The sequence below is a fragment of the Lepisosteus oculatus genome, chromosome 3 (genome assembly GCF_040954835.1).
Source record: "Lepisosteus oculatus isolate fLepOcu1 chromosome 3, fLepOcu1.hap2, whole genome shotgun sequence".
Taxonomy (NCBI): domain Eukaryota; kingdom Metazoa; phylum Chordata; class Actinopteri; order Semionotiformes; family Lepisosteidae; genus Lepisosteus; species Lepisosteus oculatus.
Window position 1 is genome coordinate 5293162 of NC_090698.1, and position 126328 is coordinate 5419489.

Genomic DNA, 126328 nt, shown 5'->3' on the forward strand with positions numbered 1-126328 from the left:
AGAAGGCTTTATAAACTGTAGAGTGGGTGTCACGGGGGATGAAATTCTTAACGACTCGAATAGAAGCTTATGAAATCTGTAACTTGAAAATATGTGAAAAACATTTTATTAAAAATGAATTGAAGTAGTATTGAATTGTATGAGCTGTACAGAACACAACAAAGTATTTGTAAGGGCTTTGCCTGACCATATGTTAGTGTCTGCTCCATTTTATGCTTGGCGTTGCGGATCTCTCACCTCTGGGTCAAGGATGCTCATTGTTCAGTGAGGCAGGATGGGATGTTAACGATGCACTTCCGCAGAATTTCTTGTTTCTTAATTACCTGGTAATTAAGCATTGTACCTGTGCTAAATGGGGTGTTTTTTCTTCATCACTCCACGGAAGTGATTTTCCACAAAGAAGTAATAATAATAATAAGAGGAATGATATAATCACCCCCACTAATAACACAATTTGAATTCAGAGTGCAGGAGTCTGCATCTGACTGGGAAGTGTGGGCTGTCTTCACAATGGTCAGGGGCTTTGGTTGTGACCCAGGGTCTCTCCGATCCTCTGTAAATCCCTCAAGCACTTCTTTGTTGATCCACACGCATGGAACTGCTCTGGAATGTCCCCCACGAAAGACAAGCAATGCGAGGAATTCTTGCGGTTGCTTTCAGACAATGGACCATGCCAACAGAACTGCAAAAGCCAAGAGTCAAGAGCATGGAATCCTGTGCGGACTATACAGAGGCACTTCAGAATGGCTTTCAGTTACAGTGATCATCTGAAATGTGCAAGTTCCCATCTATTGTGGGCCTGGTCAAATCGGTACACTTTGCCAGGGGGCTGGGCCTTGTGAGTCAATTCTCAATCATAGAGTGCAACTACAGGACAGTAGTTGATCTTTTTTTTAAAAAAAAAGAAACACATCCATTATAAACAACATTCCTTTTTTGTGCCTGACAAACGGAGCCCGATTTAGCCAGTGAAGAGACAATCTTATCCGTAAGGGAAACGGAAGGTCAGGGAAGGGAAGGGATACGCTGAAAAAAGAAGGAACTTGTAAATATGTCACCCAGTGACTGCCCTCCCTCCAGGAGAATAAAACGTAGCCCTCATTTCTCACTTGTGCAGCACATCTGACCAAAACACGCACTGTGAAGTAAAGTCAAAACAGCCCTTGAACTTTCAGAGTGAAGCTGTAGTGAACCTGCAGTTTTTGTTGTAATGAATGCCGCGAAAGGAAACCCAAAGGTGAAGCTCCACAATGTCAGTCCTGCCTGGGTGCTGGATGATATTATAGCAGAACAGAGCAGGGACCGTACCGGAGGCGCTGAGAAGCTCTTTCTTCCCTCCGCTAAAGTTTCAGCTTTCAAAATGAGAGAGTTCACCTTTTTTTCACCATTAGAAACGGAGAAATTACGAGTTAAAGGCTCGTGAAAAAGGCCCGCTTAATTAAAGCCTTTAATTAATTCCCTTACACACCTAAAAGAAGGCTCATGCAGCAGTTTTTGCGTCCATGGGCCCTGTGTGATATGTCTGCTGCTATATATTTATTAAAAGAAGAAGAAAAGATTGAAAATGTAGGAAGGCCAGGAGGCTTCACACCTCGTTTGCTCCAAGTGTTCCCAAGTGGGGGGAGGAGGGAGGGGCAGCCGGGTTCACGCCAGTCACTCCAATCCACACACCAGAGGCCCCACGGCTCCAGGCCTTAATGGGCTCCTGCTGCCCTGCGGAGACTTTCTGCTTGCTTATTCTACGCAAGAATAAGCACTTACCCTATTCAGGATGTGACTTATCGCTCCGTCATCAGAACCACTCTAAAGACGTGTGAATTGGAAGTAATTTAGGCTGAACACTGATGTACTGTGACTAGAAGTAAAACACCTAGCACCATGCAGAGCAGACACAAGCTCAGCAACATCTGTATAATTTGCCCTTTTTATTGCATTCTACAGTGCCCCACAGGAACGCTCTTGTAGAAGCATAAGATTGCACGCTGTCAGTTCTTTCCAGATTGTGCCAAACCATGCAGCTCTTTCGTGCCTGTAGAAATATCAGCCACTTTCAGCTGCTTCATACCCTATGTACGCCTTGGGTGTAGAGCACAAGGCAGAACCACCCCATACTGCTGTGTTTCTGTCTGTTCTGTTCCCAGGGTTGTGTGCGTATTCACGTTATCCCCAGATCAAGATGGCTCATTTTATTCTTTAATGCACTGTGAATGGAATGAAGTGGAGGAAAGCACATCAAAGAGAAAGAATTCCATTACAGTGTGTGTTTGGGGTAGAGGACAACTGCATACTTCCCCTCCCCCCCCTCCCCCATCAAGACTTATTTATTATTTTGCTTTTAAAGCCGGTCTGTGAGTTTTAAATTCCCAAAGCACAGATTAAATAGCAGCACCGAGGAAAAAGGGGCAACAAACTTCTGAATGGGAATAAGAATCTTCCCAGGAAAACATGCTGGGCTGTGGAATGCTTTTGGACGAGGCAGGAAATAGGGGGTTACATAAACAAACATGAAGGAGCAGCTCCCCCGAGGAAGAGCGCACACATGGCCGGAGTCTGTCCCTAACAGTTGCAACTCCTGGTCTGTGAAAGAGGAGGGGCCCAGGATTGCGCACTGTGCTCACGGAAAGATCCCAGCCCTGCCACTGGAGCAGGCGCCCACACCCCTGTGGTGACCACACACCCCGGTCTGCACTCGTATAGCCACCCCTGCACTTACCCTGTAGCTGCCTTGTCGTCACGTCCTGACTCATCGGGGAAGACCAGAAAATACATGTACCATGAAACAGCTGTCCCGACACTATTAGGACATTCAGATGCCACTGCAGGGCTGAAGGAAAATGAACAGCATATGACCTCTCTCACCTTCTACCTTCCTGCTTGGGAGATGTCTGAGCAGGTCAGTGTCGGACATCAGGAGTCAGACACAACTTGTTTTTTTTAATGGTTGTTATTTGTGAGGCATGTTGAACACCCCTACTCTTTTCAAGAAACATACTGAGATTTTTAACAACCAGAGAGACAGGACCTCAGCTTAACATCTCAGCTGAAGGACAGCATCTTTTTACAGTATACAGTTATACTGGGGCATTAGGACCTACTTAGACTGCAGGATGAGCGCCCCCTGCTGGCTCCACTGACACCTCTTCCAGCAACAACCTTAGCTTTTCCTAGGAGGTCTCTCATCCAGGTACTGGCCAGACACACACCTGCAGAGCTTCAGTGGGCTGCCAGCTGTGACCTGTGAGCTGCACGGTGATATGGCTGCCGGCAATGGAGGAGCTGTTAACTCTGCATTAAAATCAGAGTTCATTCAGTGTCTGATGCCTGACACTTTCGATTCATTGCTGTTCATTTTATCAGTGTCAAAACAAGAGCCTCCCATACAGGATCATCAAATCAGGTTTAAACATAAGTCCAAGACGCTCATAGGGTCACACAGCCCACATGCTAAAAATCTGGGGAAATCTTTTTTTTTTTTATTCCTGACCTTTGAGCTAGTGTCAGCTCTCTAACGTCATTTCTCTCCTCCCTTGTGTTACTGAAACCGCTGAAGAAAGGGAGAGCTGCCTTCATGTTGCAGAGGTAGTGAAAGAATGTTTTCATGACCGATCAAAAGCATTGGAACACATACCTGGACTATGAAGTGTGAACTTTGACCCTTTAGACCAGGTAGTGGTGAGACCTCTAAAAGAGAGTGTGAAAGAGACCACAGCCACTCCAATCTTGATTTGTTTCTGGGTCAAATTCAGGATATCAGTAAAAGCAAGACAGCCAGAATGGAAACCCTGGTATAATAGCGTAATCCCTGACACTCATTTTCTTTCCCGAATTGTTATTCCAGACTGGGAACATGTCTAGCAACTTCCCTGTGGGAAGCTGAAGTCTGTCTGTCTTTCCTGCTTCTCTTTCCAGACCCGGCGTCCCCACCCGGTCAGGAAGGCCGAGATCGGCCGGCAGTAAGTCTCGGATCACTTTCTGTGCTGTGCGTCTGGTTCTTTGAACCTGCCTGTTTCGTCCTGTCAGCTCTTCCAGGAGAGTGGGAAACACTCACGAGTGTTTATAACGATAGCTCAGGAGGGAAGACAACAGCCATGCTCACTTAACCTCGGCTGTCGGTAATTTGTAAGCAATCCTGATGTCATTTCCTTACCTCAAACTTCATAGATACTGTATGTGATCCCCTCCTCTCCCTTCTCCACCCCATGTGCACCCCTCATTCTGGTGGGGGGGTCCCAGACTCCTCGTCCTGTGGCCAGGAGGTCAGCTCTCGGCCAAGCAGGCCAATTCAAATGTCCCGTGACTAAAACAATCAATAAACCTGTCCATACTCTCATTTCTTGGGGGGTGTAATTCCTAGTGAATTGGAAAAAAAGAGGCTAAATCACACAAAAAATAAAGTGTTCAAACACATAAAATGGGAATACTCTCCAGCGGGCGTGTGCTGTCAGTAGAGTCTGCAAGGTGAGGATGGAGAGGCAGGGGCGGAGGTCAGAAATGAAAGCTCTTGGAAAGCACAAAAAAAAACATGAAGGAGGGATCAGAGATAGAGCAAGACAGGAAGTGCAGCAGAGGGCTGGTTGTCCCTCAGCGGCTAAGATGTCCTGACCCATTTTAACTTTTAAGTAGATTAGGGAAGCTATAAATATACGGTATATAGATATACTCCGCACAGAAGCGCCAAGTTGCTCCGCTTCAAATTGAGTAATAGAGTGCTAAGAGGATTTAGGAGGCAGTAATTTCCTGTGCTGTAAAAGCTATGAGCTAATGTAAGAAGTGTTTGCTCATAAGCGTGTTACAGTAAGAAAGTGAAACTAGGGAATTTCATAAAATCCTTGAATATTCCAGTAAAGCTCCCTTCCTCACAGGCTGCATGGACCTGCCCTGGGGAATCAACCTGCATAAATTAAGCAACTTTGCAAATTCTGTGCTGACAGTAGTCTTAATTAAAAGAAGAACAAGTCCTGTACATGTGCATAAGAGCATAAGAAAGGCTACAAATGAGAGGTGGTTATGTGGCCTATCTAGTCTTTTTGGTAGTTAGTAATTGATTCATCTCATCCAGCCGGTTCTTGAAAGATGTCATAGTTCCAGCTTCAGCAGCATGGGCAGCTAGCCTGTTCCATGCTCCCACAACCCTTTGTGTAAAGAAATGCCTCTTGTTCTCCTGTTCAATGCATTTCCAAATCGTTTTTCCATTTGCGTCCTCGAGATTCTGTTTCATTGTTAATTCTTTGTGTCAAACCAGTGAGATCGGCTGGTAAAAGGGATGGATGTATAAAGGGGACAGGAGAAAGCTAGCTGGCTTGGGAGCTTTACGACTGTCCTCATGGGCTTCATTTCCTGACTTCGGAAGCCTGCTTTCGGATGATTTCCAAATACGCGGGAGCGCAGGGAAACAGCGGGCAGTGCGAGCCTGGTCACGTTGCCGACTCGGGTCTCCAGTCCCCTCGCTCCGGGCAGCTGTGGGGGGAAGGAGAATCCTCTGCTCACAAATGCCCACCTCACACAGGAGTCAGAGGTCAACGCAGACCGGGAATCCACTGGTGTAACTGATGTGGCAAATGATGCTTCAAGGTTTGTTGAAAACAAAAATGTGTAGCAAGCCTTTAGGATAATGCCACTGACTGCTTCTATTACTGTGCAAAAGCTATTTTATCTACACAGATGCAGCCTCCCCCATCCCTCATTCACATCACAGCAGCCCTGCCTTCTCTCCTGTGCAAACACTAGAGGGCACTGCACCCACAGTCAAAAATCCCCCCCCCCACCCCAAAATGTACTATAAATAATAATAGCTTACACATATATAGCGCTTTTCTGGACAGTCCACTCAAAGGGCTTTACAGGTAATGGGGTACCCCCCACCACCACCAGTGTGCAGCCCCACCTGGATGATGCGACAGCAGCCATAGTGCGCCAGAACACTCACCACACATCAGCTCTGAGTGGGAGGAGTCAGAGTGATGAAGCCAGTTCAGAAATGGGGATTATTAGGAGGCCATGATTGGCACTAAACGGCGAAAATTAAAGAAAACGCCCAACACAGCAGTGGTACTAATCAGCCTTTTTGTTCTGTATTATTTTGGGTTAGAAATCCCATTTCTGTATAATGGGGCATTTAGCAGGGACTCCATCCTTCAAAGCACTGACATACGATCAGCCTCCCAAAACAATAACCGGAAATAATCTCCTAACACAAATGTTATGCCCTTCGATGGATGGGATGTAAGTCCCATCCAGTGTGTATCTCAGCTTGTGCCAGGTGCTTGATATTGAATAAGCAGATTAGAAAATGGATGGATGAACACATTACATTATAATGCTGATATTAATAATCAAGTCCTGGTATCTGTGGACATGCAGATATACAATTAAATTATTGAAGGCAAATCCTGAAAAGATTACCAAGAATGATTATTTTAAACAATTAAGAGAAACATTCCCAGATTTTCCTCAGATATATCCCTTGTTCCTACAATAAGAGAATTTAATGCTGTGCTCTCACGCAATTCTGATCGGATTACTTCATCAATCAAAATAAACAGCCAGTTTAATCCATCCCTGAATTACAATCTAGCAAATAATTAGAGGACCTGAGTGAGATGAGCGCATTGTGTGAGAATAAATCCACAATTTAAAAACATCACAGGCCTCCGGGAAGAAAGGAGTCAGACACCTGTGGTTTAAATTCAGCAGAGACTTGTGCCAATAAAAACATTACACAGTGTCACCAACCTGCCATTCACACCCCCTTTGGTGCAGACTCCAGCTGAACAGCAGCGTGATCCATTTCAGGTTTAACTGGCAGCAGGGTTTTACGCAAGACAACAGCAGTGACCAACAGCAGGTAAACACTTTAAAAAAATAGTTTACATATTTTTAATGCTTTCACTGGGTGTCTGGTCTTCGAAACCAGTGAATGCAAGTGGAAACTCCATCTTTAATCTGTTCAAATGACTGAAAAAGCTGGTCACAGATCGACACGGGATGTTAAAAGTCCCGCTGAGTGAATATTTTTGTTGCTGTCATTTCTGCACGAGGCCGCAGTCTGCAATGGTGACAATGGATAAGCTGCTGGCCACTGGGAGATCTGCTTGCACGCACACGCAGACACTGACGCATGAACACTGAACTCGCTCTGGCGTCCAGCTTGTACCAACTTTATTTCACATCCCGCCTCCAGGACCAGGACCCAGACCCAGGAGGAACAGGTGGCAGGGACCTGGTCTATACAAAGCTGGTGTTCCTGCCCCGTTGACACCAAACAGGCAAAGAGGAGCCAGTGGACAAGGTGGACAGTGATTTTTTTTTCTTCCCATTTTCAGTTATAAAAACAGTTGGAAAAAGTCCCGTTCTTCCATTACAGCTGATGTATTTCAGATTTCGAGTGTTTTTTTTTAAGTGTGCAGGAGGGTGAAAATGAAACAAGACTCAACTGCCAACTGACACTGAAAAAGCAGATTCTTTTAAGTATAAAAATAATAAATAAAAAAAAAATAACACACATTACAAAGACAGTTATTCAAATAGGTATACAGGTTTCTTTTCCTTTCCCACCAATCACTCCCTCCCTGCCCCGAGGAGAATAAAGCAAACGAGCTGCGATGAAGGAGAGCTAAAACATTTAAAACGGTTACATCACTGACCGACTCGGGGGGGAAGTCCAGCAGCACAGGCGACAGGCCCTTCCCAAATCCACAGCCAATGGGAAAAAAACAACAACAAACCAACGGCCGTCCTTCCCCCCCGGCACACTGCACTGTCTTCATCAGCTCCCTGTGAGCCAGGCGCCATGTGCTGGACATGCTGCCAGAGTGCGGAGGAGCAGTGCCCAGCTCTGGCCGCCAGGGCAGCAGGAACTATCATACAAAAAAAGGGGGGGGCTTGAGTAAGCTTGAGCTGACACCCCATGATTACTGCACGGATTAACTTAAGAGAAGAAAACAACATCCTTCTGGGAGTAAACAAGTTTATATACAAGCATATATTTGTATTTTTTTTTGTTAATTTTTTATTGTTTTGGTAAAGTAGAAGAACAGGGATTATTTTATATAGGAAGTATAGTTTTTTTATCATTAGGTTTTTCTTTATTTTATTAAAAATAGAAGCTGTTTTGCTTTTCTTATCCCTCCTCCCCCACCCCGAACAACGCCCCCCCCCGGATAAGAAGAGAATCTGATTTGCCAACACTGTACGGTGTCAGAGACAAGGAGCGACGCACACACCATCATCCTTTCCAATTCTGTTCTCTCGCTCAATGGTGGTTCGCTTTCCTTGGCCCATAGACTGGATTTAAAAAGGAAACTTAGAAACGCGATACAAAAAGGACAGGCGGGCTCCTTCACTGGCAGAAAGGGGAGGCCGTGGGGTCGAAGCCCTTGAAGACGTCTTTGAGGGACGCGGCGTCCTGCTCCGTGCTCTCGGGCTGCGCCGGGCTGTTGCCGCCGAAGGGGCTGCCGGCGCCGCCGGGCTTGCTGGCCTGCTTCACCATGCCGAACAGCGTGGACACGGGGAGGTTGTGGACGCCCGGCTGCGGCCCGGTCTCCGGGTTGCCGGCGGCGGCGGCGGCGGCGGCAGGGGCGGCGCCGGCCCCTGGGCCGGCCCCAGCGGCGGGCGGGGGCGTGGGCTTGGGCCGGGGCCGGTTGTAGCTGTTGTACCTGTCCGTCGCCGGCTCGCCGGCGCTCTTCTCCGCCTCCGGCTGGTCCAGGGCGGACTTGCGCACGAACAGGGGCTCCTTGGGCTTGCTCTTGCTCGGCTCCGGGGCGGAGGCCGCCGAGGGGGCGGGGGCGGAGGAGGAGGCGGCCGCAGAGGGGGCGGGGGCCCCGGCGCCCTCCGGTTTGCCCGAGCTCTGAGTCCGCGGGTCGTACAGGCTGATCCCGCTGAGCACGCTGCTCTGGCTGCCGCCCCCACCCCCCACCCCTCGGGCGGCCCCGCCGGCTGACAGCAGCCGCGGGTCGTATGGGGCGATGGTGGTGGACGACGGGGGGGAGGCGGCTGGGGCAGGGGGCTGGGGGGCGGCCGCGGGGGCCGGGGCCTCGGCGGGCTGCTTCAGGGCTGGTTTCTGAGGCAGCAGCCGGGGGTCAGCTGGGGTTTTGCGCATGATCCTGGGGTCCACCGGCTTCTCTGCGGGAGCCGCCGCCGCCGCCGTTGAGGCCGCTGCAGAGGGCTGGGGCGACGGGGACTGCTGGGAGTTGGGGGAGCCCCCGGAAGAGGCGTTGACCGTCTTCAGGATGCGGGAAATCAGCTCGAAATCCGGGAGGGAGGAGGGCACAGGGTCCGAGGCAGCCGGGGGGGTGGGCGTGGAGGAGGTGTGGAGCAGCTGCTGGGCCCTGTTGAGCCGCGGGTCCATGCTGGTCACGGGCGGGATGCCGGGGGGCAGCGGGAGCAGGTCCTGTTTCGGGATGGGCAGGGGGATCAGGTCCTCGGGGTTCCACAGGACCGTCTTGGAGAAGTGGGGCTTGTGCAGGACGATGTCCTTCTTGATGTGGCTGAACTGCTGCAGCTGAGACCGCGGATCCCGCAGCGCCTGGCCCAGCAGGGGCTCCAGGGGGATGGGCACCGGCTTGTCCCTCAGCACCCTCTCCCCGTCCTCTTCATCCGCCGCCGAGGAGGAGGAGGCGGCAGCGGCGGCGGCGGTGGTGGTGGAGGCCGGGACCGAAGACGGGGGAGGCTTGTGGTGGGCCGAGGCGTGAGGGGCTTCCAGCTTGGGAGGCAGGCTGGCTGCGTGGCGGGCCAGCCGGGGGTCCACAGGGGCTGAGGAAGAGGAGGAGGAAGGCGCAGCAGAGGGGCTGCCCTCTGCACTGTGGCTGGGTTCTGCAGTCCGAGAGAGGCGGGGGTCCCGGGACAGCCTTGGGTCCGCAGGGCGGCTGGAGGCATGTGTGGCCTGGGACTTTTGCAGTCGGGGGTCGGTCAGGACGCTGGGGCTCGACTCGGACGAGTGCGCCTGCTTGGCAGCAGCCTGGGTCTGCTGCCTGAGGGTCTTCAGGATAGAGGTCACGCTGCCTCCACCATCCTCGTCCTCACTAGAGTACCAGTTGGCTGAATCGCCTGTTAAAATAGAAAACACAAAATCGGGCATGAAGAGATGTTCCTGAACTCATAAAAATGTATATGCCACTTATTACCTTGAGCTGATTTAAAACATTTAAGTAAATCAGTTTAAGTAAATCACATTAAGTAAATCAGTTTGACCTTCTCTTGATCAAGTAAGGCAGGTAATGTAAACTACGGAGGCTCGTTCTAAGCTGTAACTAAACACTGATGTAATTTATTTATTGATGACAGGTTACAGCCCTTTATAGAAACGCCATATTTAAACAACAGAAGAGCAACAAAAGACAAATTTAGCCAACAATCTGAACAGAAGCTGGAATCTTTACAGATATCTTGACTGGTAATTCTCAGCATGCTGAAGCCACTGTTTGCGCACGATTCAAAAACCAGGACCACCACATCGAGAAATGACGCTGCCCCGGAACGCCAGAATGACATTGGACACACGTCGGACTGACACATGGAAAACGTGGGGTACCTTCCGTGTCCCTCTCGGCGCCCCCCTCGGCCAGCCGCCGGGCCTCCTCCTCCTGCTGCTTCTGCTGGATCCTCATGAAAAGAGCGCGCTGGGCCGCCGGCAGGAAGTCCGGCACGTTTATCCCCTGCTGCTGATTGGGCGCTCCGGCAGGGGCAGGGGGGGCCTGCTCATGGAACGAGCCCATGCCGCCTTCCTCTTCCTCCATCCCTCCGTATTCTTCATACTCTTCTCCTGCAGGCACACAGGAGAGATCCCCCATCACTTCACACTCTGGACCCACAGGACAGCACTGGCCAGTGCTCCTCCCCACCTCACCCAAGAGCAGTGGAGCTGTCTAACACGACATGAGCATCTGCGTCAGGCCCTACAGTCGACCTGCGCTTTAGCTCTACCTTCCACGGCTGTGTTTGTGCTCGGAGCTGTGCTGCATGCATCCCTGCCTCCAGGTTGCTCTGTGCGATTTCTGGCATGTGAGAAAGCTACCACATTGGAAGAATAACCAAAGAATGGCCAAGCACCTCACATTCATACACAATGTCAACATCTTTTTCCTTCGCTCAAGAGGATATGCTCTCTGTATTTGTGGGACGTCAGAGTTAAAAAATTGTCTAAGGCACAAAATGAGCTCAAGAGAACACACGTATGCTAAAGAAATAAAACAGGACTTTTTTCACTGCCACAGATTTGGACTCATCAGGTTGGAGACAAATTCTACGCTGATGCACAGATCACTGAAAGCTGCCCTGCTGGTGCTTCCCCCCTCTATGCCCAAGATGTGCGCCCAAGCTGTGTCAGCGTGCCAGTCTGTTGCGGGGCACAGGGTCTACTCACCTTCTTCTCCTCCACCCTCCATCTCCTGCTGGTGATAGAAGTTATCGTAAAAGTTCGGTCCGGGGGGAGGGGGTCCAGGAGGCATCATTCCAGGGTGGGGCGGCCCCTCTCCTGGCCCGAAACCCGGCATCATTGGCGGCCCGGGACCCATCGGTGGCGGCCCTTGGTTCATGCCAGGAGGTCCCATCGGGGGCATGTCATGCGGGCCCGGGGGCCTCATGCCTGGAGGCCCAGGCGGTGGGCCGGGACCCATATGCCCTGGGGGTCCGGGAGGGCCAGGGAACCGAGGTGGGGGTGGGCCTGGAGGACCAGGTGGACCAGGAGGGACAGGGGGACCTGGGGGACCTGGGGGGCCTGGTGGGCCGGGAGCTCTGCAAGAAAAGATTGTCCATTTCTTAAAGCTCAAATAAAAAGCAAAACTTTTTTTCAACAAAGTCTAACATGAATCACTTTGATGCAGGAAACATAACTAATACGGTCTCCATGCAATCCATTGCATGCTAGTCAATAAGAAACAAGTTTAATAAAAGAGTGAACTAGGGGCTCCTCCTGCTGGCTTGGCTCACCTGACGCCCAGTTTCTGTGCCAGCTGTCCGGTTGGCTGCACCACAATCTCAAACAGCGACGGGATCTTCTTCTGAGAGTTCCCGGGACAGGGTGGTGGGGGGGCCATTGGCGGGGGTGGGGGACCAGGAGGGGGTGGCTGTCCAGGACAGGGCCCGGGTCCGGGGGGTCCCGTGGGCATGGGGCCGGGGGCTGGGCCAGGCGGGCAAGAGGGGGGCATGGAGCCCCCTGGTGAGCTCGGATCGGCAGGGCCAGGCCGGGGTGGCGTGGGCAGCAAACCTACGCCCGGGGGTGGCTTGGGCAGGGGGTTGATGCCTTGCTTCTTCAGCTCCTCCACCTCCTTCTCATCCTCTGCACCAGCCTCGGCGTCCTCCGCTAGCATCTGTACAGGAAAGGGGCCGTTACCGAGTGGACTGGGACACTGAAGACCACAGAGCAGGCGCAGGAATCTGTCCGCCTGCGGTCTACGTCCAGGGATCAAGAGCTAAGAGGGCGAGGGACGGCCGCACCTTGTCCAGCAGGTCCTTGGTGTCATCCGTCAGGGGCTCGTGGGAGAACATGCAGTCGTCTCCATTGACGCAGCTTCCTGTGGTGTGGAACAGCTTGCAGGGGAAGTCGCGTGAGGCCGAGTTAAGGATGGAAAGACAGTCAAACAGAACTCCCCAGTGATGGGATGCCCGTCCCACTCGCACCAAAATCGGGTTCAGGCAGCTTTCAGCGCCCTCCTTTAGAGACTAGTGATAAATGAAAGCCTGACACATTGCAGTGCCGTGTCCTCTCACACTGGCATTTCTGGTCCAGGGTATACAGCGCCACCTGCTGCTTTACTAACACACATAGGCACAAGACGATTTCTCTTAGTAAGAAGCAACAGGACCATGTGCTTGAAAAAACACTCTAGAAATAACACGCTCCCAAACAGTGCCTTCTTTTAACAACCTTTCCCTGGATATTTAAACATTTTTTTTCTGTTGAGATAATACATTTCAGATGTATGGAATTGAAGGGTAAAATGTGTTTACATATACTCCAAAATACAGAGGCCATGCAGATATAAATAATACAGTTCAAAATGGAGGAGAGACCAACACATCCAGATCTGAAGACTTGGATACCTATGTATCACACGGGGGCCTAATGCAGACATCTTACAAGACCCAAAGAACAGGCCAGCTAGATTATTTCACCACTTCACACAACACCAGTTTTTACTGAACCAGGTGCTGCCTCCATTGCAAAGCCAATAAGCAGCAGAACGCACGGCAGTGAAGGATATCATGCATGTAGGGGCAGTTCTCGGCCCGCGCGCAGAAGCCCGTGATGTAGAACTTGCACAGCTCCTTCTTCTTGGGCAGCTCAATGTCGTGGCTGAAGTTGCAGTGCTCTCCCTGTAAATGAATTACACGAATGAGAATTTTTAAAAACAATGTCATTTCCAAAAACGCTCAAATCTGATCTGCTTCTTACATCGCAAGCAGAAAAAAAGGGGTTCGGCTATTCCCCACGCTCCGTCACTCGCAGCTAGGGGACCCTCAACCCTGTTCTTCTTCCCTCATCTTCACTCCTTGTTCTATTCCGTTAAGTCCAGGGTAAACACTGACAGCTTTGATCGCCTGCATACAGGAGTCTACAACACAGCCTAACTTGCTCAAATATGTATGTTTTTTTCTGTGACTTCCTGCAAGGAAATTATTATTTTTTTCTTTATTCTTTTGTTTCTCAGTGAAAATTGAACCGGAAATGTGGCTCGATATCTGCCCCCCCCCCGTGCAGCAGCGCACGTCCCAGAGCAACGTACCCAGGTGCAGCGTCCCTCTATGTAGTACTTGCAGATGACCTTCCCCTTCTTGTCAGAGACCTGCTGGTGCGATTTGTCCTGATCATTCCTGCGCTGCCCTCCCCCGCCATCCTGCAGGGACACCGTTGAGACACACTGAGTCACCCTAGCAGCTCAGGGTGAGGGAGACAGATGCGGCAGAGGGCTACAGCCAACTTATTCTTAGGCAAATATAGAAGTGCAAACTCTCAGATACACACAGAAAGAGGTCAAAATTCAGTTGGACAAGCAGGTTGGTTTTAAAAGGTTGCATCCGAAAACAAACTACTTTGAGCAACAGCTCAGAGGGAGAAAACAGCCGAAAGTTCAAACAAAGGCTGAATACACGTTTTTCTAAGTTGGAGCTGTACTGAGAGTTAGCTTACGTTTATTTAGTGTTTGGAAAAGAGAAGAGAGTTTGCAGCGGATAAGAGGCACAGACTACAGGAATCAAGAAGCAGGAAACTGCTGTGACAGCTGCACAGAGCTCAATCCACCTGTGGTTACAAGTGTTCTGCTGCCGAAGAGTGAAGACATGCCTGGCAGACCGCGGCTCACTCACCCCCATGTCCATGTCGCCGTTGTTGTCCTCGTCGTTACCCCCGCAGTCCCCGCCTCGCCCCCTGCCTCGGTGGTTCCTCCCCCGGCCCCGGTTCATGCCCCGGCCCCCCTTGCCTCTGCCGCGGCCGCGCCCACCTTTGCCACCTGCCGGAACGGGGAAGGAAGTGACACGGGTCACGGACAGGCGGGGAGACAGCACCGGGTCTCTTGTAGCTGCGCGCCAGTGAGGCCGCAGGAGGGCTTGGCTGAAATATTCAATCCAAGGGAAAGGACTATGCGCTGCCCTGATCTCGAATCACCACATGGGTTAATCACTGAGCCCGAGAAAACAACAAAACTCTGCTGTGTCTCACAACGGGCAGCAGGGGGCGCCACACCTCTATGTCTTCACCATACACCCCCATTGCCATACACTCTATAAAGAAAAGACCCTTGGATACAAGATATTAACAAAGGTAATTTTGGGACTAAAAAGGAGCTACTTAACAATCAGGGCTGTGTGCCTCTAGAATATAGAGCTCTACCAGCCTCCAGTACAGCTGAAGCAGACTCAGGAATTGGCTGAATCAGGTTCTTGGATCAATAAAGTCCAAACTACTAAACAAGCAAAACAGGTGTTAATGGGCGACTCTCTTCTGAAACTTTTTTTTCCTCTTCTGACCCCCAAAAAATGCCGGTGAGGCAGACTGGCTATGGCACAGATGTTTACCCAGGCTGTACCAGAGAAACACAGCCATGGCCAGTGCTGGTTCTGCAGGGCACCGGACCTCACCTCTGCCTCGGTTGGGCCCCTCCTTTGCCTTCCGGTACTGGTTCAGCTCTTTGGAGTAATCATCATAATCTTCCTCACACATGTTGTCATAGTCGTCCTCTCCATACTGTAGAAAAACCATACAAACCAAATCACAAAACGCAAAGTTACTGTCAGATGTAACAGCCAAACTGACCGAGAAGCATTCTGAATAATCTCAACAAAAATAATAAATAATCTATGAGGTATTTTGGTCTTGATGATAATGTAGCCACCCCACCAACCTAACATTTTTTCCAAACACCATCTAAGCAGCTAGCCATTAACTAGTGCTAAAGCGGTCTTCTTCTGTTAGTGTCCCCCTGGTGAGTTTTCTATAAATCTAAACTGTTCACCATTTTAAGAATACTCATCTAAGGAACTATAATCCTTTTGTTACGTTTTATACCTGTAATCACTACTTATTTTAACACGTAAAACTTAAAACAAGCCTACAGGTGAGGGGATCTCTGCTGGGTAGCTGCTTTTCATACTGAATGGACCAGGAAATTGTATATATCTGGTGGAAGGGTGGCAGTCCCCCTTGTAGAAACTGGGCTGCAGAAAATCCAGTGATCTGAACCGCGCCCATTTTCCAGCTCATTTCTTAAAAAACGTCAATGTTACATTTCAGAGAACACGGGATTAGGAGCTGGGCTGAGGTGGGGGAGTGGGATCCGGAACAGCAATTCCGATGGGCCTGCGCTGCCCTGATCCCTGAATTCCACATGGCCAGCGACGACACCTGAGAAAATAAACCACAGGCCACGGGGCGGCGCCTCACCTCCATGTCTTCGCCGTACATCCCATCGCCGTCGTCGTTCTCGCCACCCATCTTGCCCCGCCCCCGGCCCCTGCCGCCCCCGCCCCTGCCGACACGCCCTCTCATTCCTCCTCGGCCACGCCCTCGCTGGTTCTTCATCCGCCCTTTGCCTCCTGGGAAGAGAGGAACGCGATGCTAGACCTGACCGTGTGTCGACTTACAGAACATAGCAGGATGTATTTCAGTGCTGCTGCACGGGTAGTGTGCCAAAACAAACATGCTGTAGGAGAGGCCCGCAGTCTACCACATCCTGTAAGTCAGAGTTAGTAGGGAAGCTTCACCTGGGAAATCAAAGCCCCAACAACTGCAAAATACACACTGTTTTATTACCTTTATCAGCAGCAAGGTAAACCCACAGCTCGTGTTCTAGCTGCTGATGTGAAAAATAACTTCTTGCATTTGTATGCAGGTGTTCATCCCATAGAATCCCAATTTTTTTCATAGTACGGCACCCAGTTGACCCCCAGGGTGACACTGGGCCACTGTGCCTCATCAGGAGCCTCCTCTACAGCAGATCAGCTGGAGGAGTGAGGAATTTCTTTACCAGCTGATTTAAGGGCTAAATCAATTCATGCAGCACTGTTGCAGCATGCTAGCCTTCTCCTGACGGAGAGGAAAGTCCTATCTTTTCAAAATCAGAAGGACATAAACTGAACAAGGAGTCACAAAGTACGCATAATTAAACCTTATGAAATCTGTTGCTTTTGTGTTCCGATTACTCTCGTTTGCTCACCTCTTCCTCCACGGTTGCCGCCTCCTCCTCCTCCTCCTCCTCCTCCTCCTCCACCACCACCACCACCTCCTCCTCCTCCCTCCTTGGCTTTGCGGTACTGGTTCAGCTCCTTGGTAAAGTCGTCGTATTCGTCCTCACCCATCTCCTCATCCTCCTCGCCCTCGTAGTTGTCTTCCTCATAGTCATCGTAGACCCCATAGCTCTGCTTCTCCATCTTCATGTAGCCCCCCTTCTTGGGCATGGGGCCACCGTGTGAGGGAGGGGGGTACCCAGAATGGGGCTGGCAGAGAAAAGGCATGTCCACAGTAAGCACTGATGCGTGCAATATGAGCACAACTACACTCATGGACAATCACCAGCATCAGGCTCTGTGTGATGTAGGGGGCCGTGCTCCCTGATAAGAATGTATTTTGTCTGCTCTCTTCAGGGCTCGGTGCTGTAATGTCTAGGCATAAAGGCTACTCGCCTTGTGGCAGAGCTCTGTGCATCGCGAATCAGGAGAGGTGCTCTATTTTGTCAAGCATCTGCAACCAACATTTCCAAGCCATCTCCCATCATCTCAAACTCAACCTCTCAAAAGTTTGCAATTTTCACGCCTGCTTCCTGGTTGCAGGATTTCTCTGAAATAACTAACGGATAGAGAAGAATGCAGAAGGGTCCTCTGGCAAGAGGCTTCACCTCAACACCAGAGCTAGGAGGGGACTGACCGGCGGTGGTGGGTACTGGGGGCTGTACTCCCGGTACTTCCTGTGGCTCTTCTCAGTGGGGCTGTAATCTGATTCGTCGCTGAAGTCCGAATGGTCATCGCTGGAGGACGCATGCCGCTGGGGAAACACCGAGGAAGAGGAAGATCTTAAGGACGCCAAACAGCGACAAAAACACAGCGTAGGTCCGGTTTCGGCACGGCTTTGCACAATCACTGCTGCTATCAAAACATTTTGTCCTTGCAAGAGGAACTTTCAATGGGCTTTAAATACATAGATGTATCTGGTGTGAGAACAGTGTTTTAAGCAGCATTACACCAGACAGGCTATAAGCTCTCTTTAAACAGAACTATCACCTCTAACTAGAACAACATTTCTATGCATGTAATATATTCTCATTACTTAAAGATCAATAATATGAAGTCCGAGCTGTGCAGGTCCCCCTGAGTTACTGAACCTCCTGTGCTCAGATGCTGCTCTGCTGTCAGCGAATCTGCAAACCGTGCTCCCTCTCAGACCGAGCATGCGCTCCTCGTCTCGGCAAGCTGCCCTGGTGAAAGCACGGCTCGGCCGAGCGGCTATTTTAAACTCACTTTGTGCTTGGATTTGCGCCTCTTCTTGGCCCTCCTCTTCTCCTTCTCTCTCTCTTTCCTCCTCTTCCTCTTGCGGCGGTGGGCCTTGTCCTCGTCGGAGCCACTGCCGTGCCGCTCCCTGCCGTGGCGCGTCTTCTCCTGCGGCTCCCCGGCGCCGCTGGGGGCCTCCGCCTCGCCCCCGTCGTCCTCCAGCTCCCCCTCCTCCAGCTCGCCATCCTCGCGGCTGCAGGGACAGGGACAGGGCGAGAGACGTCACCGCGCGGCCCCTCGCCTCTCAGACCAGGCAGGTATTGGCAGCTCTGGGGCCGAAGTGCGCTCATACTCCTTGACCAATTTCAGCTGACACTGTGGACAGCACGGCCGTAAAACAGATGCAGCCATACTGGAAAGAAGCAGTATAGCCGCCATAAGATTTTTCACTCTTCTGGCTTGTGTATTAGTCTGCACCAGAAACAGACAGAATCACTTTGAGCTGGGGTATCCCATCCAGGTAGGTCACAGTGCATCTGCAGGTTTTCAACCCAAGGTGAAACTTAAGGAACTAAAACAGCTCATTAATTGGGCCAATTAGGCTACAGTGCACCCAGCTCTCTTTAAAGGGACCGAAATATCCTACAGATACATCAGCCCCTCAGGGACCAGAAACAGATCTTCCAGGTCTGGAGTCGGAACCAAAACAGTAGACAACCACTTAGCTGTTTGTCAGCTGTACATCACAAGTCATAAACAAAATATTCTGCAGAAATGTTTTACAAAGACTACAGCATTGGGGAAGACAAAACAAGACGATTGGAAATGCTCAGTTAGAAGACTGGTGCTTTCTCAGAGATATACGTGAAAGATGCGGTTTTGAGCCATACCACTGCTGCAGAATGGAGGCGAAAAGCATGAGATACAATCATAAACCACTCCATGTCAATAATTAGCTGTCAGTAGTAAATCTGAATCTGAATCTATTTCAGACCTTCGACACTGGCCTGCTTCACAGGTTTTATAAACTGGAATTTCTCTTAACTCCAGAAGTCAAAAGGCTATAATGTGTCCAATAAAAGACAAGAACGATTTCAGTGGGAAAAAAAAGAAACCCGTTTAGGGGTCACTGCCTCAAACATATATGTCCAAAAAAAGGGAAAGGCCAGTTAAATAAGGGACAGCTGAAAGGCAATGACCACAAGACCTGCTCTTGCAACAGATTCCATGGAAGATCTGGGAAGACGATGGGTGGCTTCAGAGTCTCAAAGCCCACAGTCTTGGTGAAGCAAATATTAAACCACCAAAGCAAACACTGTTCCAATAATCAACGGAGCACAAGCAGTCCCGCAGTCTTACTATGAGTTGCTTGATTAGCTGGAGACAGCAGAACGCAGACAGCATTGTCCTGGCAGTGGTCACCAGAGGACCTGACAACCCACTTTCAACAAAACATGATTAACTTCAGAAGCTGATTCAGAGCTCATTTGCCCACTGCACAGAATTTAAGTCTGTCCAGGATTTATCATAAGCAAATCCTGGAGAATCTGTACTTGCCACACTTGAAACACAGTGACAAAACAAGTAATTTGACAAATATGAAATTAAATAACATTAAACTTTTTTTTTCTTCTTAATCAGAGGAACAAACACAAAGAGCGTTCAGGTGTAAGAAGCCTGAAGTGGATCAAATTGCCCGTGCAAAGGGAATCTAACCTTTAGTGCCTTTGTAGTGAGGCGATAGAAAAAGGCTCGTCTCTCCTGGATTAGGGAAATAAAAGATTTTCCAGCTGTACCCTTGACGGTAACACCTCATCTCAGCGCTAACAAGATTTCAGGGTGACTAAGTGCACAGCCTTTTAACATCCTAAATTTCAATTACTGTTGTCCCAGGGAGCAGGGATCTCTCACAACCTCTTTAACAACGCTGGCAAGGTTAGCCCCAGCTGTCCTAATTACACACAGAACCCCTTAAAGAGCAGGTCCCCAATGAAGAGAAATGCTGCTGAACAGCAGCACTGGGAGAGGTTACAACACGCTCTGATTAGCCCTGTTATTGAAGAAGGAAGTCTGCCTCTCAGCAGAAAGTTGTGTCCCCTTTTGCACCACTGTTTGCTATTTTGTTGAGACTTATTCTGCTCAGAACACTACCTTGTTTTTACTTCACACCCTTCTCCGGTCAGAACACATGAAGAAGGCTCCTTTGTCCAATGAGCATTCATGGCTCATCACGTTATGCCAGCACTGAAGAATTACAGTCTTCAACATTAAAAAATACAACCGGGACACAGTACCCAGAACATAACAGAGCCAACAGATTCTTATCCAAGGGCTCGGCCTCGTGCATCACGCTCTCCTGTATACAGAAGGCAGATTTATATCCCTGCCGTGCACTTCCATGCGATAGCAAGATGGGACAAACAGTCTCACTGTGTTGGGTGGGATGCTGAATGTCACATGTCAGGACACACGCGCTTTTCAACAGAAACCACAGACCACTTCAGATCACATGGCAGTGTTTCAATTAATTAAAAAATAACACTTTGGAGTTGACAAGCAGAAAAATTGGTTTGGTTTTTCCCTGGAATGTCGACACAAGCCCTGCAGGGGAAAGAAGGACTGAAAACTTGGAGAGGAGACGGTTAAGAAGGGAGTGTAGGATCTTTTCAATCAAGGGTACAAATTACAAAAGAAAAAAAAGGCCTGGACTCAGAAACAAGGGAGTTTACTTTACAAGACTTTATAATAAGGGCTTTATTTGAAATAATGGCTAAGTGTTGAACTGGAGAGTGCAGTAGCCTTAATAAGTTCATCCTCTTGAGAGACGAGAGAGGTCTAAGCACTATTCAGCTAACTACATACTGCTTCAGAGTCGCTACGACAAGTCATAAGGTTTTCCTCGTCGTCTGTTTATTACAAGTAGTTCTCAGTAGTCACAGGTGCAGACGTTTTGGTTATTTTAAAGACTGAAATCAGCCAGCACCAGAGTCTTTGACTATTCTGTCTCTCCTCTGAAGGAATGCCACCACAGTTTGAATTGAATAATGCTGAAACTTTAGAATCTTTACCATCAAACTATAGCACGACTTACAGTATGATCAACTTACACTTTATCTTATACTTTGCCCCTCCCCTTGGGTTCAGACCCAGGGTCCTGCAATTTTACACTTCCAAGGAGTGCTACTGAGCAGCGAAAACTGGTCACATGCCCTGATCATGTGCTCTCACTGTCAAATTTGACTGAAACACCTCTCTGGTTCACACAGCAACAGGAAAAGCCTCTAAAACGGCAGGAATCTAAATGTACTCACAATTTGGTAAAAGTATAAAATACCAAGCTCCTGGAGACTGGCTTAAATACAAAAGCTGGCAGGTTATAAATCCAAAAACTGTTCAGGCTGCTAAATCAGAAGAATCTTTCTTCCACCTCTGCTCATGTCAAGTAAGAATAAGAAATACTAGACCTACACTGGAAAACTCACAATTAATAAGGTAAGAAAATAGACACGTCTGTGCAAATAGCTGCCAGAAACACTTCAATAGCAAAGCACCCCTACAAGACCCTTCTTGTGCACCAAAACACAGGAAAGAGCTGAAGAGGACCATTTCCAAAACCTGGAGACCCGGGGTGACAAGTGGATTATGTGCAATCTTCAGCCCACATGAAAGAAGTGAATTTACTACCCATAATTTAAAATATTCCTCTGCTACTGGAGGTCAATATTACTGCTTTTGGTAATAATTCTCCTTATCTACAGAATTTACCAAATAAAGCACACTGCTAAATGCTTTTACTGCGAGTGACAATGAGTGTCCATGGCTAGCTCACAGCGCAGCACTATTAAACCAGCGTACAACAGTCAATAAGTGGCTAGTAAAAAAAAAAATCATTACAGTGTTGTTTTCACCCAGCAGGATTTGATGCAGTGCAATTAACTTGACTTTTTAAAGTATTTTTCAGGATTGTAACTGGCCATGTATTGTAAGATCATACTGACAGCTGTCCTGGACTCACAACAGCCCAGTATCCACCAGTCACAGGTCCTAAACCACAAAAGGCCAGATTCAAGGAGCAGTAGTCAGAACTCTGGACCCGCAACTGGAAGCTTATTAAAACACCAGGTGGTGACAACACTGTTGTCGGACCCTTGAACAAGGTAATTTTCTGTTTCAGTAGAATACCTGGCTATATAATTTCAGGTCACTTTGGACAAAAAATGTCAGGCAAAAAAAAGACTGACTATCGGTCTATATGGTGTGGAATTAGTGTAACAGCACACATCACTGTTTGGTTACTTGATAGTTACAGCTGGAGTGAATTCACCCAGAAGAACTATTTATATTCAGTGCACACTACCTACACGACAATCACCCTGCATCCAGGCTGTGCTTTACAGAAAAAAATATCCAAAACTTATTGGGATCACCAACTCACATTCTTCATAAGAGGGTTTCATTCTGTGTGATCAGGCTTTCTTCATTCAAACCTGAACCAAATGACCTCTAACCTCCTCTGGAGGAAGAGCAAAGGGTTTGTTGTTTTAGTTGTGTTTGCTCTGAAAGGGCCTCAGATTAAGCTAGCAGTGCTAGGCACATAGGAAAAATCCACTCAGTGCATGAACAGTACTGTTCTCTGGTCCTGCAGGGCCTGGCCACATTAAAATAAGCAGACATACACCTTCACACTGCAGAATCGCCTGACGTTCTGCTGAATGCTTCTATGCCCTTGTCATATAAGTCAATTACCTCATCCATGTTGTTCGTCTCTGCTGTAGTTTCTGTCCAGAGATTAGGACACTTTGTTTTTTTGTTGTTGTCATTTTCCAGCTGCCATCTCAATTGCAATGGCAATTATAATATTGAAATATAACAATATATCAATATTAGTATATTTCAATACTACAAATTAATACATAAACAGAACTGAAATGATAATTAACTGTGTCTTCATAAAACTCCAGTGTGAAATTTCTGGATTTAGGATGAATGATTAACTCTCCAGATTTTAACTGTTGCAGTTATGATTATTCTGTTGAAAGGGATAATTATCTGGATGCCTTGTTTAACTGCTGGTGAAAGTGAAAACCATAATAAAGCGTCTCTAGGCTACATTGTGAAACTGCTGGACAGAAATGCAGGTTAAACAGGCTCTGGGCTGAGTGATCTGCCTCGCCTGTAAGCTCTGCTTGAGGGTTTGAAGAGGGGAAAACTCTGTGGCTGCAATGTTAAGTGAGAAGCAGTCTGCCTTGTTTTGTAATTAGCAGTTTGGGGGCATTTCTAACTATGAGATGTTTTTAACGATGAGCCTTGGGAGAGGTTTAAAGGAACACCCATCCCCTGGTTAAAAATAAACACTGAAAATGAGTGCTACCAATGCGTTTTTCAAGAAAAAGGATCTTCTTAGACACGCTCATTTTTGTGTGTGTGTGTCAAGATCCAAAATGAAATCTTGTGGGGAAAAAAAGGCCATAGAACGTCACAAGCTATTAGCAATTCCTCCATGCCACGGTGTCTTCACTAGCACACTGGTTCTTCCCTCTTCTGTAGTCAACATGACAACAACACTTGCTCTACCAGCGCTCTTCAATTTGCCCAGAGGAAGAACAGCAGTGGAACCTGACCTCAGAACTGCCACCTAAAGCATGGCAGTCACTCCATGGGCTAAATGAGGTCAGTTCTAGCTCCCAAAGCCTGCACTCTCCTAATACTAGTTCAAGCCAAGCTCTGGTAAATGGGAGTGCTTGAACTGCCACTTGGGACAAAAAGACGTCAAGCACAGAAAGCGTCCAGCACACTGAGGATGACCGAGATCACCCATCCATGCAGCGCACAATGAAATGATGGCATGGGAGCTCATTCGAGTTATCCGAGCTGCAGCAATGAGTTGTCGTCTCAAACACTTTTAGTTCAGTGCTCTGCTCTCCAGCGAAGAGCAACAAGATACATCTCTGGGCTTAGGGGACTGTCCTACGCTGACGGGGCAAGAGAACCAAACCTTTTTAGTCTGGAAGAGATGGGGAGACCCGACGACCTGATTCTAGGACTTGAAATCCTTCAGGTCAAAGACAAAATCGAACTCACAAAGCAGCGAGACATGAACCATGGGCCAGAAATAAAGAAAGAAGTGAATATGAAAACGAGAACGGATGTCACTTCTTTATGCAAAGGGTTGTCGGAGTACAGAGCAGGTTATCTACCTGTGTTACTAAAGCCAAAACCCTGACATCTTTCAAGAAGAATTAACTCAGACTAATTAAGTGCTACCTAACAAATGGGCAATGTGCTCAATGACCTCCTCTCATTTGTTACCATTCTTCTGTTGTGAAACAATCATATTGGCGGTAAATATTATTAGTTATCTATTGGATCTAGAACATAATTAGATTTATGTACTACAAATCATAACACGCCCCAGGTCCTTCACTGGCTGTGCCAGGGAACACTAAGCTTAGCAACCAGATTTAAACCAGTGGATCCTTCTAACAAAGCAATCAGCAAATAACAGGGAGAGAATACCGACAGCTCCACAATTAGTTTCTAGAGCTCTGGCACAAGCTTTGGCTGTGCTGAGACGCAGGAACCTTTATCAATGAACACAGGGAATCTATTTTTCTTGCACCACTGGCGGTTCACAAGACATCTCATCACGCATGCTGACAGATGAAACAAAGAGACCACTGACTGCCCCAAGTCCTGGCCCCCTTTCCCCTCTGCGCAGCGTTCACTCTGTGCACACAGGCAAGCTCAGGAAAGTGCCAATGAATTCTGCTTCTGCCATGCCAAAGACTCTCTTTAAAAGCACTGTAAGCCCTGCTAAACAAAACCGAGGCATGATCTTCGCAGTTCAATGCTGACGAGTTGTACTTCTCTTGCTTTATGACCAGCACATATGCAAAACAAGGACTGTCTTTCTATACCAACTCTGACTTGTGCACAGCAGTGAATGTTACATGCTGTATATAGCCAAGCCAGATTGTAAATGTGTATGTGCACATTTACATTTACAGGAGGCATTAGTCCTAATACTATGAAACTACCTAATCACTCATTGATAACTAATTCTATATGAAAAGAATGTTTGACAATAACACCTCTTGTCAGCACAGCTCAGAGTTATTCAGGCTAGCAAGCAGTAATCAGGTCGGTCTACGGAGTTAACTAAGTTAAAGGACAAAAGCAGCATTCTTCATTTTTCAAGCTTAATGAAAAACAACACAGTTGTGGGTAAAAGCATTGAAACATTGTATCAGAAACCTAGCAATTAACTACCAGTTACCAGTGGCTAAAATAATCTAAAATTCAGTACACCTAGGTTAAACAAATGGTTGCATTTTTTGCTGAATAACGTGATAACACTAATCCAGATACTAAGAATTATGCCTGAAAATGTATACAGATACGCCCTTATCTATAACCATGTTTCAGGGACTACAACATTTCTTGTGCTGTTTGTAATCTTTTGTTTTGATTCAGAATGTGAATGAAAATTTCCGTATTTGTAGTTTAGGCTATAACTAGGCTACGAGGTATAGAACTTGTGTGTATTTTTAAATAAAGATTTTATACCAGACGTTCTCAGCACATTTACTCAGGCAGACATGGAAAAGCAAGTGCTTTGGACACTTAACAGGTGCTGGCTGAAGTAAACTACACAGTCCAGGGTGTTCAGAGCCTAAAAAGGCCTTGAAGCCTTTCATCTGCAATGTCACCTGCAAGAAATTATTCTTCTGAAGTAAGAGGCCTCCTCCTGAAGTCGAAAGCTAACGTCCCAATTTTGTTGTTTGATTTAGAACTAAAGAATTGTGGTATAAAGCACTTTCCAACTCCAGTACTCGGGACCCATAATCCAGCAGGATTTCCGTCTCCTTAAATTAGAAAGTTCTTCACCTGGGAGAAATGTTAAGAGTAATCCAATCATGGTTTAACTGAACCGATGTTCATCTCTTCTACACTACGCTCACATTTGGCGATTTCAAGAGCCACAGAAAACGTGCTGCATTCTGGACCCCAGAATCTACAAGGGCTGGGAGTTGGGGAACCCCAAGTGGAGGGAAAACCATCAAGATTTAAACAGCACTCTCTACAAAATACGCAAAGGCAGAAGTACAGGTAACCAAAAAACTCCAGTTGTTGGAAAAATGTCTTTCAAAGGGACAGCAAATAGATGCTGTCAACTGGTAAAGACAGGAATGTGAATGCAAGTAGGATTCGGATCAAAGACGATCAGAATCCAAGAACACATTTGAACTGTGGTGTCCACCCTGCTGAAAGTCTGGTCTCTTCTGGTACAAAACCTTTGTGTAAAAATTTGACTAAAAAGCGATTGACCACCTGGTGTTTTCCTACAGACCGCAGAGAATCTACAAGATTCAAACACGTCACTTTACAAATTAAATGCTGCATAAATATTACAAACACTACAAAATATTCCGATTAATGCACCGCCGTATGAATGTCGTAAACACTATCCTAAAAAGCAAAGAGAAAATGCTTTGGCTCTGACAAGAACTGTAAAATAAGGTTTCAAGAACTCACTACATCACATCAGTCCACATGCAATCCCTCCCAAAAGACACCCAACAGGAAAAATACACTCCGAACGTTACGGATTTACGTACAGCGTTGTCGTCTTTTAAAATAGTAGGCCTCTCTTTCTTTGTAGACAGGGAAATACTTACTGTTACCATGGCTATCTTCACAATTCCAAATCACTGGTACTGCTTTCTATATCCTTTGTGTTGGTGCATTAGTAATCCATTTTTATTATTGTCTATGGGAGTCATGGACAAGGGAGTAAAAAAACTCAATATTGAAATCTAGGGGAAAGCAGCTGTACCCAGAATTACTATGGCAAGGAAGGGGTTAAAATGGGGAACTTGTGTTTTTTTTTTCTTTAGACTTTCTTTTGGTTATGCTTTTGAAACTTTGACCACTGTATTTGGTCTGTAATAAGGGATGCTGTAAAATAAATGAGTTGAAAACATTTTTTTGATTTGAAACGTCGTTTTTCAGAAGGTAAAAACAGCTAAAAATAAAAAAAAATCACATCATAAGCATTTTCAAAATGTACTGGTATCACACTAACAGGGAATAAAGTTAATCTATCGAATGTGTATAACCTGGGGGAAGGGAGAAGGTCGTAACAGTAAAGTGTTAACTTTTTTGGAGAAAAGGGATTTTACATAACGTCTTGCTTAAACGTGTGGTCAATAAACCTAAAAAAAAACACTATATCATGCTTTAGAAACAACACATACATAACATGCATTCAAGTACGGGGTATCTTAAAATAAATATAAACAATTATCTTATGTAATTAATTTAACGACTACATTACCTAACGAAATGGGATACTCTGTAACCGTACAAGCCTAAAACGTTAAGGGTGATTAAAATCTATTTCCGCTTAATTCAAATAGAGCAACATAATATTTTAAAGGATAAAAACAACATTTTTTCGGAATCAAAGCTTCGGTTAAACAGGACAAATATTTTGAAAAATAAATTTGGTTTGAAAAACATTTAAACGTAAATAGAAAAGCTGAAAAGCGTCGAAAGACTGTATTTGTTAAATGCGTAGCTGGGTACTTTGGCGTGCGTCACCAGCTGAAACTAATTGGTATCAATTTAAAATTCCTTTTACGGAAAAGACCAATTAAAACAATTTAACACGACACTGATACGTTCATAAAATATAGAAAAATGTATATATAATTTAAAACAGAATTCAACATTTTACATTCATTAACAATTAACTAGTTTTCCGATTGCGCTTCGGCAACCCTGGGAAAAATAAGTGCTAATCCATTCCCACATAGAATAAAGGAGTATAAAAAGTTATTACTGAATTTAAGATTTTACAAAATATTTGTCCTTGTTTCATCATATTATTTGGTTCGCTTTTTTCTTTGACGGCTTTTTTAAAGTTAATGTAATTACTTAAAATGTCCAGCAGGACGATTTGTCCTCTGCTATTTGATTTCAAAAACTAGATTTCGAAATAAAAGTAATTTTCAGAAAGAGCTTTAAAATACTGTAGCTTCGTATCCCACATCTTTTAATGTTTGACCTTCCTTTCGTTTGCTTTCTGCAATGTTTCAAGATGGCGTTACCTCTGTTACTTGTTCCCCAGAAAAAAAGGCGACTTTAATTCCTTTGAAAAGAAAAAAACAAAGAAAAAGATACCCGAGCTTTTTTATGCCCTAAAAAAGCCCAGGATGAATAAACTGTTGTATAGAAATATGATTGTAGAATTACTCGACCTTTCGTCAGTGAGAAGGCTGTTGATGTGTTCGTGGTTGGAGGTTGTTGGGGAGTTTGGATGGACAGTCATGCTTTCCACAGCCATTTCCTCTTAACATTTAAAGTGCAAAAAAAAATTACAAATCGACAACTATAATCTACTGGATTATGCGTCACTGACTTGGAGCTATTTGGTTACTGATTTTTTGGAAAAGTTTCAGTTCAGCATAGTCAATTCCCCATTTACAGTTATAAAGAGAGAGGTTGACTTTTTTCCTGAGGTTGTCCTTCCTCCTATAGTTGCGCTCTGTAAAATGAAACTCATCCACTTAAAATGGCGGCGACTCAGTTAGTCAGGGAAGGGGGCGGTGATGAAGAGGGAGGAGCCCGGCCGAGTTTTGCCGATGATGACGACACAATGCTCTCGAAGCTTCCCGGAGACGCGCGAAGATACTTCGTGAGGGTGAAGTGGGCGTGTTTATGGGAGGTTGAGGATTTTCGGAAAGTTACGGAAATGGCCGCAAATCACAAAATGTTTTATTCATCCCCAAATTTACAGTCTGGAATTGGACTGTATTGTCTTTATAATAATATGTAACAGAAAAAAAAATCCATGGAAAATCCCATATAAGTATGAATGTCTTTTCCATTATAATAACTGTTTTCTATGGTATCCTTCTTTGAAATAAATGTGTATTCGGCAGGGAAAGCCCCGAATATGAATCTAAAATACGTAAAAAAAAATGAGCTTGCAACATTTTCGGAAAATTCTTTCGAATTTTCTTTGTTTCTGTATTCGTGGCGGACCCACAAAGATGTGACGTCTTGTTGTCGCGACAGTGTCGCGTCTCTGATGACGCAATCCGTAAGCGCCTCTCCAAACCGTGCGTAGCGGGACATTGGTGACCGCGGTTTATTGAAATTTGTTGTTGGTGGATAATAGTAAATATAAAATACTCGCTAGAAGTAATTTTCTATAAAGTATCGATTACTCTGGTTTGAAGTGTCACGAATTCAAAAATGGTTGAAAAGGAGGAAACACTAATAAGCGAGGAGGAGGCGGCTCAGTATGACCGTCAGATTCGGTTGTGGGGTCTGGATGCTCAGAAAAGGTAATATAGCTGGTTCCGTAGCCCCCTATGTTTTGAGGATCGAACCGGATTTTTCGATAACAAGTTTTTCTTTCTTATCTTTTCTCACGTCTTGCTGTTTACAAGTATGGTGGCCAGCGACCATGTCTTTCATTGTGCACTATAATGTACATTATTAATATACCCTGTGCAGTGTTGTTCCGAAAAGATGAAGATTCGGTTGTTGTAAAGTGAGGGGTTGGTTGTTCATGGGGTAGAGCCAGCAGACAAACTGAAGGTGTTCGGGCTGTTGGGGATAGTGTGCTGTGTACAGCGACGCGACGTGAAAACCGAGGCAGCGGTGAAATCTCATCGCCAGGGGAATGTACAGTATATTCTCGCCTCTCTTGGCGATAATAAGCAGGTGCAGGTCACTCATCACAAACCGGGTAAACTTTCGTGTATTTGTCTAGATTAGCGTGTTGAGTGCACTTGGTAAAATAGACGCTAACATTCTAAATAAAACATATTTTGCAGATTGTCAGATTGATAAACCGGGGCTACTAGTCCGTAGTCTTTTCAATGAAGTGGACTGGTTCTCCTTAAGTGCGCATTTTCCCATGAACCAATGTGATCTGCGCCTGTGTGTTCAAGTAGAGTTGTGCGTTTTGCACTGGTTGCTGTTATCTCGCAACTCTATCATCATCTCCTGCGTCTACGGTTTCTTTTTTTTTTTGATCAGCCATGTTTGTATATTCCTTTTCCCTGAAAGACCCTGGCGTTTAATACTTTTCAAAAGGGTTCTGGGATCGAATCTGTCCTGCTGCATCTGTGTATGTGGAGTTTGCATGATCTTCCTGCATTCCCCTTTGAGGAATTTCATAGTTTCCCCCCCTCTTCTGGTAAATATGCTGTCTAGGATGGTCTAAATTGTCTCTTTCACCCTGTAATGTGAAATGGTATCCCTTCCGGATCCCATCCCATCCCATCCCATCCAACTGGTATCCCATCCAGAGAGAAGCTCAACCCTGTGCTCCATGCCTACCCTGTGAGCCGTGCTTTCAGATAGCTCCCAGCCTGCTGTGCCCCACAGTGGGACAAGTGTTTTTTTGGTACGGGGTGGGTAAAATCGATGACCGCTTCAAACAGTGAGGCAACTGCTAGTTTAGGGGGGTTATCCAATTATTAATTCTCCCCTTTAAACAGAAAAGAGCAGACAGGGACTTTGAAATCGCCTTGGTTGCGTAGCTGCCTTCCCTACCTCTTACTTCAGTCCTTTCCTTTCAGTATGAACAGTGGACGAGGAGGAAAGCTCTGTAAAGGGGATGGAACATTTGCCATGTGTAACAAATGAGTTCTAATAATTCATCTGTGGTCTTATTTGCCTTGTGTTGTTTTAGTCGTCATGCAGGACTCTAGATTAAATTTCAAAGAGTCGCTTCCCACACCCAAAAAATATTGCGCAGTCATCACTCGCGTTCAGAGAAACAAGAGTATCAGCCTCCCGGGTGTGTGAGAGAAGTCTGTTAGTAGGCGCTTGTTCCCCATCTGTGACTGCAGCTGAAAACAGTGTACAGGTTGAAAAGTAATATCAATGCAGGAAACCTCATCTTGTGAAGATTATGTCTTCAGCAGGGGTCTCTAAAGTAAAGTGATGTCTTGCACATTGCCATGTGTTCGAACGGAGGAATATTTGAAATTTCCTTTAGACTAGTATGTGCATCCGCTCTGACGCCACCGGTGGATGAAATTCATTAAAAAGGAAATTGTGTTTTGAAGAAGGAACTGAGCATTTAACTGGATTGAAGTGAGAGTGGGGAAGTCCAGGTCCGCTGCGCTCAGGAGCTGAATGTTTCGCTCTGTCTTGTGCCCTGTCCTCTCCCAGGCTGCGTGCCTCCCGCGTGCTGCTGGTGGGGATGAGGGGGCTGGGGGCAGAGGTGGCCAAGAATCTGATCCTGGCAGGAGTGAAGGGGCTGACGATGCTGGACCACGAGCAGGTAAGCCATTAGTGCCGGGGGTGAGACTTGATTCTCGGCTGTAGTAGTGTCTTTTTTTGCAGTGCCAACCAGTACGTGTGCAGTTTTCTTCGCCAAAGGAGAGCAATGGACATTTGACCTCATAGGATTTTCAGAGCGAGGAAGAACACTAAAGCAAAGTCCACACACAAGGAGCTCCAGTCTGGCTTCAAACCCGGGTCTCTATGCACTTAGATAACTACATGATTCTCATAAAAAGAATGAAAGGACATGTTTTGGATTTGGTGGTGGGACAGAGGGTTTGTGTTGCTCTGAGCTTTTGGGTCCTGGGTTTGATTCTACACTGGGGTGCTTTGTAGACCCTGAAAAGCCAAATACCTCACCTAGAGCTTGTGGGTTTTTTCTCCAGGTGCTCAGGTACTCTCCCAGCCACAGCCCAAAGACCTGCTGTTCTCGTAGAGAGACAGCTATCTTTAAATTGCCCCCCCCCCCGCCCCCCAAGCATATGGGAATGAATGAATGTGTGGCCAGCAATGAGCCGGTGTCCTTTTCGTGCTCCGGCTCCACCTTGTGCAGTTCTTGTTGGTTCTCTGGTTGGCTTTTGATTTGTTTCTCATATCTCCTTCCCTGCTGTGCGGTGAACGTGTCCGGTTGCTCTTCTTTTGAAGTGCATCCAAAGCTGCGTTATCTTTCACGTCACGTCATGAACAAAAGTGTCCCAGAGCCTGCATGAAGGCTTACTCTAGAGCATTGTTAATCATGTTAGCATAGACACTTGTCTTGAGGATAAGTTGCTTCTTCAAGCTCATTGTTTCGCATGTTATATTTCTAGGCTGCTACCTGCATATACAGTTGTATCCAAACGTTTGGGCACCCCTGATCAAATTGCATATTTCAGGGAATATCTAAGTGAAAATAAGTTTACACAACCTCTGCAGGGTACAAACTTAAACGTGATGTATTTCTGCACATTGTAATGCACAATTATTACTTATTTGCTGAATTTAACAAACTTTGCATACAACTGAAGTAATTCAAGTAGGGAGCTGCGTCAGCATGTGTGGGCTGCAAAGGAACAAGTTAAAGGTTTATTCCAGGCTGAAAAGAGAAGAAAGGAAACACAATGTTTCGGCTGTGGAGCCTTCTTCAGGTGTGGAGAACTCAGCCTGTGTCCACACCTGAAGAAGGCTCCACAGCCGAAACGTTTTTTCCTTTCTTCTCTTTTCAGCCTGGAAATTAGCCTCTACATGTTCTTTTGCATACAACTGTAACACTCCACACTTATCTACATTAAATGTCATCTTCCAGGTGTTTGCCCAGTCCTGTATTTTGAGTAAATCTTTAAAAACCTCCTGTGCTGTTTTTACAGTGTTTAACCCAACTTTGGCAGCTTTTGTGATTGGGGAGGGGGGGGTGGACTTATGGTATATGACTATGTGAGTAAACGGAGAAAAACACATAGGTCCTGCAATAGAAAAACTAGACTAAGCAAGAAGATGTAACGAAAATAATTACAAAATTTTGAGAACCGCTTTTCTGTTTGTTAATGGCGTATTGATTGGAGGATCTCAGCCAGTCCTTTCCCGAAAGCTCCCAAACAGTGTATTTCTGCAGCAAGACTTGTTCCAGGCACTCGCCTCTCTTTGTGTAAAGAAATTAGGCTTAAAAAACAAAGACTTTTCATTTGTCCAGGAAGAGGGTTTAAGAGGTCCTGCATTGCCTACTTTTCTTACCCCTGCCCCTCTCTTGTTTCTGTCTCAGGTGACCGAGGAGTCCAGCCGAGCGCAGTTTCTCATCCCAGTGGGTTCTGAGGGTCAGAACCGGGCCCAGACCTCACTGGAGCGTGCTCAGTACCTGAACCCCATGGTGGAAGTAAAGGCAGACCCCGAGAGAGCCGAGTCCAAGCCTGAGGATTTCTTCCTGCAGTTTGATGCGGTGAGTGCTTTGGAGAGCGGAGACAGGGCGGGTTTCCTGTTGCTGTGCTCTACTGCTCATCCTTCACCATCCAGTGCGCAAAGTTCCTTCTGCTTTCTTGTTTCTAGTAGGGGTGTGTGTTCAGAAAGTGGAAAGAAACAGCATTGTCTAACGTCGTCTTTAGTTTAGCTTTAGTGCCCAGGGTAAGGGCTGTGGGGCAATCAGGAGGAATAGGGGGAAGCAGAGATTTTGCTACATCTACATAATAATAATAATTCCTCACACTTATATAGCGCTTTTCTGGACACTCCACTCAAAGCGCTTTACAGGTAATGGGGATCCCCTCCACCCCCACCAGTGTGCAACCCCACCTGGATTATGCGACGGCAGCCATAGTGCGCCAGAACGCTCCCCACACACCAGCTATTAGTGGGAGGAGAGCAGAGTAATGAAGCCAATTCATAGAGGGGGATTATTAGGAGGCCATGATTGGTAAGGGCCAATGGGAAATTTGGCCAGGACACCAGGGTTACACCCCTACTCTTTTCGAGAAACGCCCTGGGATTTTTAATGACCACAGAGAGTCAGGACCTCTGTTTTACGTCTCATCCGAAGGACGGCGCCTGTTTACAGTACAGTGTCCCTGTCACTATACTGGGGCATCAGGGCCCACATGGACCGCAGGGTGAGCGCCCCCTGCTGGCCCCACTAACACCTCTTCCAGCAGCAACCTTAGTTTTTCCCAGGAGCTCTCCCATCCAGGTACTGACCAGATTCACACCTGCTGAGCTTCAGTGGGCTGCTAGTTGTGAAATGGCTGCTGAAAGTATTATTCACCGCAGAGCAGTGGCTCTGTGGCTAAGGAACCCCACCTGTGTCTGGAAGGTTGCCAGTTCAAATCCTACTCCGCTGGGTCCCTGAGCAAGGCCCTTAACGCTAACTGCTCCAGGGGCGCTTACAATGGCTGACCCTTTGCTCTGACCCCCAGCTTCCCTCACTGTCTGTGTGTCTCGTGGAGAGCAAGCTGGGATCTGTGAAAAGACAAATTCCTAATGCAAGAAATTGTATATGACTTTTAAAATGATTTAAAAATAATAATAAGGCAGATGTTATGGAGCAGAATACCTGTTGATGGTTACAGACTGTTGACAGACACGTATAGTGGAGAAAACGGCACAGATTGGCCAAATAAACTTTGTACTACTTCATGCTTTTCACTGCGCAATGAGAGATGGTTTGAAGAAGAGAGGCAGAAAGCAGCAGCTTCACTGGTGAAAGAAGTGAAGTTGTTTCCGGGAGCCCTTTGTTTCTGCTTTGGAAGTTGTTTATATATACCCGTATATAATAACAGTGTTATTTGCTTTATGTGCAAAATGTAAAATATTTCACTGTTAAATCAATAAATTACGAAACAGAAAATCTTTTAGTTTAAGTGCAACCATTCTGAATGTTTCCCTTTTCTTGAAAGCCAAATAGCAATTTCTTGCAGTTCCCAAAAAACCCACTAGGTGATGCTTTTGCCCCTTCTTTCCACACAGCAGCCAGTTCCCTGAAGGTTAATCAGTCAGGAGAACTAAGCTCTTTGAATTTAAAAAAGAGCTGCTTTTAAGTACCAGGACATTTTAACCCCTGAGCAATAATAATAAATTACCCCACTCAAAGCGCTTTGCGGGTAATGGGGACTCCCCTCCACACCCACCACCATTTCTTTCAACTGCTGTGAACTCTACACACCACACATCGGCTCGGTTACAGTTACACTGGTTTGCAAAGCATAAATGGGGGGCTGTTCGTTCCTGTGCACTGTAAGTGTATTGTGAATATAGTAGCATGTAACGGTATGCTAAGACTAATATAACTGTTCAGGCGGGGGGCTGCGTCAGCAGGCGTAGGCTGCAAAGGAACAAGTAATGGGTTTATTCCATGCTGAACAGAGAAGAAAGAAAACACAACGTTTCGGCCGCGGATCCTTCTTCAGGTGTGAGGAAGGCTCACGCCTCACACCTGAAGAACTCCACGGCCGACACATTGTTTTCTTTCTTCTCTGTTCAGCATGGAATTAACCCATTACTTGTACCTAATATAATTGTTACTCATCTGGATTGACTCTTTCGGCCTTACATGTGTGCAGCATTGCTTTTTTATTGAAGCAGTCTGTGTAAAGCACCTTGCTCACAATAGCAGTGTCACCGCATGGAATTAACCCCTCCAGTGCCCTAACTGGTAATCCGCACGGCCATATACATTTTCACTGCACCTTTCAAGCAAGCGCGTGTTTTCATGCAGAGGTGCAGCCCAACGCAGGGCGAAGGTGAGAGGCAGGGTGATACACCCACTGTGGGCCTCTGCTTCTGCGGAGACCTGTCCCATTGTCTGCGCCGTGTGAATGGAAGGTCAGGCAGCGGCCACCTCCTTCCATTGTGAAGGGCGGAGATCTTGTCAGCTCGCACAATGCCGCGGTGAAAACTAATCCCAGAGCTGCTTTGTGCTTTCTTTCTGCTCCCTTGTTTGAATTGGAAAGGTACAGGAAAACTCTGCAGTGTGAAAACAATATGTTGCTGGCGGTCTGGGATCCCTTTGCCTCTGCACATAAAGCAGTGGCTGAACAATGGCTCCTGCAGGGAAACCCTCTGGCAGTGTTTTCTGAAGGGCTGTGTGAAAAGGCTCGTCAGTACAGCTCCCAACTCGAGTCACATGCCATCATGCACCAGGAAGGCCTGTCCTCATCAGATGAGAGGCCTGGGCAAAACTCCCGGCACTAAAGGGAGCAGGCCCAAACACTGGTTCGTCTTGCACATCCTGTGGTTTCTAATGCATACGCTGTGAAACTGGACAGATTTATTTAGCGGGGTGCTCTTGTTTTCAGACTCAGGCGAGCTCCATAATGTTTTATTTAGACCCTTTTTGTTTTCCTCACTGCAAAACATGATGTTTGTTTAACTCCACAGTTTTTATTTCATGCAAAAATGAAGTCTGACGTTTTCGGAACTGAAAACAATTTGAAGATCTGCATTAGCCAAGTTTGGTTCAGCTTGGGGTTCAATCGAATAAGAGCTGGAACAAAACCTAGATGAGATTGGGCTCATGATAACCTGGATTTGGGAAGGTAGGAAAAGATCTAAAATGGTATAAAGAATGATGGGAAGGTGCAGCATTGCTTATACATCAAAATGCCTGCAGCACACAAGTAATGGCTTTTGTTTTAATAGTACGTGACACGGCCCTTCCTTCAATTATAGACGGGAAGTGATTAAGCCTTTGAATGGGATTTTATAATTTTTCCAATGACTCATTGTGAGGAGTTTCTCAATGAAATGTAAGAGATTAATAAATCGCAGGGCACACATCACAGCACAGGTGCTCTCGTACTGCTGCTTCAGACTAGATCAAATCCAGGGAGGTATCTCCCACTGGGACTGGGATGCACAGTTCAGGGAAGAGACGCTTTCCTGTCTTTGAGATTCTTGCTTGTCCCAGAAACCTGGAGAAAACAAACTATCCGAAGTATCATCATAGCAAAAAATGTGTGTTTGGGGGGGGGGGCTCAGAAAATAGTAGTAGAGAATCAGTGAAGCCTTAAACACCCGCAGTGAACAGCAAAGAGCAGGTGAAACCTGTTGACATTTATGCAGAACGACTAATTCTGCCAAAATACAGATATGTGGAAACGTGAACCTTCGGGAACATAGACACGGATTCCTTTCTGCAGATAGAAATAAATGGCGCATTTGTAATAAATACGTTGTAGGTCTGTAGCACAGATGTACTTACTGGACTGGGGGTTGTATGTAGGGAATTTCTAAGGGGGAGGTGAAGGACTGGAGTGGACAAAGCTGGATCTGTGAAAGTTGGATGGGGTGGGTGCTGTGTGAGAACCGTGGGCGGTGCAGCTCGTGTCTGCCCGTGTGTGTGTGTCTGCCCGTGTGTCTGCCCGTGTGTCTGCCCGTGTGTGTGTGTGTGTCTCTTTGGTGGAAGACTTCACTGTCTCGCTCCCCTCCCCCGAGCCCCATTGTCCGACCGAGCTGTGGAAACCCCCCTGTCCTGCCCGGGGAACAATCCCTCCAGTGTCTGTGCCCCCGGGGTGCTGACTCGCAGCCCTGGCTGAATGAGCCCAGCGCAGCCACGTCTGTTCAGCCGTGCCCAGGCGGTGAAAAGGGGAGGAAGGACTGCGGTTTTCCCACTCGAAGATCTCCTGGTTCAGGTTTCCAGACACTTCCAGTTAGTCATCCAGGCCCCCCCGGATGAATGGGGATCCTCCCTATTATACTTCCGTGTGTCAGCTTGAGCTGTCCTGGCGTAGGTCGGGTCTGTCTGCCTGGTCTTGTGACACACCTACACACTAGAGGTGTGAATGCTCTCTCTGCCCCCCTGACTGTCCACATAAGAGCATCTCCAGTGACAAACGGATCCTTTTTGTTTAGAAATGAACCGCGTGTTTCCTTCCTCTCCTGCAGTCTCTGCCATGTGGTTCCTGTAAGCCTGTCTCCTGCAGCCAAGAGGAAACTTGGGACCTATTCTCTGATCTGTTGTGCCGTTTTCTGTTGAATGTTGTGTGTTCAGAAACGATGGCAGTATGTCAGTCATTCTGGTTAACCCTGAATGGCCCAAACACTAAAAGAAATAAGGCAGCCGTTCGGAATGGGAATTGTCTCTTCTTAATAACATTAAACGTCTGTATAGCTAATTGTATACGATCTGCATGTATATGGGGGGGCTAGGAGAAACGGGAGCAATCCCATGCAGATATGGAAAGAACATCAACAGCAGCCATATGTGCAGCACCCACCTGGACGGTGCCTTTTTACAGTATAGTGTCCCCATCACTATACTGGGGCATTAGGACCCACACAGACTGCAGGGTGAGCGCCCCCTACTGGCCCCACAAACACCTCTTCCAGCAGCAACCTCAGCTTTCCCAGGCGTCTCCCATCCAGATGCTGGCCAGGCTCACACCTGCTGAGCTGCAGCAGGATGCCAGTTGTGAGTTGCAGGGTGATATGCAGGCTTCATGCAGACAAGCAGCACACAGAATGACAGGGCTTTGCATGTGTATGGGTGCTAGTATGGGTTGTGGTTCGCATATAACAAGCAGGAACTGAGCCCAAGACCCTGTAGCGGTGAGATGCCCGTCTTAACCACCATGCGCCTGTGCCACGCACAGTGCCAGCATGCCTCGTGCGCGGTATTTCAGCGATGTCTTTGTACCGTGACAAACTGGCTAATTGTATGTTGCGCTTATTGTGCCCGATCTGTGACAAAGCAGTTCTTTATTGTCCTGTAGTGGAAGAACAGCACTGTCATGGACAGTGCCGTTAATAATGAACCTGTATTTTTAGCCACACAGTGTTCCATCCTCACTCTCTCTGGCTCTCTTCTTCATCCTGTTATCCTTGGGGCTTGTCTTTTCTCTTTTGTGTTCATGCGTCTGAGCTGTGAAAAAAAAAAATTCCCTGTCGCCGTGGGTGGTAGGGACGTGTCCCGACATGTGCTTCCATTCAAAGGGAACATTTCCATGTATCCGACTGTACCAGTCTGGCTGCTGGCTCAGACCAAGGAAGGGTGACCGGTCTGTGCAAAATCCACTCAGTGCCCTTCTCTTTCCTGAGCTGCAGGGAAAAAAAGCTCAAGTCAAACCTACGCTGGAAGAAAAACCAAACATTCGTTCTTCTTCCCTGTGGACAGTTTTGCAACGTGCTGTTGAGCCTCACTTGTTTCCACAAGTATTCACCTGTCGTCACAAGTATCTCTTTAATTGGAAAGGCTCTGTAATTCAGAGCTCCAGTTTAGGAACAAAAGCATCTCTGAGTATTTTACCAACGGAAGCAGGGATCTGAGAAAACAAGTCACATCCATGAATGAGGGAATAAGGAACACATTTCCTCTGCACGTTTCAGAAACAACAGCAGCATTTCTGTGTCTTAAAGTGCACAGAACAGCAAATTAAAAACTAAAGCAAGCACCCTCTCTGCCTACTTGCATATGTCCCTGGAGATTGGGTGGCACCCTGGGCTAATTTCTCTCTGTACACTCTGTACTGACGCCCAAACGCACCTCACGCCAGAGGGATAAGAAATGGGGTGTGATGTGCACCCCCCACCCCCCCGCAAGGCCCACGCTTTATCTGTGCGCGCACCGAGGGAGTTGAGACCTCACCCCCACCCGGACCCCCGCTGGGGTTGGGGAGTGCTGTGGGTGATAGTGTGCACTCTCTCCCTTGGTCAGCGCCTTGATAAACGTTATCTAGGAGAAAAGGGCAAATCTAAAAACAAACAAAAGCGTTTCATTGCAAAGAAAAATATGTTTTTTTCCCCTCCATTTCATCAGGTTGTTGACAGAGCAGTGAAATGACATCATGTTTCTTGCGAACAGTAACTGGCACTCACACACATGTAGAGCCCTGCTGTACTGTGCGACGCCTTATTGGCATACAGCACTGAGCATAAGAAGGAGGAGACTCAAGCACTGTAGGTCTTCCACATCGTTCAGGGGAAGACGGAGGCAGTTGAGGAGTGTTTGAAGCACTGGTAATGGCTGGAGAATTGCAGACAGTGATAGGGATATTTCATAATGACTGGGTCCTGTAGTTTATTCACCTTAAAAGCAATAAGTGCAGCTGGTCTGTGATGTTGACCTTCATGTTTCGTGACGAAAACAGAACTTAATATTTACCAGCCACGTATATTCACAGTAAATTACACAAATCAAGAGGGTAAGAAACATGACAAACGAGAGGAGGCTATTTGGGTCGTCTAGCCCATTTGGTAGTTAATAGCAGCTCACATCACAGCAGCCCACTGAAGCTCAGTAGGCATGAGCCTGTCCGGGACCTGGAGGGGAGACTCCTGGGAGACTCCTGGGAAAGCTAAGGTTGCTGCTGGAAGAGGTGTTAGTGGGACCAGCAAGGGGCGCTCACCCTGCGGTCTGTGTGGGTCCTAATGCCCTAATATAGTGATGGGGACACTGTACTGTCGAAAAGGCATTGTCCTTCAGTTAAGATGTCAAATGGAGGTCCTGACTCCTCATCAAAAATCCCAGAGCATTTCTTGAGGTGTAGGGGTGTCCTGCCCAAATTTCCCCCCTTGGGTTTTACCAATCATGGCCTCCTTTTAATCCCCATCTCTGAACTGTCTTCATCACTCTGTTCTCCTCCCACTGAGAGCTGGTGTGTGGGGAGAGTACTGGCGCACTATGGCTGCTGTCACATCATCCAGGTGGGAGCACACACTGGTGGTGATGGAGGGGATCCCCATTACCTGTAGAGCGCTCTGAGTGGAGTGTCCAGAGAAGCGCTACATAACTGTGAAGGTTTATATTATCACTTGCTCAGAGTGCCGTGCCGGTGGCAGAGCTGGGGGTTTGAACCTGAAAACGGTGTGGCAGTTAGTGCTCTCTCCTGTGCTCCGACCGCTGGACAGGGACCTCCGCCGTGTCCGGTTGCACCGGAGCTGTGTCTGAACCCCCTGTCCTCTCCTCCTCCCAGGTGTGCCTGACCTGCTGCCCCCGTGACCTCCTGGTGAGAGTGGACCAGATCTGCACCAAGAACAACGTCAAGTTCTTCAGCGGGGACGTGTTCGGGTACCACGGCTACATGTTCTCCAACCTGGGGCCCGAGCACCACTATGTGGAGTGAGTGTCGCCATCCCGTTGTTTTTATTTTCAAGTGCCCCATGGAGCGGAGCTGTAGCGCAGGTGGTGATCTCCTTTGCTTTGCCTTTTTCAGAGAGAAGCCAAAGGTGGTCAAACCTGCAGAAGAGGTTGACGATGGGCCCGAGGCCAAAAAGCCAAAGATTGACCCCAGCAAGACAGCCATGGTTAAGAAGGTAAGCTGTCACCATCGTTCTTTTCTACTGTCTTTTCCTAGGTGGTATTATAGTATCTTCTGTAGCATTAAAAACATCAGAATGGTTACAAACATGTCGCCATTTCGCCCAGTTAATTGATCCAACGGCCTCATTCAGCCATGACGTGACGGTAGCCAGGGTGTGGACTTCAACAACATGGCTGGGTAGCTTGCTCCATACTCCTACAACCCTTTGAGTAAAGAGGTGCCTCATTTTCTCATGTACCTCCTTTACTCCCTTCAATTGAGTGCAGTGCAGTTTCCCTTTGTGCCCTCTTTTTTCTATACTATAGGTTCATTCAGTTGGGATGAAAATAAGATTGCACATCAAATATTGAGGTCTGGTGAAAACTGTAACGCATGAATGTCGTGTGGTTTTTATCATACAGCTTTTCCACGGTAAATGTCGGCAATGTTGAATGATAGCACACAGTAAGTTTAGAAGCCAGATGAGATTTTTTGGCCTCCTGTGTTCTGTTTGCTTTTTTGTGCCGTTCCGATGTGTTTTTCCAAAGTGTTCTTGGGCCACTTTTTTAAGAGAATGATACGGGTTTTAAACATGAAAGAATTTCAATGATTTTCTGAAGAAATAAAAAGTAAAACGTACATAAAGTCTCACTCTTGAGGCAACAGTGCATTTCTTCCTTTTTACAGGATCCTGTTTTTGTTTGGATAGTTCGAATGATTTGAAAGAATAAGATGCACGCACATCTATTGTACCCTTACAAAACTCTTTAAACTAAAGGATAATCCAAAATGCAACTCCATCACGAAGGAATTATAATATCCCGGTTAAAAATAAAAATCTTTTTGCTAAAGTGTGAAAGCAGAGCTGTCTCATGGCATGCGTGGGCAGTGGCCATTTAACCATCCCCCTTCTCTGCCTCTCGGACAGACGGCCAGCTTCTGCTCCCTGAAGGAAGCCCTGGAAGTTGACTGGACGAGTGAGAAGGCCAAAGCTGCCCTGAAACGCACCCCAGCGGACTACTTCCTCCTGCAAGGTACCGCCCCCCCCCCCCCTTTGCCCCAGAGCCTCTCCTTCTCAAGGCTGCCTGTCTCTGTGTCATAATAAAGGCTCCGCCCCCCGCCCTGTAAAGCCCTGTTTGGGCTCTGTGGCTGAGGATCTGCGCCTGTGGCTGGAAGGTTGCCGGTTCGTATCCCACAACCAGCAGAGGAATCCTACTCTGTTGGGCCCCTGAGCGAGGCCCTTAACCCCAGCTGCTCCAGGGGCATCGTATAAATGGCCGACCCTGCGCTCTGACCCCCAGCTTCTCTCCCTGTCTGTGTGTCTCATGGAGAGCAAGCTTGAGGATGCGAAAAGACACATTCCTAATGCAAGTAATTGTGTATGGCCAATAAAGTGATCTTATATTTAATGGCACAAACCTGCCTTTTCCTGCAGTGGACTGGTGTCCCGTTCAGGGTGAAATTTTGTCTCGTGGTCTGTGGTTCCAGGATGTGTTCAGGAAATAAAAGTCTTTCTCATAATGGATGGAAACAGACTTTCTCACCAATCATTTCATCTTGTCACTTTTTTAAGTTGACTTTGTGAATTTGGACAGATAACAGCACATTTCCCACTACAGCAGGACAGTTAAGGTGTCTTAGTTATGGTTGGCTGTGCTCTGTGTGTTAAAACATTGCTGCCCTCAATTCATTTGAATGGGTCAGCACTGATCCCCAATCTGTTAGTTCTGTGGCCAGTGCTGAGCATTTGTGAAGCTGTTCCTCCATTGCACAGCTCAGTAGAGGTGCAAACTCGTGGATATGTTTTTACTCTCTGATAGTGATTCCAAAATGACTCGAGCCTATCCTGGTCTTTCCAAAGTAGGTTTATCCATTTAGGACCAGTTCTCAAAAGGGGGCCCCCTACTGGTAAAGTAAAGGCACCAGATATGGCCCAGGGTGCCTAACTGGGAGAGCACCAATGAGGAAAGGGAAATGCTAGCTGGCATATCTTCTAGGATTGCGTATTACAGCGCTTCCTGTGACTTGGCGGGTGCAGAGCACGTTGATGAGCAAGAGACGCGTTGCTCATTTAGTCCCAGGTCATTGTTCTTTTAACGAGGTGAAAGATGAACCACTCTGACGGGTGTTGCGAGCCACGTGTGTGCGTCTGCAGGTGCTCGTTCTCAGTGTGCAATGCAGGGGGTCTTCAGAGAGTTAACGACTGCAGGTTGGGCAGGGTGTATAACAGAATTGGCCATTCCGATTCTTTAAAAAAAACGAAAACGTGGCATGTCTGTCGGGGGCTTGGCTTTGCGGCTCTTGCAGGGCCTGACACAGACAGGTCAGAGGGCATGAAAAGGTCGTGGGATAACTGGACTGTTCCATCATATTTTAAGGGGTGCATGATTTTTTATTTTGCTTTTTGCTTTGCAGGCTGGCAGGTGAAAACAGGTGTAGAGAAGCCCCCCCCTGCACACTTTGTCCTGCTCACACGTGTTGTTTTTGTTGTTGTTGTGTTCTTGTGTTTCCCAGGTCCTTTTTTTTGATGACGGTGTTATTAATAGCCACCCCCAAGGCTGTTCACTAAATCAGCTCTTTTTTCCATCACAGGTTTGCCATGGCTAACCATGTGTGAGGATTTCATTAAAAAAAAAAACAAGAATCGTAGAATCACCACTTAGGTTGTTCCAACAGAGCTGGTTATTCAAAGCACGCCTCGTAATTTTTTTTCTTAAAGAAGAAAAACATTTCCTTTTACTTGTTTTGGTTCTTTTAAAGGTTAATTTGCTTTGGAGCTATAAATACAGTGCCGCTGCACAATAGCACTGTTTTGAGGAAGGATCATTTCCTCTCCTGCTCAGACTCGGTGGCTGTTTCTGTGACGGGGGGTGTTGTGAGCAGTGACGATGGCCAACAGGGTAGAGATTTGTGAGCACCAAGGCTGTTTTCACTTCGCCAACCGTGCAGTTTTTAGGAAAGCCGTTCTTTGTTGAAAATCTTGTGCCATTGTGATTTCTACCTGTTTCTCACAAATCACGGGCTTTCACCAGTACACTAGAGTGGGATTTCAATTTTATCCAAGGAATAAGTTACTGGCAGTTGCTGGTTTTTATGTTCTCACAGTAATAATAGTTTTGCTACTACTAGCACAGGAAACTAATAACAGTAGCACAGAAGGACTCTTCCTTCCATGTCTGTTTCTAGCCACTCTCAGACTTTGTGCTCTTGTGCTCCAGCCATTATATCAATAGCAATAGTAATTCATTACACTTATATAGCGCTTTTCTGGACACTCCACTCAAAGCGCTTTACAGATAATAGGGACTCCCTTCCACCATCACCAGTGTGTACCCCCACCTGGATGATGCAACGGCACCCAGAGTACTCCAGTACTCTCCTCACACACCAGCTCTCAGTGGGGAGGAGAGCAAAGTAATGGAGCCAGTTCAGAGATGGGGATTATTAGGAGGACATAATTGGTTAAGGCCAATGGGGTAACACCCATACTCTTTTTGAAAAACGTCCTGGGATTTTTAATGACCACAGCGAGTCAGGACCCCAGATTTACATCTCATCTGAGGGACGGTGCTTTTTTTCCCACAGTGTACTTTTCCCGTCACTACTGTATACTGCAGCATTAGGACTCACACACTGCAGGGTGAGCGCCCCCTACTGGCCCACTAACACCTCTTCCAGCAGCAACCTTAGCTTTCCCAGGAGGTGGTGGTCAGTAGGGAGGTGTGTATGAGTCAGGTGCATACAGGCAGTGATGGTCAGTAGGGAGGTGGGTGTGTCAGGTGGGTACAGGACAGTGATGGTCAGTAGGGAGGTGTGGGTGTGTCAGGTGGGTACAGCGCAGTGATGGTCAGTAGGGAGGTGTGGGTGTGTCAGGTGGGTACAGGGCTGTGATGGTCAGTAGGGAGGTGGGTGTGTCAGGTGGGTACAGGGCTGTGATGGTCAGTAGGGAGGTGGGTGTGTCAGGTGGGTACAGGGCAGTGATGGTCAGTAGGGAGGTGGGTGTGTCAGGTGGGTACAGGGCAGTGATGGTCAGTAGGGAGGTGGGTGTGTCAGGTGGGTACAGGGCAGTGATGGTCAGTAGGGAGGTGGGTGTGTCAGGTGGGTACAGGGCAGTGATGGTCAGTAGGGAGGTGGGTACAGGGCAGTGATGGTCAGTATGGAGGTGGGTGTATCACGCTGGAATAGTGCAGTGATAGTCAGCAGGAAGTGTGTCTCAGTCGTGTTCCAGGCTGGTATAGTGAGTGATGGCAAGCAGGGCGTCTGCTCCCTGTCTGGTGGAAACAGGAGTAGGCGGGCTCAGCCATGCGGAGTTGTGCAGTTTACGGACAGCCGGTGGCAGGAAGTGACTGGAAGGGGGGGGTTAGTAATTAAGGCTTGTTGTGTGGGTGGAGCGCGGGGGATTCAGAGATTGGCACACCAGGCGCTTGGCACAGACTCGGGGGTAGGGTTACATTCCAGGATGCGGCTCTCCATTTAACTGTCTAAACTATTTCGTGTAGCTCTTCAGAAAGATAACGAAGGGGAAAGATAACTGTTGGAGCTCTGAGCCACATCCGTTTGGTAGTGGTTGCTTCAGCTTCCTGCTTCACATGGATTCTCTCCTGTCCTGTCTTCCTGCCCTGCACAGTATCTTAAGTGTTCTTTCCATGGCAGAGCCAAAGCCCTGTTTGTTCCCACAAGGTTATACACCACGGCGAAGGGCGTACTGCACAGACCAGCCTTAGGAAGAAATGCAATTATTAGAAGTTGCAGAGTTCAATAACAAATACAACAGTTTACATAACAGGATGCGGTGGACACAATGCAAACAATGCAAATATACTACGCAATTTAGATTCATTTGTTTAAGATCAAGATAAGGTTAATGCTTACTATTTAGGTTTTCTTTTTTTTTCTGCGCTTGACTACTTTGGACTCGACAGCTGCTAATCGTCTGGCTTCGCTTCTAATATCTCTGCGCCAAGGTGGGTGCAAGGACTGGACTCAGACATCTTAGCCGCTGGGCATCAGACGTGCAGTGAGCTCCACGAGAGAGTCAGCGCAGGTTAGAGGAGTGATGCATCTCTCGCCGACTGCAAACGACTTGCAAACTGCAAGCCAAGCTGAGGGTACCCTGACTCGAGCTCACCCATCCTGATTGTACGTCAGCAGGTGTCTGCAAGACCTTGGGATTCTCCGCTGCTCCATCACTAAGTATCAGATGGATGTGCGCATGCAGACAAGATCTTTCTCTCAATTAAGGGGCACATTAAAGTTAGTTCTCCAGTTTTTCCCATGGTGACGGCAGCTCAGGAGGCAGCCAACAGGGGTTATAGCGCCCTGTTGTAAGTTTTATGTAAATACAGTGTATTTGCAAACTTTCTGACTTACTATCTCAGAAAAAAGCATCTTCCCTCTCTTCACCAAGCAGTCCTCTCGTAGGCTGGGGCTAAAGTATTTCTTTAGGTTGTGCACAGTTACGACTGGGAAAGATCAACACTCGCCCGTGATGAGTTCAGAGTGAAACTCACAGTCAAAAGAGGATGTTTTGGGGGGTTTTTTATTGCTTGTGGTAGCAAAGTTGGATTTTTTGCACAGGAAGTGTTGCACAAGTCGTTCCCGCCGTGTTCTCCCAGGCCTGCCTCGAGTCGTGGTGCGTCGTGTTTCCATGGGTGTGTTGCATAAGGGCCTGCTTTAACCTTTAACCTTTCCTCTGCTGACCCGGCACGGCACTTCAGCTCTATTTATATTTTCGGTCTAAAGGCGCTTTGTACTGCGTTGTTGATGTCTAAGGCTAGGTAGATAGACTCTTACGACATCAGGATGTTGATATTTGCAAGACAGGCTGGTCAGAGGTGGAGAATGAGCTTGGGCAGAGCTGGTTGTCAGAGAGATGGTCAGGAAGGCAGAGGAAGGTGTCGAGACACAGGCTCCAGGAGGGGGGTGACCAAGGAGCCTGTTGTTGTTTTTGTTGTTGTTGTTGTTGTCTGCACGCCAAGCATTGCGCAGCAGCACCCAGAGTGCTTTATCACGAATCAAGATCATCCTGTTCCAGCGCAGAGAGGGGATTGAGGAACTGGCAGAGCCCGAATCTCAACCTCGACTCGTTGACTTTTGTTTTTTCATTCCTGCGCGCTGTTCTCGTCGTCTGCAGCCCGTTTCACACATCAGAAACGCGGCGGCGCGTGCCTCACTTTCATGCCGTTCCAAGCTCACTGTGAGGATAACGTCAGCCTGCTGAGCCTGGGAAAGCACAGGCCTGCTGTATTCAAATGAGCATGTGCAATATCGGTGTCACAGAACTGTGTGATGGTTTAAAGCAGGTAGAAATGCAACTGAGTCAAACATCAAATCAAACAGCATTCAAAACTGCCAGTATTCATTGCGTAGATTTTAAATAAATCACTGAAATATTTTGGTGACTTTTTACTATTAAACCAGTTTTCATGCACAATCAGTAACACCCAACAGTTTCTGCTGACAATGCTGTTGTATAAAACTTCTGAAATCATAGTTTGATCACTTTCAAAAGGAGAGCTCTAGTGATGCATATTCGTTGTTGTAATGCTGGAGATACAGGGATGAGTTAGTCAGAGTAGACTGAGCATTCCCATGAGTCGTCTGTCTCCATCTGGTGCACAGTACTCCTGAAGTTCCGCACGGACAAGGGTCGTGACCCCCACCCCGAGAGCTTCGCCGACGACTCCCAGCTCCTGCTCCAGATCCGTGACGATGTCCTGGATTCCCTGGGGCTGGGTACCGAGCTGGTCCCGGACGAGTTTGTCAGGTAGGACGGCGTGCTGGGTACAGTGCTATTCACTGCCGACAGAAATGGAAAAAGTGTTGGCACCTCCAGTCCAGCTCAGTCTGGAAAACAAAAAAAATGTAAGCGAACGCTTCCAAATTGGAACAAGCTCTGGCAGACGCATAGAAACATAAAAACATTTAGAACCAAAGGCAGACCATCCTACCCATCTAGCACTTTTGGTCACAAGTAATTTATTGATCCAAGAATCTCTTTCAGCTGTTTCTTTAAAGAAACCAGTGTATTGACTTTAACAGTGTGGCTAGGTAGCTTGTTCTATACTCCCACAACCCTTTGGGTAAAGCACTCCCTCCCATTCTTAAAACAGTAGAATGGTTCTATTTTATAACAGCGGTTCTGTGTTCTTAAAGGGGCGATATACACAACAGCCCTCAGGATGGGCTCCTGCATCCTGCTCTGCAGGGCACAGTAGCCAGACTTTATGGGATACAGACAGGATTCGTGCCTGGAAACCTACAGAAGGAACGGGCGCAATCCTTTGACCTAGCATTGTGTTACTATAGCTTGTCTCTGTCTCATCTGACAGTGTTGACCATTTACCCCTACTTCCCCACCTAATGGTCAAAGAGTAAATCTTGGGGTGAATTGGAACAGCATTGTCATCGTTGTTTGTTTGTTTTTCCCCAGCTACTGCTTCTCGGAGATGTCTCCTGTGTGTGCGGTGCTGGGAGGCGTGCTGGGACAGGAGATTGTCAAGGTGAGGTCTCTATCATTGCTCTGTGTCCTCTTTGCTGCCGTGTCCAAGTTTCATTTTACTCATTTTAATGTAAACCCTTTTTTGAGTCGCTGAAACAGGGAGGCGGGTTGTTTCACACATGTGGCTTGAGACCCCAAGGTGACAACCAAACAGGCAGTACATTGAATAGCGATACATAAAGCATAAAGCGTCACAGAAAACACAAGAAACGCTGGTCAGTGCCTTCGAAACTTAACCTGGCTCAGCCCTCCCCCCGGCATTTCGAGGTTCTAATCCGTCCGAAGTTCTTCTGTGTTCATTACCCACGTTTCTGTGCATGGAGTATAATACACCCGCACAGCCTGATGTATTGGAAAGCGTAGGGCACACGCATGCACCCAGGAGATTATGCCAGTAATCCTGCTATCAGAAAAAGAAAACCTTCATTTGCATTCAAGTGTGCACCATCCAGGTGTGTCACAGCAGGAGTGGATCCATCATGGACACTGACTCTGTCGGCTACAGTGAAACCAAGAGCCTGCAAATGTGGTGCCAGTAAAAGCTGATGAAAGCACTGCACTGTGCAGCCTGCTGGAGTCCCTGCTAGACATTTGACAAGTTGCTTATATAGACGGAAACGTACCTTTCAAAAATGTGTTTGTGCCAAAATGAATTTGCTTAAGGAGACTTGGTGAAGGTTTTCCTTCAAAACCGAGAGCGGGATTTTAACTGACGAAGTTCTGCTGAAGAGACTCACTGGCCAGCCTGCAGCCAACAGGTCTCGAGAGGCCACGGTGCACAGCTCTCTCTGATGTAACTGTGTGCAAAAACGGATCCATACGGCTCCCACAGAGAGCAGCATTGAGGGCAACAGTTCAGTTATGCAAACTTGGAATTTGCTTACATCTGATGTTTTATGTGATGGGGTGGGGAAAATTAAGGCTGTTGAGGGACAATCTGAGCTCATGAGTGCGGTTTATGTTTTAAGTGGAAAATGCACGATGGTGTGGTCAGACTGTGAACAAAAGGCTGTACTCCCGAGATTAGTGGCAAAATAATCGTGAGAGTTTGTTTGCAGCACCTGTATCACAGAAGAACAAAACAAACAAGCTGAATATTTACCGCCAACAAAACGAGACCCAGCAGGGAGGTCTGGAAAGGTGCTGCCAAAGTTACATCTTTCTTTTATTCCGAATATTGTGCAATGGCACAGCTCTCTTCAAAAGCAAACTCCAGCTGTTCTGACACAGCTCTTGTACTGTGTCTCGTACGGACCCAAATCCAGCGCCAGACAAGACAACTACACAGACTCTGAATGGCACAGGCTCGGTAACATTAACACACAGGTGATCGCAAAAAGCAACATGGAGAAAAAGAGAGAGCACAGAACACCAACATGCAGACCACACCTTGCACTGACCAGTAACAGTCAAACACCAGAGGATTGCACATGTGGTGGTAATGCACTATTTGGAAACATTGTTCTGCGTACAGCTGCTTTGTGTCTGTGTGTGTCCGTCAATGGAGTGCATGCTGATGGTGTCCTGTTTTTCTCCTGGTTTGCCCGTGATGCCGGTTCTTCGCGACCCTGACACTGGATTTGGGAATCAGGTGAGTAGAACTGTCTGTTTGTGTTGTGCGTGTTCGCCCATTGTGACACTGTGACGCATTGTTACAGGATAAAAAAGAAAGCACGGGTAAGAGATTGGTACGTGTGCAATCATTGAAACAAATACATTGAGAGGACTGGAGGCCTTTCGGCTGATTAATCCGGATGGATTTTTGTGCAGCCGTTGCTCGGGGCTGAGCCCTGACACCGCACACGTCATTCCGAATAACTCGCATCCCTCTTGCTCCCCCATGGCCTTCCCATCATTCCCATCATTCCCATCACCGCTTACCTGCTCACCACCCGATCTCTGTCATGGCAACTGCAGGGCGGAGTGGACTGTTGGGTTGTTCCCTGTGTAATTGCCGTTTTTCAGTGATCAAGAGCTTTGCCCTCGAGCAAGGCCCCCCTAGCTGTGTTTACAAGTCTACCACCAGGACAGAAAGAAGAACAAGACTGTGATGAGGGCTGGTCTTGATGACTGTTCTATTATTATGTTATGAACTTATTTTACATCAGTAGGGTGCACGGCATCTACAGTTTTGGTTACATAAACAGCTGTGAATTTACAGCCGTCAAGTGACATGTGAACCACAGTTTACTCAAGCCCTCTGTTTTCTTTTTCTGTGCTTAAGGCTGGGTATTTATATATTCTGTTTATTTGCTGGGGGGGGTTTCAAGAAAAGAATCCCTGTGGCAGGCAAAGGTTCCTTGTACTAAGAAATCTGAGGCCTCCTTTTAAAGGAATCACGCCCATTGGTTTCTGTCTTCTCTGTTTTGAGCCTTTAATGATTCATTTTGTCGCAATAGGATTTACATACTCTTAACTCCATGCAGCTGCTCTCTTTATAATCTTGCTCTCTCTGTTGTCTGCAGTATCTTAGGTGCTGATAGTGGCTCTGCTGACCCTCACAGTTTATATTTACAAGGCAACTTTCAGTGGACGAGCAAAGTTAATAGTCACTGAGTCAACTGTCATCATATTCTTGGAGTGCCACTGCAGAAACATTTTAGTGTTCATCGCTGGTGGGGCAATGCTTTCTCGCCGTGCTTGCAAATGAACTGGCGCTTAACGTTCTCTTATAATTAGCGCTGGTGATGAGAAGGATTGCGTTTCTGGGGCGGCGTGTGTGTGTGGTAGTGGGTGCAGCCGATGCTGATCCCAGACTGACACTGTCTCCTGCCGCTGGCGCATGATGAAATCGGCTGCAATGAGCGGGCGGGGAGAGCTGTGAGAGGGGGCTGTGTGGATCTGCCACTCGGCACTCCAGCAGCAGCAACAGAGAAGCAGGAAACTCTGCCTTGTAGCTGTGGAAAACCGGGTGTTCGTTCGTGCTCGCTCTGCCCGGGAAAGCCTGAAAGTCAAGGTGGTACTCATTCCAGAGCGCACAGCCTTGCAGCACAGTGCGAAATTGCTGTGGCGCGACTTATTTCTTCTTGGGCATTACGCAAGAAACTTAGAATCTCTGTTTTAATGTCGAGATTTTCTTCCACAGCCACTCCCCCACCTTGCCAAACCCCCCCCAACAAAGTTTTTTTTTTCCATACCAGCCTTCTAGCCCGTTTCGTGTGACAGCTCTCTTAAAAAGGTCGTTGAAGACATCAGTGGCAGCCCATAACTGTGCTGTTTTTTATTTCCTCACGACAGAGGGGCAAACATTTGTAGACCAGTTGAAATCTCGAGCCCTGCTGCACCGATCCGAGAGCTCTGCTGGGACGTTGCTGGCACGCCTCGCAGGCAGTGTCTGATTTTCCCACTGCTTCTCTCTTGCCCTTGTACAAAACACGCTGGCCTTCACTGTGAGCATCTGCGTCAGGCTCTGCATGGTGCAGAAGGCCAGGCGTCCGCAACCTGCTTGTGCAATATGTCTGTGCTTGCTCCATTTTGTGCTTAGTGTTGTGTCCTTCTCGCTATGTCAAAGCTGCTGCTCCTCTTTCAGGAAGCATATGGTCCGCCTGTCATTATAGTCTCTCACTTCACAGTTTATTAGCTTTGTTCTTCTATACCTTAGAGCCAGTATTGATACCTTGAGGACTTACTCACTGGTATTGATGTGTACTCATTTGTTTGTTTTTCCAAAACACGTTGATTAATCACGGCAGTGCCTCTCGTTCCAGGCGCTATCCCAGAGGGACGCTCCGCACAAGAATTTCTTCTTCTTCGACGGGTGGAAGGGCACTGGGGTGGTGGACTGCTTGGGCGAGAAGTAAAACCAGAATCGTTTTCTAGCAGAAATAGACAGGGGGTGGGATTGGGGGCCTTGGAAGTAAGTCAAGTGTGTATATACTGCAGTCTGTTTGTCTCTGGTTCAGCCAACAGCCTACTTGCTAGACCATAGTTTGGAGTTTCACAGAAGGTTCTGTCAGCCACTTCAGGTCTAAACCCATTGAGTCTGGTTTCTCTGGTCCAGTCCCAGGCCCCAGTGCGGAGATCCCACACACAAGTCAAACGAAGCTTGAACCATTCACCTGCAGAGGTCCAGTGCATAGGCTATGTGAAGCACCCTGTGGAGGAGCCCGTTAGAAGACTTTCTTTGCCTGCCATCTTTGAAGTTCTTGTCATTAATGAGAATGATCAGGCCCCCTGGTGAATGTGTTACGTGTTGTGGCGACAATATTACCGAATCGTGCTCTGCGTTTCTCAGCTTGTACTGTCAAATGTTTTGCGCCCCGTTGTAACCTGCATTAGCACAGGCTGTTGTGACAAGCATCCTGAACGTGAGAATGAAATCAGTTATAGGACATTTCACTTAAAGGCATCCGTGATCAATCTGTGGTCAGTTTGGGCCGGAGAGATGGGACGTTTCTGTACATGGTTCCTGGCGTGAACATCGTGCTTCCTTGTGTGTCTAGAGACCTTTTTTCGTTTTACTGTTTAAAGCCCTTGGGCAGACAAACTGTCATTTTTATGTTTTGTAATAAAAAAATTAAAATGAAACATGCTGCCCCGTCTCAATCCTTGTGTGTTCATTTTCATTTTGGAGGTACTTGTCGCATTTTAACCTTTGCTGCTTTTGGCGTTTAAACTGGCCGACGTCAGTGGGAGTTGCCCCAGCCCTCCAGTCGGCGCCGACTCCTGCAAGGAGCTGTGGATCTAGCAGAGTATCAGAGAGACGAGGAGCCGTGTCAGTGGGCTTGTCTAGGAGATTGAACTGCTGCCATGCTTCCTGCTGAAGTTGTATGAGTAGGCCAGGGTTTGAGACAACTGGCTGTGAGCAAGTTCCACTATCCACTAGAAAAGAAACTGCTGAAGTCAGTCGGATGCATTTATGTGAAGTCCCCAGAGAGATGACAAGTCTGCTATACTGAAAATTGGAACAAATTTTTAAAAGATCAGGTAAGGCTCTGCTCATGTTTGAATACCATAAACGGCAGTTTGAGGGACGGAGGCTTTGGAAATTCGTTTGAGGGGGAACAAGTTGACAAAGCTAAGCAGACATGGTGGTGAATCATAACCTCTCCCAGCGAATATATACAGCAGTACCTTGCTTAGTGCAGCGTCTGCTAATGTTGATTCACTATACTGCTCTTCGAACTGGCTTCCGTTACTCCAAATACATCTCTGTACAACCAAATGTCTGTGATGCACGTCCAGGCCAGGTGGGAGCACTAGAGCACAGTCAGCGCAGGCTGCAGCGGTGCTCCTGCTGCTGTTTGTGTTCGAGGCAATATGCAGTGATGTCGGTCAACGGGAGAGTGCGGCACGATGCTGTACGGCCAGAGCCGTTCGTCATCGCTCATTGAAAAGAGGCCTGGAGCCAGATCCCAGCCCGTCCCGGGCAGGAGGAGTGATGGCGGAGTCTGGTGATCGGTCTGCCTGACTGAACGTGCCGGTGCGCAGCCGAACTTTACATGTCCGTGTTTAAAAACACGTTCTCTTCCGTATTCAGCTGGGTTTTAATTATGTTCGGAGGTAAAATACCAGTAACGCCATTACTGATACTCCAGTGAAGCCCCCATCTGTTGCTCATGGGTAAGAAATATCGCTCCTGGGGACACATCCCCCCTGAGCCCGGGGTTTAATTGTCTCTGCTAGAGGTGGTTCCCACAGTGGTGCTTTCTGTGGACCCCATCCTCTGTACTAGTGCTGAAGGTATTGCAGTGCACATCCCTCTTTTCCCTGTTGAGTGGGCACATTTCAGCTTCTTGGCATCTCAGTTCTGACCATGTGGTCAAGGACTGCATTGCCGAGCACCGCAGACACACGGGGGCGCTGCTCGCGGGCAGGATCTCGCCGGTGTCCCCTCGGGATCCTGCCGGTGCCACTCCGCCAACGGGTGCCTCTAACAAGCGGGAGAGCCCGAGGAGGATGTCCGCAGGTCTTCAACTTCCCCTTGTGCGTACGGGCGTCGCAGGCCTAAATCCACGTCTCTTCGATTGACTGATCCAGCCCGGGGCTGGGTAGTAAAAGAACCGATTCGCGATTCCGAGTGTTGCAGAAGTAATCAAAAGCACGCGATGCTTTAAAAATTCGGTAAGCTTGCAATACGCATCCATGGGGAAAACATTCCTATGGCCAACAGAAGCAGAGGACACTGCTGAAACATTTTGCACACACCCCTGGCGCTGTTATGTCATTGCCCTCCGGCTCCTTTGGCGTAGCTATCGTCCCGTGTTTATTCGTACCAGATTTCAGTATTCTGACAGAATGAACTGTAGATTTCAGGGTACGGCTGTCCGAGTGGGTCAGCACCCTGTGTTGCTAAACTCGAGAGGGGGAAGGTCCTGCTCTGGGGTCTGTTACTTCCACGTCTTCCAGAGGAAATCCCTGCCGGGGTCGTCTGGCGGCAGGCTAGGTTTAGACATCGGATGTTGTTTAGCTGTTGGGCCCGACGGGGCCTGTCCGGATTTTAACCGGTCTAATTCCGGTCTGCGGTGTGTCTGGCCCGGCTCCGTCTGAGCACTGCCGAGTCGCTCCGGGGGGGTCCCGTGTCGCGGCGCGCGCCGCGGTGGGGTGGCTGCCTGACCTGGAGCAGCATTAGGCCCGTTCCGGAGCAGCTGCTGGGGGGGTGGGGGGGTGACAGATGGGACATGCGGGCAGACGCCAGCGCCGGCGGCCGTGTGTCATTTCTGAGAGGCCAGGCCACGACGGCGGCGGCAGCTTGCACCACATCCCCCCTGCAAACAGGCACAGTCGCCCCGCACGGGTCCCAGCTTCGCTCGTACCCCTGCGGGGTCCTGTTCTTGCTGCGAGGCCCCTTTGCGGCCTGTGGGCAGCAGGTATCGGTACAAGCCAGGGGCAGGTGGTGGGTGTCTCACTCTTGCAGCTGGTTTTGAGTACGCCTGCCATGGAGAGGTGGTGTTAAAAGGGCATGAAGCTCTGGCTTCGGTAGCGGAGCTCACAAACAAGGACACGCGTCCCGGTAGATGGGGAGGATGTAAAAGTGATCCTCCTGAGATGGGGAGCGCACATTAGTCCGCCTGTTGCGATAGGGGTTGCACGAAAGTTATCCCCATGAGATAAGGGGTGCATTACAAGCTCGCCTGAGGCGCTCCTGCCATAGCAGGGTATAAATGTTCGAGGGGCTTCCCCAAGATAGGGGGTGGGTCAAACGTATTCCCGTGAGATAGCGAGCACATTCAAGCCGTTCCCCCGAGACTGACGGTGTGTGATAGGCAGTCCTCAGAGACGGGGCCGTGAATCCTGCTGAAATGGGGAAGGCGTGATGTGCGTTTCCCCAAGATTACACTTGCGGAAGGTAAAGGCTGTTCCCCTGAGGTTGGGGGTGCGTGTGAGGGGGGGCTGTCCTACAGGCATTTCCCTGAGATAGGCTAGTCTGCAAGGGGACAGTCAGAGCTGTCACCGCCACTAGAGACCCCCAAGGCCTCTGTCGTTTGACAAGAGACGCACACTTAGTGATAGATAAGACTTTATTGATCCTGAAGGGAAACTGATGATTAGATCGCTGCAGGTGATTCATTGAACGCTCTCTCACATGGTCGTTTGGCCATCTGTCCAGCTTCTAACTGCTGCATCCGATACAGGGTCGAGCAAGCGAGGGGCACACAGCGAGACACCTCTGATTGGGACACCTGGGCGTCACAGACCACACACATGCACGCACTGTGAGAACTTCGGGGTCTTTGGCTATAAAGACCTGCAGGACCGCTGAAAGAAAGCCTCCTGCGCGATATAGTGTCTTCATCGTGAGCTATTAATGTGTCCACATCCCTGCCGGCCCGGCTCCGTCTGTCACACGGGCACTGAGAAAGCACCCAAGACTGGGGGCAGTAGAATCCATTCTCCTTATTCAGGGGGCATGCAATTGTACCCCCTGTGTGTGATATTTGTATTAAAGATCTTCCTGGTGTTCCACCAGGTGCCAGCACTCGCCACAGGCTTTTTGAACGAATCGGTTGCACGACACATTGCCAGAGCCACGATGAACATCTGATGGTGTTTTAAACCCGTAGTAATCTTTTCTCGTGTGAGCTCTGGAGTCGCGAAAATCACTACTTTACCTCAGAGCAAACACACGTGCATTAGACCCAGACCATGGTTTTCCTCCAATACAGAATTTCTTCATAACATGCAGACAGTAATTTTAGGATAAAGATGTTGGTCAAGAGATGCTTGGTGCAGATGATATAGGTGTGACAAAACACAGAAGGCGTTTGCCAACGAAACAAGTTTTTTTTTTGTGTTGGTTTCACTGACACGGTTGCCTGCAAGTGTACAAAATCTCATTAAGTTTCAGACTGATGATTTTTTATTTCTGTTTTTGACTGACCTTTCTTTCGTTTCCTTGAGTACGACACCATCAGGCCCTGGGGATATATTGATCTCGAGTGCTTCTAATATCTGAAACACTTCCTCTTGTTCTACACTAATAACAATTTAATAGGCAACCTTGTCTTTCCACTGGCACGTTGTTGGCTTCTTCATTAGTGAGCACCTGAGTTAAATGCTCATTGTGTACATTAGCTATTGGTCTTGCATTGTCTCGATATTTCCAGTTATTGTCCTGTGTTATGCGAATATTTTTTAATTATTATTTCAAAGAAATTTCCCATTGGATCATATTGCATATGCAGTTCAATTAGGAGGCGACGCATTCCTGCATGTGCAATACCTGGAGAGGGAGCTGAATTCTGTTTAGAATCTCTTCATCATAGTACAATGCCTTCTACGTCAAGAATGCAGAGCAGCACTGAAATATCCTCCTGGCTGATGATGGATCCTTCTGTTTGACTAAATAATTCTATAGGCTACAGATCCTTCATGATCACATTAAGTACGAGAATTTGTACTTCTGTAATTATATAGAGTACTTGATTTCTTTTACTAAATGCAGCACAATGCATTGTGTTGTAGCTAAAGTAATCTTCTTTTCATATATCCTTTGAGTCTAAGAGTGCTCAAGTAGAGGCACCAGAATGCACTAAACACTCCTCAACACCCTGAGGACTCAGACCTTCTGTAAATCCACAAAACCCTGATTTGACGACTACAGTAGCAATGTCTGATATTTAGCTGAGATTAATACACACATAATGACACAATTTGTTAATTATTAACATAAATAATACACAGACATGATTATCTCATAGTAATAGAAGCCTGCCATATTTATAAAAGTTTTTCAAGATCCGTACACAGTGCCAGACGTTCTGCTTGGCAGAATCCTGCCCTGACTGTACAGGTAAACTGACTCTTGGAGTGTTTGACTGTTCATCTTTCTGCTGTATCATTAAAAGCTGACTCTTGTGTGGCAATATGCCATATCATATTGTCAGGGCCAGGACGCGCACAGCTCCACAACACCCTCTCAAATTGCACTTCAGCAGAAAGTGATTTAAAAACACAGCCCTTAACCACTTACTTAAGCACTTGAACTGGTATTTTCCTGAAAACAATATTAATTATCCCTGTTATCTGAGGTGTGTTCTTTTTCCCCATTGTTTGCAATTCCGAAACAGGTCGAACTTGTATTACATCACTCTCCACTCAAACAAATTTGCCACATATTAAAGCTATTGAAGTCATTATTTTGGATCTAATACAGTAATAAGAGTGCTACAGGCAATGATTTACCGTACATTTGTACTCATCTGCTTAGGCGTCTCATTTACACAGAACCATCTCTTTTCATCTTTTTTACATACTGTATCTATGCAAATATCGAAATTTTGAGAACCATCGAAGCCCTAGGTGTCTTTGAGGAAAAAAAAATAAATGTATTTTTCTTTGCCAGCACTAGGGCAGAATACATACAGAACCCTGTCATAATTGAATGTGCAGCTGGAATAGTGTTGTCTTCCCATGTTCAATACAATGCCTATTCTTGTCTGATGTTCTGTATATTGTCTAATGTTAATTATTTCTCAGTTTTCAGCATTGTCTAGTGACCATTATAGCCCAGGGTTCAATCTTGCCATGTGTCTGTTTTCAGTTGTCTAGAGCCCAGTACTTTCCAGTATCTGTAATTCCTGTTTTTAGTATTCACCCGTGTTCTTTATTAAAAATGTAATATTTACAAACCCAGTGTCCCTTAATACTCTGGGTGTGCATGTTGTTGTTCAGTGACCCTGTTGGCCCAGTGTTCATTATCGTTCACCTCCAAGTATCTGTTCCTGCCAGTTGTTCAATGCACGGGATCAGGCTCGCTGTGTTCTCCAAGTCTGTGCCTAAATGGACCCTAAATTGAACCACAGATACTGTAGATTTGGTTTTTCGTGACTGACTCTCCACCAAGAGCAGGGCTCTGTTGATGTTAGAGCCCGCAGGTCTTTTCAGCATCTGTCTACCTAGCAATGTAACCCAAGACATGTCTCAGCCACCAGAAATTGGCATGTCAGGATAGCGCTCCTCTCCGTCCCCCCAGGGGATGCTGGGAAACGCAGTCCGGGTCTGATGTCCAGAAGCCTGGTGCAGGAATCTGCTTGGCGCTGGGCCCCTGGGCTTGCGGCAGCCGTGCCTGGTTGTCATCAGTGCCGTGGCAGCCGGAGCGAACGGTGCAGGAGTTTGTTTGTGTCGGCGTCTGTGCCCGTCTGTGCCAGGGTCTGGTTGCTGTGCCCTTTCCTGTGTTTGTGTAGGCGGGCAGATACGCTGGAGTCACTGCAGGGGGGCATGTTTTTAAATGGCACGTATGCCTTCTGACTTCCAAACTGATCCCACCATAGTTGTCTTGTTTATTCTTAGCAGAGCCTCCTGCCTGGTGAACTTAGCACCTGGCTGGTGTGCCATCTACATTGTGTGCAGCCCAGGGTGTAGGTCAGTGCTGTAGTGGTCTGTACAGGGGTAGTGTTGCTCTACAATGCTCTTAAAAAAGAATGAATGCCACAGATATGTTTGTTTTATTTTATTGTCTGGGTAAAAGATGTACAAAATTCACATAGAAAAAAATGTCAAATAGCAAATGTACACAACTCTTTATCAGAAAACAACATTTTTCCAACCGACACTCCGTACAGTACTGTAATGCCAACCCTTCAACAGAGAATCCAGTGGTCACGGCCTGCAGCCCTGGCCCAGCTCTGACTGGGCAGCTGCAGACAGGGTGGAGGCAGATCAGCGGACTGCACTTGCAATGCTCAGCATGGGATCGGTCCACAGAATAAATTACATCAATAAATAAACCGTAAACCAAGAAACAGCGCCTGGCCAAGTGGCTCAGGTCTGCACTCCCTGTCCTCCTGTTCCCCTGTACGAGACTCCATTGACCAGAAGACCGCCGGCAGGAGGCACCTGGGAGATTTCGGATCGGGATCGAGACTGGGATTCGGGCGGAAATACCTGACTTTCTCGGACAAGGGCTGCGACCACTTCATCGTTTCGACCTCTGCGAACGCCCTACAAAACGCTTGACCAAGAACCGGCCGCAAAGGAGGAACTAAACTTTTTCAAAGCTCAGCCGGGGGGGGGGGTTTGGTCCGGACAGGATCCGCAAGCCGCCCCCGTGACTCGTCCCCCGAGCCCAGCCTCTCCGCTTCCGAGAAGGCACCTCCTTCTTTTTACCGTGTCGGCGTTCCCGAAAGGGAGGCGATGTTCTCCTTTTTTCCAGTGGGCAACGCCGTGGGGGTCTGGACAAGAGTTTCAGGCTCCTGCTGTCTGACCAGGCAGCAGAAGAAAGCGTGCTGGCAGCACAGCGGGACCCTCTCCCTGGCCAGGACCACCGGCCCCAGCGCCCTGCTCGTCCGGCTATCCCAGGCTGCCTCCGCGCGCGCGAGAGAGCAGGAGTTTGAGGAACAATCCTCTGGAGTCCAGCCAACTCTAGGATAAGCATTTCCCACTGGTCTGGATCACCAGTTCACTGTTGGGGCACCGTTTGCAGGGCTACCGATGAACAGGAGGGCAAGGCAGAGAACTCAGGCTAACATGTTTGAACCAAAATGCTTAAAATGAACTGTATTTACATATAACAATTTCATTTTCCAGTGTCGGGTATCCACAACAATACCGATATCTGCAGTGTATCAGCAAATATCCTCATAGCTCATGCCGAGGGGCCCTGTGACTGGCAATCCCCTGTAGAAGAGCGATGTCTGTACTGAGTTCTAGTAGGGAGCTGCGTCAGCATGCTTAGGCTGCAATGGACCAGGTGAAGGTTAATCTCATGCTGAAAGGAAAAGAGGCACAACGTTTCAACTGTGGAGCCTCCTTCAGGTGTGGACCTGAGTCTTCCCCCGAAGAAGACGCCACAGCCGAAACGTTGTGTCTCTTTTCCTTTCAGCGCAGAACTAACCTTTACCTGCTCCTTTGATGTCTATGTTATTTCTGCTGCTTCTGCTGCTGCTTCTTCAGGGTTTTTCCAGTGTAGTTGAACTGATTGAAAAAAAAAACGTTTATCCCATTATAGGGAAACAGAGAGAATGAACCGGGATCACAAGCAAGCCTGAGGCCAGTCTGGGGAGGCCCGTCTACCCCCGACCACGCGACATCTGATTTCCACTGCCTTGCGAGTGATTTTGTTTCTGGGGTCGATCGCCTTCCTTCCAGCAGCTCTCAGGGAAACGGCACGGTGACGTGGCTCGTGCCACAACTGGTCAGAGAATGAGACAGGCTGAAGAGTCCCTCAGCCTTTCCCAGCCTTATTTCTGATGCAGAAGGTTTGGGTGCACGTGTGCCCAGGGAGATCTGCTGCATGAATGGCAGAGATGCACAGTACAGTTGTCCAGTTTTCCCACAGTGCTTCCAGCGCACCCCGTGGCGTATCAGTATTATGCTTGAGCGTATGTGTACGACCCTGCACAGCTTGTCCATTTTGTCCTTAGTGTTAGTCCCCCTGTGCTGCCTTGGTGCGGCTCGTCTTTATAGAGAAGATACCTGTGGAAGTGAAGCCGAGCGTGTCCTGACTCAGAAATGTGCCTGTCCGCTCCGGTCCAGAGTCCCGGTGAAGGGTTGGCAAGCAGGGGAGAGTGGCGTACCCCCAGGAAACACAGGAATCATCCAGCGCTTGCGTCCTGATGCTACATCTCTTCTCGGAATGTTTAAAAAAAAAAAGGGCAAAAAAACGAAAAAAGGGTATCCGATTCCAGCGGACGTGACCCTCAAATATCAACTCCCATCACCCCCTCCCACGGCCTCGGGTGTCTGTGGAAGAAAGGGGGAGGCCAGCCCCCCCACCCCGGCCCTCACTTCCTTCCCCTTCTCCCCCAGTTCATCTCAGTCCCGGCAGGTAGAGTGCAGCGAGTGTGTCTGTGATGAAGTTGAACAGTTCTCTGCACAGTCCGCGCCAGTTCTGCCAGGGCTGGGCTTCGTTCTGAAAATACAGAGAGAGAGCGAGAGAGAGAGAGAGCAGGGCGGTTAGAGAGGGTGTCTCTTCCGAAGAGCTCTGTCACAGCCTCCACCTCCCCTGCCTCCCCCCATATCCCAGCATCCTGTCCTGTCTGGACACCGTTCCAGTGCAGCTCTCCTGGTCCGTAATCCCAGGGCTGGGGGGCGGGACAGGGAGGGCTGCCGCCGATGCAGTCCTTCCTCACTGCCCTGTGCCTGGGAATGACCGGTGGAGACCTCGGAGGGCAGGAGGGGCGTGGTGCTGCTGCTGTTCTATTCTCATCGAGTCTGCTTTTGAAAAATACGACATCACCCATCTGCCACTCTTGTGACACTTCGGGACAGTGCGTCCCGACCACCTGGAAAGTCCCAGGTGCGATTCCTGCTGGGGCTTGGCAAAAGCATATTTATTGTTCTGCTTGCTTCCTGTTTGTCCATACTGTCACTGTTTATTATGAACTGTTTTGTAATGTACTGTTTAGATTGTGTGGTGTGCTGTCTGTTGCTCTGTGCATGTCCGGGGAGATCAGTGTGATTCATGTGTACATGTACATACGGCAGATAAACCGCTGTATCTGTCTGAGTCTGTCTACTTGCAGAAGTAAAATGTCAGTGAGGCAACACCAGGCGTGAAACGGAAGGCATCTGGTTCGTCTCTTGTTTCATCGTGCAGGAATGCGACTTGCAGACCCTCACGCAGAATGTCGGTATTCGAAGCACGTTTGTGGAAGGGTGCGGGACTGGCTGGCATGTGGACTATTTTGGAAGCTGGCGGGCAGGGGGTTTTGCTCAATCCAATGTACACCCTTCACCCAGCCTTGGTCAAGTATCGAAACTGTCGACGAGCAGGACTGATGTTATTAAACGAGAAGTGTGAGGAGAGAGAGCTGGGCGATCTGTTTGCCATCTAGGGAGTGGCATCGGGCGGAGCGGTGGCTCTGTGCCTCAGGATCTGTGCCTGTGGCTGGAAGGTTGCAGGTTCAAATCCTGCAGCCGGCAGAGGAATCCTACTCCGTTGGGCCCCTGAGCGAGGCCCTTAACCCCAGCTGCTCCAGGGGCGCCGTATAAATAGCTGACCCTGTGCTCTGACCCCCAGCTTCTCTCCCTGTCTGTTTGTCTCATGGAGAACAAGCTGGGGTCTGCGAAAAGACACATTCCTAATGCAAGAAATTGTATAGGGCCAATAAACTGGTCAATCTAAACTTCATTTAATGATGCCTAGCACAAACTTTGGAGTGTTAGACCACAAGCACTGTAGATTTACCGTTTTTTTTTACACCCATAGGTGACACCCTTTGGTTATTTAAATTGATTACCTACTGTGTGCCGCTGTTTAAACGTGACACAAGTACATCCTCTTCCCCAGGCAAAACACAAACAGAAAAAAAAACTCTCTGACTTCTGTCTTGGAAGCACCTGTCCGTTCCTTTTATTGCACATCATTGTGCATATCATCGTACTTTTCCACCGCTTCGACACTGATAACCACCAGACACTACATGGAAACTGAGAGAGCCAGACAGGCAGGTGTCTGTGTGTGTGTGTGCGCGTGCGTGCCTTAGCGCTGTGAGGAGCGATCTGTGCGCCAGGAGTCAGGAGACGCGTCGCGCCACACGACAGCAGCTGCTCTGACTCACCGGCTTAAAATAGCAGCTCGCTTTTAAACACCAGGGCAGGAGACCGAGAGCGCGGCGGACGCAGACGAGCAGCCCGACAGACACAGGGAAGAGAGAGGCGCGGGAGGGGCTGGGGGAGAGGGCGGAGGAGGTCCCAGACAGACAGAGAGACAGCAGGCGGAGACAGACAAGCGATAGAGAGGGGGGGGGCGGGAGAATGCGATCTCGTGCCCGTCTTTCCAGTCCTGCGGGTTGGTTTCAGTTGTTGAGCTGAAGGAGGAAGTTAATCAGCCCTTTTTTTTCTCCCTTTTTGTAAATAACGCCTTACGACGTCTCTGTGCCTTCTGGCTCCTCGTCACCAGCCACACAGCTGTAGAAGCAAAGTGCTGTGCTCGTGCCAGGAAGTGCGAAGCAGCAACAACACTGTGTGTTGGTTAAACTTCTTGCCTTTAATCCACTGAGGAGCACTTGTTGAAATTTTGAAAACCCACACAGGCGAGAGCATTTACACCCCTCTTTAGAAACCCCTGTGCAGTGGTTTTTACTATTGTATGAACCTTCTAAACATTACGGTTTTGCATAAGGGCAAAACAGACAGCCCTGCCTTACTAACTTGAATTAGTTTTGACACAGGCAGGGTGGCGCAGAACACCCTGCACAAAACGGAGCACACAGAGACACCAACGGCATCTGGAGTAGTTTGGCTTTGAGTAGCTTATACCTTGGACAAAGAGGGAGCAAGGGAAGTACTGCTTATTTTTTAGGATGCTCATTTTAAAATATATATATATTACTTTAAAATATATAAATAAATAAATACAGTGGAGTTCTCCATGGGTCTGGCCGTGTGCCATGTCGGGCTGTCTCTCTGTCTCCCTCGCCTTCAGGCTCGGCGGAAAGATAAACAGCAAATCAGTCGCTGCTGGTCGAGTGTCGCAACTGAGGCAGCGTATCCAGCCCCGCCCCGGGCGGCAGACAGGCATCGCGTGAGAAGCCCCTGTGCCAGCTGAGTGAGTAAACACTGGCTTATCCCGGCCGCCCCCCCCCAGCTCCGCGCCGGGCTGACATCACTCTCGCTCGCTCGCGTGCTGGCGCGCGGAGGCCTCCCTCCCCGAGACTCTGCCGGAGAGGCACGAGAACCCGAGCGGGGACAGCGAGAAAAGGAGAGGAGGGCGCCCCGGCCCATCTCGCTCGCTTGCTTTTGCAGCAGATGACTGATCTGGGGCCCTCGGGCAGCAGCAGCCTGAAAGGGCGCGGGGTACCCGGCTCTAGGACCGCGGCTGGGGGGAGCGAGTTCCACACCCCCACCACCCTTTGTGTACAGGAGTGCTGTAAAGCTTGCCGGGGTCTGGGCGCCGCGGCAAGGCGGTTGCAGAAAAACCCATGGTAATGTAAGAGCAGATCTCGGGTCAGAATCCCCTCCCCCTCCTGGGCTAGCCCGGTCTGGCACCCACCCTCCTCCGCAGGTAGATGGCGTTCATTTCGTCCCCGATGATCCTCAGCTGCTCCGCCACCCTCCCCGACAGCTCGTCCTCCGACGCGCCGCGGTCCGCGGGGCCCTGGCTCCTCCCCAGCAGCAGGTCGGGCAGAGGCCTGTCCTCGCCGACCGTCTGCGGCCCCCGTGCGGCCCCCTCTTCTCCTGCAAACACACGCACAGGAAGTGCAATGAGGGACGGGCGTTAGGACAGACACCGGCTTTCACCAAGCCTTCGGGCTGAAATGAGGAAAGGTCGTGTGGTGTGGATGTAACGCAGGGAGGCGCAGAGACTGCTCCTTATGCCCCAGAGACTGCTCCTTATGCCCCAGGCACACTTCCTTCACTGGCTGGGCGTCAGCAGGCCTGTCTGTTTTGCTGCTGGGAAGCTCATTTAAATATGGCAGGGCCCTGCGAGTCTCAAGTGGGGCCTGAGCCCTCCCTCGTGTCATTCCTGTGGATGAACTTAAGAAGCTCTGCTCTAAGGCACAGATAGACACTCCAGCCCCCTCCTTCCCCGGATCGCCTGCTTAACTTGTGACTTCTTAAGGCTCTTAGGAGTCTAGTACTGTCTGGACTGACGGCCTCTTTCAGCACTTTGTCCTCTGGTGTTTGCGTCGCCGGCCTGTCCGTTGTCCTGTGTTCGTCCTGTTTGCGCGTTCAGAATGACCCAACCGGTCCAAGCTGTGTTTTCAATTCATCACTAGCAAGTCCAGATGTTTCCCACATCTGCCCCCCACCCTGAGGCTCCTGCAGGTGTGAGGCTGTCCAGGACAGGGAGAGGAGAACCTCCCCCCCAGCCCCCAGAAACCAACAGGAAACAGCTCTGAGTCAGTCTCAGCCCCAGCTGCTTCAACAGTCAAGTGCGAACCTGCTCCTTCTGCTCAAGGGCCGATTTCTCTGTTGCTCTGCTGTCATAATCAACCTTCTCCTTTTTTAAAAAAAAAAAGTTACTTTATGTAATCTCTTAATCTGCTTAAAGAGTCTAGATCACTTCTGTTTGTGCAGGCATGCGCTGCGTGTGGGAGCAAGGCTTTATTTTCTCATTTTCAACCTTGTTGTTGCATCAGTGTTCAGAACCTCTTTGACACGGCTAATCTAGGTCACAGGTATTGCAGCACCTTGGCTGTAATAATGCAACTGAAAAAATAACCACAATTACACTTCCTTGCCATAAGGATATTCTGAATAGCATTGACGTAGAAAAGAGAGAGGGGGAAACAAGCACACACACTGAGCATGCAGAAGTAGTCTTGTCTGGTAGTTTGGCTTTATTTTGCATGACGTAGGGCCAGAAGCAGACGCTCACGTGAAAGGCTGGCTTTAGCTTCACTGCAGGGGCACGGGAGAAACGGGATGTTTTGTTTCTCATTATGGTGTGGCATGGGCTCTGTACGTCCGCTCGCACGCTGGTGCTCAGACGGAGGAGAGCTGCCCCGAACGGGGAAGCAGGAGAAGGCTGGCTTGTTGCCAGGGCAACCGCGGCCCAGAGCCTATAGAAATGGGCTTCGTTCATTGGCCGGCAGCCCCGCCGAGCAGGCTGGGATAGGTCGGGCTATGAGGTGAGCAAGGCGGGCCTTGTCGGTAGGAAGGGAGAAGCAGCATCACAGAGACAGAGGGAGGAAAAACAGGAGAAGGCGAGAGAGTGAGAGGGGAAAAAAAAACGGAGAGAGAGGTGAAGACTTTAGGAAAGAGAGAGGAGTCCTGAGCAGAAAAAGGCTTGCAGACAGAGGCAGTAATATGGAGAAAATAAAGAATGAAGGGAGGAGAGGAGAGCGCGCTCCTGGCTCTGTTGACCCTCGCTGTGGTGCCTTCTGCGCGGCTCCCTGCGCCAGCCTTCGCCAGTTTGTGTTGGCGCACTTGACCCCGTGCAGGTGAAATCACATGGGCCCGCGCGCCTCGGCGTTAACGCCATTGTTTAGAGGTTTTGCCAAGCGACTCCCTGCTGGGGCGGAGCGCTGGCTCTGTGGCTAAGGATCTGCGCCTGTGACTGGAAGGTTGCCGGTTCAAATCCTGCAGGCAGCAGAGGAATCCTACTCCGTTGGACCCCTGAGCAAGGCCCTTAACCCCAGCTGCTCCAGGGGCGCTGTACAATGGCAGACCCTGCGCTCTGACCCCAGACTTCTCTCCCTGTCTGTGTCTCCTTGGAGAAAAAGCTAGGGTATGCAAAAAGATGAATTCCTAATGCAAGAAATTGTATAGGGCTAATAAAGAAACATTACATTATTGTGTGCTGCGGCCTGCGGGGGGCGCCGCGAGACGGGTATCACACACCCTGCTGCCCCAGATCCGTGCCTCTGTTGCTTCGCGGGGAGCTCTCAGTCTTACTTCCACTTTTTCTCTCTCGCTGTGTAACAACGGGCCCAGGTTTCGGTTTCGGGGCTCTTCTTGTGCGACAGCGCGGACGTGTCGGGCCCGGGCTGGCCCGTACGCTACCGAGGGGGACAGTGCTCCCCCGCTCAGCGGCGCGGCCCTAGGGGCAGCTCAGCCTAAGTGCGCTCGCTGAATTTCGACATCATCAGGACGACGGGATCTTGCGCCCACTGGGGAGACATTACCCCTGCTTCTTCGTGCTCGAAAAGGACGGGGGAAATCTCTCCCCCCCACTTAAATGAGCGAAAGAGCTGGCGGCCCATCATCAGCACGGCTTCACAGCTACACCTCCAGTCCTTCCGAAGACGAATTCAAGGCCAATGCAAACCAGCCATCGGAATCAAGCAGTGGAGCAAACTGCATCATCCCTTCAATATTTTGTGTACTTGTACCTCAGTGCGTCTGAGTTTCTTTAAAAGCTTCCAGAAGTCATTTCGGGTGCGTAAAACGAATCGCCGAAATACACAATACGACGCACAGTGACGTGGAAAAAAACCCAAGCGTTTTTGAGTGAGGGTCGCGCCCTCTTGTCAAGAGGGGTCGGACGACCTCCCCGCGACCTCTCGCGCGCCGCTGGGACTGCCCCCGGCCCGTCTGAGCTGCGACGCCCACCTGGGCTCCCTCTGTATGGACGTGAGCGCCCCCTGGCGTCAGCAGAGCGAGTCTGTGCCGGAGGACACTGGCCAGGGAGAGGCCATCAGACTCCCAGGGCACTGCATGCCGACTGGCTTCTGGTTCTGCCCACCACTGGTGCCCGGTGTCGGGGGCCCATCGTGCTGTTTTAGGCAGCTTCCCTTTCAGGCCATAAAGGCCCTTGGGGGAATGGGGGGCAAGGGCCACCATGTCCTCGACCATCCGACACTGGAGGTGGAGGAGATGTGGTCAGCATCACATCACAGCTGGCCTATCACCCCCGGTACTCCCTTGGAAAGCAAGCCGAGTAGACCTGGGAGCCGTCTGGAAGCAATGTGCTGTTTTAGGGCGATATGACTTCCTTACACTTATCAACGCTCTTCCGGACACTCCACTCAAAGCGCTTTACTGGTAATGGTGAATCCCACTATCACCACCAATGTGCAGCACCACACGGCAGCCTTAGTGCACCAGTACTCTCCCCACACACCAGCTCTCAGTGGGAGGAGAGCAGAGTGATGAAGCCAGTTCAGAGAGGGGGATTGTTAGGAGGCCATGATGGGTAAAGTCCAGGGGGAAATTTGGCCAGGACACCGGGGTAAACCTGATGTTAGTCAACATACAAGGCAGATGTGTCTGCAGATGCGTCTGCTTCTCCAGCGCGTTTCTCAGCTCTGCTTTCCCCCGAACTGCCCCCCACCTCCCCGCTGTCCTCCCGCACCCCGGCTCGCTTACCTGTGCTGGCCCTGCTGGTGCCCCCAGGGGCTCCCCCTGGCCGGGCGGGGGGCGCGGCGCAGGTGGGCACGCCGCCCAGGGCGCCCGGGGCCTGAGTCTGGGTGGCGACGTCCCGCAGGGGCCCCACGAACGGGCGGGGGGGGAGTTGCGAGATGCGGGGGTAGTAGGAGCCCCGGCGCCAGGAGTCCCCACGGATGGCCTCGAACCTGCAGCTGTGCCGCCCGCTGTGCCCCCGGCTGCCCTCGATGCCGTCGTTCTGTGCGCGGGCCATGACGGGGCTCGTCTGCGGCGGCCCGGGAAAAGACAACACAGGAGACAGATCCGTCACTCCACGCGGAGCAGGGCAGCAGATCCCGGACCGCAGGGCAGCCGATCGCCCGGCGGCCTCAGTCAAGCAGAGCCGGGTGGTAATAAGGCTCCCGATGCAAGGCATTTTGACGCATTCCGGGTTTTACCAGCAGCAATTAGCTACGTCTGCTTTATAATAATAATGTTTCTTTATTAGCCCTATACAATTTCTTGCATTAGGAATGCGTCTTTTCGCATACCCCAGCTTGCTCTCCATGAGACACACAGACAGGGAGAGAAGCTGGGGGTCAGAGTGCAGGGTCAGCCATTTATACGGCGCCCCTGGAGCAGTTGGGGTTAAGGGCCTCGCTCAGGGGCCCAACGGAGTAGGATTCCTCTGCCGGCCGCGGGATTTGAACCGGCAACCTTCCGGTCACAGGCGCAGGTCCTCAGCCACAGATCCGCCGCTCCGCCCCAAGAGGTCGGTCTAACACGTCTGCCCACTCAAATGTAAATACAGTTGCCGAGCATATGGAGAACCTGGTGTCCTTAAAACTCCGGCAGCAGCTAGCAGCGTGCCTGTGCCCGGCTACCACGCAGGGGGAGACTCGGTTCTGTTCCTGCACAGCTGGGCTCGCCGGCGGGCCGAGTGCTGGTCCGCTAGGACATGTCCCCCGATGAGGTTCTGGGATCGGCCTGTGGCTCCCAAATAACTTGCATGCAAGGGAGAGGCAAGTCCACCCACACACCCGTGAGAAACATCTCCTCTTTTATGAGCTCCCCCCCAAAAAATGACAGATCAAGTCTGAGTGTGTTCTTTTTCGTTTACGTCTTTTTGTTTTTGGTTGACTGATTTCCGAGCGATTCCATCCTTTTCCGATTTCCTTCTTAACAGATGCGTGTTGCCCCCACAACCCCCCTCCCCAGCCTACTCCTGCACGTTACTGGAACGAAACAAAACGTGGGTGTCGCCCCCCGGTGGAGGCCGAGTGAACTGCAGCGCTCGCAGGGAGAAACAGCTCCGTGAACATGTCTGATCCAAACCGTACCAGGGTCTAGAAATCTGCCTTTCATGTTCGCTTCCCCTCGATACAAAACACGCGGAGCCGAGTTCTGTAACCAGACAGGAAACTGTGCTGATCTAATTTTGGTTGGAGAAACCAACAGATTTTCCGTTAGTGCCCTTTTTTTTTTTTGCATTCAATGAACAACTGCGCTTTCAGTTTGTCGCCTTTGTCACTGAAACTTGGTCATGTTTATGTGTATTATAATTGGAACTGAAACTTCCCCAGTAAAAATCCACAGTAAGGTGCCATTCAGCAACCACCACAGCAAAACACATGTAATGTCCTGCACGGTTGGTTTATCGCTATTCGTTTGCCTAGAAGCAATTTATAAAGTAAAACATGTAACTATCCCAATTGTTTTTTACATTGCTTTTCTCCCACAAATCTGAAGTTTATATTGCTCGACTTGCAATCATCTCTTCGGGTTCTTAATATTTACACGGGGGGTTGTGTTCAGGAACACGCGCCCATCTCGTACGTCTCTGGTGTATGTATACAACTCTTTTATTTGCTTGGCCATCCTGATACATTCGCAGAAATCCGTAAACACTCGCGGGCACGGGCAGTCCGCCAAACGCCGTGTGTTTTTCCCGAGCCGGGAGCCTGTGTCACACGTAGCCGCCAGAGGGCAGTGCAGAGCGCCCTCGTGTGCGTGTGCTTGTTTGTAAACAAATCCGGGCTGCGGCGCGCGCTCAAACACACGGCCACCAAAATACACACACACACACATGCAAGACCGCGCAACACGCGACGACACGCCTCGAGAGAAGCGTGCCCCTCTTTCACAATTCCTCCACGATAAAAACAGACGCGCTCCAGCGAGATCTTTTGCCCTTTTTTTTTTAATACGAAAGCAAGAACGCTCAAATTTCCGTTTTGCAACACCGAAAACATTATCGGTCGCTGCATCGAGTGGAAAAAGTGTTTACGTGGGAGAAACGCTCCATTAAAAAAATAAAATGGAAATACTGAAGCAAGACGTGTAAATATACTATATGTGCATGTATCTGAAGTTACATCAGCCGTCTGCGACGTGTGCTACATGAAAGCCAAAGACCAAGAAACGCCAATTTGTCCAACGTTTTCAGTGCGTTTACACGCGAGTTTTTCTACACGGGATTTAGGTGCTCCGAGGCATACGAGTCCCGCCGGGGTGTGCAGACGATGAGCAGAACGACAGAGGAGCAGTCTTTGATCTCTGACCCACTTACTGGTCTATATCGTCCACGCATTTCCAAAGCTCCGATCAATAACACGACCGATCGAGCGCCGGTCAGGCGCCCAAATAAAAACCTGATTTCAACGCCTCGTAGGGGTGACTTGCAGCGTGCACACCCGGCGACAGTGCAAGAGCCTTTAACAGACAGTAACGTGCTTTTCTGCACCGCCAGTTCACACGCGATTCAGAATCTCCCTGATTCCCTTCTGTGTCACAGCGTCTCTCACACGACTGCGATCTCGCTTCTCAAAAAGCAGTGAAACAGACGCGAAAGCCACCCCACGTCCGGTCTTCCGCATCACCGTGTGCCGAGTGGGGACCCCGCGGGACAGCTGAGTCTCCCTGCAGCCCGCGAGCGGAGCAGGGCAGAGCCGCGACACGCCTGTCACTGAAAACACGCGAACGCAGAGACAGATCGCGTCGCGGACAGTGTAGCTTTCTGAACCACAGCACAGCGTCCCCGAAGTGTAGACGCTGGACCTGGCGCGTCCCTGTCGGACATGCGGGCAGAGTCCTCGGTTGCCCTCGAACATCCACCCGGGTACTGACACTGCAGTGGTGCCCTCGCTGCCTTTTCGAGACAAGCCGTGCGCGGGGGCACACGTTTGCAGGACCAACGCGATTAAACAACAGCACCGCACTCAGCCACCAACATCAAACCGCATCCCGGGCAGCGGGGAGGAAGGTCGCGTTCCTTCGCTTTCTGACACCCCGATTCCACCTTAAAACCGCGCGACTGCAGGGGTCGCAGGTCGAGAATTACAACACACTGAGTGTCAGAATTTCTGAGGGCTGCTACGCTCGGAGTTCAAAGTATTACATGTCACCCCTTCACGACCCACCCACCTCCCCAGAAAAACTCACATCAGAGTGCCCTGGGCTGTCCGCGACCACAACAGTGCCGGACACGAACCCGCCGCACAGTCCCGCAATGCACATAAGGAGGTCACCCTTTACTCTGCAGCGAAGCAAAACAAAACCCCAGCCCAACTTCTGGCTAGCGGTCAGGCGCCTGGCATATGCAGAAACCGAGAAGAACTCTCACTCACCGAAACGTTACATGAAACGGTGACCGAAACAAATCCTTGTGCTCGCAAAGCAGAAGCCGACGGGTCGGAGACCGTGAGCCGCTCGCCCGCTCGCCCGCTGTCCTGCCCGCTGTCCTGTCCGGTCCGGTCCGCTGCTGTCCTGTCCTGCCCTGTCTCCCTGTTTGGCTGCGCCGTGCCTCTGCGTGCAGCGCGCGCCCCGCTCTGCTTTCAGTGGCGGCCGGCGCTCGCGGACGCCCCGCCCCCCGCGCGAGTCATGCCCTGACATGTACGCGGCGCGAGCGCGGCGCTGGCGCTGAAGCCTGAGCGCCGCGGGTCCGGCCGGCCGGCGGTGCGGGCAGGGCACGTCACGGTGTCTTGTGTCTGACTGCTCCTTTTTTTATGTCTTCTGTGCACAACGGAACGACAAAAAGGACGCACCAGGCGCACCTTTTCTTTTTTCTTCCTTTCTTTCCCGTTTCAGTCCCCATTAAAAGATACATGCACCGCTACGTAAAAAGCAGCTGGCGTTCAAATCGTGCACGCAGGAACTTTTCTAAGGCTCACGACTTGTTTTGCTTTACAAATCCACACACCTAGCCGCTTATCTCCAAACAGCAGCGCGCTCTGTCGTTTTGCTTTGCATTTAAGTCCCCGGGATGTCCCGCCATCCGCCCAGGCAGTAAGAAGAAATCATGCCAGACGCGAGAGATGTTTATCAATCTGTGATCGGATGTGGCGTCATTGAGTTGTCCCACTTTGGACCTTTCCCTTTCCAGAGACCTCTGCAGTGCTGGATCGGAGTGGGAACGTGTGACAGTGTTTAGGGTCCGGGATGGGAGGCTGTGGATCCTGTGGGCTGCAGGGCGATGCTGGGCTCCAGCTGGTTTTGCAGGTGGCAGGTGTGGGCTTTCACACGAGCTCTGCACTGTGGGGGGGGGGGTTGTCACACGAGTCCGAACCCGTCGAAGTCTTGTAGAGTGCTCGAACCCTAGGCCTCGAACCGCGTTCCCCCGGTCCGCTCAGTTGCACCGAGCCCTCCGCGGGCTCCCCCACCCCCAGGCCTGGTACCTCGCCTTCGGCCCAGTTCCAGAAAAGCCTTCCCCTCTCTTGAAAGTGTTTCCCTCCTGTTTCACGACCAAACCGGCACTGGCATCGCCGGAAGGGGCTGTGAAACTATTTCCCCGAGAGATGGAGGTGCCGCGCCGGCCCCGGTGTCAGCGGGGGCAGAGGGCGGTCAGGACCTGCGCTGGGCGCGGCGCCCCGTGTCCGGCCAGGACAGCGCGGAGGGGCAGGCGGGGTCCGGGGTGCTCACGTCGGCTGAGTTGCACCGAGCCCTCCGCGGGGCCGTCCACGTCAGGCCCTGCACACCTCGAACTGATCCCAGGTGCCCGAGGGGCCGATCGGCCGCTCAGCTGCGAGGAGCCCATCGATCCCAGGATCTCCTCCAGCCTTCGCCTGACAGGAGCCAGGTCCTGGTCCTGAAACCTCATCAGTGCTCTTCCCTGCGGTGTCCGCTTTGACAGCAGCTCCGTCACCCTGCAGCTCACAGCTGGAGCCCACTGGAGCTCCGCAGGTGTGAGCCTGCCCAGTACCTGCAGGGGAGACTCCTGGGAAAGTGAGGTTACTGCTGGAAGAGGTGTTAGTGGGGCCAGCAGGGGGCGCTCACCCTGCGGTCCATGTGGGTCCTAATGCCCCAGTACAGTGATGGGGACACTATACTGTAAAAAGGCGCCGTCCTTCAGATGAGACATAACATCCGTGGTCACTAAATATCCCAGGGTGTTTCTTGAAAAGAGTAGGGGTGTTACCCCGGTGTCCTGGCCAAATTTCCCATTGGCCCTTACCAATCATGGCCTCCTAATAATCCCCCTCTCTGAACTGGCTCCATCACTCTGCTCTCCTCCCACTGATAGTTGATGTGTGGTGAGTGTACTGGTGCACTATGACTGCCGTCGCATCATCCAGGTGGGGTGGAGGGGATCCCACACTGGTGGTGGTGGAAGGAATCCCCATTACCTGTAAAGCACTTTGAGTGGAGTGTCCAGAAAAGTGCTATAGAAGTGCTATAGAAGTGTAAGGAATCATGAATTGTGACCTCTGGTGTGTGTTTCTCTGTTGGCCTTGCAGGTCTCTTCTCGAATCGAGGCAGAGGAGGTCATTCCTGTAAGCCTGGCAGCACGCCAGAGTCGCACCACAGATGCCCGGTCATCTGTCTGCACTGCCCCTGCCTGGGGCGTCTGTGTGAACCCCCAGCAGTCTCTGAGCTCACCGGCAGCTCGGCGCGTTTCTGTATCCTGGCCCGGACTGGGGACACCCCTCATCTGGGGCCGTTGTTAATGTGCACCCCTGAATGAGAGCCCTGGGCCTGCTTTTGTTACAGCTGTGCAGAAAACACAGCATCCCAGCAATGGCAGAAACAGCCCCTGGAATTACATGTTACCTGGGAGGTCAGCTGAGTTTTTCAGATTTTTTTTTTAAAAACAAACAACTGCTTATCTTGATAAAGGGGTTTGATCCAGACTTCTATTCACAAACAGGCAGCAGAAGTAACACCCCCAGGCCTGGTACCTCGCCTTCGGCCCAGTTCCAGAAAAGCCTTTCCCTCTCTTGAAAGTGTTTCCCTCCTGTTTCACGACCAAAACGGCACTGGCATCGGCGGAAGGGGCTGTGAAACTATTTCCCCGAGAGATGGAGGTGCCGGGCCGGCCCCGGTGTCAGCGGGGGCAGAGGGCGGTCAGGACCTGCGCTGTTCGCGGCGCCCCGTGTCCGGCCAGGGCGGGCGGGGTCCGGGGCCGGCAGCTGCGCCAGGGGCGGTTTCCCGGGAGACGGAGGCCGGAGCTCGGGACAGGCGCGTGGAAAGGGTTCGCGCAGCTGCAGCGCGTGATTGAGCGGCTCCTGGTTTTTGTGAATGACTCCGCATCGGCTTGAGCTGTCTCCCCCAGAACTGCCGGTACTGCGCGCGGTTGTTTTTATTCAGAACACAAAATGCAATTTATCCCCGTCGTCACCAGGATTAGAGCAGTTTAGTGAACAGTATATCCCTGATATTTCATAGCATTACGTAATCCCGTATGTTATAAATACCGAGAAGGGAGAGTAGAATTGGATAATATTGTAGTTTATAATGCACTGTATAAATAATAACCATTAATTATGTTAATTATCATAATTAAGAATAACCATCATCATTATCGTCACCGAACATGAACTGCATGCATCAGCGTTCAAATCCAGCACTATTATTGAGGGATCTACTAACAAGGATAGATATCGTATACGTTTTAAAAAGCACGTGTGTTATACACAAGCGAGCACAAAGTGATGGTAGTTTTTCCTATTAACCCTGTAGCTTTACGGACGTCAGCAAGGCTCTGAAATGAAGGGGGCAGGCCGAGTTGATAGCGGTCGTTGTAGCCGTGCAGCAGAAGCATCACCGAGGCCTGTTTGTTGTGTAAAGGATCTCAGACAATGGTTTTTTTCTTGGGAATCCCCGAATCCTCTCCCCAGGGCCGATCGCCATATGAGCGACGGGCTAATCGCCCTTGTCCTGCCCCGCAGCTGCGGGGCCCCCGCGCCTCGCGGATTGCTCAGTCACCCGGAAGTGACAGCTTGTCTCGAGACCCCTGCCTGCGGGGGACGGGGGAAGGGGGACGGGGGACCCAACCCCCCCAAAGTGGGAAATCCCCGAGCAGGTACATGTCCGGACCAACTCCGCCAGCACCCTCCTTCCAGCGTGCACAGCGCGCGTTAAACTGTATCACACTTTACCGAGCTCTCCGACCCAACACTGATACTCACTCTGTGTGTGTGCGTGCACGCTGTGTATATTATTGTTTTCGCTCATCGCAGCAGGCGTCCAATGACAGACCGACATGCAATTCTGAAACTGCAGGCATCAGCAAGGAGCCAAGGTTTGGAGGTCTTTTATGTGATGTTAATGCATGTGCACTTGGCAAATAATAAGTTGTCTACATAACAGGAAAAAGCTGAAAACATATTGTCATAAGCTAGAACTTGAGAGCTCGTGGTAAGCCTATATAGGACAACTGAGAGGAATGTACACAGGTGGATGGGAACATGCCCAGCTGGTAGGAGATGAGTCTGCTGTACAATGAGCATGTGTCACAAGTGCTGTTACATTCGTTGCTCTATGTAGATACAGTCAGTCAATCAATCAAAGTTTATTTATCAAATGCACAACGATACAGCGTGCAGCAGCAGTAGTTGCTGGCAATGAAATGTCTTTTCTACGAGTTCACCGGGGGGTGGGGGTTAAAAATCACAAAACTAAGGTTGCATAATAATAGATAATAATGCAATAGAAACTGAATAAAATTAACTCGGACAATACTCAATATAGAGCTGCTACAGTATGTGTCCAGGGTGTATGTAATATATTGTAATGCAACAGGGGCTCAGGCGGGCACCCTTGCCGCATTAGGTCGGCCCCCCACCGTCGGGGGCTCGAACCCGGGACTCCAGCGTCACTCAGCAGGGACCCAGCCCGGTGAGCCGAAGAGAGATCTCCCTACAGCCCAGTAGCTGTGGTCCTGCTATCACAGGGAAGGGCGGCGACGTCACCTGCTCTGGTACGCCGGCTCTTACACAGTGCCTGTGGGCCGTCAGTGTTACAATATTATGTCCAAGTAGTGCAGTGTGCAGAATACAGTGAAAACTGTGTGTCCATGTAGCCATTACAGATGATCTGCTGAAGGAGCTGCAGGTTGGCTATTTAGCAGTCTTATTGCCTGGAGGTAGAAGCTGTTCTGTAATCTGTTGGACTTTGACCGAATGCTTCGGTACCGTTTACCGGGTGGTAGGAGGGAAACCAGTTTGTGACTGGGATGACTGGGGTCCTTGAGAATGGACCTGGCCTTCTTAAGACATCTAGCGGAGTAGATCTCCTGGATGCTTGGTAGCTCACAGCCAGTAATGAGCTGCGCTGACCTTACCACCCTCTGCAGTACTTTGCGATCCCGAGCGGAGCAGCTCCTACACCAGGCAGCGATGCAACCAGTCGGGACAGTACTACACATGACGATATAGAGCCCTGCCTGGCCACCAGGTACAGAGCCCATAGCTTCTTGCCCTGTCATTGCCGAGAGCTGTGGTCAGGAACAGCTGTCATTATGCTGGAAGGTTTCTTAGACAGTAACTTTAAAAACTTCAATTACTGGGAAGAACAGAACTCAGCATCCTGAATTAGACCTCAGTCACTGCTGTATCAAGGCAGTAGACTTTCTCTTACACCAGGACAGGACTTTGCAAAGAGTGTTTGCTGTATGAAAAAGGCCTAGAAAAATGGCAAAAGTGCTGTGCTCTATATACCGGAGCTCATAACGGTTTTCCCAGATTGAACTACGGTGACTCTCTTGTTTGTGTTCTTGTCCGAAAATATAGTAACATCATTGGCTTTCCAGTTTTCATGACTGCCTCCTTAAATACAGACTGCATCCCAACAAGGTGAGATAAGCAACCCTCCCACAATGGCAGAATTGTCCGTCTTCCCCCCTGTACCTACATGTCTGAGGTTTGAACAGCACCTTCGGTTACCAGCTAGGTCTGCCCCTGGTCTGTCTTGCGCTTGGTTGTGTGTCAGAGTCCCGTTTTAACCCCAAGCTGATTTTGATAGGCTTGCTCTCCCCGTCCTGGCTCTGAAGAGACACTTGTAGAGTTGGAGCCTTGTGTCTGGCTGACCAGGGAAGGGGCTGCTGGTTTTCTGATTGCCGCAGGTGGGCCTCGTGCCTGGTTTGCCTGCGCGCTGCTCTGTTCCCCTGACCACACTGTTAGTGGTAGAGAATCACCTGCCTGAATGAACTGTCCTCCTGCCTAGTTCAGCACGTCTGGATTCACTGTCCCCTCCAGTGGCTTTTACGTCTTCTTGAAGGACTGTGTGTCATCCCACTCGCTGTGTTAGTTTCTGTTTCTCACTCATTTACTTGAATAAGAATGAAGCACCAAGCGCCTACTCAGTTCTTGGGTAGTACAGATGTGGTATTGAAACGAAGCACTTTGGGAACCTTGCTAATACCAGGCAGTATATAAAGTACTTGCCAGTAGCTCAATCACCCTGCAGCGCACTGCTGGCAGCCCGCTGGTGTGAGCCTGGCCAGTACCTGGATGCCACGCCATCTCGAGGGGTGGGCGGGGCCCAGGGCCCAGGGTGGGGGGGTTCTTGTGTGTAGTGGTGGCGGCAGGGAGCAGTGTTCAGGTGATGAAATAGCTCCCTAACTGGCCTGCGCAAACAGACGCACAGAACCGAACAGATCTGCCGATCACCGCTGTTGCTAATGCTATCGGTACCTTCAGGCGTCTCAATGCCAGCACCCTTGTCGTCGTCAAGATCTCGGCACCCGTGTCTGTTTCTTCTCTAACAACGAACCTTTCCAAAGACCCTTTAAGGGCCACATTGGTACCCCCCCTCTTCTGCTTCCTTTTTCTTTTCCCGCGCCTGCTGTAGTAGTTTCTAAATTAGTCCCTCTCTCTGCTTGTGCTCGGCATTTCCCCCAGCTGGTTTAGTTATGCCGCAATCACTTTTAGCTTGCAACTGATGCCCGATGATGTAGTGAGAGTGGGACAGGCCCCCACTTCTGAATAAAGCACCTGCTCTCCCACTAACTTTAGATTTCATCCTGGGTAAAAATAAGAGTTTTGTGTGTTGCTTTATTAAAATGTTTAAACATGTATGTATTTGTATTTGTATGTGTGAAGCAGGGCTGGGGAATGGGGGAGGGGCGGGGGTTTTTGGGCTGGCCTGCGGGGGCTCCCCCCCTTGAGACGGCCCTGCCTGGATGGGAGATCTGGGAAAAACTTAGGTTGCTGCTGGAAGAGGTGTTAGTGGGCCAGTAGGGGGCGCTCACCCTGGGTCTGTGGGGGTCCTAATGTCCCAGTATCATGATGGGGACGCAATACTGTAAAAAGACGCCGTCCTTCGGATGAGGCGTAAAACTGAGGTTCTGACTCTCTGTGGTCATTAAAAATCCCAGGGAGTTTCTCGAAAAGAGTAGGGGTGTAACCCCGGTGTCCTGGTCAAATTTCCCCCTGGACTTTACCAATCATGGCCTCCTAATAATCCCCCTCTCTGAACTGGCTTCATCACTCTGCTCTCCTCCCACTGAGAGCTGGTGTGTGGGGAGAGGACTGGTGCTCTATGGCTGCTGTCTCATCATCCAGGTGGGGGTACACACTGGTGGGGGGTGGAGGGGATCCCCAATACCTGTAAAGTGGAGTGTCCAGAAAAGCGCTATATAAGTGTGAGGAATTATTATAATTATACTTTAGGTACTCTGCTTAAATGCATTAATTATACCCAGTTATTATACAAAGATCTTGCTAACAGCAGATTTAAAATGCTTTCGTTTAGGATTCTCGTCCAACCTGGAAATTGTAAGAGACTGTCATTTTAATTTAAGCTCACTAAAACGTGATGGTGTATCGCACTTTCGTGCCGCAGACGGCAGCAAGCTTTCCGTGCGGAGAGAGTGCAGGCACCGCTTGGCCGATCGACGCGTCGGCGGTGTCCTCATTGATCGGCCGTGTGCGCCTGCTTGAGATGTCAGCCCCCGCCGGCGGGGCTGGCTGCAGGTGCCAGGTGTCGCGTTGGCCCGCGTGAAAGCGAGAGGGGTAGCGAGGCAGAAGAGCAGAGCGCGCCGCACAATGGGGGCCGAGGCAGTGTTTGGATTGCCAGGATGACATCACCCATTAAAATTCCCTCGGCCATTGTGTGCGCAGCCCCGCCGCTGGGAAGACTGCTGGTTCTAGCAGTCCGCAAATTAGTTTTCTTTGCCGGCAACTAATTAGCCGCTAAACAGCCGCTGTCATGGAGAGTTAAAGGCTACACAAAATAAACAGCTGCCTCTTCTTGTAGCGTAATGGAAGCGTGCTGAAAGACAGACCCCTGGAAACGCGCTCCTGCCCAGAATGACATGTGTTACTCCCTCATGATAAGTTGGCATGGGTGCAGAAGCCCCATTTTCAGCAGGCCAGTCCATCAGGAGCAGAAATAGGGGGGAGGGAGGGGTCTTTAAAATCGGATTTATAGTGATGGGCTCTAGGAAGCGAATTGTACTATTGTGTTTTTCTTGGGAGCTTTTCCCACTTCACATAATAGCTTATGGTAAGGTGTTCTTAAATTTTCAAAACGCGAGCTTAGCTGTGAGACGAGGATCAACACACAGCAATCCCCCCCCCCCCCCAACTCTGGAGGAAATGGAAAAGTCTAGGTTGTGCACAGGTCATATTCACCTAATCTTGGGAGGGCAGCGCAGTTGTGTTTTTCTGCTGTGAGGTTGTTAGTCAAAACACGCTGTTCTGCGGTCAATGTGATGATGGCATTTTGAGCAGGAATGTAAATTTGGACTTGTTTGTCTCCAAAGTGTAAATTTCATGGACTGATATTGCAATGCAGAGCAACATGTTTTGAAAATATTTTTTTTTTTTATTATTATTATTACACAGAATCCTAACAAGATAAAGTGCACATGTGTGAAAACTCTTTGCTCCCCAGACAACGTTCAGTTGTTCAGTTCAGTTCAGCACAGAAAGTCCAAACTCGAACTGCGATATAAGCCTCAGCACTGTGCAGGTGCCTTCTGAGTCAGGATCCTGCACCATACTCATAAGTGACCCGCTGTGTTTGTGTCTGCTCTGTTTTGTGCTTGGTCTTGTGTCGCATACAGATTATCTCCAGGCTCTTGTCAAGGATGGAAAATGTGCGTAATGGTGGCAGGGCTCAGCAGTGTGTAGGCCACTGGAGGCTTCATCCGTGACATCAGCCACTAACCAAAAAGATAGCGCAGTCCTTGTTACTGGACACAGCATTGAGCACATCTCACCAGGTGCTGTTATTATAAACACTCAGAAAGTGTTTTGTTTTCTAAAAGTAGGAGGCACAAATAATTCACAAATCCTATGTTTGGACAAATCCACATCGCGATTTAAGACACTGTTCAGTTTCGTAGTTCATATGGATTATTTTTATACCGTTTCTTGCATTGTGAAGAAATGGTATAAATGTATAACCAGCTGCATTCAGAGAGCCTGAGCCAGGTATCAATCCATTGATCAGAACCTCTCCTATTACTGTACACACATCCAGTTCCTCTGCTAGGTTACTATATATACATATAGCAAGTGACAGCTGACCTCACAGGCTTGGAATGTCACATTACATCATAGCTTAACGAATATGCGCATGTGCTTCCTCCTGTAGTATCTTATCACCCTGCCTACAGCACTTCAGGAAGCTAACAATCCTCAATGGAGCGACAATGACCGTTTCTATGGCATTTTTGTTTCCTTGAAAGACACAGACTCTCCGGGGGAAAGTTGCGATTCTTGTGTCTCTCTTTTGTCATTGCACCAATCCGTCTGTTGCTCACTTTCGCTCATGGCTTTGCATTTGAAGTCACTGTACTTCAGCGCTGCTCCAGGGGTCAGCAGGGTCTGATTCTGCCCTCAGAGGTGTTTATGTGTGGAGTCTGCATGGTCTCCCCCTGGTTTGTAGGAGTTGTTGCAAGCGATTCTGGCTTTCTCCCACACCAACATGCTGGCCCAGTCTGGCTGACTGTAGTCATTTCTTCCTTTTTGCTGGTAATCCGGAGATGAACTGTCATCCTGTTCAGAGTGGCGGTTGGTCATGATCTCTCCGTTTCAGCTTCTGCATACCCCCACATCGCTCAGCAGGATAAGCAGCTTGATCAAATGGCTGGGCGAGAGCCACTAGCCACTGCACAGCTAGCCACTGTGACCCCGGAACAGTTATTGAAGATTGAAGGGACCCAGCTGAGCCCGTGTTCTCTGTGCTGCCAAAACCCGTGAATGTGGAAACACCATTAGGAGAGACACTGTGCAGTGCAGGGTTAGAGCATCACTCAGCACAGAGTCCTTTGCAATCCTTTAACAGCGTGTATTACACAACAGGAAAACTGATTTTTGCAATTTGCGTTTCGGCTGCACGCGGAGTTCACACGTGATCTGTGTGCTGCTGTTTGAAATGACAATTGTATACAGAGGAGGTCCGTGGGTAAGACGTACCTTTAAATATATCCTCCGCACAAAAGCTGAAAGCTAAAAAAAAAAACCTCTCGTTTAATGTGCCTAACAACCGGGGCTTTGAAGAAGAGCTGAGTGATGTGGGTTGTGGCACTGCCTGCTTTGATGTGCTGACAGATAGCGCAGTGAAGGGGCTGATTTTTAAGCAGGCAATTACCTCATTAGTGCTCAGTGAACTGAGCGCTCTGGGACCTGCGGAGCAGTGAGGTCAGCGAGGGACAGACGGGGCCGATCGGCTGTTCCCATGGCTGGGCGGCACCTCTCACTGCAGCTGGAAGCCAGCTGAGGCTGAGGGGACTTGGGTGTTTTTGTTTGGGGGGGGGGGGGCATAGACAACCAAATCGTGTTGAGAGGGGACGCCTGTGTCTCTCTCTCCGGCAGCATTGAGCACGCTGCCTGACGTGTGCAGGTCTCAAACTGTGCTCCTGCCGTGAAGGCACTGCTGCTGATTCAGTGTCTTTCTCAGCCTGGGGGGGGGGGGGTGCCCATTCATTCCATCCTTCAGAGGAGCCAAAAAACAAACAACCCCCTGGCCAGGGAGACCTGGAGCAGCACACGCTAAGCTGCTCAATGTTTAAGCCGGGGTTAAAGAGTATGAGAACTGACTGCGAGCACTCCAGAAATGTCTCTGTCAAAACATAAGAATGCATCTGTGACTCTATATTGTGATAGCAGGATTACCACCTTTTAGGCAGATCCTGCCTGTTGCTGCTGTGAGTGATATCGGTGGACCTGTAGGTGGCGCTCTTGGCTGTGGTCCAGAAATCCCACAGCACTGCTCGGATATGGCAACCAAGGACCACTGGGCTGTGAGCCATGCCGTGTTTCACGAATACAAGCATGGGATCGCCCTAACTGTAAATAAACACTATTGACAGGAGACGGCTTTCTGGTTTATTTGAACTAAAAGCAGAAGTGACTTAGTATTACAGACATAACGAAATAACCGCTTCTAATACTGTATCTTATCTGTAAACTGAAACACAGTTCACATATGGAAGTGACAATTAACATTATCAGTTGCGCCGCTACATAAGATTAAATTTACACACGTTCCTAGATAATAATATTAAGAAACTCGAACATCGCATATAATAAATATTATAGTGTAATAACCCTGAGGATTTTACAAAAATTAAATGTTATTTACAGCAAATAAGCTGTCACCAACCTGTAAATAAAAAATATTGGGAGGAGAGGGTGAGTTTTAGTGCTTTCGCTATCCTTGTTTATTGAAACTAAGAGTGCGCCCTGCTACCTGCTCCTCTCTCCACTTTCCTGACTGAAAGCTTTCAGTTTCCTGCCGCACTTGGGCAAATGAAAGAACTGGACACATTCGGCATTACCATACCATGAGTCAGACCTTAGCTATCTACCCCCTACACATGCTTCAGATATGATTAACTCAAGGTCCTGGCTCCTGGGTAATTAAAGATCCAATGGCATTGTTCCTGGGCGTAGGGGTGAAGTCATTCTTCTCCTCTCCTCTCGACCTGCAGAGTCCTATAATACCAAACTGATCACCCTCCCGCACGAGTCTCCCAATCAGTCATAGGAGACAGCACAATGGACTAGTTCAGAGTGAAAGGCAAAGCACACACCAGGGAGACACTACTTTATGCAAAGGGTTGTGAGAGTAGGGAGCAAGCTACCCAGCCATGCAATTGAGCTGATGACCTGGCTTCTTTATCAAAAGGGCAGGATGAGACCTTCGGGTCGATTAGCTGCTAACTACCAAGCAGACTGGATGGGCTGAATGGGCTCTTCTCTTCGGTGAACTTCAGGTACTCAGGCTCTCTGTGTTACGGTGGACATCCCTCCCCTAGGGGGCGCTCCATCTCACTCCCGTCAGTAGTCCCCTGTGATCGTTTGTCTGTGTTCCAGGTGAGCCTTGTTGTGTCTCCCCCTGTTTATTCTTAGCTCCTCCAGGGCTCAGGGCTCAGGAAGTCACGAGGCCCCCTAGCACCAGGATACCCTACGTCCGCCTCCTGAGGGCACAGGCCTCATCCCCGACTCCTCCTGTGTTCCCAGCCCGGGGTCTGGAGGATCTCCAGGTCGCTTGTCTGTTCGTGTTTTCCCCTGTTCCTGGGGATTTAAGCCTCGTCACGTCTCGGGATGGATCTATGGTTAATGGACCCCTGGACTGTGCCCTGACCCTCCCTTCGGACCTGCTCGGATTTGGACGCCACTCCTGTTTCCTCCAGCGCTTCCCGCATCCCACAGGGTCGACTACAACACCCGACACTATGTGAGACGCAGGGTGAAGCTTAGCGCTCAAAGACACGCGGCCTGACCCCCTGTCATGAGACTGGGGCATCTCGGCTCTGGTCCCGCTCTCTGCTTCTCGTCTTCCAGTGCGCCAACGTGCTGTTCCTCCCCTTCGTCGTGTATTTTAAAAACGGGCACTTCCACCTGGCCTACAGAACTCTCCCCTGTCCAGGGTCGTGACGAGGACAGGGCGAGGGTGTTGGTGAGATACAAGGCGCTTTAGATAGGAGGATACATGACTGGGGCAGCACAGCAGTTCACTGAAAGTAACCCACTGCCCCCACTCCAGGCTTGTTGAAGGCAATCCTACTTATTGACAAGCTGCTAAATGAGTTTTGAAGAGAGAAGCCCCCTTCCCTACACTGTTGCTGGGCGGCCTTTTGATCAAGGCGGGATTCATGTTTGCCAACACCACACTGGCCGCAACAGAAGCCGCAGTTTTGCGCGTTAAACACTTCCTTTTCTCGTGGAAATAATGATACCGAGCTGCAGACAGGTTGCTCGATGGACAGTCGTGGCTTCCTCCCTCGTGGAAGAAGCCGATAGGGAATGCAGAGGTGAATATGTTCAACGTCGTGTTTTCATTACGATGCAAAACACTGAATAACGAGTGCTGCTTCTTTTTTTTAAATACGGGGCTTCGACTGATAGCGGTTCAGATAGGTAAACGCGCGGTTTCGCCTTCAGGGGAAGAGTTTCTGCCGGTGAGGAGGGCGCGGCGCCCAGCTGGCGCCCGTTTGTCCCGGGTGGAAAGGGGCGAGAGCGGGCCCCGGAGAGAGGTTGTTGTTCTCTCTCGGAGCTCTTCTGCCCGGAAACAAGCCCCGCGTAGCGTGAGACGCCGGGGCTGGGGCTGGGGCTGGGCGGCCGAGCGATTGGTCGGGCCGCCGCTGATGACGGCGCCCAACTACAGGAGCCGGCGAGCGCGGCTGCTCGCAGCACGGAGGCGGGGGAAGTTGGTTTTGTCTCAGCGCGTTGACCTCAACCCTCATCGCCCACCACCTCCTGCACTGAGACCCTTGCGTTCGCGTGAATATCTCTCCCAGTTGCCCCCCCCTCTCCAATGCATCCTTAAACAGCGCGGGGCGTAGTGACAGTTTCGGTTTCTACAAGCAGTGCTGTGTTGTCACCATCGTCCAGTGAAATTATTCTGGAGATCTTGTATCTCCAGTTGTTTTATGCTGTATCCGTGGTGCTTAGACATCACCTGGGCGACGTTTGTAACTAACTTCCCCCTAAAGTTTTTTTTCATATTCTCTACTGATGGGGGGAGTCGATGAAGATATTTCAGACTGCGGTGGCTCTGTGTTCTGAGCGGAAAACCCCCTGCCGGCGTCATCGTTTGTTTTCACCGGTGACGCGACGGCGGTGGCAACGCGCAGCCGCAGTCGCGCCGCGCTCCTCATTCACGAGACGGGGGCTGTGAATTCAGACTCGGCGCGCGAGACGCAGCCGTCTCCTGCGAACGGGCACGTTCGGACCGCGAGCTGTCTTGCCATTAAAGAGACGTTTTTATTCCGATGTGAATCGTTAACAGGGCACGTGTTTGATCAGACTGTCAACGCGTTGTCCCGGCGCAGCACGCTGGCGCGAAGACAAATATATCAGCTGACGCACAGTCGATACCAAACCACAAGCCGAACAGAGACGTACACATGCACGAACACACGACCGCAGTGTCGGACCTGGCAGCACTGTGAGATAGGAACAAGTCACAGGTTTATTCCCTGCTGAAAAGAGAAGAGAAAAAACACAACGTTTCGGCTGTGAAGCCTTCTTCAGGTGTGTAAAAAGGGCTCACACCTGAAGAAAGCTTTACGGCCGAAACGTTGTGTTTTCTCTCTTCTCTCTTCAGCAGGGAATAAACCTGTGACTTGTTCCTTTGCAGATTACGCGTGTTGACGCGGTTGTCCACCCGAAGCACTATGAGATAGCTGTTGACACGCCAGTTGTCACCCGGAGCACGGAAGCGGTAGAACGGTATTATAAACCCCAGCACCCCAGGTGCGGAATATAACTCCATCAGCTCCGAGTTGTGTTTGTGTTTCTGTACAGCCAAACCGGGTCCATGCGAGAACATTCGCTGTGAGACTGAAGGAAGAAGCGCTGGAAGACACGCGTGCCATCGAACACTACACCGTGGAAATGCCGTGTAGTTGTGTAATATTAACCGTGGCAGCCCCTGATATCGCTGCGGGGTACACCTGTCGCACAACACGGATTCTTACAGACTTTCATAGAAAGCAGTTCTTACGGTTCAAGGGGTGGTGCCCTATACACACCTGTTGTGACTGGGTACAGTTACATGCGTGGCTTGTGTGTGCGGGGCGCGCTTTTCTAGCCTGGGTTTAAAGAGGACTCATTCCGAAAGCGTTGCTCGATTCACTAGTTCTCGGCTCGCACCGAGCCTCTCTGGGTGCGTGACGTGGAGTACTTCACATGATGTGTGTGATACAGGCTGGTGGCTCTGTATCGTCATGGGTTTGAACAGGCCATCTAAAAAACCTCTATCCGGGACAGCTTCATTCACCCAGTGGGTTAATGCAGTTGATATACGAACGCCGCCGCTGTCTCAGGTTATTTTCAGCCCTCGTTTCAGAAAGCGCATCGTGTGCTGTAGCTACGTGTTCGGTCTTTTTTTTTTTGCTGTGTAAACTTTTCGGCTTTTCGGCTTTGCGTGGCGTTGCACCGACTGACCCGTGGACTACAGCGAGACTTTGCGGCTTGTGACGTCAACACCCGTGACAGTGACGCGAAGGATTTGTCCCCAAAAGAAGCTGGACCTAGCAATCACGATTTTTTTTTCTGTGATTAGATTTCACAGAACTTCACCAGATCGGTTTCCCTCCCCCTCTTTAAAGTCGATTTGCTTAGAATAACTAAAAATTGCAGGTTCCTTTGAGTGCACTGAATGAAAGACATCAACCGCGCGAGTTTCGAAGCTGAGGTCATGGTAATAAAGAAAACAATGATGTCACCCGCAGTCTTAGTTTTTTGCATAACGAGGAATATTTAAAGCATCTCGAGTACGTTTGGAAAGTTTTTTTTCCTCCTAGGGCTTACGTCATTTCTGTCTAAAAATAGCTTTGAAGGGACGATGGGTACAGTTGCAACACGTTTACAGCCGGACGAGGGGGTTTCATAAGTGAACGTGAGACAATTCGTTAATGAGTGAAGACTCCGTCCGCCGGCGCGACAGCGTCTTCGGTCTGTGAGAGAGAGAGACCAAGACGAAACGGCACCGGTTCGGTTCCACGAGAAACTTCGCTGAGTTAGTGGCAGCGAGCGCGTGGGTCAGGTGCATTGTTTAATCATTTTAAGACCGAAACACGCCGACTCACACCCGACGTTTCACGAGGGAAGATGAGTGCGCGGTGGTGAAGCAGTGTTCAAAATATCGGTGGGCTAACGCAAGGGCCAAAAAAAAAAAAGTTCAGTCCCTTGTTTACAGAGAAGATAGGGTTATAAGTTAGTATAATATTAACATGGTAGAGGCGGGGGTGTTACAGGAACTATAAACTTTTTAAAATGACACATCTCCAGGGCCCGAAGGCGTTGTGCCTCCTGAACAGAGCTTTTCCTTGGCCATCAATAAAACTCTTCCGAGCGTCACTCATGACGGAAGAGAATCACTAAGATAGCAGCCATCCATAAAACAGGATGTCAAAACCAAATGCGCATCTATAGACTAAAGACTCCCACTCCATATACATGCAAAGTTCGGAAAATGATAGCGAGACACTAAAATAGAGGATCACGTATATGGGAATAGGATTCTGGGAGACAGTAACTGTGGGTTTAGAGAAGGAGGATCTTGCAGCCATGCCTGTCGCATACAGATTCAGATTTTCCGAAAGCTCTTGATGAAGTTCTCCCTAAAGGATGCATTATTCCATGACAGGCGTCAGAGATTCAGCGCAGCGCTCGTCTCTGGGTGAGATGCTGGTCAATGGACAGGAAACACAGAGAGCAGGTCAGAGGTGAATGCTGACGTGGAGGAAGGGGAATTCCATCGAGACGTCTGTGCTGGGACCCCTGCTCTTCCCATCAACGATCAAGAGTCCGGCTCAGTTAGTGAGCTGAGCTACATTCTCAGATTTTACCAGAGGTTATTTCAAAAGGAGGTTCAGAAAGCATTTAGACAGCATCCAAAATAGGGCAAACACCCGGGAGACGGCAGTATCTTCGATAAATGTAGCCAAAACATAAACACTCGATATAAAATGGCAAAACGGAGCTTAAAGAATCTACTTTGCTCCCCCAGTACTTAGCGTTGTCATCATCCTTAATGTTAATACTGTCGCTGTTGTTCTGGCACTGACTGGGTTTCAGCCGATGTCTTGATGACTTGGTCAGTAAAGATCCCCTGGTACTGTTTAGTAGGAGTTGTGGTGCCCTGACTATGGGTCTTAATAATCTGACCTCCCTGAAGCTGCTCTTTAATTCAATCAGTGAAGTGATTCCTCTCTCCAACCCCCCGATCCTCTGTGCTGCGGGGCTGCGGGTGCAGAACAGCTGCCCTGTGTCACCCAGGTGGTGCTGCCCCCTGGTGGTGGGTGAAGTGGCTCCTCGTCAATGTGTGAAAGGTCTTTTGAACTCTTTTGAACTTGGGATGGAAAACACTGTACAGATGTACGGACTTGTTTGGAGTTTGGGCAGCAGCAGTATCACCCTGCAGGTCACGACTTATAACAACAGGTGTGAGCCTGGTCAGTACCTGGAGGGGAGACTCCTGGGAAAGCTAAGGTTGCTGCTGGAAGAAGTGTTAGTGGGGCCAGCAGGGGGCGCTCAGCCTGCAGTCTGTGTGGGTCCTAATGCCCCAGTATAGTGACGGGGACACTGTACTGTAAAAAGGTGCCGTCCTTTGGATGAGACATAAACTGAGGTCCTGACTCTCTGTGGTCAATAAAAATCCCAGGGCGTTTCTCGAAAAGAGTAGGGGTGTTACCCCGGTGTCCTGGCCAAAGTTCCCCCTGGACTTTACCACTCATGGCCTCCTAATAATCCCCATCTCTGAACTGGCTCCATCACTCTGCTCTCCTCCCACTGAGTGCTGGTGTGTGGGGAGAGGACTGGTGCCCTATAGCTGCTGTCGCATCACCCAGGTGGGGGTACTCACTGGCGGTGGTGGAAGGGAGTCCCTTTTATCTGTAAAGCGCTTTGAGTGGAGTGTCCAGAAAAGCACCATATACAGTAAGTGTAAGGAATTATCATTATTAAGTTTGGTTAGAGCAGTGGCGACCTCTAGCGGTAGAAAAGTGAGGCACAGCTTCCAAGCCCCTTTCGAGCTGGCGAACCGGAGCGCTGATCTTCTAGTTATGTACAGTCAGGCCCTACGGGGAGGGGCCACTTGGCTCGGGCCTCACTTCAGCCAAGGGTGCGTGGTCCCCCCACTTTAACCCTAAATATATAAAGTAGTCGAGCCAGAGCACATTCTACTAATAAAAAAATACATGCTATTCTTTACATTAAAATATTTTTGACCCCTCTTCCCAAACAATGAAGGGGCCTAGCAGTGTGAAATGGCCCGGGCCTCACCTGAGCTCTCGAAGCTGCCGAACAGAACATGGGCCTCTTGAGGAGCTCGGATCTCGGAGGTATCTCGTTTACACTCGCGCAGGCCAAAATATTAGGAACCCCCACCGCCTAGTGGAGGGGCCTTTAACAGGACGTCGTGTTTCGTTATGTTTCACGATAGTTCAGGAACATCTCTTCATTGGACTAACCGGATCGCCCTCAGTTGAGGTGGCGATGAGGGACAGGGGTCGCGGAATTGAACTCCGGGACTCCGGGTGATAGTCTGTCGCAACTGAGCCTCACTCTCATAGCAGACGACTCGTGAAATGAAACGAGTGGTTTTTTTCTGCTAATTTGGATCTTCAGTTTTCCGTTTTTCTGATTGTATCAATCACAGCGATGGGGCTCATGATAGCTGCGGAAGAGTCACGGAGTCCTTTCGCGTGTGGTTGCTTCCTTACAATCCCAGTCTTTCCCGTTATTGCTAGTTTGCTTGTTTATCATACGAAGAAGAAAATTCACAATAGTTAATGACGTAAATATGTAAGTATTTATTTAAATAAGTGTAACACCACAGTAGCAATATCAATATCAAATGAATCCACTGAACAATCATCTATAAATATTATTAGGACTCACACCATAATCACGTAAATTCGTTGATACGTCGTGGGTGGCAGGCGGTTCCCTCTAATGTTTAATGGTCTGTGTGCGCACAAATCTCAAGTTGTGCAACTTTTTCCCTCCCCGTGACAAAAACTTGTGCGCACTAAATCGAGTGTAAGCAATATTGTAAACCTGAAATGATTTTTTTTTTGTTAATAAAGTCATTCTCACAGAAGCATAGAGATCCGAGAGACCGAGACAGCGATTCAGCGAGCCCAGCCCAGACCGAGTGCCGAGCGAGCATGAGCAGTGAGGTCCGAGACGGCGAGAGCACAGATATCGATGATCGAGTACCAGTAATAAAGCACACAGCCACAGTTGGGCCCTCTCGCAGCCAGTCTCGTGGTGAATTTAGCATTTTTCAATTGAAGACCGTGTTTGTTTTATTATCATCATCCTATTATTTTTTGGGGGGGTGGGGGGGGGTATTTAATTTTTCGTGCGCAGTTCAATTTCCTATTTGCGCATATTTCATAACCTGTGTGCTTGGAGGGAACATCGCGGGCTATTTATTGCATCACGTCGTATTCGCTGACACTGTACGTTTGGTCAAAAGGCGAGTCTCTGGCTTTAAGGGCTCTCGGACCGCCTCTCGCCGCTGAGTGCGCCTCACTATTTGGCAGGCGGCTCGAGCCGGGCGTGCAGGAAGCGCCTCTTTCCATCTCACTATTTGGCAGGAAGCTGGAGCCGGGTATGCAGGAAGCGGGGGATGAACACACGGATTAAGTGAAGGCTAGCACGGACACACTGTGCAGCGTACAGCTTCGAGGAACGTAAACAGGCCTCCGATCAAAGTCAAGGGACCGAAAACAACCTGCAGGTAACTGCAGGAACAGGTATGCAGTATATATACACCACACCGATAGCTCACGGGGTTTTATTATTATTTTTTAGTCTAATGTGAGCGTTTAATGACATGGTTCTTTTCTGTATAAATAACTGGACACATGTTGCTTTTACAATTGGTGAATTTGGTGTCACAGCTTTTGCTGAACTTGGGCCGGTTATGCTTCTGTAAAAGACTCCTGGACAGAACACAGTTTAACACAGCTCGAGTCCGGTTGAATAAGAGCGGAGGTTTCCTTGTCTGAGGCAATTACGTCCGAACGCTGATGGTACCTACGCGGGTAACGGGATTTAACCTGTAAATACGATTAATAGGTGCTTGTAAAGGAGATTAGGTCGCGCGTAACCACAAAACTGGGCTCAACCTCACGCTGACGCCTTTTAGAATTCGTTTACCTTGAACGGAAAACTACGGACGTTTGAGTAGAGGGTTGTCGATTTAGTTTTTTTGCAAATCAAATTCCCTCGTGTTGCACGTGGGGAATTTATATTCCTGTCGCTGGGATAGTTTCGTTTCCTCGTATTTGTTTTCCTCGGAACCAAACGTGCACGTTGCTTTCCCCACACGCCGCGTTTGCAGTTGTGTGCTTCAGGGCGACCCTGCCCCCGTGGGGCGTCCGTGGACGTGAATGTACCGTGGGCTGAATCCACAGCTGATACCGCCCCGTCCGCCCACAAGGCGTTAACATGTTTCAGTTCAGAACCGATTAATCGTGCACTCTGAGTGCCGAAACACTGGAAGGAAATCTTCTAACGGTACGTAGGCACAGTTTACAGAGTTGACAAACGGGAAATGGGCTTAACTGTGTCTTTCTGGATCAGTGCTGTACAAAGGAGAATAATGTGTAAGTGTGGCCAGAGAGGCTTGGTGCTTTCCTGGGTTTAACTTTTCAAATTATTAGAAATTAGTCAGAAATAACGACCGCGTATTGACCTGCGAGGCACGATCAGGCAACAGTCCTGGAATCTTTCACTTGACCTGAAACTGGCTAACCTAAACAAAAGGTCTCTCTTGTTTCTGGGTACTAAGCCTGTATTTCTATTTTATTTTTGGACAGTGTAACTACACTTGCTCTCCTCTTCCAGCAGCCTGAGGGCACAGAGTGGCCGGCATTTCCTGTCCTCTCCCAGTGGGCCAGCGCAGGACGGGCAGTCATGGTGAGTCTCTTGAGTTCGGATCGAAATCAAAACCTGCCTGCTGCTCACAAAGGCCGGAATTCTTCTCCGACCCGGAGCTCGGTGTGACGGAGGGGTGTGTGTGAGTTTCTTTCTCGTCTTCTCCACTGTCATAACCTGACGCAAGCGTTCGGGTGTACGAGCCCTGCGTCTGCCACCTGGCGGTGTGGGTGGCAGGGTGGGCACAGAGCCGTAGAGCCGCAGACAGTTACAGCTCCTCACTGAGCCTGGATTGGAGGGTGGGAGAAGAGGGACAGGCCACATTATAAGATCAGATCACTTTATTGGGCATATACAATTTCCTGTATTAGGAATTTGTCCACCTTGCTCTCCATGAGACACACAGGGAGTGAAGCTGGGGGTCAGAGCGCAGGGTCGGCCATTTATAAGGCCCCCCTGGAGCAGCTGGGGTCAAGGGCCTCGCTCAGGGAGGAGGTAGGAGAGTAAGATTCCTCTGCCGGCTGCGGGATACGAACCGGCAACACTCCAGCCACAGGCGCAGATCCTCAGCCACAGAGCCACCGCACGGCCCCAGTGACATTTCAATGTGGCTGTTGTGGTAACTCCCACCTCCTGATGGCCGTCAGGGACTTTCACACTGGCTGGGGCGGAACCCAGTCGAACCTGATGATTCCTGGCTTTATTGAAGGATCCAACCCCAAAAACTGAGCAAAAGGTTTCTTTGACTGGCCGTGAGACAGACAGCCCTGCATGAAAATCTTTGTACTTGACCTGGTGTTAAACAGTACCTGGACGGAATGCAAACTACTGACAGACAGTAGTGGGCTTTGTGTCTGCAGATGCATGTCGTTTCTAACAGCCCCTGTACCGTGTTGAACATAGCAGGCTGCTCTCCACTGACAAGAGCTCTAAGAGGAGTCCCTCCAGTGGTGAAGTTGCTTTAGTTAATTCCTAAAATCCAGGGATTCACTGGGCCACATTAAGCTGCTTTAGTTAGCCCTTAAAATCCAGGGGTCGCTGGCTAATCTTACTGGGACTCGGATTCTTCAAGCGGGGGCACCTGTTTTGCCCGGATGCCCCAGTGTCCGCTGAGCTCTCACGCCCCATGTCTGTCTGCGGCGGTGCCCCCAGGCGTTTGAGAGGCAGGTGGTCTGGGGGCCTCCTTTTCTGTCGGACACCTGCCTGTTGCCTTCATGTCTCCGTGGCGCCCGGCTGGAGGCGGCGGAGGAGATCGAGACCCGGGGAGGAGGAGGAGGGGGGCGGGGTGGACGTCGAGAAGGCAGGCGCCAGCCGGTTTTAAGGTGCTGAGGCGGTCTCTGGTTGCTCTTCCTCGCCCAAGTCTGCAGCGCTGGATCTGAAGACGAAGGAAGAGAAGGACGCGGAGCTGGACCGGCGTATCGAGGCCCTGCGGAAGAAGAATGAGGCCCTCGTCAGGCGGTACCAGGTAAGGCCCAGGCCAGCAGCCCCTTTTACTTTCAGGCTGGCGAACGTTGTGGCCGCCGTTTGCACTAGATGGGGGGGATTAACCAGCTCTTCGGCACCGAGTGGGTCATGATGCACTGCGTCTGCGTGGGTGATTGGTATCCCGGATTGCCGGGACTTTTCCCCGTGATCTTCCCCCTCGCCTCAGCCGGTCTCCTCCCCACCCGCAGGAAATTGAGGAGGACAAGAAGAGGGCGGAGCAGGAAGGCATCGCTGTGACGACCTCCTTGCGCAAGCCCCGCCCCCCGGAGGCGGAGCCGGAACACAGGCGGGCGGAGAAGGAGAGCCTCACCGTCACTGTGGACCTGTCCAAGGCGCCCGGGGTGAGCGAGCGCACTGACCTGCCGGCTCGCCTGAGCGCTCAAGCACAGTTGCAGACCGACCCCCTTAAACCAAACCTCCATAAACACTTATAAGAGTTGTACTGTGGCACAATGATGCATTGCCTGCCAGTAGCAGCAATAATGAATTCCTTACACTTATATAGCGCTTTTCTGGACCCTCCACTCAAAGCACTTCACAGGTAATGGGGATACCCTCCACCCCCACCAGTGTGTACCCACACCTGGATAATGTGACGGCAACCTTAGTGCGCCAGTACTCTCACCACACACCAGCTCTCAGTGGGGAGGAGAGCAGAGTGATGAAGCCAGTTCAAGATGGGGATGATTAGGAGGCCATGACTGGTGAAGGCCAGGGGGAAATTTAGCCAGAACCTGCTCTTTTCAAGAAACACCCCAGGATTTTTAATGACCACAGAGTCAGGACCTCACTTTTATGTCTCATCTTAAGGACGGCGCCTTTTTACAGTATAGTGTCCCTGTCATGACACTGGGGCATTAGGACACACAGACTGCAGGGTGAGCGCCCTCTATTGGTCCCACAGACACCTCTTCCAGCAGCAGCCCCAGCTTTCCCAAGAGTCTCCCCTCCAGGTACTGGCCAGGCTCACACCTGCTGAGCTCCACAGGGCTGCCAGGCTGTAAATGCACTGTCACAAATTGTACAAGCACGTCGGAACCCTTTGAGCACTGCAGCTACAGCACTGTAAATGGGCAAGTGGGCACGTGTAAGTGGCAGTGTGCTGGTGTGTCTGCGCTGGCTGACCGCTCCGTCTTCTCCCAGCAGGAGAAGCGCGTCATCAGCGACAGGAAGCCCGTGTCTCCCCGCGGCCGGGGACAGGACGGGGAGTTCGCCGCGGACCCCCCCCGCAGCCCCCCGGGGCAGAGCCCCCCCAGGAGGGCCGGGTCCGGCCGGCTGAGCCGCGGGCCCCGGGGTGGCAGCGGTGGCGGCGGCGGCGGCGTCTACTACGAGCGGAGAGAGCCGCGGCGCGAGAAGGGGGAGCCCCGGCAGGACCGCGAGGCGGGGGAGGGCGCCGGGAGGCCGGAGCACACGCCCCGGGGGCGAAGGGGCCGAGGCGGCGGGCCGGTTGGCCCCGGCCCGGACAGGAAGACCAAGGTCAGTCAGTCCTTCGCGCTTTCCGGACCCCTGGGAAGCAGGTTTTGCGCCGCACGGCAGATTCCAGCCCGCCGGGACTCGTGACGGAACCCTGCTGTTGGCTTCAGCCACGTGTTGGTGCAGCTTGTTCCATGCTCCCACCACCCTCTGCGTAAAGACCTGCTTTTTCTTCTCGGTCATGAAGGCCCTTTCATGTCTTTTCCGCTTGTGTCCTTGGGTTTGTGCATCGCCGTTGGTTCTGGGATGCCTTTAAAAAGAGCCACAAGAGATTCGCGCTCTATTATAATACTCTGCGCGCAAAACGTCTAGGCCTGGAAAAATAGATCTTGCAGTATGCTGACCATTTAAGAGTTCTTTTTTTTTTTTTTTTCCTCACTTCAAAAAGTTAACGCCATGATCTGCCGAATCTCTCCAAGTCGCCAGTGTGACGGAGGTGGTAGGGGGCGAAGTGTCTGTGTGTCTGGGCTCACGCAGCCCCGGACAAACGTAAGAGAAGCTTCACTGACGCTCGATCCTTTTGTCCCTCTGTCTGTGTGTCAGGAGTGGGAGGAGAAGAGGAGACAGAACATAGAGAAGATGAATGAGGAAATGGAGAAGATTGCAGAGTACGAAAGGGGTCAGAGGGTAAAGGCATTGCATCTTGTTTTGTTTCTTTCCTGAAAGTTGATGTTTTCGTGGTCTGGCTCGGTGCCAGCTGGCCCACAGCATCTTCACAAGCTGTAGAGCACAGGCTCCTGCCTGCCCCTCCGCTGTGGACGTGTGCACGGGTCCCACTGGAGCCGGGAGCGCCCTGGATGAGGTGTGTGTGTGTGTGTGTGTGTGTGTGTGTGTGTGTGTGTGGGAGGGGGGGGAAGAGATTGGACAGGCCAAGGAAAAGGGTGGGGTGAGGAAAACGTGAGGATTGAAAGGTGAGCAAGGCAAGATTGGAAGATGTCTGAGCCAAATGTGCGCTAGCTCCCAGAAAACCTGTTTAGTGCTCATTATAGGAGAAGAAATCCGGCTCTGGCCTGAGGTCATTATTCCTGACCTGGCTGGAGTGGATTCCAACAGCCGCCGGTTGTTGTACATGACGTCTGAGGAATAGTCAGAAATAGGACTTACTTGGCAATGGTCACTCCAACTCCCACTCGTGGTCCTAACACAGGGTGACCAGAGCTCTACATGGACTAGAAAACCCTCTGAAACACTGATGTCATTCTGGGCTCTGTGGGAAGTACACCCTGCGTGTGTCTCCTGCAGTGTCCTCTGGAACCGTCACTGTTAAATCATCCTGGACCTTGACGGCACGGCGTTTTAACTCCTTGCATCCCTCCACAGGAGAAGATTTAAAGGCAACCCCTGACCTGAAGCGCTATGTGTTCCCTTTCTAAATATTTTTTATAACCTGTAACACGTCGAACAAACAGTGTTCAGAAGTCGGCAGTCGCCGATCTGGGCTGGCGATGGCCGGAGTGTTTAACAGAGCGCTCGGATGCCTTTCGTGTTTGGTTCGCTCGCAGGTCGGCACCAATGGCTTGTTTATTCCGCCTGCGGTCCGAAGTGTGTCGGAAGCACAGCTGCAGGAGAGCTGGGGGGCTCAGGATGACCCTCACCGTGCGCACCTCGTGTTTTCTGTCGCAGGGGGAAGGCCAGGGGGAGAAGAACCCCATCCGCAATTTCCTGGACGACCCCAGGCGCTGCGGGCCGGTCCCGGATGCGGACCGGGACCGGAAAGAAGGGAGCCGGCGCCACGTCCGAAACTGGGGGGGGCTGGACTTTGACAACGTCAGGACAAGCCCGGAGTGGGATAAGGAGTGGACGGTGAGCACCCGTGGGACAGGAATTTTGGACGGGCGCTGGGTTTGTAGGTTTTGGGTCCATTGCAGTGGCCAGTTCATTTGAGGGGGGGACGCCTGCTGGTCTTTGTTCCAGCCGAGTTTCACAGTCGGACCCTTCACTGACTTCAAAATAATCAGATTAATTTAAACAGTTCTTTCCAGCTGTGAAACGGGGAGCTTAAACCGTGAAATAAAATCCCAAACGTTTGAGTAGAAACAAAATGCACATATTCCAGTGATGGCAGTTCTCGGATGAAGCGAGGCTCCTGGTCTCTGATGAAGACCAGCAGGTGTTGGGGTCACCGGGATTAAGATGGGGAGCCGCTGCTTAAAAGCGACTGGGCTGGCCGGTCCTGGAGAGCCGGGGTCCTAAAGCCTGTGTCTCTCCATCTCCACCATGAATTGACAAAGACATCTGGCCCTTGCAGGTTATTTTCTGTCCGGTTTGGAAGTTTTGAGTTCCGTGAGGTTGGGAGCTTTTCGTGCCCAAAAAAAGCTCTTCCTCCTCTTTAAAATCCGATGGAGGCGTGACCTGTTCAGCCTTCCGCACTGTGACCCCACAGGACTCGGGATGGCCAGCCCGTTGAAGTGATTGTCGTCTCGGTCCAGTTGCAGTTGTGGGGTAGTTGGTTACAGCGCTCTGAAAACGCCGGCTTTCTGCTGGGGCAACACTGGTTTTAGGCCTGAGGCACAGTTCTTCCAGGGTTTTGTCTTGCTGGGGGAAAAAGCCCCTGAAAGGCCCCTCTCTGTCCTCTCTCTCCCCCCCGCAGAGCCGGCGCCCGGGCCCCAAGGGCTCGGTGGACATGACCCTGTCCATGACGGGCCGGGAGAGGGCCGAGTACCTGCGCTGGAAGAAGGAGCGCGAGCAGATCGACCAGGAGCGCCTGGCCCGGCACCGCAACGCCACGGGCCAGTGGAGGCGGGAGTGGGACGCGCAGAAGGCCGACGCCATGTGAGGGCACCCCGGCCACGCGCCACATTTGTCATTTCTGGGTGCATCATGCACTTGGTTTGTGTAGGGACCCGCGTAAATTAAACCAGAGCGGTCAGTCTGAGCCACGGCAGACCCAGAGCTCATCCCAGTTACCACAGCATTAAGCAGATTGAGAGCATGTGAGTCTTCCCCCCCCAACTCCGAATGGGACACTGGTCCATCGCAGGGATTGCTTCTTCTCTTCCCACTTATCCAGCTGGGTGGACTGGGGCTGCTGGGGTTAAGGACCTCAACAGTCCAACGGCAGTGTCTGCAGCAGGAACTCGAACCCAGGACCTGTCAGGCAGGAGTCTAATAGCTTACCCACTACTTTGCCCCCTACAGTCTCATTGTACAGTGTTCTCAGCAGGAAGACCTTGCTCTTGGTTAGTGATGGCATGCACTTGTGTTTACTGGCACGGAGTCTGCTCTGTCTAATGGAGTATAGGTGCTGTCCTATTCGTGTAGGAAGAAATGTCATAAACCAGGTCAGATAGCTGGATCATACAGACTGGCTTAATAAAATGCAGTGGCTCTGTATATATGACTATCACACACTCAATCTGACAGTCTTAGGTAGGGATTCCTGTCGGTTGTCTTGGAACAGCTGGCTTTCAGCATTCTCTGCAGACCTCTCCGCGGGTCACGTGTAATAAGGAACCCCTCATTTCAGCACCACATTAAGTGCTGAAATCGATTATAACGAAGCATCCTGTGAGTTATGAGATAAAACAGAGCTGACTGTCAGAGATTCTCCATCAGGGCTGTGCAGGAGTCCCATTCGCTCGCGAAGACAGCGTCTTTAGATGAGAGAACAGTGATGCAGTGGGATGTCAGCAGCACCGTGCTTGACGACAGGTCTGCTTGCAGGTTCAAAGAGGACGCAGCGGTGACCGGTGTGCCCACGGCAGATCAGGGCGGCAGGAAAGGTGAGGCTGTCCGTCTCTGCCTGGCCTTTTCAGACATGCTGATAATGACAAGCTCCAGTAACGTTGTCTCCCACTTGAGGAAATCTCGTGTGAAAGTTTCAGATTCCTTTTTTTTTTTAAATTGCAGACTGCAACCAGATTTTTTGGAGCTAATAATTTGAAAATTAAATTTTAGAGGAGTCATTTCACTCAGGAAAATTCGGTATGAGAAGTAAAAAAAAGGCCTGTGAGCTGTCTGCTCGGACAGTATGCGCGGTTCCCGGCCTGCTTTGTAGTTAAGCATTGTGACGCTTATTTTTTCCAGCAGCTGGGGGGCGCTGTTGCAGAGCTCAGGGATGGGCCAGGGCCTCAGGTCAGGGTCTTGGCATGGGAGTGTGCTTGTGGGTTGAATCCTCCTCTGCAGTGGTTGGTCTGTTAACTAGGGTTCTCCAGCTCCAGTCCATTATAGTTTATGGTTCTCTCCTAAACCTCACCAGCGACAGTCCTGGGGAAAAGTTAAACTGGTCCAGTTAGTCACTGAGGCTAAGTAGGTAATTAAGAGCCTGGAAAGAATGTGACCTTGAAGATCCTGCAGCTCTTGAGGTCTGGTGGAGATCTCTGGCGAGTCTGGCTAAAGGTTTTTGCACATTTCTCTCTTGCATTTGTTATGAGGAATGGAAGCTCAAACCTCTGTCTCTTGCTCTGTGATGCTGTTACTAGGCTTTGCGGTGTGCTGTTTTAACTCCCTTTCTCTGAAAGCTAATTTATTCGCAACTTCTGATAATCTAGTTACAATACAATGCTTGCTACACTTATTTCAAAGAGCTAAAAACCTGCTTCTTCAGTGGTCTAACCTGCACATGCCTTTGTAGTTGGTGCTGAGGATCCTAGTGCATTTCGTAAAATACCTGCGTGCAAAATAAAAGGAATTTCCATCTTGTGGCCAGATCTCGGAAATGGCGAATAGGCTTTAGCTGGTGTGTATTTGAAGAACATACGAAAGGCAACAAATGGAAAAACGTCCATTAAAGAACATCTAATTTGTATTTAATTGATCCAAATATCTCGTCCAGTAGCTTTTTGAAAGAAACAAGGTCATCGGTTTTAACAACATAACTGGGCAGTTTCTACCACACTCCCTCAACCCTTTGGGAATCGAAGTGCCTCCTATTCTCAGTTTTAAATGCACTTCCACATAGTTTTTCAGTTTGTGTCCTTTGCTTTCGTTCTTTACTCTTTCTTCTTAAATCCACTGCATTGAGGATCCTGAATTCTTGTATCAGGACTAATAAAGTTTCAGCTCCTCCAGCCTGTCAGTGTTGGACCGTCCTTTAAGACTTGGATTGTATTGGTTGCTCTTCCCTGGACTGATTACAGGGCAGCAGCATATTTTCTCTAAATGTCAAGATGTAAGTAGTATCAATAAAAACTGGCTCCCAAAAATGCACCCACACTAAGCCTAAAGCCTTGGGTTTGAAATAAGACCAAGTCTGAGCAGCCTCGGGGTTTGTGAACTGTAGCTTTTGAGCCAACACCAGCTTGCCTCCTTTAGAGTACAGGAACCTCCGTCCTGCAAAACCTGAAGTGGATCGCAGTGCTATGCAGTCCCCTGCTTCAGCCACGAGATCTGTAGTGGGTCTGGCGAGTCTCTTGGCGCCAAGGACCTAGGGTCTGTTCAGTGCAGCTGCTGGGGGGCTTGTGCGCTGGGAGGGAGGTGATCACAGAGCCTGGCCACACACCCCGCAAGGGGAGGCCCCGTGCCCCCTGCGCTGCCCTGACCGCCTGCTGCGTTTCTCTGCCCCCCTAGACGACGCGAAGAGGCCGCCCAAGGCCCCCCTGTTAGGGGACTTCCTGAGCCAGGCCAGGTCGAAGGAGCCCGGAAGAAGCAGAGGCCGAGGCAAGGGCAGGGCGCAGGGCAAGAGCTACAGGTACGGAGGGGCATGGGTGAGCGCGAGAGACCGGTCCGGGACATGTCCATTAAAGGGACACAGCACTGCTATTTTCATATTTCGGGGTGAGAAAGAATCGGCGTTGAGGAGTGCATTTGAAACTGCAATAACAGTAACGTGCACAGTAACTTCTAAAGCCTCCAGTTGGCAGCACAAAATAGACTAAACTTCCAGGTATGCAGCATGCCATGTTGTGCGATTCAGAACGAGGCATCAAAACTTCCGGTGATGTGAAGTGGCCCTTTGATGTTGTAAAACAAGCAGGCTTTTGAATACATCTCTGTGAACCCAATAGAAATATTGCTTTCGATTTTGAGATAGTTTTGCCCACAGATACTGCTTGTTAACTCTGCCTGCAGATCACGATAGGACATTTCTGCAGTGAAATGTCTGCTGCACAACCTGTACTTATTCCTTCGTGCATCACATTACATTTATTGTGGTGACTAGTGAGCAGGAGGGGTCGCGCAATTTGTATTTGTGGGAGCTCAAACTTGAGTTGAGGCGACATGGCGACCTGCATCACTTTCACAAAGTTCATGGTTTGGTGCTGAATTCGAAGTTTGTCATTTTTGTTCCTTAACGTCAATGAATTTATTTGGTACCAAGGATAAATAACACGTCTGAGAAATTGGGGCTCTGCAGTTCCCCTTTAAGCAGTGCCTTGCCCCAGTCCTGTGCCGTTCTAGGGTGTGTGCGTGTGCCCGCGCGCGCTCCCTCACTAACTGATAACTGGGCCAACACCAAAAGTGTTTTTTCTGGCCAACAGTATGCATGACGATCGCTGGGAGGACGACAAACCTGAGAAAGAAGAGAAGAAAGAGGAAACTGCCCCCAAGAAAAAGGTAAGGCTTTCCCCTTCCTGTACTGGAGGGAGGGTTACTGAGGGGAGGGGGGTTGCCTTTTACTTTTAAAGCATTGATTCAGAGAGCCTAGAGGCTCCAGTACCTGTTCCACCTGCACTGATGTTTTAGGACCTCTGGGTGTGACGTTTCAGCTTTGAAAGGCCAGAGGATGTGACCCTCATTAGCCTTGACCAGCGGAGACGAAGGATGCCTGGTGGGAGTATTTAATGTGCTGTACGGTTACTGACGTAGTCAGCTCGGGGTATTGCATCTGGACAAGCAACTAGGGAGAGGCTGGATGAGATCCTAACTACTAGACAGGTGACACGGTCTTCTCTTGCCTGTAACTGTTTCTGCTGTCACAAGAGTTCTCTTCTCTTTCATTCTTCCCATGTGGGTCTTCCAGCCTGAGCCCAAGGATCCAAACGTCAGCACCAAGAGTGCACCAGAGGTCACAGGTCAGGAGGAGGATGAGGAAGGATGGGAGGACACCAGTGACGGGGCGGAAGAGATTGTGGGAGAGGTGTCCGAAGAAGAAGAGGAGGAGGAGGATGTAGAGGAGGTGGAGCAGGAAGAGAAGTCTTCTCCTGCAGCCTCAATCCCGGCCAAGCCCCTTGAGACCCCACACCTCTCCTCCCCATCGGGGAGCCCAAGGGGACGGCAGCACGCGCTCCTGCCCAAAGTGCACATCCCCGAGCCCCAGGATCCCCAGTCCTTCCAGTCCCCCGAAGCCAAGCCTCTGAGCCCCTTCTCCCCGCTGGAGGGCCACGAGCCCGTGCGGGACTGGGGCGAGGAGATGGAGATGCAGTCGCCGCGCAGCAGCCTGGGCGAGAGCCCCCTCAAGCCGGACGCCACCCCCGAGGGGAGCCCTGGCCCCCAGAACCCAGCGGGGCCTCCCGACGGCACCCCTGTCCCAACCACAGCAGAGGCAGAGGACCCAGAACCCAGCGCCCAGACGGAGCAGGACAGCGGGAGGCCGGAGCCACAGGACATCCCAGCAGCCACAGGTGACTGACGGGGCACGGTCCTTTCTTCTGTCGCCACGTAGGGCAACGCCAGGCCTGCTTGTACGTGCAGAGCTTGCAGGGGCCTGTCTAATGGGAGCGATACATGCTTACACAGAGCAGGTGTCAACAGCTGAAGCAGTTCAGGTCACACATTTGATCTTATTTTTAACTGTGTAATGATGAAGCTTCTTCATAACAGATCGTCGTGCAGCAGGAAGTGATGTGTTGCAGGTTCTCACCACCTCATAGTTGTGCCGTAGCTCCTGAAGTGGATGATTTCAGTCAGCTAGATAAGGGTGTCATTAGCGAAAGTAATGCAGTTTTTTTTAATAGCAGGAATCTTTTGTGCATCTCCTCCTAGACACTGTAATTGATGGACTGTTGATCAGAAAACTGGTTGTTCCAGAATCTTGCACCGATACTCTAGGACTTTGCTGCTTTATCGAGTTGCTGCTTAATGGCAGAGACACATGACCCTTTAGGACCGGCGGGTCTTTATTACACAGATGAGCTGACTTAAATCAGTTTCACAGTATCCTTGAGCCCTGCAGGACCTGCTGCCCCATTGTGTCGCTAAAGAGCTGTGTGTGTGTGTGTGTGTGTGTGTGTGTGAGACGCGGCGCCAGGTCCTCACTCTCCACTCTGCTCTGTCCCTCTGTAGACGGACAGACGAGGGTTCAGGAGTCTCCCGGCTCTCCGGGGGGCCAAGGGGAGCAGGGAGCAGAGCACCCCAAGACGACCAAGGAAGCAGGTGACCTCCCTGTGTCAGAGCCCCCCAGCTGTCCTCCAAGCTCCCAAGGTATGGGTGCACTTGGACCTGGGTGCTCATGGGGGGGATAAATGCAGATCAGTGATATTTTCAGTGTATGCAGTATATTTTTATGTCTGTTCAGTGGTTACATTTCCTTTTCATTTGTGGTAGGGATAGAATCATTCTTGCTGCCTTGCTGGTGCACACGATGGGGAAAAGCTCTTTTCCCTAATGTTGTGTTGTCGACGTCCAGCGAATAGCTAAAGCTTTGGGATCAGCCAGCCCCAGATCCTAGCAGTGCCTCGCCATCAGAAGACTAAAATCAAGCACCTCCCTCCTGAAATGAGATTTTTGGGTATTTCCACCTTATCTTGGGGAGACGTAGTGACCTAAGATTGTTTTTATTTTTTAATCAAGCCCAAACCCTCTATGAACAGGAGTCCTGTGACCTTCCTGTTGTTGACACCTCCTCTCCTCTCTCCCAGCTGACCCCGGAGCTGTGTTGCCGGACTCCGATCAGACCTCGGACCCGACCTCCAGCGCGGGCCCTGGTTCGGCAGAGGAGCCAGGGCAGCCAGCCTCAGGTGCGGTCCAAATCACCGGGTTCGAGAGCGTGGCTTTCCGTAAAAACTCGCTCACCGCGGCTGAGCTCTGACGGCGAAGGTTTCCCCTGCATGTCCGTGTGGCGCCGCGTTGACGCGGGCGGAGGACAGGGGCTCTCGCACGTTTTTACGACTCTGCTTGTGGATGAGCTGACCAAGCCTACCTGTTGACTCACAGACTTCTGTCCTCGTAACGCCTGCTCACGCTCTCTCTCTGTTTTGTCTGCAAACCCGTATTTCCTGGTGATCCAGACTGTTTGGAAAACCTGATTTCCCAACCGCGCTGCGGGCGGCCTCTGGGAGTGGAGAACCGAGAGCTTCCGCTCCCGAGCTCGGATTCTGCTTCGGACTTTGGATACGATACTAACCCCACCAGACCCGTTCCTGATTCTCAGTCCTGGTCGTTATAAATGCTTTTTGTTTTCTTGTTTAATTTTCTTAATCAACACACCATTATCCTGTTTCCCTCTTGGCACTTCGTTTGATTTTTGGTTTCTGCTAATGGATCTGCTTTTCCAGAGCTCTGTGTTGTGCTTTGGGCTGTGTCTTTTATGCGTCTTTTTCTGTTCCAACACCTGGCTTTCCTGGAAAGTGCTGAATAAGACAACCGCAGCTCGAGAAATGTTAACAAACATTAAGAGAAGAGGTGGAAAGTTGTTCACATCAAATTAGCCTCATCAGAGCTACACCGAGGGGCAAACACGGATCTGTGTATTTCAGGAGGCAGAGGTCCAGTGAGTTTTCAGGTGCCTGCAGGCTGCCAGTCAGTAAGTTCTAGCTGACACTCAGATGTCAGTAAGGTGTGGTGCTCTTCCAGTTGTTCTGAGTGTCCCATCCACCCCCTTTGGGGTAATACTTAAAAGAAAGGCAGGTCTCTGGTAGAGGGGTGTGTCAGTGGAGCTTGTCTATAGATCCTTTATCATCCTGTGCGGGTACAGGAGTCACTACTGGAAGGCCAAGTAAAAAAAAGTTGTTTACAAGTTGGGTGGTTATATAGCGGATTAATGCTAATTTATTCCATCCATAGTCGGGGAAAGCCCTAATCTTGTGTCTGTTTTTGGTTTGCTTTTTTGGTTGCTGACAAAAGTAAGTTGAATAAGATATACATTTTCAGTGAGGGTGGCTGGTCCTTCAGGCCGAGGTTAAAGGTCACACTGAACAAGCTTGGAGGGCTGGGCTGCATTTCTTCTGAATGTTGATAGATCTTCTGTCGATCAGCTAAATGGCAAGTTGGGTTGAGGCTGTGGTGTGAAATAGTGTAGGAGTGCCCTTTAGAAAACATTATTGTGCAGGTTATTTTTCTTCCCTCGTTTCAGTTATTCCTGGTTCTCAGTCCTGGTCCGAATATGTCTAAGCACTCCGTTACTGCCCCTTCCCTCTTTGTGTGGGCTTTCCCATCTTTTGAGAGAAATTGTTCCAATAATACAATATTTTATGGAGAAGCTCTCGAGTGAAACAATGTATATCTAGTATCAGCATTGCGCCATCACGTTACACGAAGGTAGTTGATGCACTTGAAGAATCATAAAAGACTGATGGATGAGAACTCCTAAATGGCCATTCCCACTTTGCTGTGGTCATTTCGTACAAGAGCTTCCCTTAATTGTTATATCGATCGGGTTGAGTTAATTAAGGAACTGGCACCAGAATCCTGCAATGCAGTGTCCTTGAAAGACCGCAGAGTGAGCATCACTAATGGATCAGCCGGAAGAACTTCGTAGTGGAAAATACAGCACTAATTTTGTTTTTTTTTTAAGTCCGGTACAGTTGTTTTGCAATCTCCAGCGATCTGATGGTGGTGTATGTGAAGCCGCCATGGGCTCTCTGGTCTTTTTATCTGCTGCTTTATAGTACAGTCATTAGAGCCTGCAGTCTGGTCTGGTTTTTTTCCTAGAAGTCTGGAATCGGCCCTGATGCAGAGCTGCTTCTGCCGTTAGACTTCAAAACGCTTTTAACTACAGGGACTCCTGCTGTGAAGGCGCACTCGTGCTCGATTGCCTTGAAATGACAAAATGCACTGTCGCAAAGAGATGGAATTATGATGGAGGATAAAACCATTCAGACTTGCCTTTGACTCTCTGCCTCTTTGTTTGTGTGACTTAGAAGAAAATGAAATGACAGCCCAGCAAGATGGACAGATCCCTGTAGTTTGTGACCTACTTTTGGACCTGTGTTCATGTTCCCAGCTAGGCTAATGCTCATCATTGGCTGTTAAACTCCATTATCGAATTAGAAGTGGCACTGAAATCGAGTATAAGAAGAGTTGTGGAATGCTGTATTGTGTGATTATTGCTGTAGTTAAGTTACTCCACAGTGACTTCTTCCCCCCCAGCAGATACAGTTAATCAGTGGTGGCTCGTTAGCTGAGGCACGCCCTAATTAAGGGGGTTTCTTTTAGTCTCCACTTTCGTTTGACCACTTCAGGTGATGACCTAATAGAAATGTATTGTCCAGATGACATCCTTTCTGCTCCTTTCGTTTTCAGTACAAGAAAGAGGTGTGACCTTTAGTCTTTAGTCTTTATTAGTTTGCGGACTCATTCAGAGCCTCGTTGCTGCCTGTCCCAGGCAGGGGGCTGCCGCACAGTGGTTTCCTGTTCTCGAGCTCGGGGACGGTCAGAAGAAATGACCAGTGGAAAGGGAAAAGGAGCCACCTTACGTGAGAGGCCTGCTTTCCAGACATAATGCCCTGCAGGTTCCTAGCACATCACAAGCGCTGCTGTTATTTGCAGTGCTGCCATACGTCCCATGATGCACATCAGCGTCTGCATCAGGCCCCACATGATGAATGTGGCTAATATGCATTGGCTAAAAGCTATTGGGTTTATAATAGTATGCAGGAATTGGCGTCAGAGTTATGTATTTTGCCTCCATTATGAAAAATTGCACTGTGGGTTCTGGCGTCCAGCACAGTCGTTCTCCTTTAAGTGCCCTGTATTTGTTGAGATGCTTTTATGCGTTGCTGTCCCATTAATTCCAATATCAGTGTAACTGAAGCCCTAATAAACAGCGGTTTCAGAGTACTGCTGCTTAATCATCCGATTGCTGCCATCTATTAATGTCTTCTTAATGCCCTACAAAGTAAGGCGGTCTGAAAACCTTCCAGTCAGCATGGTAGCACACCAGTCACGTTTGTTCACTTATTATTAAACTCCCGTTTTCTGTGTACAGTAGGCAAATGGGCTTTTTTTTTGTTTTACAGGAACCTTGTTTACCCCCCCCACTTACTGAAAGCAACAGGAGGCCTGTAAGAAGCTGAACGCTGTTGTGTGCATCAACACTGTTCATGTGCAAAATTGATGTTTTGGACACCTAGGCTGACGGCAGGAAAGCCCTGCAGGTCCAGGGTTTGGAGGTGCTCATTTCAGTGTGACTGGCTTTTTAGGGTTAATCTGTCATTCTTCAGTGTTGGCAACAAAGGTAGAGGTTATGGAAAGAAAGGAATTGTGGGGTCCCTGAAAAGTGAAAGCAAACAGGAGTTTGCAAACAAGATGAGGCACTTCAGATTCTGTTGCTCATTTTCTCGCACGTGGTTTCATGTTTCTGGAATTCAGTTCAAACCCTTTCTTCAAGAATCCCCTGGAGGCGGATCCCACAGCCCCCCTCTTTGTAAAGATGCCTTTCCTGTGTTCTGTCCTGAATGCTTCCCCTTTGTGCTGTTGCTGATCTTGACAAATGTCCTCGCTTTGCTCAGGACCTTTCAGGATGTCAGTGCCCGAGTCAAGTTCGATTCTGTTTCGGGAGGAAAAAGATTCAGTTCCCTTAGTCTGTCTTGAGTGTGACACTGCCTTCAGGCCAGGGATGAGGCTGCTTTTTCTCCTTTGTTGTGCCTCAAGGGCTGCAGTACTTTTCTCATCAAGTAGCACCCATTCCAACAGTCGTTCAGGTGGGGAGCTGCGTCAGCATGCGTGGGCTGCAAAGGATCAAGTAAGAGGTTTATTCCATGCTGAAAAGAGAAGGAAAACGCAACGTTTCGGCTGTGGAGCAGCTTCTTCCTCACACCTGAAGAAGGATCCACGGCCGAAACATTGTGTTTTTTCTTCTCTTTTCAGCATGGAATAAACCTTTACTTGTTCCCATTCCAACAGTGCTGCCAGCGAGGTCTAGCTGTCTCTGTCGTGTTCCGTGTCGGTGCCCTGGCTTGCTCTGAACATGGAATTGTTTTTAAAAAAAAACCCAGACAAAAATGTGTTCCAGCGTTTTGCCAGCCTTTCGACCTCCACGCCCCTGTGCGGAGGTGTTGAGCGGAGAGGTGATCGTGTGTGTTCTCTGTTCGCAGGCTGAGAGAGGCTCCCCTCGCCTCGCTGGAGCTCTCGGAAGGCGAGAGAGAGAGAGAGACGGAGCTTTGTCTGTGACGGATCGCCCGGGCTGCTCTGGCGGTCCTGGGCTGTGCATGCTGCAGCAGCTGGCTGGGCATCTGCATTTAAGTTTTCATTTTAAAAAAAGAAAAAGACCACCTAACGGGGCTCTTGAAAATCACTGAAGTGACCTGCCGAATTGTATTCGTGTTCCCACAAAAACCCGGCCCCTTCTCAGGCGGAGGATGGAGACCAGAAAGCATTTTTGTTTTTAATAGAAATTAAAAACTTATTTATGGTTTGCAGAACAAACGTGGTAGTTCCACTGTGATCAGAGAGATGTTTAAATGCTTACACACAATCATGGAGGATACACATGAGCCCATTGGTTCACTTTTGTGTACCTTTTGATTCCTGAATGTTTTATTTCCTAATTTGAGTTTGTTTGCATGACTTTTCTCTCTAAAAGCATTGCTGGTGTAAGCAGTACTATGTCATTTATTACAGAATTGCTGAGAGTCATTGTTTTGGCCTCCGTTTGTCACAGTTTTAATGGAGAAGTTGCTGCGTATTTTCTTTTGATGTTTTTTTTTTTCCAGGAAATGTGTTGCTATGCAGCTCCGTTTTAGAAAGATGAACACCCTGTCTCGATGCAGATGACACCATTAACTTTTTTTTTGGGAGGCAATATTAAAATTTCCAAAGCAAAGAAAAAAGCTTGAGGAATGTTTCATCATTGGCATAAAAAGAGTGCGTGGAGCAGTCTACATACATTCGAAATTGTCACCAATTTTATTCGCAATACTTCACCTTATCGATATGTAACACAAATACAGCCAAATGGTCATTGAACATTGTTACGGAGGGTTATAAAAACACGTTTATATACATGTGTCTAGACAAGAAAGATTAATATCTTTCTTTACTAGCTGTAGGTGATCACTGCGGGTGTGGGATGGATGTAAAAGGTACGCCTGGAGAGGCTTACAGTAAATCTCTTTCTATGCACGTCTGGTTTATACGGCGTTTGTAGGCTGCCTGGGGCGGGAGAAGGCAGTTCTTGTTCAACTCGTGCTTCTCCCTTGCCCAGAGAAGTGTGCTTGATATGTGCATGCTCCGTCACAAAGCCCTTCCTGGGCAGGAAGGTTTCATGTGCACAAGTTAAACTTGGGGATTGCAAGTAGCCTGCTAGATTTTCTTTTGCATGCCAAATACTTCTACAACACTTCCACTCTTTTTTTGAAGAATAGGCCCCCAAACATGATTGCTTTAAGTATCAATGAATGATATAACTGCATATCACTTTGTAAATAAAAAAACATACACAGTTTGTGAGAGGAGGTATCCGTGCTGGTACAGTGCAAAGAGCTCTGCTTTATTCGAATGAGCAGTTCTGACATTGAGACCTTATAGTTGTATACAGCACTGAGCACAAAACTGCATCCACATGTAGAACTGTCTGATAGCTGTGCTCTGCATTATGCATGGTCTGACATAAATGCTCCTACATCATACATAATGTTTGGGAAAACAGGGCAGCTCCTCTTTTTTTGTTTAAGCTTGTTTTAAGCGAGGGTCTCTAGTTGGAAACTATAACAAATTGGGATGCATCCTCTGCAGATGGCTAAAATATAAGCACACTTCTCAGAACCACTGTTCAGAAGTCTTATGATTTTTACCTGGGGGAGGTTTTCACTGGAGTTTTTAAGGCTTTTTTAAAAAATACATTTTTAGATTACATTCCAGTTTTAAAGTCTTGGAAACTGCTTCTTTCACAAATGGTGATCTAGATAGAGGGCTTTCTACTTGTGTTGTTTTTTAAATTTCTGAAAAGATCTGCACCAGCTCTGAGACTTTTACTTTGTAGAACAATTTTAAAATACCTTTGAGCTTCCAGGGCTTTCTAGGTTTCTAGTTGACTGGGTTCCAGTCACCAGTATGAAACCAATTTTTAACACTTTCAGCTCTGAATTTTTGCACTTGTTGGGAATGTATACTTTTTTCCCCCAATTATTTTGAACCTTTCTAGACCAGTATCTGCAGTATTAGTCATCAATGTGATCCCCTCGGCACGACCGATTCATACTGAGTGTGACTGGAGGCCTGGGTAAGATCATCAGATTGGCAGGAGAAAAGATGGTGTGTTTATTTCTCTTTGTCACCAGCCTGTGCTTGGTTAAATGCACCACAGCAGGTGTGTGGCGCTTTTTTTAAGCACTGAGTTTACGGTCAAGGTGTTGCTCGTGAGTATTGTCATCTATTCCTTGTTCAGCTGTTGAATTTTTAGCTCCTGTCAGAATTCTGCATGCTTTTTTCCGGCAGCCCCCCAGACAGAGGCAGTCCCAGTTTTGTAAGAAGGGGTGAAAGTGAAATCCATACGACTGATTAGTGAGACCTGATCCATGATGCCTTAGTCCATATGTGGCCACTGGTGAACACTTGTGACATTACATTTTCCAACATGTCTGTTTTCACCCTTTTAATGAAGCAGTGCCCCTTTAATGCAAGTATGTAGACAAACATACCAAGGATTTATACAGAATGTGAATTTATTCTATATGCTGGATGAATGAGATCCTGCTTCATTAAAGTATGTTTTTCATAGTTCTAAGCTCTAGGGCACAACATCAGCCACCATTTCTGATCCGGGGGGAGCCGGATGCAGAATTTCGGTAGGAATCTTTCGAGATGTTCTCAGCCCAGCGAGGCCAGTGTCACCAACACGTGATTTCATTGTTTCCTGACGCCAGGCATGAGCTCAGAGTCATTTGCAGTTCCGAGTAGATTGAGATGGAATTCAACGTCTGTTCTCCATGGGCGAGACCTGTTAATCACACTTCCACTGGTTCCTATCCTCTCAGCTCAGTCACACTCGCCTGTTTTTGATTTTCGCAGGCCCCCTCCTCAGTGGTGGAGAAGTGAGGGAGTCTGGCTGAGCTGACTGCAGATTATTCATAGAGGTGTGACTGGCAGGTGTCACTTTCATCAACGGGGAGGCGGGGAATGTCATCTGATTTGAACAGTTGTAGCACATAATTATGATGTGACACTGGAGCAATAGCCAAACGTCACCAGCTTCTTGTTTGTACCCGTGTTATGTATCGGTCTCATACACCGGTCGAACTGTTGTGCATTGTGAGTCTGATCTGTTTCCCCACTGGTGCTTGGCAATCATGTTAAAGTTCATTTCCTCCTTCCAAAAGCACCCTGTGTGAAAAATCTTAAATGCAGAATGACAGTCCTGCTGTGAATGATTTCTCCTGATGGGCACTGAAAACAATGATCTGGGTTTACAGAGTCATGTAAAATAAAATAAAAATGATTGGACTGATTTCTTTTTTTTTTCTTATTTATTTGAATGCCTCCTGTGTCTGCATACGTGTAGCATGCAAACCTCATTCTGTGTTTTAAATGTCCAATTTAAGGCTCAGGATCTTTCAGTGTGCAGTGTCTTGGTACAGGGGGAGCCTGCAACACTGTTCTGTGACCTGCATGTGATCTCCCCTGAATCGTTGAGCACTGAAAGGATACATGCCCTTAGGCAAAGACCTGAAAAACGGCCTCAATGAGCGGGCCGAGAAAGTGGGACTCGTGTAACGTAGCCCGTTAGGCATTTTTAAGATGCTGATCAGCCAGTGCTGCACGTCTCTGGAGTTTCTTGCTCCGCTGCGTATTTGGCAAAGAAAGCTGTTCGGCAGGGAGCACTGTCGGCGTTGTGCCCAGCTGGATTCGGAGCAGCCAGTCGTTTCTTTCACAGTTCGGCTCGCCTACAGGGGCGAACGAGGAAGCGCAGGTGGACTCGGACCCTGCCCCCCTTCGAGCCACCCACCCACCCACTCCCTCTCGTTGCACGTAATGGGCATCGCGGAGATTTGGCGCCGTGTCGCTCGGACCATGAGGGATGTGGTCCTGGCTCGAGCAACAGAAAACTAGACCTCACCCTGCACTCAGTGAGCCACTGTGGAGGCCCCTGGCTCTATATTTAATGCCAGGCCTTCATGGCTGTACACTGAGGCACACGGGCGCCTGTGGGGCAGAGTATTACTGCGAGTGCCACCTGCTGGAATTCTGTGTGCACTACAGCTGATGGGGGATGTTGCCCGGGCAATCCTGGGCATTTTGGCAATCATGCATGCTGCATGTTGGCCTTTTGAGTGAGCTGTTAGTGTTTGATTCCTGGGCTTGGCCTGCCTGCCCCTAAACCACCCCGGGGGCAGCTCTGTTAGTATAGTAGCGGGTTACCCTGTGTGCAGCCTCAAAAAATTAAAAACGAGCAGTAAGTGGATTTACTGATGGCTCCCTGATTCGGGTCCGGCCAATTCCCCTGCCTCTTCGTTTTATTCCACCCGGGCAGCTTTTAATTAAAGAGCACAAACTGAAGGGGTGATTCACTTATGCTATTTTTAATTAACGGCTCCAAAACTGAAAACATTTTACCCAAGCAGTGACTTGAAGAATTCATATCTTGGGAAGTGGAACAGTGGCAGAGCTAATGATTCATCTAGTAATTATTTCGGTTGAGGGTCCGATGGGGCCACTGACGTTGCAGGGCCAGTGGCTCTACTGGCCAGGCGTGTGCAGCCCTGGGGGAAGTTAAATGTAAGATAAAGTGTTGAACCTGGGAGACCCTGTAGCTCTTGAGCAAATAGTTCAAACCCCGCCGTGGTATCACAAGGGTCTGACCCGTTAGAAGCTGCCAATGAGAGGAACAGTATCTGCTGGCGGCAGGCGATGTACAGCGCACAGACGAGCACCTTGGCCTGGGCCGGCCTCCTGGTGTTCGCGAGTGTGAGCGCTTCTTGCGGTGGAGCGCGCAGCGGGACAAATTCAAGGCGGGGAGCAGCCCGATGGGTTTGGAGCAGAAGCCATGCCCGGAGTGGGTGCAGCCAGTCATTTGCGCTGGAGCCTGGAATTCAAAACCGGAAACTGGCAGCAGTGTCCTCAGCAGTGGGGGGGGGGGGGAATTTAGACTAGGGGGGGAAACTAGGATTTAGACTTCTAGTGCCGCTGATATTGGCGCAAATCGTGCTGGTGAATGTGCAGGAGTGTATTGGATCCGGTTGTTACGCGTTATTAAACAAAAGGATCTCTTTTTCCTGGTTAAACTCCAGCGGGACAGCGCTGAATTGCTCGTTCGTCTGCCTTGCCGCAGTGACGAGGAGGGAGGGCAGCTGGTGGCTCCTGGTCCCTGGTCGTCTCTCGGCTCGGGCGGGTACCCGAGAGGACCTAGCACACGCACACGGGGGGTTGAGTGCATCGCCGCCTGCTCGGCCAACCCAAGAAGACGGCGGTGGTCTGAGGGCAACAAAAATATTTTGTTTCCCCTCATTTCATTCTCTCTGGAGTTGGAACAGGCCCGAGGCCGGGTGCAGGTTTGTTCCCAGGCCAGACCAGTCCCAGTAGCAGGAGAAGGAAAAGGAGGGAGTCGCTGTTCTTCAGGGTGGGCCAGGAAGAGACTAAACACTCTCCTGTTTTTTAATTTTGTCCCATGACTCAGTTATTGAAACTTCGTTTGAGATATGTCATGCCTTTCCCCTGGGAATAGTTTCCTGTTTTTTTCAGGAAAACAGGAAACTTTTGTGGAGGACCCAAAAGCTGCCAAAAATCACAAATCTCGGAATTGCCCTGATGCCAAAACTCTGTTTAAGACCAACTTAGGTCATACTTAAGGCGGACCTTACGGGGGAGACTCACGCACTACCCCTGGTCCCGTGACTGGGTACGACTATTGACAGGAGAGAAAAAAAGGCACATTTGGGTTCAGTATTTTGTTTTTTAACATCTTCCAATGTATGAGGTATGTATAAAATAGTTAAAGACAAAGGAAACGTCATCACAAAACTGTACCTGCTCCGGACAGTTTTGTGACCAATATTGTTAGTCTGACCCTCAATTCAGTATTTTCACTCGGTACATTCGACCTATGCGACGTTTCTAGAAGCACCACTGCTTAATAGAACAAGACAGCTTGACCTGAGTGCTAAAACGTTTAATACAGCCACACTCTTTCTTCAGACACGGAACCAATTACATCGCAATTGAGCTCTTGCTTTGTGTAAATGGGAAAGGAGGGGGGTGGGAGTGCCGTGAATTCAATGTTTTCCTTTTATAATATTATGAAATCATATTTGGAAAATGCTCCATGGCTCTTTAATCGACTGTACTAAGAAATTATTCTCATTCTGAAAAAAACAGAGGTACTTATTTCTACATATAATCTAAAAAACAACAACAACAGTTTTTAAGACACCCCTCAACCGAAATGGACTGTTCCTGGTCGCTAACTAACGCTCGCGCTCAAGTCGTTTTCACACTCGACGAGGAAAAACGTTTTTTTTTTTCCCCATCAACTGATATAACTAAAGCGCGAAATACTTTTAAAAGGCATAAAAAAGCTTTTTTTGTTTACATGGAACAAAAAAATGGGGCTACGGGGTGGAAAGTGACCAGCGGTGTCTTCGACGACAGAGGTAGCTCCCCTCTGTGAGCTCTCTGAGGGTGTGGGGCGAGGATGACAAGTTTAAGGTTTTGTGTCCAATTTTGTAACTTTAACTGTTAATCTGGGCTAAATGTTTCGCATTTCGACGACGTCCGGAGAACAATAATCCCATCTTCGACGAGTCTCTCCCCGTTTTAAACCTCGGGGTGAGGCCGCGCCATTTCTGTACGGGTGTGCACCGTGGACGATTTAGCTGTCCAAGAAACCGAACGAATACATTTGTAAAATAGGTAACAGAAATACTATCCATTGTGTTTAACCTGTGGTAAACTGGTGAAATCCCCAGCCCGACATGATGCTGTGCACAAGTGCTAATCGGAGAAGGAATCGCTTTACGGATACAGTATCTTGGTAGCTTTCTTAGTCTAAACGGAAACACACCAATGATGGAGCAGTTTAAAATCGTGAGTGTTTTGGGGGTGTTTTTTTTTCAGAGAAAATGTTTAAAGGCACTTTATACGGGGTGATTTGTTAGGTTTTCCAAATGCAACTTGCACCCTGGTTGACACGAAGCCTCGATGAATAGTCTTAAGAAGATGCGGATCCTAAAAACCTATTTTATTCAGAAAAGTCTGTTTGAGAGCGTTTTTATCTTGTGTATTCGTTTTGTTGCCGTGGTCTTGGCGCGATATAACGTACATTTAATTACGCCATGCACGAAAAGCAGGACGTCTGGGTGACGGGTTAATCGAAATCTTTCTGGAGCTTTTCCTTATAGTTCCGTTCTGCCTGTGCACGTAACTACACTGATTCATAAGGAGAAGAAAACGCTGCATTGAAGGATTTGTAATTAACGGCCTGTGTGGGACTGCGGAAGGCATTGCCTCAACCTTTACAGAGCGGTGTGGTAGCTGCCATATCGAACATATATTAGATGTTGTACTAAATGCGACTATCAATGCCTCCATCAGTCTTCTAACTGTTTCATCCAGTTGAGCTGCAGCCTTTCCCGGCAGGCAAGGGGCGCCAGGCGGGATTCACCCTGGTCAGGACACCAGTCCATCACAGGGCACAAGCACACACGCAGACACACCGAGGGGCAAATCTCCCACAAGCCAATCGACCTGCCGGCACGTCTTTTGACTGTGGGGAATAAACCCACGTAAACATGAGGAAAACATACAAACTCCACACAGACAGCACCCCACACAGGTTGGGAATTGAGCCCAGGGCCCCATCGCTGTGAGGCAACAATGCCGACCTCTGCTCCACCATGCTGCTCAATCTATTTTCACGTTTATGCGACACTCTGTGTTGTGCATTCCAGGCTGAGTGCCAGATGTCACTGAGTAAATGTTTGTCAGTGTCATTTTAGACGAATTGATCTTTCCTACCATGACGGTGGTACATGCCAGCACCTTTGCTGCACAGGCACCTCACTAGTTAGTGGATAAGGGGAGATGAAGTGATTTAGCATGTCCTATGCCAGACCTTTCGAAACTCAGAAATAAAACTAGAAAGGCACCAATATGTTGAGCACCTTCTTTTTTTAGAATTTCCTAGCAATTGTATTTGGCTCAAAAAGGCTGAATAAACTTCCAGATCTGTTGCTCTCCCCTTAGTCACAGTTTAGGGCCAGACCTGATTTAATCCAGCAGCTGTGTGAGATGAGCAGAATGATCAGTTGATGGGGAGATACTCGTGTGATGACCTGGCCAAGAGTGGCTGCAGTAACGTCACTGGTAATGATTGACAGTAGACTGACTGCGCAGCACACTGATCTGGTGCTGGGACCTCGTCTCTGAAGGGCTCATCCTGACATAACAGGATAACGCACGTCCTCTTTATGCTGGAGAAACGAGTTAAATGTGACTTTTATGCTTTGGATGCCCTACTCCTATTTTGCCCGGGAAGGCCTTTGTGAATTTCTTTCAGTTGTAAGTGATACATTTGTCCAGATGCGCAGTCTTGAGGTTTCCCGGTCGGCATTCTGTTACAACCTTCCGGCGGTTGAAGAGGAGTTAATGTGGGTGAGTGACAGCTGGGGCCCTGTGGAGGGGGCGGTGCTCCGTTCACCAGTAGCCAATCCCCGCTGGCCGGGGGCGTGGCTCGGCAGCCAGCAGGAGCTCTTTATAAACAAGAGCATGTTTCCGATCAGACCCGGTGTCCTCCAGCCTTGTCCTAACCTGAGTTCTTGCGGCGGAATGTCAGCAGCAGCAGCAGGGACATCACAGGCTACCCGTCCAGAAAATGATCCAAGGGCAGAGGCGGACCGAGCCAAAATGCACGGATGTACGCGTGACCAAGATCGCTGGATTTATAAAATAGTTGCCGCGTTTCAGCAGTAGAGCTACAATAAAATCAAACTGTACCATCACCATAACTCTCAAGAACACGAGCAGGTCGACCATGAGGGGTGCAAGTAACGACAGGAAGGAGCACGTCGGCGCGGAGAAGAGGCCGAGCTATCCCGGGGACCAGCGGGTGAAGGTGGCCAATACGGCCACTAAGAAATGGGTGAAGGTGGCCATGGCGATTACCTATTTCCTCAGCGTGTCGCTGGCGTCCTTCGTCCTGGTCATTTACTACGGGGTTTTCTGGAGCCCGAAGGCAGGAAACTCCGCCAGCAACAGCACCACCAACAGCACAGGACCCAACACCACGACGACGTGCTCGCCAAGGTTATGAGGAGGGTGCGCGGAGGGGGGGTCTACAAGGACAACAGGCTAGCGACTCATTCACTCGGGAACTGATTTAAAGAACCTCCCGCTGCTGGGACCATCTCGTCCCGAAGTCTCCTCCATAGTTATTCTCTCTCTCTTTTTTTTTAGCGAAGCTGTGCATGACCCAGTGCTTGAAACGCGATTGAAATCGAATCTCCTTCAACTGTGTGAGATGTTGTTTTCCCCCCCAAATGCAAAACGCGTGAACGCGACCCGCGCGGGCCCGTGACGCGGGCAGGACGTGTCTCGTGCCGCAAGGGGACCTACGCGCGAGTTTCCGACTGGAAAGGGATCCGACTGAGGGAGACTCGGAGGAAAACGGATCCTCCATCCGAACAGGCGATCACAACATTTCCCAGCGTTGGCAGCGGCACGAATTTTGACTTCTAGTGCCGCTGATATTGGCGCAAATCGTGCTGGTGAATGTGCAGGAGTGTATTGGATCCGGTTGTTACGCGTTATTAAACACTGTTAGGGCGGGCTGCACGCTTGGCAGTTGCTTTGACTACAGTCATTTTGATCATTTGGCCCTAACAATTGTCCAAAACGCTTGTGTTAACATTTTCGATATACTGTAGCAGGATGGGCTACAGTGATCTTCCATCCGCTGCGCGCTGCCTGTTGTGTTAATAACGTCCCCATCTTTTTCATCCTAATTGAGTCTGTAAAGGAGGTCTTGGGGAAAAAACCCATCTGCGCATCTCTTGTCGCAGCTCCCGAGATGCGCCACCTTGTAGGATTTCAGCAGCAGCCAGGGTGGGAGGTTGAGGTGGAACACAACTGTCGGCTCGGTATTAGAAGGATGCAGGGTTAGGAATAGTTACTGCAAACTTTAAAAAAAAATACTGTTTCCCCGTTGGCCTTCAATGACATGTCAATCGTGTCCCAGATCAAAGACAAAGTCCTCGCCCAGGGGAAAGGAGTGTCCTCCGGAGCTCCGTGTGGAATAGATGATTTAAGACGGTCCGTTTTAAAATCATTGAAAAATGCCATGACCTGCTAATGCCGATGTTTAAATTGAATTACTGCATAATTCTATTTGGATCTTTACATAATGTCTTAATGCTGACTTATTAGTCCCACTTATTGGTTTTCAAAAAGTCATACACGTTGTTGTAACATAGCCAGCGGAAGAACCAGTCTACAGGCGCGCCTGTGTATGTAATGATGATTAGCACTGTGAGTTATTCTGTCTTGGATTAAATTACCCAATTGTCCATTCGGGCACTGGCAGAAAGTACTTTTTTTTTGCCTTTGGAAGTCACTGTAAGTCAGGCCTGTGTCACATGCACGTTTCTCTTAAGACTTCTGTGTCCTGTGCCTTCACGGTGAAACTCGTCAGCTTCTAAATTAATGCCGGTGACCGCAAATCTAAAAATAACTCGTGGAAAACCATGAAGACTTATTTCATGTGAGAAAGAGGGGATAATAGATAGATAAAGGGATTCTTTAGGCACGTATGTTGGACTATTATTATTTTTTTAGAAGTAGTAGTATTTCTGTGTGGCAGATTTCTGTATCTCTATTAATAGCAGCAGCGAGTGTCACCTGACGCAGCTGGTGACAGCCCGATCTTAATAGCTAAGGGCACTGAAGGTGAAAGTCATTCCGCAGTAACAGCTCCATCCATCTCTAGATGATTCTCAGGCTGGCGGCTCGCTCTCCTGGCTGAGCACCGTTAATGACATCACATGGCGCTAACGAAGGGCTTGAACTGAGAGCCACGCTGCTCGGTAATAGATCACCGCCTGCAGGGCTGATGCTGTGTTTGAGGGCTCCAGCCAAAAGGGCCCGTTTATCTTCAGGGCAAGGTCTCTGGACAGTGTAATTCGTGTATAGACTTGAGCGAAGTGGACAGGATCAGGGAAAGCCTGTGTCTGTCTTTCCTCGATGCCTAGATGCCAGTAGCAGTCTGCAGTGCAGTATTTTGGATGTAGCCCATGTGGCGATTTCATCTTCCCATATAGCTTGTAACCTTAAGGGTTAAGTCAGCCTATGGCTCAACAAACGATTTGAATATCATTCTGCTGGGCTGAAGCAGAAATCAGTTCTAAATACTGGGGCATGGTATAAGTATATTATACCATGGTATTATCTGTTGTAATATATAACATTTTATAAATGGTATTTTCTGTTCATCCTGTTAACAGAGTGATGGGGTTCTGTATATAGCATTTTACTTGTTTTAAATAGCAGGGTGAATGCCAACATTTAAAGCAATTCTAATATAACTAGTTTCCAGATGTTAATATCTTTTTAAATTTGGCTGAAAAAAATGATCCCAATAATATAATAATAATTAAACTTTATTGTATATAGCGCCTTTAAAGAAGGCTTGTCAAAGCACCTTACAGAATGACAACAACAATAAATAAGAAGAATACACAAGATAAAACACAATTACAGTACACAGAGGAGACTGTGGATGGTGGTACTAAGTATAGTAGGAGCAGAGGGGTGAAGAAGGGAACCAGTTCAGTAAAGGCTCTTCTAAAGAAGAAGGTTTTGAGTCTGGATTTGAAGGAGTTTAGAGAAGGTGACTCTCTGATGTCCTTGGGGAGAGAGTTACTGAGCTTGGGGGCATAACAGGAGAAGGCCCTGTCACTCATAGAATGTAGATGGGTTTGGGGGACAGTAAGGAGACCAGAATTAGAAGGCAAAGGTTGCGAGGTGGGGAGTAGGGCGATAATAGTTCAGACAGGTACTGAGGTGCCAAGCCATGCAGAGCCTTATAGGTGAGCATGAGGATTTTAAAATCCACATGGAATTTGACAGGAAGCCAGTGCAAGGACTCCAGGATAGGAGTATTGTGAACACTTGCACTAGACCTGGTCAGTATTCTGGCTGCCGAATTTTGGACGTACTGCAGTTTGTTCAATGTAGATTTGGATACCCCAGCAAGTAGAGCATTACAGTAGTCAATTCAAGAGAACACAAATGTGTTCATCAAGTTTTCAGCAACAGTTGGTGATAACATAGGGCGTAGTCTAGCGATATTTCTGAGGTGAAAAAAATATGTTTTGACACTATGTAGCACATAGTGGGTCGAATCTTAAGCCAGAATCTAATATCACTCCAAGGTTTTTCAATTGAGACTGAAGCTCAATAATATATATATATACACGGCTCACTAACTGAGTTATCCCAGCTGCCCCCGAGTAATCCTGGTCAGTGCCAGTGACTGCTGTATGTCTGCAGACCTCAAAGGTGCCTTCACATTGGGATGAATCAGTGATCAATGTCTGAAAGACATTGCTGGTAAAAAAAAAAGAGGACACTTCCATAAATACTATTCATGTCCCTAAAAGAATCTAGTGACTAACAGCGTGTCACAGGAAGGGTGCCAGTCTGTGAAATCGTGTGAAGCTCAAGAGGCTGTCTCCTCTAATAGAATTGTTCTAATTCCATTTGTCTCTGCCTGTGCACTCTGTACCGCTGTTAAGTAGGGGAAGCTGAACTGTCTCTTTCTCCTGTATCTGCTTGCAATCATGTCGTCTTACTGCTGTGTGTGTTCTTCCACCACATTTTACTGTTATTGTAGATTTACTTGACTAATGTGTATATACTTTATTTAGTTGCTTTAAATATATATAAATAGGAAGCTAAAGCCATAAATTGTAATCCAAAGTTCTACATAGGGATGTAAAATACTAATGTTGCCAATTAGGAAATTATATGTACAAGAGCCACTTGATTTGCTTAGACCTTTATGTGATGTCTCAATATTACATTATTAAAATATCAAAATATACTCGGATATAAAGTAATAGTTGTTCATATTTCCTATGGTTAAATATATGCTCATGTCCCTGATTTGCAAGTAACAGGACTCTTTCTGTTCACTGAAGGGAATTGTGTTTGAGGTGTTCGGCCAGCGCTTGAATTGGTAGAGATTCCATCTTTTTTGACAGTTCAGAAGCAAAGCTTTTGTGACAGTCTGAGTGGAAACAGTAATGGCTGCTTGTCAGATCCTGTCCGGTCTTTATTTCCCACGGGGTTGAAGAATGGACAGGAGAGAAGTTGCCGTTCACTCGTGCAGCGGAGCAGACTGAACTTTAGCAAGCGTGTGTCTTGCTGGCCCACAGCCTATCGCAGGATTAATTGTGCACAAGTAGGTGCAGCGCAAGGTGCACCAAAGACAATCACTGGGGAGGCTTGTGTGCCGTGCAATGTGCTGCTGTAGAATAAGAGCACCTCTTGTGCAGGTTAGTCTTCTTTTATTGCCGTGTAACCCATTCACTTATCACTTATCTGTCAATAAATTACACTCCTCAAATTGTTTTCTGTTTCTTTGTTTCCTTTGTGTATGCTGTTGTGATTTTAAATCTGCTGTACTGAAAGCTCCTTTGAAGTAACGTCGTTCTGTGACCACTAGAGGTCGGTGTTGTTTTATTAAATGAGCTATACTGCCATGTTGGGGATTGATGCTAAATATGCGCTAATAATGCTCTTATACGATAAGATCACTTTATTGGCCATATACAATCTCTTGCATTAGGAATTTGTCTTTTCGCAGACCCCATCTTGCTCTCCATGAGACACCCAGACAGGGAGAGAATCTGGGGGTCTGAGTGCAGGGTTCAGAGCCATTGAGAGCAGTGCGCTGAAGGTAATAGACCATTTTATTCATACACATCTACTGTGTCCAGACTTTTTTTCTTATGGAAGGGGGGTGGGTAAGAATTTCTCACTTTTCTAGCTGAATGACCCCTTTTAAAGCAATTGCCTTCATTATATGAACCCCTTACAAAATATATGTGTACAGTTCTTCCAAAATGCAGGGATTGATTATAAAGCATTAAGAACCGAACTCCAGATGCAATGTAACTCTGCCAGATTTATAACTGGGTTTAGGATTGAGCATAAATATTTCTCTCTGTTTCTGGGTACCCATCTTAGTAGTCCCCACTCCCCACTCCCTTGATTATGAACCATAGTTATGCATGCAGCCCTTAAATCCCCCAAAACTACACAATTCATCATTGGGAATCCCTAATACCCTACGGGACTATTCTGCTCAGTCCCTGGCACTTGATCCCTTAAGAATCAGAATTTGTTTCTCTTGAGCATCATTGGAATAACTTATTTTCTGAATCTGACAAGATCTTAATTTCCTGCAGTACTATACTGTGACTCGAACACCAGGGCTGGGCATCCTTGAGCCCACTTTTATACAGGCAGTTATAAATGGATATACAGTGGTAAATACCACAGAAAAAACCCCGTGTGACCTCTGCAGAAATAGCCCGCCAGGAAAAATACAAAAGTTGTTATTTCACTTCCTTCCACAAGGGGGTGATCTGTTCCCACCAAATGCCAAATCCTTGTCAAAATCTCAAATATCAGAAACTTTGTGTAAAATGTCTCTGCTCAGAGACCATCCAGTATTGTGTTGTATTTACTTTCACAGACTACGTATTTGTATCCACGATGTAAGTCATTACATTAAGATTAGTGAAACACTTTAAGTACAGGTCTCTCGTTTCACAATAATAACTATTCAGAATTGACCTCTTTTCCTAGAATAACATATTCAGGACACGCTGGAAGAAAATGGAATTCACATCTTTTGTCTTAGATTTGTCTACTTGCTAAGATGGGAGACCTGCTAGCAAAGACCACTGCCAGCAAGCAGGTCTAATTTTGTTTAACAAGCAACACATCTTACACCACATAAATGAGTAAATAACAAGCTGAAGAAAGAGGATGCCAAGTTTGTTTGTGTATTTTTAAAAAAATATGTCACACATACCGAAAGCTAGATCATTTATAGTTCTGTGTGTTTGGGCTGTACATGTGTTTATACATTTCAGGAGACTGTAAAACGATTGGTAAACTTTATAAAAGACTCCACAACAGGGAACATACACAACATATCTCCCACATCCTGAACCCTCCCTCCAAGCCACGCACCATACATACCCAAGTAGCCGCGGGTTTGCTGCTAAACAGCTCCGGAGATGAAATTGCACTGAACTGCTAGCAGTTCAGTCCAATAAAAACCTGGACCGGTCAGCGCCGGCACTGGGATTCTGGGCAACTGGAACTGGAGGGTCTATATAAGTAATAGAGGAAAATGCAAAATCCAAAAAGGATCTTTTTCTGCTGCTCTGAAAGAGCAGGACTGGAGCCATTCGGCAGGATTCAAATCAGTTAAATGACCGAGTGAAAACCCGAGTAAAATGTTGCATAACAGACTCATATATAAAATTTAATTGATTGTGCAGAAGGCAAGGAGATTGTGTGGAAAATCGAAATGTAATATCCACTCAGTACACTGGGGAGTTCTACTCTCCTACAGCTGGGGCTTGTCATTGCTAGCGCACACTCAGGCAGGAGAGAGAACCAGTTCTAGCATCAAAAAATGAACCGGCATCATGACGGCCATCACTCTGGCTGCCATCGCATCACCCAGCTGGGGCTGCACACTGGAGGGGGTGGAGGGGATCCCCATTACCTGTGAAGCGCTTTGAGTGGAGTGTCCAGAAACTTCTCTCTACAATTATTTTTTCCAGCCACTGAATACTATCTGTTTGTTCTGATTTTGGATCCCCCAAAAAAGCAGGTGAGACAGGGACTTGTGACAGGAGAACAGAGAGAGGTGAGAGACTAGGAGGTGCTGTGGAGCTGTATTCCTCAATGCTTTTCTCTGCACTCTCCCTGAGCCCTCAAGACACTCACTGGTCTTAGGGCAGCAGCGTTCCAGGTCTTTTGTAGATCTGTCTATGTCCTCTTCAAGACATTGTGAGGAAGCAATTCAAACAGAACAAACAGAAAGCTTGGAGATGTAACAGAAAGTGACAAGTTTTACAACACCTCATTGAGAATATTGTATTCAGTTTTGGTCACTGCATCACAAAAGGCTTACAGCCTAAGAATTCAAAGAGGAGTCACAAGGATAATTCATAGTGTCAGATTAAAGGAACTAAATCTCTTCAGTCTAGACCAAAGTAGATTGAAATCAGATTTTAACGTGTAGAAACTCCTAAAGGGTTATAGACTGAGCAGCAAAGCAAAGACACAGGGTAACAATTGAAGACTAGAACCTTAATTTAGAATGGAGACTAAGAAAACATTTTTTTACACACAGCTTTGCGGGTTGCGGGTTGACTAAATTTTAGGTTAATTAAGCAACTAAACTAGCAAATGAACAAGATGGGTTAAAAGTTCTCTTCTCGTTTGCATCCATCCTTAGGTCTTATACTGGTACGGAAAGTCAGTCATTGCTGACTGGTACTGGTACTGGTCCAGAAAGTCAGCATGGAAGCTGCCACAAGCAGTTTTATCTCAAGTCCTGCGCTCCTCACTGGTGATCTTGCACGACTGCTCCATCTGTTGCTTTTTTCCTTCTGTGTGATGCAGAGCCCATGTGTTTCGAATCAATGCCTGATAAAGCAGAGGCATCTCATCTCTCCCTGTGGGGTCCTTGAGACTAAATTCCCGTTGAATTCTGTCACATTTGAAGTGTTGAGCTGCTCTGTTAGAGCCTGGCCCATGAGATTGTCGAAGAAAAGTCTTCACTCAGGTTAGGTGTGGTCAAGCAGAGTCCCTTTATACATGCGCATGGGGAGGATATAATCACACGGACCTGAGAGCAGCCTCTCATACAGATCTGTGAGTAACCTCTCCACCGAGATGATAAATGCAATGAGTTTTATACAGCAAATTCACACAGGGAAGCTCATTCTAAGTTTCCATATTAGGAGTTGTTTCTCTCTCTACAAACATTTCTTTGTAATTGACCACATTCTTCTTAAGAAGCAGTTCTACCTTGCATATAGACAAAAGGAGGTATAAAAATAAAAGGTGTGAAATGAGCTAGACATTCTGGAGTTTGTAATATCAGTCAAAAGGTTAAATAATATGCTTGAATTATCCTTTTATACTGTTGCTAAGCAAAAGGCATATAAGCGAATAAAAATAGTCACTATTTTATATACTTAATAAAAAAGGCAAATGCTAAAATTCTTCCTCAAGATGAACAACCTTGAGAGCAAATCTCCAAGAGCCTGTACTCAGAGGAGGTGTCGTGGAGTCCTGTAGAACAGTCCAGTCCAGGCACAGCTACAGTGTGGAAAGCAATATCAGATTTCTTTTTTTTGTTCTTCTGCTGCATTATTAAAAAGTTTTTTAAAACTCCCGTTCATGCTCCACCATTTGTTTAATTGCTTGTATTAAACAGTTAAAACAAAAGTACACATGTGACGAAATTACAGATCCAGTACTGGTTTGCCGCAGTGTAATTATATATGCACAAGTAGGGTCAGAGGTGCTGCGTATTGTGCTGAATTTACTGTTTGACCACCAGCAGTTTCACTCGCCAGTGCTGCTCACAAGAATGTGAACTCGATTAACACTTCAAATTGTTCAGAACCTTCCATTCTCTAGAACTACGTTTTGCTAAGTGCATGAAATTTGCACAGTTGTGTTCT

General features: G+C 48.9%; 4 protein-coding genes across 11 annotated transcripts; 2 read left to right on the top strand and 2 right to left on the bottom strand.

Moving 5' to 3' along the window:
- Positions 1-7136: 7136 nt before the first annotated feature.
- zc3h4 (zinc finger CCCH-type containing 4) lies at positions 7137-28484 on the bottom strand. The gene is made up of 14 exons (XM_069186364.1): positions 28176-28484; positions 17944-18166; positions 17354-17470; positions 16647-16926; positions 15875-16026; positions 15073-15178; positions 14302-14444; positions 13722-13832; positions 13200-13311; positions 12433-12542; positions 11926-12305; positions 11360-11730; positions 10529-10759; positions 7137-10044 (listed from the first exon to the last, which is right to left on the bottom strand). Exons 1-14 carry the CDS (start codon positions 28259-28261, stop codon positions 8339-8341), a joined length of 4128 nt encoding a protein of 1375 aa, XP_069042465.1. The 5' UTR covers positions 28262-28484; the 3' UTR covers positions 7137-8338.
- Positions 28485-29012: 528 nt separating this feature from the next.
- sae1 (SUMO1 activating enzyme subunit 1) lies at positions 29013-52950 on the top strand. Its single transcript, XM_069186365.1, has 9 exons — positions 29013-29267; positions 31111-31222; positions 32963-33136; positions 40596-40741; positions 40836-40935; positions 41851-41956; positions 47544-47688; positions 48355-48424; positions 52131-52950. The coding sequence occupies exons 1-9, from the start codon at positions 29176-29178 to the stop codon at positions 52221-52223; spliced, it is 1038 nt and encodes a 345-aa protein (XP_069042466.1). The 5' UTR covers positions 29013-29175; the 3' UTR covers positions 52224-52950.
- A 6349-nt stretch (positions 52951-59299) lies between these two features.
- On the bottom strand, positions 59300-72417 carry bbc3 (BCL2 binding component 3). The gene is made up of 4 exons (XM_069186366.1): positions 72183-72417; positions 68560-68842; positions 64799-64983; positions 59300-61714 (listed from the first exon to the last, which is right to left on the bottom strand). The coding sequence occupies exons 2-4, from the start codon at positions 68828-68830 to the stop codon at positions 61613-61615; spliced, it is 558 nt and encodes a 185-aa protein (XP_069042467.1). The 5' UTR covers positions 68831-68842; positions 72183-72417; the 3' UTR covers positions 59300-61612.
- An 18793-nt stretch (positions 72418-91210) lies between these two features.
- Positions 91211-112066, top strand: ccdc9 (coiled-coil domain containing 9). Of its 8 annotated transcripts, none has more exons than XM_069186371.1 (16): positions 91211-91498; positions 92595-92666; positions 93985-94089; positions 94298-94450; positions 95256-95585; positions 96126-96209; positions 97206-97385; positions 98173-98354; positions 99246-99304; positions 99609-99656; positions 101091-101211; positions 102002-102077; positions 102484-103084; positions 103746-103883; positions 104321-104419; positions 107639-112066. In XM_069186371.1, exons 2-16 carry the CDS (start codon positions 92664-92666, stop codon positions 107665-107667), a joined length of 2208 nt encoding a protein of 735 aa, XP_069042472.1. In that variant the 5' UTR covers positions 91211-91498; positions 92595-92663; the 3' UTR covers positions 107668-112066. The 8 variants fall into 8 exon arrangements, with proteins under 8 accessions (XP_069042472.1, XP_069042469.1, XP_069042470.1 ...); XM_069186368.1 differs by having other exon boundaries at positions 91215-91498; positions 92598-92666; positions 95253-95585; XM_069186369.1 differs by having other exon boundaries at positions 91215-91482; positions 95253-95585.
- The last annotated feature ends 14262 nt before the right edge of the window (positions 112067-126328 follow it).

Bases quoted from the DNA above. Each gene is read 5' to 3' on its own strand.
- ccdc9 (XM_069186368.1), top strand. The intron at 103,884-104,320 runs GTATGGGTGCAC...CCTCTCTCCCAG, and splicing joins CTGTCCTCCAAGCTCCCAAG to CTGACCCCGGAGCTGTGTTG. The intron at 104,420-107,638 runs GTGCGGTCCAAA...TTTGTTTTACAG, and splicing joins GCCAGGGCAGCCAGCCTCAG to GAACCTTGTTTACCCCCCCC.
- zc3h4 (XM_069186364.1), bottom strand. From the start codon at position 28,261: ATGGCTGTGGAAAGCATGACTGTCCATCCAAACTCCCCAACAACCTCC. The intron at 18,167-28,175 runs GTCGAGTAATTC...CTGTCCCTGCAG, and splicing joins AGCCTTCTCACTGACGAAAG to CCGCGAGGATGGCGAGCTGG. The intron at 12,306-12,432 runs GTGCGGCCGTCC...TTTCCTGTACAG, and splicing joins CCAAGGACCTGCTGGACAAG to ATGCTAGCGGAGGACGCCGA.
- bbc3 (XM_069186366.1), bottom strand. From the start codon at position 68,830: ATGGCCCGCGCACAGAACGACGGCATCGAGGGCAGCCGGGGGCACAGC. The intron at 64,984-68,559 runs GTAAGCGAGCCG...GTGTGTTTGCAG, and splicing joins CACCAGCAGGGCCAGCACAG to GAGAAGAGGGGGCCGCACGG. The intron at 61,715-64,798 runs GTGGGTGCCAGA...CTGTATTTTCAG, and splicing joins CCATCTACCTGCGGAGGAGG to AACGAAGCCCAGCCCTGGCA.
- sae1 (XM_069186365.1), top strand. From the start codon at position 29,176: ATGGTTGAAAAGGAGGAAACACTAATAAGCGAGGAGGAGGCGGCTCAG. The intron at 29,268-31,110 runs GTAATATAGCTG...GTCCTCTCCCAG, and splicing joins GGTCTGGATGCTCAGAAAAG to GCTGCGTGCCTCCCGCGTGC. The intron at 31,223-32,962 runs GTAAGCCATTAG...TTTCTGTCTCAG, and splicing joins CGATGCTGGACCACGAGCAG to GTGACCGAGGAGTCCAGCCG.